The following is a 126,268-nucleotide window of genomic DNA, read 5'->3' as shown; positions in this document are numbered from 1 at the left end:
GTCAATCAGAACAGACAGAGATTCATTCGCAATCTGGAGAGTGGTTTCTCTGTGCCGATGAAGAGGAAGGATTGGGAGGATCCCCTGTAGTTCCTTGGAGCCCCATCATTGGGAATTAAGAGGGTACTGGGAGGGCTGGTTAGAAGGCTGAACGCATCTGGAAGTGCTTAAATTTGTGGCAATTTCTGTTCCAGTATCCTGGCTTTTTGCATTTTTACAATCTACATTTTCACAATATTTCCAAGCAATTCATATTACTGTTTGCAAAGCACAGCTGCAGAATTCTGGGGAAGGAGGAAATTTGATTTACACATACTCCTTGGTCATCCGCCTGCTTTCTGCTCTTTCTCAGTGCTTTCGGCTCTGCTGTGGGACACCGTTCACGTCCTGGCTGGGAACTGCTTGGAGCTTCCTGAGGAAGGACCCTGTTAGAGGGTGCTGTTCTTTCCACTCCAGCCAGTTTCATTAAATTTTCCCTGCAGTCTTATTGAAAAGCGGAAACCCTAAATCCATCCAAGGGGGTCCATCTTGTGACATGTCTCAGATCTTAACCTCCTCCCCTGTCCTCCAGTCCACACCCCTTTCTGAGGGGGTCTTCTTAAGAGCTTACTCCCTTTTTAAAAAAACCCCGATAGGGGCTGGTGATTAGGCTCGAAGTTGCCTGTTCCTCCTCACCGTTGCCATCCAGAGCGACCTGTGGGATGTGGTAATCCTCCGCAGGAGATTTCTCAAGTGCAATTTACTCACTCTTCAGTAACACCAGGACAGGGTGGAGCTGGGGAATTAGAACCTGAGCAGCACAAGCCAAGGTATGCTTTGCAACTCTCATCGCCACAGAACTGTCAACAGTAAGCTTTGCCACTTCAAGTCCAGTTCCCTTTGTGGCCTGTATGCCAGTGTCAGTCACAGATACGGCTCTGCATTCTTCCAGACCTTCCAGTGGATAACTAGTAAATATATCTCTTGCGCGCGCGCCGCGCGCGCACACACACACACACACACACTCACACTCACACACACGATGCTCCCAAGGCAAACGTTGCTCTGACAGACACTCCAGGATGCATGCATACACCTTTTCCTATCTGCAGAATACTCCGCACACTTGCCCCAGCCGACAGTAGAGTCACATGAAGAGAAAACAATGTTCCACTTCCTCTTTTTGGACTCTGCCTCGGAACATATTAAAGAGCAAAGTACCTAGTAGTGCTCATTCCTATGCTTCTCAAAAACACAACAGATGGTTTAAAACGAAAGGGTTTTTCATCTTCCTATGTTTGGGGTCCTGTCAAATGCTCAGGCAATTTTTCGGGTGAGCTCTGTAAGAGAAAGAAAGCTGGGGTCGGCATCTATCAACTTCAGGTTCCCAGCTGTGTGGGAGAGGGCTTGATTTTCTATCTGCCTGTTACAAAGTAATGTTAAAGAAGTGCAGTTGTTTCTAACACCAACTTCCAATTCCATGTCATGAAAAACTCTCAGCCGTGGTGGCTAAGAAAATGGTCAGTTTTCCATTCTGGTCTGTGTTCTTCCTTTAAGCTCAACTAATGTTTTCCTATACCCTTCATAGTCCTTCCCTACTCTCAGCTACGTTAATTTATCACTTTCTTGCATTAGATCTCTTTACTATACTGAAGTAAACAGTCCATTACCCATAATTTCAAGGTCCAAAAACTTGAAAATAAAATGCATTTGGTAGCAAAACTGCCTTGTCCTGATCTAATTTGATGGCACAACACTGCTTGAGCAGATGGGAGGCTCTGCATGCCCCTTATCACTCCATGTGTGTATCAATAATAACTCGCAGCAGAAGTTTTAACGTGTTTGCTTATGAGATGTTGCTGCAGATGTGCTAGGGATGCTCGCCATCAATTGGGTTTTCACTGTATTCCTTTCCAAAATCCGGAAATTTCTGAATTCTGAAACACCACAGCCCCAAGGGTTTCATATAAGAGATTTATGGATTTGTATTTACAGATAGTTCTCTGTATTGACATCTGTAAATACCAACATTTACTTTGGGAATTGAATCTTTATCTCACTTCTACCAAGAAATCTTTGCTTCTCTCTCAAGTGCTTTTCAAAATTCTGGTTATCCTTTTCTATAACTTCCCGGGAACTGGATGCTTAAGGTCACAGCTCTTCTTGTGCCTGTGTTAACTCTGTTCTGTTTTTAAGTCTAAGTCTGTCTTTGTGGAGAAGAGTCACTCTGTCAGGGTCTAAGGTGTGTCCCTGTAATGACATTAACCCATTCTCCCAGAGTAGGGGCTCAGAGGTTTACCCCTGCCCTGTCACAATGGTGCCAATTTCCCAAACAAGGATTCTGTAATTAAAAATGCAAAAGCTAAGGAAGGAGGATCTGGAAATCTGAGAGAGTAGCAGTGCTTCAAATACAGAGGTACGTCGGTTTTCGAATCTAATCCGTTCCGGAAGACCATTCGAGTTCTGAAACATTCGAAAACAGCCGACAGCTAGGCCTCAGGATCTCGCACTCAGCGGAAGCCCCGTGATATGTTTGATTTCCGAGGTGTGTTCGAAAACCCAAAGCATTTACTTCCAGGTTTTATGGCGTTCGTAAACTGAAATGTTCATCAATGGAGACATTCGAAAACCGTAGTACTACTGTAAAATATTACATCATCGGTGACTTTGTTTAGCATTGAAACATGTTTGTAATTAAGTAAGTGCCAAGTTGAAGACATGCTGGTTAACTCTACCTACTCTACTTTGGACATCAGTTTGGTTGCTTTGATTATACAACTTGCCATTTTTGGCAGGATATTACATTGTTTCCTGTAATTAAAATGCCATGCAATATTGATTAAAAATACCATGCAATGTTAGCTTTCTAAATTTTTCTCTGTTTTGAAATAATTTTAGAGAGGAAAGTTTGATCCAAATGTTTACCCAGTAAATATGGTTGAGTTCCTGTTACATGATGGACCCTTCTAAGGGGGAGTCACAAAGGTTCATAGGACACAGTTCTATTTTTAAGATATTTAACATTAAGGCACATGTTAAGAACCCATACGGTTAATACTAAAATGGGGGTATATTGTGAAAGCACAAAAACCTAGGCAGGAAGTTTCTGCATTTGACTGTTGGGTTTGCCCCTGGGGAGCTGAATCTTGGAATTTCAGAATCAAAATAAATGTCTGTTTTACTTATATTTATATTTAACCTTTTCTATTAGGAGACAGTGTGGAGATCTGGAAAGATTACTTAGGACTGTAGTCTGAGCTCCGTCACTGAATTTCTGACTTATAGGAGTCATGAAAGAAGGCTTGTTGAAAAGGCATATGCAGTGACTGTAGTTAATAACACTGTATTGTGTAATTGAAATTTGCTAAGAGAGTAGAATTTAAATGTTTTTACCAAAAAAAAGAGGAGGAAGAAAGAAAGAAAGAAGAAAAGGTAAATATGTGAAGTGATGGATGTGTTAACTCAAAGGAGGGATATTTCTTTCACAATCCCTTCACAATACATGGATATGAAATCCTCATGTAGTACACTTTAAATATCTTACAATTTTATTTGTCAATTATGCCTCAATAAAGATTAAAAAAAAAAAAGGATGCCTTTGGAGATGTGTGGGCAGATAGGCCCAAGGATAAGAAGACATCAGATCATGAGGGACATTTATACTTTTTAAAAAATATTTTTATTAAAAATAAAGCTAACTTGCAATATTATATTAGTATCAGATATACACCATACTTATTCAGCATTTATATACCTAAAGAAGTGATCACCATGGTAAGTCCAGCAATCATCTGACACTGTACCACGGGATCACAATATTATTTATATTGTCTATGCTGTACATTACAGCCTAATAATTTATTGGTTTTATACCTGAAAATTTGAACCTCTTATTCCCTTTCACTTTCTGCCCCCCTTTAAAATTTTTCAATTACAGTTGACATTCAATATTATTTTGTATTAATTTCAGGTGTACAGCATAGTGGTTAGGCATTTATATAATTTAAGAAGTGATCCCCCTGGTTAGTCTAGTACCCTCCTAACACTATACATAGTTATTACCATATTATGGACTATTCCCTATGCTTTACTTTACACCCCCATGACTATTTTGTAACTACCAATTTGTACTTTTTAATCCCTTCATCTTTTTCACCATGCTCCCCAACCCCCTTCCTATCACCCCAATAAAACTAGTACCCATCTGACACCACACATAGTTATTACAGTATTATTGACTATACCCTACATCCCAATGACTACTGTGTAACAACAAATTCGCACTTCTTAATCCCTTCCTCCCCACCCCAACACCCTCCCATCTGGCAACCATCAAAATGTTCTCTGTATCTATGAGTTTGTTTCTGTTTTGTTTGTTTGTTTGTTTTGTTCTTTAGTTTTCACATATACAAGTAAGTGAAATCACATTGCATGTGTCTTTCTCTGTCTCACATACTGCAGTCAGCACAATACCCTCCAGGTCCATTCATGCTGTCACAGATGGCAAGAATCCATTCCCTTCCATGGCCAAGCAATATTCCATCATATATATGTACCACCTCCTCTTTATCCATTCTTCCATCGATGGACACCCTGGCTGCCTCCACATCTTGGCCATTGTAAACAATGCTACAATGAACGTATGGATGCACATATCCCCTTAAAGTAGCATTTTTGGTTTCTTTGGATAAATACCCAGAAGTGGGACTACTGGGTCCTTCATTGTCTTTTACTATAGTCTTTGTTTAAACTCTGTTTTGTCTGGTATAAGTATTGCTACCTCAGCTTTTTCTTTGTTTGTTTCCGTTTTCATGAAATATCTTTTTCTATCCCTTTACTTTCTATTGGTGTGTGTCTTTCAATCTGAAGTGACTCTCTTGTAGGCAACATATGTAAGGGTTTTGTTTTCTTATCCATTCATCCCTCCTATGTCTTTTGATTGGAGCATTTAATCCATTTATGTTGAAAGTAACTGTTAATAGATATGTAGCTATTGACATTTTATTATTCATAATTTTTATTTTATTTTTTTTCCTTCTTGAGGAAGTCCCTTAAGATTCCTTGTAATACTGGCTTGGTGGTGATTAACTTTTTTAGGTTTTTCTTTTCTGGGAAGCTCTTTATCTGTCCTTTGATTCTAAATGGTAGCTTTGCTGGGTAGAGTAATATTTGTTGTAGGTCCTTTTCATTACTTTGAATATTTTGTGCCAATCCCTTCTGGCCTGCGAAGTTTCTGTTGAGAAATCAGCTGACAGTTTTATGGGAGCTCCCTTATAGGTAACTAACTGCTTGTCTGTTGCTGCTTTTAAGATTCTCTATTTGTCTTTAACCTTTGGCATTTTAATTATGATGTGTCTTGGTGTGGGTCTCTTGGGGTTCATCTTGTTTGGGACCCTCTGTGTTTTCTGGGCTGTTTCCTTCTTCAGGTTAGGGAAGTTTTCCATCATTATTTTTTCAAATAGATTTTCAATTCCTTGCTCTCTCTCTTCTCCATCTGTGATGCAAATGTTGGTATGCTTGATGTTGTGTCAGAGGTTCCTTAAACTCTTCTCATTTTTTTGGATTCTTTTTTCTTTTTGCTGTTCTGATTGGGTGTTTTCTGCTGCTTTATCTTCTTAATCACTGATTTGATCCTCTGCTTCATTTAATCTACTGTTGATTCTCTCTAATGTATTCTTCATTTCGGTTATTGTATTATTTTTTTGACTGGTTCTTTTCTATGTTTTCTGTCTCCATTTTTATGTTTCCTGTCTCTTTGTTGAAGTTCTCCCTGAGATCATTGAGTATCCTTATAACCAGTGTGTTGAACTCTGCATCAGGTAGATTTCTTGTGTCTGTTTTCTTTAGCTCTGTTTCTAGAGCTTTGTTCTTTTCTTTTATTTGGGACATGTTTCTTTCTTTTTCTCCTCATTTTTGTTGCCTCCCTGTGTTTGTTTCTATGTTGTTCAAGGGCTGACCCTACAGAGTAGGATTTGATTTGCTTTAGCAGGGCTCTGGTGCCTACACAGTTTGTCCTTTGGGTGTGTTTTCCTTAGAGGAGGCTGGGTGATTCTCTGGCTTGGTGTGAAGCTCGCCACTAGGTGTGCCAGCCCTGGGGCCTCCTAGGAGTTGCCCCACCACAATCCCAGTTCAGCTGCAGCCTGTGCACTGCCTGGGGCCACCTGGCATGAGCCACAAAACAATCTGCAGATGGCTACCACCCACACTGGGCTTGGAGGTGCTTGGGAGAGGCTAGCGAACTGAGGCTGACTGCTGCTAATGGAGAGGTATGAGACATGCCAAGGCCAGATGCTGCTTTTTTGTGTTTGTGAACCTTTGAGAGATTTTAGTAAAATCCACAGCATAAGCCAAGATAGGCCATTTGTATGTAAAAGCCACTGGAAGTGAGTCAGGTGGGCCTGCAATTTGGGTGGGGTAAGGTCTCAGGGAATCACCAGCGTGGGTGATCAGTGTTAACAAGGTTGATGGAGACATAGATATGGGGGCCTATGTCTACTTGCTGGGAGTCGGGAGGGCTTAATAAAGAAACAATGGATTCTGTCAGCACTTCTGTCTGGGAAAAAGCTGCCCCTCCAGCCCTCGCTCTGAGGCCAGTCATCTCAGTTCCTCCCTGTATGTCTGTGGCGCCTTTCAAGCTGCTGCCCCAGTGCTAGAATTCAGAGCCAGTGAGTCTGTCAGTGAGTAAATCTGAGCATGGGTCCTTTAAGAGAAGTACCTGGTACTCCAGCTGCCCTCTGTCTCATTCAGCCACAATCTCCTCTGGTTTTCACAGCAAGAAGTTATGGGGACTTTTCTTCCTGGCACTGGAACCTTGGGCTGGGAGTCTGGTGTGGGGCTGGGACCCCTTGCTTCTCTGGGGGTCGACCTCTGCAGCAAGATATCCCTTCCGATTTTTGATGGTCATACGTGGGTGTGGGCCAACGCGTTCTGCATCTCTGCCCCTCCTACCAGTCTCAAGTGGTTTCTTCTGTATGTCTTTAGTCATAGGACTTCGATTCTCCTAGACTTTAGGCAATTCTCAATGACGGTTGTTCTGTAGCTTAGTTGTAATTTTGATGTGTTCATGAGAGGAGGCAAGCACAGTGCTCACCTACTCTGCCATCTTGGCCAGAGAGGGACATTTATCCTTCAGGTTGAAAATCATCTTAAGATTTAAGCAGGGAGAAAAATGGTCAGATTATTAACAAAATGATTACTTTGGCTCGAGTGTAGAGGATAGATTGATAAAAGGGGCCATGTTTTCTCACTTATGGGACCGTGAGAGGAAAATCTCTCTTTAATAAATGCTAGAGAATGCATTCTGTTTTTCACAACATCCTGACTGCCAGAATCTTGGCAGAAGGGCTATGGTAAAATGAGAAATCACTATTAATATTAGGGAAAGAGCAAAACAAAACAAAAGAAAACAAAATATATCCTTCCAGTTCTAATATTTGAATACACAGCAATTAAATTTCTAATGAAAGTCATTGCTATAAAAATCAGTCTGCGTATGAATGTTGGAAACTTTCCTCCTTCCTTGCAAAGATTTTAGTTCTTTTCACTAAAGCTTAAAGAGGACTGGGGGTTTATGTGATTCATTCAGAAGCAGTTTCCTATAGAAATACTTTAGGGAGCTAGACAGTGAAGCGCACCATTTGATCCCAAGAAAGCCTATCATTTGACTCCATTTATAATAGGCAGTGCATGTCAATGAGTGATGTAGCCTAATGCTATGTCCTACTTTGTGACTGAAGTCTTCCATTGTTCCTGGGACAGAGGTCATTTTTATTTCTTCTCATCTCTTATACACATGCTTAAAATGTAAGTATCTGCTACTCCTGAAAATACCCATAGTTCTAGAGCAAAATGGGCTTCCGAGTTATTTCATTTAAGCCTCTTTAAACCTCAGACCCTTTTTTCTCCTAGTAAAATTCCATGTAGTGTATAGAACTTTTAAACTTTTACTCTTTTTCTCCTTACCATCACCAATATATTTTTCCTTTTCTTTTTTCTTTTTTTAAATAAATTCTTCTTCTTCTTTTTTTTTCAATTGGGGAATATTGCCCATCAGCTCCAAGTCATTTTCCTTGAATCTAGTTGTGGAGGGTGCATCTCAGCTCCAAGTCCAGTCGCCGTTTTCAACCTTTAGTTGCAGGGGGCACAGCCCACTATTCTTGCAGAAATTGAACTGGCACCTTGTTAAGAGCTCACACTCTAATCAGCTGAGCCATCCGGCTGCCCATCCGGAGGCTCAGTGGCAGCACAATGTTTTCAATCTAGTTGTGGAGGGCGCAGCTCACTGGCCCATGTGGGAATCAAACTGGCAACCCTACTGTTGAGAGCTCGTGTTCTAACCAACTGAGCCATCCGGCCGCCCCTATTTTTTTTTATTTTAAAGAAAATACTCTGGGGTCTAAGTGGCTGACTATGAATTCCTGGCTGTTGTGCTCCTGGATATAATGTTTGTTTTATTTTCCTGAAAGATTACACTATAGTCCACTTTTCTTTGTATATGTATTCTAACTTAAAAATGATAATTAAATTTTTTTTCAGTAATGTTTCCTTAGGAAAATGAGTGGGAGCACATTTTTGTGTTATCCTTGGAGGAGGTTAGTAATTTAAGGCTCTTAAAACCTCAGATCCTTACAAGTTAGTAAACTTGTAGTTTCTATACCCTTTCATATCTAGGGATTTGTTTATTTTTAGGATTTTTTGATTCATCTGGTTTTAATTTAAACCAACTTATTTAGAAGAAATTGCCATGCTTGTTCAAATAAGTTTCCTTTCACACACCAGGAAGTGAAAGTTTGTTTTATTTGGACTACTTGTATGTTTTGATTTGATATGGTGGGTCTGTGGATTCATCTAGCAGCATGGGGCTTAACCTCCCTGTATAATGATGCCTGATATTTCTGTGCTCTGGAAAATCTTTTCCTTCCCATCAGAATTTGTAGTTGATGGCAATAAACATCACCCAGATATTTCTATGATAACATAACAAAATAACAGTATAGACCACAAGTAGTAAAGAGCCTAAGCTTTAGAACAAAACGCTTTCATGTTCAAATCCTAACTCCACTACTAACAAGTTATATGACAAGTGACCCTTGGTTTTTCATTGGAGAAATGATGTAATATTCACCACAAATGGTTGTTTTAAATTATTAACAAAAATTAAATACCACATAAGGCACCTAATATGGCATCTACTAATGAAAGGATTTCAAATTATAAAACTATTGTTATTACTGTCTCTTCTTTTTATCTCATCTTTTTTATTTTTCCCAATATTTTTCTGCTTTGGAAGTTGATTTCATTCAACATTTACAATGTTGATTCTATTTTAATCTTTTGGCTTCTATTTCCTTTCAAATATCTAATTCTTCCTTTCTGGTCTTAATTTGTTATTTTGATTTTTCTCTAATGATTTTACCGCATGGATATAATAATCTTACTTTATTTTCCCCATTTTATTCTCTTTACTATTTGAGGTTTCTTTTTCTTGACTGGTTATGCTGACATCTACAATCAAAGTTTCTAACTTAAGAGGTAAACATTGTTAGGAATCGTTATGTTTTTCAAGAGACTTGCTGATTTCAGCTGCATGTCAATTTAAGTTGTTATTGTGTAAGATTAGAGTAGCGTGCATGGGAAGCAATTTATATCTGACATGCTGGCTCCACATTATCCTCCTGTGTGTCACTGAATTATAGAATGTCATAGAGCAATTATTGTGGGATCTAATAATGAATTTCACTTGTAATGGAGAAATTTCTTAATGACCTACATGTTGTAGTCAATCTTGCAGATGATTTTGGAGGTTAATAAGCCTTGAAAATTACCATGTTTCCCCGAAAATAAGACTGGGTCTTATATTAATTTTTGCTGCAAAAGTCTCATTAGGGCGTATTTTCAGGGGATGTTTTATTTTTTCATGTACAACAATCTACATTTATTCAAATACAGTCATGTCATCTTCTGGAACATCGTCATAATGTACTAAGTGTGTCCATCTGGCGGATGATCTTAACTGGGGCTTATTTTCGGGGTAGGTCTTATTTTCGGGGAATCACGGTACTTAGGAAATAACATTGACTTACTTTAGGTAAGAATATGCTTTTCTTCCTGCCTGTGCTCACAGAATTTATGCTGTACTTGCAAAATTGAACTGTGGTATGAAATGCCATATAATATGTTTTAATTATAAAAGAACAGACTACTCTCCTGCATCACTTACTGACAGAATCTGTCATGTCAGCAGATGTGATGTGAGCTGGTGTGATATGAGAGATGTTAGCAGATGTAAGATGCGTGATGTGAGACGTGAGATTGATAAAGTGGGCTTCAATCATACACTGAATCAGCATAAGAAACTACTAGATTTCATCTACTTTATTCTCACACAGATTCCTCTGTCAAGGGGAAGTAAAGTAGTGAAGAAATCTGGGTGAGAATGCAAATCAAAAAAGCATTAATGTGAGGACATGTTGAGAAGGCTGTGTAGAGGGAAATGAGGGGAATAGATGCACAGAGGGAGGAAAACATAGGAATCATGCAAGCTGAGAAAGTTCTGTGTCCTTCTGTTAAAGGAAATAAGTGAAGAAGAGGCAGAGGAGATCACTACCTAAGAAAAATGAGACATGTCCTAAAAAGAGTTTGCATGGAATGAGTCTGAGAAGTAAAGGGAATCAGAAAAATTGCCAGGCTGCTGCAGGAGCTGAGGCGGATCCAGGGGCAGCTAGTCTGGCTGGACCAGAGGGTAAAGCCCACAGGAATACACCATTAACTAGAAATACGCAGGTATTTCTATATAACACTTCTAAATAATAGTATAGATGATTTGGTGTTTGAGGCCAGGGGTTGGTGAGTGGGGGTGCACCAACTCAAGAAATCTAATTCTTCTGCTTCTTGCCTTCTGGTAAATTTGGAGAGGAAAAAACAAACAAAAAAAACGGACACAGGAATTAGTTGAGCCTTATACAACAGTATCAAATAATGATCCCAAACAATTATCTGGTGTGCTGAGTTGGAGGTGATCATACTCCTCAAATCTAGGGCTTTCTCACCCACTCCCTTGATGAAAGGTACAGACACTCATTTCTCCAGGAAGACAGAGAATGCCAGACTGCCTTAGGTGCAGGCACTGCTGACCTGAGCATTCTGGGCTCCCAGGCCTACCTCCAATGGCAGGCTCGGCCCCTTCCTGGGACATTCACTGTTGGCTGTTTGTGGCTCACCAGTGATGTGAAGGAGAAATGGAGAACCTGAAGGAAGACTGAGAGAAAAGAACCACGTGTGAGCCCATTCTTTTCCCCCACTATCTCCAAACAGGTAAGTGTGTCCTTGTTTCAAGGCAAGCAGGGAGTTTGAGGCAGGAAGGAGAGGCTTGAAACGTTCTTTACTGTTTTTCCTTCCTCTTTATGGAAATAAGAGCAGCATGAAAATAAAGGTTCCCATCTCCTTGGTGGCACTCAGGTATTTTTGAGTAAAAGGTGTCATTTCTGCAAATTAATCTCTTTTGTTTGTGATCAATAGATTCTCCATTTCATTTAACTTGTAACAGAGGTAAGTCATAATGAAATAATTTGGATCTTAATTTTTCATGCTGAGGTAAAGGCCATTTTGCTAATTCTATAATCATGTCAGCAAACGAACAAATTAGTGTTTCTTTAATTTGTTAGAAAATTTAGGATCTCACTTGAGCAGCTGGCTGTCTTTGCCACCATGTTAATTGTAATGAATGATCTAATTTTTTAAGTGAATGAATTTGAAAAACTCCTGGATTGAATGGGTTTGTGTCTAGGAGGCAGAATTATTAGGTTACCGTGTCTTGGGTACCCAAAAAATCTCATTTTGGGGCCTGGAGCTCTATTAACAAATTTCACTTTTAATGAGACCTTCTTTGCTCATCAGTCAGCTCCCAAAATTAATTAGCTGGATGAAGCAAATTAAGTATAAGATACTAGTTTGAATTTGAGGGCCATGGCCACATCTGATAAGTAAATATGGGGCTGGTTTCTCAGTTTCTGTTTTTAAAGGGTTGGAGGGTTAGGCGTGTCCTGGCAGCTTGGGTTCTGATGCCTGGCCTGTCTACTTTGATCATATCCAGCTGTACCCAGAAACAAAGAAACCCAGTAACCTATCATTCTGGGACAGCCTGTGGTCATAAGACATGGCCCTAGTATGTACTAACTTTAGATCTCTCCTCCTGAAGAACCTGAGCCTACTTATATGCAAAATAATAAAAGATACCAAAAGAACTATTTTGAATAATGATGTTATGAACAAGACTATCTGATGTCAATAATGACCAGAGTCTAAGACCCTCCTTTTGGGGCCAAATTCACTTACAGTTTCAGATCTGCCTGTCTCACAGCCTTTCACTAGCCTGTGCTGCTCCTGACGTACTCTCCGCGTATGAGCCCTTGAGTTTGAGTTCCAGGTTTGGGGATAGTTCCAGGCTTGGACAAGCGACAGGTGGTCTGCAGCATGCCTTCTGACCCGAGGCCTCTCCATGTCATTTACACAGCAGCAAGCCCTTCCAGACTTCTCAAGGTGTATGAAAACAGAGCCTGAACATTTCTTTCCTCTTCTGGCCAGTAACTCGTTCTTTGAGATGGGAATGAATCACTAGCAATGAAACTATTCCATCAAGAGACTTATTTTCTAAAAACTGCTATCTGGGTAAAGATGGCAGGGCTAACAGATGATCAAACACACATCTTCTCCATGACCACTGAAAATCCCTGAAGAAGCAGTAACACAGCAGAAAAATATACCAGGGCTGAAGCTAACAAAGTTCTCAACTGCAGACGATAAACCACAAAGAGAATCTTCCAGAGGAAGCACAGTTTGAAATAAAATGAAAGAACACTCCAGGGATACAGTGCTGTGTGGTTGGCAGTAAGTGTGGTGTCATACTGAAGACCCAGCTTAGGGGAGCAGGGGCTGAACACATGGATAGGTTTTGGCAAAGACAGCAAATCCCCTGAAGTTTTCTTCATGAAAGGTTGCGAAGAGTGGCAAAGCTGGAGGGTAATTTTTTCTTTTCAGTTTCATTGAGGTTAATTGACAAATACAATTGTAATATATTTTAATGGGTACAATGTGATGGTTGGAGATACATATACATTGTGAAAAGATTTGGAGGATAAATTTGTCCCCAGTTTTGGGAACAAAAAGGGCTCTTCAGACAAGCAATGCCGTTTTTTCTTTTTCTCCTTTAAACAAAGGGAGCAGTCAGAAAGAATTGTCCAAAGACTTCAGGAATATCAATTGAAGCCAGAATGTAATGAAGTGAGGTGTGATACTGTGCCCCAGGCCCGTTTGGTACACATAGCACAGTCTTCTGCAGGGCTGGGATGGAGTGAGACGAGGAGGGAGCGCGGCTCTGTGCAGGGGGTGCTGCTTTACATGATGTCTGAGCACACCCCCACCAGCTGCCAATATCCACGGACCTCTTTTGGTAGTTTTCAAACTCTGCAGCACATGAGAATCATCTGGAGAAATTGTTTAAGATACATGTTCCTGGCCCCCATCCCAAGAGTATCTTGATCAACAGTGAAGCCCTAGGAATTTGTTTTTTGGGTTTTTTTTTAACCAGGCACCTGCAACTCCACCAGCTACCCATGGGAAATACTTGATTGTTTATTTATTAAAACGGGCAATAAATAACTAGGTATTTGAGCAGGGCTAGTAATCAGAGGAGATGAAACTAGAAAATTAGAGCAAATGGTCACCAGTGAACTAATTTTAGAATCTAGAGAATGAACACTAGAAAGAACATTTTAAAAGATTAAGTGTAAGTTTAGTAATTAGGAAGCAAAGCTCTGTGGGTGTGAACACACACACATACACACACACACACACACACACACACTCTAGAACTATAAACCATGGGTTTAATATTTAAATAATATGCAGGTACTATACTAAGAGCTTTATATGCTTTAACTCATTTAATTCCTATGAGGAAATTAAATCCTATGAGGAGAATTCTCTTGTTATGTTTATATTATATCCTATGAGGAAAATTCTCTTGTTATGTTTATATTAAAGATGTGGAATGGAGACTTTGAGAGATGAAATAATTTGTCCAAGGTCAAAGCTAATAAGTGCTGGCGACAGAAATCCAACCAGATTTAGGAGTCTGTTCTAACCACTGCACTGTTTTTTGTACCACACTTTCCTTTGAAGAGATCAATTAGACAGTCTAACAAATCTGACCAAAAAAAGAGAGAAGACACCATATTAAGAATGGAAAATTTATTCATTCATTCCTTAAAATACCATATTAATTGCATGCCGACTATGTGCCATGCTGGGCACATCTTCAGCAGTGAAGATGAGGGACAAATTCCCCTATTCTTGTGAGTCTTACATTCTAGTTGGAGAAGCAGAAAATAAGCAAACAAACTATATAGGCATATATGTACTGGGGGTGCCAAAAAAATGTATACGCATGACTTGTATTCATCTTTTGTTATCAGTATACTCATATATAGAGTATTATAATTTTAATACAGTTTTTTCCTCTCTTAAAATGTGTATACATTTTTTGGCACCCTCTGTATATCAGGTAAATATGTATTTAAAAGAAAAAGCAGAGCAAGGTTAGATTGGAGGCTATTTTAAGTTGGTTACTCAGCTAGGGTGTCTCTGAGGAGAGGACAAATACAGCTATGGGGAGAGCCAGGCTAAAATCTTGGGAAGTGTATTCCAGACAATAGGAGCATATAAAGGTGGGCATGACTTTGATATTTTCAAGAAATAGTTAGGCTGGAGCAAAGGGACAAGAGGAATAACATTAGAAAATGACTTCAGGTAGGTAGTTCTGTCTGTATTACAGCAAAAAATATTCTAAGTCTGACCTCAGTGGGCACCCTATTACAGAAATATGGCCACTTTTGCAAATAATCCATACTGATTGCTCTGGACATTAGAGAAAAGATCTGAAAATACACATTATTATTATAATTAGTGAAGATGGATATGATAGTTCAAGTGTGCAGTGCCTCAAACAGATTTTTAAACGTGAACACGATTCTAAGATGCATTTCTTTGGGCTCAAGTATCAGCTGATTACAAATGTTCCTTTGTAAGTCCATTTAGAATGCATTTAATATAAGCCAAAGGGCTTATATAGTCGTTTAATTTTCCAGAATGACCCCCAAAGTCCTATTTAGCATCTCTGTGTTTAAGTATGGTATTGACAATAGTACATAACTGGATGAGAGCATTATGCCCATGAGGAAATTCACTCTGGGTTCCACTGACTGGGGTCAGTTCACATCACCCCACTCTTGGTTCCCATAGAGCCCACTCTAGTTCGGCCATTTTATTGGGTCTCAGCAGCAGCAGCGAGGTTTCTAGGATTCTTGTGTCATCCGAGGGAGCATTGAGCAGTATAAAGGGGTCCTGGTGATCCAAGTGGTAATAGGGAATTACACAAGAGTCCCCACAAGCATCAGGAGAGGGCAGAGATCCCAGCTGTAAAGATGATGGGAAGGCAAGCAGTGAAGAGACTAGAATCATCGGCGGGATTCCAGCACAGAGGGGAGGAGACATCTAGTCAGAACCGCTGTGTGGAGGACGCTAGGGGGCACCATTGTCATTGGAGGGGTGCTCTTCACACAAAATGCACCGCCCCTGGAGTTGTACGTACAATGTGGAGGTCCTGTTTGGGAAATTCGAGGAGGTGAACTCTTGCAAGAGATACATAACCCGGGTAAGAGATGTTTGTATGTCAGGCATTTATAAGATAAAAACTGCCTTACAAACTTCTATCTATGGATTATAAAATTCTCCTTTTATTAAACAAAATTATATGTAATAAATCAAGAGATATACTTGGATGATTTGGCTTCATGTTTTTTCTTTTTTCCAGAGACCAAGTGGTGTGCCCTCAAGTGAAAGTTTCTCTCCAGAAGTGTATTTCGGACCTATCATTCTGGTTGTGTTGTGGCAGCATGCAGAGAAAGGCAAAACTAGACAGAAAGAATAATTAGGAAGTGATAGAAACAATGAAGGTAAGAAATGTTCAGGGCCGATACAAGGCAGGAGGACTTGACAATACTTGGGTAGCAAACTTGCACAGGCTTGAGAAATGTCATACGTAGGCAAGGAGGAAGAATAGCGTAGGATGCTTCCTGGCTCCTGGTTGACTAAGGAGGCGACAGTGAACATTGATAAAGGAACAGTTTTGGGGGAACAATGGTGAGTTCACTTGTAGACACATTGAGTTTGATGCACCCCGGAAATATCCATATGCAAAGATCCAGCAAGCCTGCAGCTCAGCGGGGAGTCCAGAGTTGGAGATAGTGATCAGGTGTCACCAGGTGTCAACTAAACCAAGACAACGCAAGGAACTGGCTCTGAGAGTTTATAGAGGAAATAATGTCTAGGGAAGAACCTTGAGGGTCAGCAGCACTGAGTGGTCAGATAGAGAAGTACCAGTGACAGTTTACAGTCAGGAAAATCAAAGGGTGTGTCTTTCACTGGATTTGCAAAGCCCTTAAACCAATCTATCTGCTTCCTGGCTACTTAATACTGTTTAATGATGATTGTTGAGAACATTTATAATGAACATAAAATAGGTCGCTGCTTCTTCCTTTAAATGCTTACTGAAATATGTATGTCCTTCTGCAATAATTTGCAAGGAATTTAACATCAATTGAAACAGGATTAAATAAACAGTCGTTGGTAAACTTTTAGAGAAGACTTAAAAGTTACGAATGTTTGTATTGACTTAAAACTTTTTATTGCCAAACAATAAACTTATTTTTGCCAACTTCATATTGTTTTATTTAACCCTATTAATATTGTTAGATTTTTCATATTTTTGAAATTGTTAATAACTGTATCATTTTCTAATCAGAAAAAAATACATCTTAGTTTTTTAAAAAAGAACTTAGTTGGAAATAAATATGAAAAATATTAACAATAACTGTGATGGTGGAAATTGTTATGTTGTTCATTTATAACATATTTAAATTTCAAAAAATTGAAGTTTTAAAAATTGTTTATTTTTCATATTTCATTATTCAGCTGCAAGTCTGCAACGAGACGATGTTGTTATAAAATCCTTTCTGTACATTTTGAGTGTGCCAGGATTTAAAATCCAACATCACAATTATTACATAATTAATTTATATATCAAAGACTACGCTCTTAAATATAAATGCTCATTCTACGATTTTATTTTCTAGTTTTATATTTTTGACCAAAATTGAGTAATAAAGAAATATCAGTATTTCATTAGTGACTGAAGACCTACTCTCAGTTCTGTTCTAAAATATGTGATACTGGTTTCTCAGAGATTTCAGTAGAGCTTGTAGCTCATTCAAGTTCTCCTTCTTCCTATTATAATAGCCGTTCACTGCCAACATTACAGGAACCACCGTTGCCAGCTGAAATGAAGGCATGTAGCCAGAGGAAAACCATTAACCTGTGAGCAGCCATTTCAGGCCTGTGCACCTAGTCTAGTAATTGGAGGGGCCAACTGATGAAGGGGTTCACAGCGACCGTCATGTCAAGTTCTTCTCGAAGCAGCCTCTAGAGGGCAGGGAATTCACAGCCCCTGAGCAATGCTGTACAAACAGCCAACCAAGAGTTTGCATCCCTTAACAACGTTATGTAGTGTGCTTTTTTATTTCATTTCAGATTGTTTTGTTTTCATGACATATGGTACCAAATTTCAAACTTACAAAAGGATTTTCTTATTCCTTCAAAACAACCAATATTACTCAACATTACGAATTCCTTATATATCCTTCAAGAGACTCTGTGTGTGTGTGTGTGTCCCTTTTGCCTCCCTCCATTACACAAATGGTAGCATCCATACACTGTATCTTGCATCTTGCTTTTTCCACTCATTCTTACTTGGTTAAAATTCAATGTAAGAATTTAAAGAGGTTTCCTGTTTATGGCTGTAAATTATTCCAGCGATTGGTGTGCCATCATTTTTCAGCTCATACTTCAGTAAAGGGCATTTCGTTGTTTCTGCGGTACTATAGAACCTTGTACATGCATAATTTCATTTGCAAATTGAATACATCTGTAGCTTAAAAACAGGGAATTGCTTTGTGCAATGTGGGGGCTGGTGAGCCTGAAATTCATAAAGAAGGCTGGCAGATGGGAAACCCAGGCAGGAGGTGATGTTGAAGTCTTGAGTCTGAAATTTGTAGAGCAGTCGGGTAAGCTGGAAAGTAAGGAAAGAATTTTTAAACAATGTATTATATATGACTAATTCATTCATACATCCCCTTTTAATTCAGTCAAGAAATATTTACCAAGTTCTAGGCTCTGTGCCAATGTGAACAAACACAGACTTCGGTCCTATTCTTGAGGTGTGTTCACATACTTTGAACAAATCAATCATATTTCTGGCAGCTGCCATATTTTCCCCACCTGAAAAACCGAGACACTTTCTTCTTCTCTCCTCATCCTCCCCCACCCTTACTGACTCCAAATTGTTTCCCACAGCTCTGCTCCTGCTTGGAATCTCCTTGTGAACGGTTTCAGTATGTCTCTCTCCCACTTCCCCCATCCCAATTTCATAGTCGGGCAAAGCCACTGTCTGGGATCTCTGCTTAGGCACCTCTGCAAAAGGTCTGCCAAGACCTGAGCACCGTTGGCCATAAGCCCTATTCCATTTCTCCAGTCTCTATCTGATCTCTAGTAGTGAGCCCCAATGATCCCCGGGAGGTAAGACCCCAGTGGGCCTCCCAGGAAGCGTCTGGCAATGCTGGGGAAGCTTGATGTCCACCTTGGGCTCTCTTTTTCCCACTGGAGAAACTGTAGCCTGAGAGGCCCCTGTTGGTGGTGCTGTGCTGGCCTAGGAGAGGGGCCATGTGGTCCAAGTGAAACCACTCTTCTTACCTGTCTGATGGGGTTGTCCCTGGTCTCTGTGGTCCATGGTGGTGCTTCAGCCTCCCCTGGGTTCTGGGATTTTCACAATGGTGTCTTGTCTATGGGTAGTTGCTAGTTGGCCATCTTGTGAGGATGATTGAAGTTCGAATGACCTATGTTGCCATCTTGATGATATTGCTCTCCAGGAACGATTTCTATGTTACCGTCTTGAAGCAGAATTCCTTCTATCCTGGAAAACCTCAGTTTTTGCTCTTAAGGTCTTCAATGGATTGGATAAGCTCCACCCACATTATCAAATGTCAACTGTAGAAGTTAATCACGTCTGCCAAATACCTTCATGGCAACATCTAGACTAGTGTTTGACCAGACAACTGGGCATCATAATCTAGCCAAGTTAATGCATAAAATTTAACCATGACATCAAGTTATTCTCCACAGAGGCTGTACCAATTTACTCTCTTACCTAGAATGTTTGAGAGTGGCATGCCCAGGGTAGCTTTGGAGGTTATTTATCAAAGCATTTGAAAGAGGTTCTGGTTTGCTTCTGTAAACCACATTATACTATTATGCTAGTAATAGCAATAGCTCTACTGGAGTCACCTCTTACAGTGTTCTAGAGGACGAATCTTCATTTTGCTGGGGAAGGTCGGGAAAATGATATTAAACTGGATTTAAGAACATCTCCTTTATACTTTAAATTCCCTCTGTAAGCAATGTTTTCCCCAAGGAAATCTCTCTCTCCCCCAGGACGCTGCTTTCTCTGCAGGCATCTCAAGGAGAATGCTAAGTATCTTCCTTGCTCTTGTTTGCCACTTCCAGTCCATTATACTCCTTCCTAAAACACCCACTCTGGAGTCTCATGCCACCAGGCTTTTCAACCACCTCTGTTTTAATATCAATGTAGGGGATGATTTCACCTTCTGCTCTGGCTGAACTAGATTTTAAAGGATGAGTAAGGATCTAGGCAAACAAAGTGGGAACGGGAATATTAGCTATAGGAGCTTATGTCAAGGTAAGAATGTAAGATGAAGGTTTTGGGGATAGAGAACTACAGAGTAAGATTCGAGTTAAGTAGGGGCAAGAGCATAGCCAGCCATAATTATAATTTATTTAGACTGTTTAGTAGATAATGAGAGTCACAGATTTTATGGATAGGAGTAACAGGCCATAATTTGTGCTTATAAGATAATTGATTGTAATGTAGAAGATGAATTGCCGAGAACAGTTGGGAGGGATTCTACAAGGCTAAAAAGGTGTATCTCTGGATGGCATATTACTTCTTAGACTCTGTATTTGTTCACTGTGCCACATTCTTGATTTGGGAGGCTAGATAAATATTTCCTGATTGACCTTGTCAACCATGTCACCTGGGCTGGAGTCATGCTCACTGGTGAAATATTTCCAGATTACCCCAAAGAAGTTAGGTAGTTGGGGGTAAAGTAGCCGTGTGGGTCCTTTCTTTTAAACTCAATAGGACTTAGGGGGGATATCGCTGTAACTTCTTTGAAGATGGATAGGAGTAGAAAAATATAATATAATGGTTAAGGGTGTAGTTTTGGAGTCAGAAAGCCTGGGTTCGAATTTGAGGTCTTTTTTCCTATTGGCTGTATGATCTTGAGCAGCTGCTTGATTGTCATATGCCTTTTCCTCATACAAAATTAAAAATGGGAATAAAAATTGTAATTTTTTTAGGGTTATCATTCAAAGTACACTTAGAGCAGTGCCTAGCATATACTAAATTTAATGAGTGTTAGCTGTTGTCACATCTGTTTATATTATTTTGTAGCAAGGATAACTCTTTGGGAAAAATCTTCCGTTTAGTGTTTCAAACTCCACTTGCAAAGCATGAATAAAGAAATAATTTTAGTGGTTTGCTACAAAAATTAAATAAAGAAGAGACAGAATATAAAATTACAATAATAATGAAATCACGTTTATATTAGCTTTGTCACTTTTCAACTTTATCATATGGAGTAAAGGTATTACTTAAAATGTTTGTTTCATGTATGTATATGTGTGTGTGTGTGTTTGTGTGTACTGGATCCCCATTTTTAGTATAGCTCACAAGAAAATATTTAAAACACTGTTTCAAAACAAGCAGTGAGGTTAAAACTCTGTCAAAACATGAAACTCCCAAATATTGCACTTTGTTTTGCTCTAGGAAGAAGAGGGAAATTCATAACACCTAAGCCTCTACCATGTTCCTATAGGACCTTCCTGGGATCCTTGGTTGATAAGAAGAATATAAAGGGGAGATCTTCCACTTACTTTACTATCTGCCCTCTAGGCTAGCCTAAATTCCCAAGTGATACCATTACACAAAACAAAAACAAAAGCAAAAAGCCCTATATTATATATCCTTCAATCTAGCCAATGTTTGTGTATTTCAACGTTCCTGCCTGAAAGGCAAGTCAACCTTCTGGTATATAAGTAGGTGAGGAGTGGCTGCGGTGAAAGGGTACCTGGAACCTGATACTGTGTTTCCCCGAAAATAAGACCTAGCCAGACAATCAGCTCAAATGTGTCTTTTGGAGCAAAAATTTATATAAGACCCAGTCTTATTTTACTATAATATAAGACTGGGTCTCATATAATATAATATAATAAATACCAGGTTTTATTTTACTATAAGACCAGGTATAATATAATATAATATAATATAATATAATATAATATAATATAATATAATATAATATAATATAATATAATATAATATATACCGGGTCTTATATTAAGTTTTGCTCCAAAAGACGCATTAGAACTGATGGTCCAGCTAGGTCTTATTTTGGGGAAAACAGGTACCTATTGAACATCTATTGAGAAATTCAATACCACCTGGTTGCATGAGTCATGGTAGAAATTCTGTATTACAGTAAAGTGTGAATAATGAATGAGATTCTCTAGAAAATTTTTCTGTGGCCCAAGAATGCATGGAGGAGGCTGATGGAAAAATTTCTATTCTCTCCTTTTTTCATTTTGACCTTTCCTGCTGTTGCATGCCAAATTTTTATTTCAACCTGGCCATGTAAAGACATAAAAAAAGATTTTGGGGAAGAGTATTAAATATATTTCAGAATTTAATTTAAATAAGTCTAACAGATAATATGAAAATAAATGAAATTTTAAAATAGATTTTAAAAAACCTGAAAGTATAAAAGATGAAAGGTGGAACTAGAAAGATAAATTTTAAAACAAAGCACAACCTATGAGACTATAAAGTTAAAAAAGTAAGACAACCAAAGTTAAGAATTCACAAGAAGAAAGGAAAGAAATACAGGCAAGGATTTTGGATGCTGAGATTATATGATTCTTTTTTTTATTAAAGCTTTTCCTAGAGTTTTACTATTTTCAAACTATTTAAAAATAAAATCCTTGTGTATGTATAAAACTAAGTACTTCTATTTTTTAAAATCTTTACCACTGTAATAGCCTGTTTCATTGTTCTGATTTCCATCTTTTTGTTTATTAGTGAAGTTGAACATCTTTTCATGTGTTCATTGACCATCGTGTTTCTTATTTGTGACTTGTCTGTTCATATCCTTTACTATTTTTATATTGAAGTGTTATGTTTTTCTTATTAGCTTGTAAAATATATGTGTGTGTCTAAAGAATATAACTTTTGTTTATCATGTATGTTTCAAATATTAACTTTATGTTTTTCTCATATACAGAAATATTTTATTTTTAATATAGTCAGATTAATTGATATTTTCCTTGTTTTTGACTTTTTTTGGTCATGTTTAGAAAGACCTTTCCCATTCCAAGATTATAGGAAATATTCACCTATATTTTTTGCTATCTCCATTTTAGTGTGTTTAAATTTTTTTTGTTTATTATTTTAGTCCCCTTTAAATTTATTCTTCATTTCTGTCTTTTTTTTTTGTCTTCTGCTTCTTTTTAGATTCTTCCAGCTCGTTTGCCTCCCTCCTTACCTTCCTTCCTTCCATTTACATCTCTGAGTTTTTGCAGTTTCTGCTTTGTAGTAATTCTTCATAGAGGCAACTTCAAGTTTTAAAAATCCGTGTTAAATGTTTAGTCACAAATTTCAATATTTATAATAACACAATTCTTTTTCCTGTCCTGTTGTTTGACTAGAACGTTTTAGGAACTATTGAGTATTATTGGTGATAATTTCCTTCTTTTTCTTGTTTCTTACTATAAAAGCAATGCCTTGGGATTTCAGTGCTAAATGCATTGTTATGTATTAGGTGCGTTGTTAGCTTCAGGTCTGACCTTACTCTACAGTCAGGGATGGTGAACACATACATGGCCCACTGTCCAGCTCTCTGTCCTCCACAGCCATGACAGAGGCACTCGTCCGTCATGGCACTTGCTCCTGGTGAGCCTGGTGGGACTTCTTATGTGAGACAAAATCTACTTGCCATCCTTTTCTAAACAACAAAGCATTTACATTTCATTTGACATTGGTCACCTGACTGGGACCAGATTCAAGCTTCTAGAAGAAATAACAGTTAGGAGAGAAAATTATTACAGTTAATCCCAACGTGTATTTTCTCCTTCATCAGCATAGAGGTGCCATCCATTACAGTAGATGCAATCACCGAGGGTAGTGATTTTTATAAAAAGCCTGGGAGAAAACGAGTAAACCTGAGTTATACCAACATAAAGGCTAGCACTTATCTCCATTACATACTGGGGCTTCTGTGATCAGAGGTTTCTCAAAGTCCTCTCTCTTTTCCTTCCCACTTCTGTTCCAGATGTCCTACTTTGCACTTCACCCTCTGCAGTCCTGGAGGTCCAACCTCTTTCTTGTCTGTGCTCGTGCTCTTTGATAGCCAGCAACTTGGACCAGTCATCAGCTCCGTTATTATTCTTGTTACAAAGCTAGAATGAATCCAGTGAGAACTTTTCCTCAAAAGAGATAACATACTTGCTATTTTCTTTCAACTCCAGTTTATGATGATTTAGGGGTATGAATATATTTGTTATTTAAATATTTTATTTTGGTAAGTGTACATTTGCTAGTATAATATGGATCTGGAAATAACTTCTGATCTCTAACCCTTATATTCCCATGTAAGACAACCATGTTAAATCAGCCAACACATAAGCTCATAGACTATTTTTACCAACTCTGATGTCTTCTTAAAGGCAAGAGCCTGATGTTTTAAGCTTCAGTCAAAAAAATTCCTTGAGAAAAATAATTTTTCTAGGTTGTTTTCCTTGGTCAAATATGAGAAAATAATGCTGTAGGCTTCCTATGCCTCAAACTTTTGGTATACTTAAAAATTCTCAATCTCATTACCATGAAAGAGTAAAAAAGGATGCTGACACAAAATCTAAGTATTTGGTGCACTTTGCCATGTAATATAATTGTGTTACATATTATTCAGGAGCACTGTTTAAGTGTTTTGGAGGTTAATAGAGAAAGTTACTAGCAAAATGATTCTATATCTGAGTTTTTCTAATGAGGGTCAGATGTCGATAATAATAACTCACTCTGATACAACCTAATGAGGATGAATTGTTTAGTTATTAAGACTATTGAGTTACAACATAGGGCTGAGCATATGTTCTTGTCCCATGCATCATATATTGATTGAGCAAGATATCAAGACTTAAGTATCTGTAGTGGCTACCTTTTAATCAAGTGTCAATGTTCAGGGATGTTTTAAGATTCCGTATGTTACCAGTTCATAGAAAAGATTAAACACGAGACATGTACTAAAATGGATAGATGGTGCTACAACTTCTCTAATTCTTTTGGAACTTCACATTATTCATTGTATTTCTTACAATTGAATGAATCTCTTCTGGTAGCACAGTACTGTCCTATGGAGCTGTGGGTGTGTGATGACTTGGGGTATCTTCAAAGAATTGCTCCCAACAGCACAGAACTTAAGGAAATGAGCTCTGCCATCACCTCTTGACATTCAGTTGGGATGGGGTAGTCATCTCTCTTCTGGAGCCTAGGAGCCTAGGTTTATGATTTCTCCCTAATTCCTCTCCTCCAATGGTAACTCTTCTCTGACCCTGTTCACTGTAGTGCAGCCCATGGGGTCAGATCATGTGCAGAACTACTTATTATGTTACTGTCAGGAAATTCCAGGGTATGAACTAGGCAGTTGAGATAAATTATAGGCACAGTACCTCATTACTTACTTTAACAACAGTTTCGAGCATAAACAGTTTCTGTCAGGCATTCTCTGTCCTCACTCTCATTACCAGTCCCAAAGCCAATTTCTAGACTATTCTGACTGCATTACCCAACTCTGAAACTCCCTCTCCCAAGACCCCTAGTTTCCTGGAGAGTTGGGACCTTTTGAACTCAGGGTCCCAAGTCTGCCTCTTCAGCTTTATTGTTGACTGGTGGTTAAGAGACATGTGAGTCAGTACAGTGGTAATTGGTTCATTAGTCATACTTTTCATGAAAAAAAATCTCAGAAGCTCTCCATCTCAAACTTTCTCTCACTCTGTCTTATATTAGTCTCATCCTCTTTTACCCATAGCACTGAATGAGCATTGAAATTGGAACCTAGAAGACCTGAGTTTGGGTCCTATGTTTGCCACTTACTAGCAGTTTTGCCTGGATGATTTCTTTAAGTCTCTGAGCCTCAGTTCTTTCTCATTGACAAAATGGAGAGACTCTTTGCCTTTCTCACTTTATAGGGTTGTTGTAAAGATCAAATAGCATAAGGAAGGTGACAGTCATGTGTAGTTTGATATTCCATTATGGAAGACTGTGATTCCATTTAAAAAGACAGATCGAAAGGTGACAGAGATTTGGCTAAGAAATGAAACACTACCTAGAGGCAGGTAAACTATGATCAGTGGCTCCTAAATCTGAATGAATATTAGAATTAGGGGGGCCAGAAAAACAGTATTTTTATAAGAGGGCCACAGGTATAGGATTTCCAGACAAAATACATATTGCATGGAATCTGGGTCATACTTATACTAAAAAATTATTCATTGTTACCTGCAACACAAGTTTAACTGGGAATCTTTTTACTTGCTAAAGTTGGCAGTTCTACATAGATAATTCTCATGAGCAACCTGCTTTTGAAACTACTGACTCAGATCCTGAGTGGGGCCCGCCATAAAATGAGGGAAATGAGTTGACTGCCTAGATGACAGGATTTCAGATGCTCCAGGGAGATGATCATGGTTTTTTTCCTATGAGAATAAAAAGTCCTTCCTCACCATCTCCTCTAAGTTCAACATTTTACTCTTAGAATTTTATACCTTGTAAATGTGAGTATCTGACGGAAGGGTAGGAACTTCAGGTAAGTATCCATTATTTACACTTTACTATAGTTGAATGACCTAAGAATAGGTTTTCGAGAATGAGTAAAGAGAACATGAGGGCCTGGCTTCTGTGGAAAGTGAGGGATGGTGGCCTGACTGGTTGTTCCAGAGCCAGGATGTGGGAGATGCTAGAGGCACACTTTGCCTGCTCCCCAGGCTGCCCTGGATCTGGCCTGTTCTCAGGTAGGCTGTGCAACCTCTCTCTGTTCCAGTGGAAAAGAAGTGACAGGAATGGGCCTGGGGGAGCAGTAAGTTTTGCACTGCAGTACCAGCCGGTAGATCATGACAGAGGAAAGACAAACAGCCCAGACTGTCTTGTTGTTCAAGTTCAGTGCTGTCTACTAAAACTTCCTGCAATGATGGAAATGCTATATGCCCTGTCCTTTTCAGTAGCTGCAAGCCACAGCTGCTACTGAACACCAGAAATGTCACTAGTGCCACTGAAGAACTGAACTTTACATTTTATTTATTTTTAATTATTAAAATTAAAATAGTTACATGTAGCTAGTGATTACCATATTGGACATACGGTTTATGGGCCAACATCAGTCTATACTGGAGTCACGTACTGGCTGGCAGCTTGTGGGTCATGTAGACACATTTAGTTTGCACAGTCAGAAAAACAAACAGACCTGATTTAGTTGCCAACATTTAATAACTGGGAAATTTTAAGTGAAAACCTGAATTTCTGGCTTCTTTGGAAAACAACAGGATATGTGGCAACACCCAGACGATAGTCTTCAAGGCACCAATTAACTTGAGATTGTCAGCGGTTATTTATCTTTTATTTTTAAACCCCACCTGCTTTCCTCATTTGTTTTCTCTGCCTCACTACCACAGGGATTTGATTTTGGGATCCCTGTTTGAAAAACAACATTTCAGTTTCACCCTTATGAAAATAAGTGAATTAAACTTCTAACATGGAGGGGCCTTTTACAAACATTAATTAGAAGGTGTCTCTCTCAGACTGACTAGAGAAGGGGCCCAGGTACAGGAAAGCGGGGGCTTCAAACTCTGTCAGAACAGGATTGCATGCTGGTCAACATGGGCATGTCCTTTTGCCTTTGCGAAACTCAGTTTCTCCATCTGTAACACGCAGCAAATAACAGTACTTATCTCATAATGTTGTTATGAAGCTTTCCCACAATGAGGTGTATAAAGCGCTTAAGATCCATGCTCAGTGATAAACTTAAAATTTAGCAAGTCATATTTTCCAGCTGAGTTGTTTTTATATTAGGTAAGAAAATCAGTATTGAAAGAAACTGGTGAGAACTAAAGCATGCATGGGAAAATGCACTTTTTTGTCAATAAATAAAAAATAAAAGGCTGCAGCCTACATGGAGGAAATAAAAGAAAAAGTTCTTTTCCTATGTTTTCTGGGTTAAGCTCATTGGTCATAATTTAAGATAGCCTGCAAGAAAATTACTGTATTTTAAGCGTGTCAAGATAAAATTTTCTCGTTTACACACTTTTCTTTGCTTAATGGCATTGTTGGAATTGGAAAGGAAACAAAAATAGAAAAAAAAAATTAAATTCAGATGGGCCATAACACCACCAAAAGCCCTTAAAAATAGGACAATGTGTGTAAATGTGATCACAAGGAAGGGAATTAGGAAGAAGGAAGTGAAAGTAATCTTCCTGAAAGATAATGTGAGGAAAGCAAAAGTAAAGAACTACCAATAAAGGTGCAAAAAACAATGGCAATCACAAACAGTTACAGAAATCCAATGGTAAATAAGAAAAAGAGTGTATTATAGCCCGTGCCTACATCATCAGAAGAAATGATGGGAGCGGAACTTGTTAGACTTTTAATGTTACTGCTTTTTGGAAAATGGCAGGTGTTTAAACTTAAATGACGATAATCCTTCTAGGATATTTGGTTATGAGAAAAATACTTAGGAAACAAACATTTGAGCATGAGCTAAATATAGGGAGTGAGAATAACCAGTCAGGGCTCTGTTCTCAAAGAATTATCATTGAGTTGGGGAGAGATAGAAGAGAACAGAGGCTAATATGTCAGAGATAGATGATGACTGGTGAATTCTGAGGGGCACTGTATAGTCTTCACTTTTTTTTTTTAACTCAAAATTACCTTTATTTCAAGATATCAGAACACATTTACATATGTTTGCAATTTTTTTCTTTCTATTATCTATCTATGTAACAACTTTCTTCAAGGCTAAAAGATCAGAATTGTTTGATGCCTCTGTATGACAGACTTATCAGACTAAATATGATTGGAAGTGAGTTTGGGAATAAACTCAGGTCTCTGAGTTCCCTGTTCCATGCACCATCCATTAGACCACCTCCGAAGGTATTATTAAAGTAAAGCAAATCCAAAGTTTAATGGTGCAATTCCAAAAAACAAAGCTGTGTATAACCTTTGGAATAACTCACCAAAGTAAATAGCTTTTTAGTGACATTGTTAAGTGGTTATCACAGTTTGTTTATCAAGAATAAAGCAACTGTTAATAGCATCTTAAAATGACATCCATTCTGCACCTTTTCTTAGAGGTTTTCCAAACACAAAGAGAGTCTGTTAAGAGTTCTTGTGCTTGTACATGTTATACAGGAGATATGATTGCTTGCTTACTTATATAACTGAGTGCTTGGTGGTCTATCACCTTACCTTCAAAGAATAGTTTATGTGCTCAGTCTACTATTTTAATTTAAACATTAGAACGGCTGAACTTTGTATTTTTTTGACACAGGCTATGTTTTAGTATGTAACAGAAGCTTAATATAAGAAGCATCCTGCTATCACCAAAATAGAGCTAGTTGACATTTTGAAATCAGATTTGATCTAACCACCTTCCAAAATTTTATAAACCATCCCTTTATCAGACTTGTGAGGTAGTTAACATTTAATTTCCCTTTTATTGATGAGTCATGACTCATCAAAAAAAAAAGTTATTTTACCAAAGCCCACAAAGGAACATCAGAAGGAAAAAAAAACAAAACTCTATCCTATGCATGATTATAGTCAAACCAAATTTTGCTCTCTGGGTTCCCAATGCTTTATGTCACAGTTAAGTAGTATTTATTACATATTTTACGGTGATAAGAACCAAAAACAGCAACAGAGTGCTTTGAGGTTTGCCAAAGAAGAGTGCTCTGTGAAATCTAAGTATTATCAAACAGATTTGCAATGCCAGAGAGAGCTGTATAGTCACATCCCAACAACCACACCTTAGAACGTGTTCCTGACCCATGGTAGGTTGCCACGTGGGCCACTCAGAGCTCTAAGACAAGCCCAGTCTGTGCTGTGCCAGCTTCCCTATAATGGCTTCTCGTAACCACACATGGAAGTAGGGAAAACTTCACTTGTAACTTCATCTGTTTTCTTTCAATTCAGCTAGTAGAATAGCATTTTTATTCCTATCACCAAACCACTTGGTAAATGGACCCCTGAGCTTCCTCATATGACATCATATTATGCTCCCCACATCATCAGGGTATGTGTATTTATGCTCTTATCATGACTACTTTTGTAGTACAAGGGCTGCTCTAGGCATTCTGGAATCTTCTATGCGCACTACTTTTAGAGGCAAGTATAACTGTAATGTCCTATTGCGTATCTTCCTTTAACCTCCAGATAATATAAAAAAAGATAATTCAGATGTGAAGGAAGATAGCAGCTTTGAGACTCACAGATATCAGCCATTTGTTTTGAACCCAGATCTCTTGTTGTGAAGACAAAAAGGGATCACAGAACTAGAGTTTATTATCCTCCTGCCTTAAGAAGCCCATCTGCCAGCCTCTGAGGGCAGGCATACAGAGTAATTGGGCTACACATATTTTCCTTTTTGGGGGTGGGTTGGAGTGACACAACCATTTACTCTAAAAATCAGGGAATGACCAAAACATCTATAAAACAGTAACAGAATGGAAGCACGTTCTTTCGACTCTTCTTCCAAAGGCTTTGTTTATAGCCAAGCAAAGAAAAACAGTTTCACGGGTCAAGAAAGTGAAGTCTTGATTAATTGGAAGATTAATTGGGATCCATGTAAAGCTGATGTTAAATTATCATTTCCTTCTTTTTATTCACATTCTATGAAAAGGGGGCAAATATAAGAAAATAAGGCTATTTCAAAGATTGATTCAAAGCACTAACTTCCAGAGTTTGTTTGAAGGCTAATAACATATTTTGCTAGCTTTTCAGTCACCTGAGAGTAAGGAAATTTGCAAGAACATGATTCTCTGTCCTAAGGATTATGGCTACCTGATCTCATAACTGGGTTTGTCAGGCTTCAGTTGGCATGAAATTGCATTTTCTTAGTATGTATAAAATAAAATCTATATAATAATTTATTTTTGTGTTAATCTCTCCATGTCTCATATCATGTCTATAAAAACAGCTCTTTAAGTCAGTAGAAAATAGAATTTCGATTTTTTAAAAAGCAAGTAATTTGGTTCTTTACTTAGAATTCTGAAAATGCAATTAAGTTTTAGTATTGTGACTGCCATAATAGTTTCATCATCCGTCAACATAATTTAAATATCAGTGATTTGTTTTTCAAGTCTCTGTCTCTATAAAAGAAAATAATAAACAGTATCAGAAGCGTCCTGTAACTACCATAAAAAATTCAGTTTTCACCAAGTTGTTACTAATGGTTTGTTAGGACGCTCCTGCTTGATCCAAATCCATCCAGACTGAAGCTGTGTTTCATTTCCATCCTTATATCTGCCTGAGGTGTCTTTTTAGGTAAAGAGGCCATCATAGGAGACAAAGGAACTTCTAGCTGTTGTCCAAGGAAAGACAGCAAATGCCTCCAGATTAGGCCACTTCCCATAAGCATAATTCCTGTAATCAGCCAAAACCATCTTATGGTCCTCTTCAAGGTAAGATTCCATGTTCATTCCAAAAGCAACCCCTTGTAGTCCAAAGAGTGAAAGAGAGAAGGATCCCACGGTCAACTATAGGTTCAACCTCATCATCACACGGCGGTGGCTGTCCTGGTTGAGGAATGTAATACTTTGTGAATCGTCGATCAGTACTCTAAGTTCCCCAGCTGCACTGGAAAGATCCTCAGGTAATCCATAGTACTTTTCCAGCAGCAGCTCCATGTCTTCTTTGTGGTCAATTCCAGTGCCTCTCTCTTTTCAAAATTGTGTGGATCGTCACTCCATTTGGTTAGACAGAGCTCCTCCAGCAGCTCTTCTTCATCCAAGATCTCCAAAATCAACTCTGAAAATTTTAACTGTTTCTAACTCTGATAGACTTGCCATTTTGTACTAAGATGTGCAGTTTGCCTCTGTCTACAGAAGAGTGTTTGGGATCCAACATGTCAAGGATCACTGGCTACAAAATGCTCAGTTGGCCCTGAAGGTTGTTGATTCAATACTGCAGCTCTAAACTCAAAAGGTAAAGGGTACGTTACAAGTTGACCCTCTCCAACCAACTGTGAAGGGAGTTCCTGCAACAGCCATTGTTCTAGATTTAATTTATGATAATCTATAATAATATCAGAAGACGCTGGAATTATCACACTCCATTCTCACGATAATCCTGTTGTTTCTACTGGTGATGCTCCTTAAATGCTGAAACCTCGAATCTCTGGCTTGAAGTTCTACTTCTTGATATGTCAGTTTTCCTCCTTTCAAAAGAAGTAACAGTGGGGCAGCTGGATGGCTCAGTTGGTTAGAGCGTGAGCTTTCAACAATCAGGTTGACAGTTCAATTCCTGCATGGGATGGTGGGCTGCGCCCTCTGCAGCTAAAGATTGAAAAAGGCGATTGGACTTGGAGCTGAGCTGCGCCCTCCACAACTAAATTGAAGGACAACAACTAGGAGCTGATGGGCCCTGGAGAAACACACTGTTCCCCAATATTCCCCAATAAAAAAACAAAAAGAAGTAACAGTTTCATCTTTGTCAAATTTGTCACAGTAAACACTGGGGCTACACTGGACTGGGGCTACGCTGGCTAAAGTGGCTTGTGGCTTGAGAGTCATCAGAAGTTCTAAACCCGCGCGTTTCACTTGCCAGGCTGTCCCTGCGGGGTCTGCACAGCGGGGCGACCGGCTTCCTCCAAGTAGTTCAGCCTCGCGACACGTCAGGCCCCAGGCCAGCGCGCACTGGCTGCGCCGGGGCAGCCCCACCGCACGCATGGCAGGAGCCCCGGCGGGCTCTGCGGGCTTCCAGGGCGCTGGAGCGAGGCGGAGGCAGCAGCGACACCCCATTGGTCTTGCGGGACACTGGCGGATCAGCCGCACTGCGAGACACCCTTCCCGACCCCCCCGCCGCCGCCGCGCGCGCCCAGGCGCCTGGAGCACCGCGCTTCTAGTCTTCCTTTTGTAATAACCCTATTTCTTTCACTTTGAAATAGGGTTGGACAGCTGAATAAGAGTTTACCAGGTGGACCAGGGGAGAAAGTGATTCCAAACATAGGGTGCCAGCATGTTCAAAGGCTCAGAGACTTAAAATAGTGAAAAAAAATTCATTCTCCAGAATATAGTGCTCAGAGAGGGTTGGTGGGAATGGCTTACGTCACCAGCAGAGTCATGTATAAGGATTTTGGAATTTTGGAAAGGAGAGGGGAACATAAGGGGAAAAACTGAACATGATGGTGAGATTGTGTAGTGTGTGATGTAATCTTTCCTTAATACTACCCCCAATCTTTAGTATCACTAGGCGTAAGAGATGCTTGATGTTTGGGAATTATTTGTGGATACCAGTCTTGGGGAAGTTCTGAAACCACAGGACCAGGGGCAGGAGGACAGACACAAAGAACCACCAAGACCATTGCTGATGTTACATCATTTTTGTACAGTTTTTTAAAAAGATACCTCTTTGAGACGAGGTGGTTGCTTTGTACAAAAATGAGGCTTTGGATCCCCAAGGCAGTTAGGGATATCCTCTCCATCCTCCCCCAGCAGGAGGTACAGCTTTGAGGGCAGAGCTCTGGTGGTTGCAGTCCCCACTCACCTCCCTGGTTGGACAATCTCCCGCAGTGCACAGCCTGTGTATCTCAATATGGCAGCTCCAACCACGAGGAAGTATGCATGGTAATTCACAGGATGCATGCAGGAGGATTTTTGACTATTCCAGGTGATGGAAATGGGGCTTAGGCCAAGATCACTTAATCCCTAAAGAATCTGGGGAGTAAATTATGTGTGCATGTGTACAGAGTTCAGGGAACTCTGAGCAGATCAGTATTTTTGGAAGCTATATTTTTAAAGGCGTATATTTGTTTCCTAGGGCTGCCATGACACATTATATGACAAACTGGATGGTTTAAAACAACAAAAATGTAGTCTCTCACAGTTCTGGAAGCCAGAAATCCAGAAGTCTGAAATCAAGGTAGCAGATGAGTTGGCTCCCCCTGAGGGAGTATCCATTCCACTCCTGTTGGCTGCTGGCAATCCTTGGCTCTCCTTGGCTTACAGATCACTCAATCTCTGTCTCTCTTCACTTCATCTGCTCCTCTGTTATAAGCACACTTGTCATTGGATTTAGGGCTATGCAGATTATATTTCCAAAGACCTTTTGGTGCAAAGAAAGTCACATTCACAGGTTCTGGGTAAGACATATCTTCTGGGGGCCACCATTCCACCCACGACAAGGGGAGTCATGGGAAGGCAATAGGCCAGTGAGCAGGAAGGAAGCTCCCGTTCTATATTGTGTGATCACTGCTTTGTTTATTTACAGCAGCTTATGGTTCACTGATATTTAAGTATTTGTCGCTTAGCTGGTGTTTATTTCAGCCTAAGGCTGTCCTCATTTTATACTTATGTGGTATGGTTTTATCCTAGGAGGAAATTGTTTTAATCAGAAAAACACAGTTTCTATTTACACATTTCTTATTTCTGAAAGACGAAAAGTCCCTGAGTTGTGGCTGGGTAATCTTTGAGTTTTAGCCTAAATTTTCTATTTCCCTATAACTTGTTTTAAATTATTGATGTCCAAGAGACATCGTTTCCCTACTTATTAGTCTTAGTGGATTGACTTCCATGGAAGTCTTAAAACTTTCCTATAATCGATGAGTTCTCTTTGGCCCTCTGTGTTACAGAATAATGTATGGTATCTGATGCATCTTGGATGAGATCGGTTACCAGTGAATGTATATTTCTAGGCTGTAGAATGCTCATTGTCACATACCACAGTGCCCAGGGTTTTTAAAATTAGAATAAAGAAAGGCTCTTTTTCTAAAATGGGGTTAATTATAAAATGAAATAAATTGCTCTCTCATGGGATTAAAAATGTTAGCGGCGAAAGATGCTGTAGATTAAGCTAATTGAGCTCATACATTTTACAAAGAAAATGATGCAAGAGAGATTGACTTGTCACAGATCACACAGCTAGAGAGTAAGAGTGCTAGGATCTACTGCTCATCCTGTTTAATTTTACTGCTTACATGTGCAACAGTTGTGAAAATTAAATACGTAGAGAGAAACCCTAATGAAATGAAAACTAATCTAACACAGGCATTTCATAATGATGCATCTAGAATGACAAACCTGGTCTCATCCTTTTTCAGTCACTTATTCCAAAACCTAAGGATGGCCTCTCTCCCACATCACCATTTTGCATCTTTGTAATTAAATATGTTAGTTGAATAAATGAATTTTTTGTCTTTTGGACAATATTGTTTTCGTTCCCTTTGACAGTATCTTCCAGAACTCCTTTCTTGAACTATGTAGCTTCCTTCTACTCTGTATTTTCTCCAAAAATCTATCTAATCTTTTACTATTTTCCCTTCCATGGCATAAGTGGGAAGGTCAGAGTTTGGGGGAGAAACAAGAAAGAAAGTTGGAAAGGAATAAAGGGAGAGAGAAAGATACGAATCTTTCTTTCTGAATTTCTATTTCTTCTGTTTTCAGATGTCAATATTTTGCAATGTTCCATGCTTTAAAAAAACAGAAAAATATAAAATGTCCATCAACAATAAATTTGTTAACTAAGTAGTTCTCAAAATTTGGTCTGCATCAGAATCTTCTCTGAACACTTAAAAATATGGATGTTTGAGTCCCACATTAGATCTTCTGAATCTAAACACTCGTATGTGTGATCTAGACATTGACAGCAGGGTAATTACTAACCTTCACAGGTAATCCTAATGTAAACTGAAATTGGCTAATTAATGCATTAAATGACTTCATGACAAATTCATGCAAAAGAATATTATGTAGCTGTAAAAAAGGATAATGTAGATCCATATGGATTGACATTGATTAATGTCCATAATATGTTGGGTGCAAAGGTCAGGTTTAAGAATGATCAGGTTTAAGATGATATTTATTTTCTAATATATATATCATACATGTAATATAATATATAGTATACATACTATATGGCTTTTATAATACATTTTATATAGATATAGATATAGTATCTGAAAGAGTAGAGCGCCAATGTTCTACAGTGGTATTAGAGACTTAAACTTTCTGCTCAATATATTTGTTTTCAAATTTTTATAATGAGTCTATTATGAACCATACACAATTGGGAGAAATATTAAAATAAGAAACTGCTTAAAACTCTTGTCCTTAAATGACAATGTCAGGGAAACTTCTGAGGAGGATTAAATTAATTAATGCCATTTAAATAATTTACCACTATGGAAAATGTTTTATTCATCTCTTTCCTGAGCTTGCTCTTCTCAAACATTCTAAATTAACTTGTAAATTAACCTTCCATATAGAACAGGGGAGATTAAAAAAATCCTTTGTCTCCCTTTTCATTGTGGTAAAAGCTGAAACTCTTAATGAGGTCAGTTGATCAGCTTCTGTGAACGAGAAAGAAATAAAATGATCATCTTTCAAGCCAGATACTTTGGGTCATAGGCACTAGTGAGAAATTTACTGCATACTAGCACTTGGAACGTGAGTGAATATTTTATGGAAGAGAAAGAAATGGATTGTTTTCCTAGGAGACATTAAATGTTAAAAAAATATATTTGAAAATAAATAAATTTACCATTTCTTACAGATAGGGGTACAGTTAATCATTCTGAGTCCCTGAGTAGAAAGTTCAGGAAAAGTTAACTTTCACATTTTAATTTGCCAGGTAAATGGTTTCCCAGACACTTTGCTGTGCAGCTACACCTACGAAGATAGAAAAAGTGCAGACTGGTAGTGCTTACTTATGTTTCTCTGTTCTGTTTCCTTCTGTTTTTTATCCATCTCTCCCATACATACCAGGGCTGCATGAATAAATGTTCATTCAAGATGGATGTTTATACATAAGCAGCTCTTGCAATTTAGGTATGTCAACATGGTTAATGTTTAAAAGCATTCTCACAGAGCATTCAGTAAGCTTCTGTTAGTGAATTAGCACAGTTCTCTGTTATCTTTATCATATTGCTGTTGCTTTTCATTTGGTCTGTTTAAACATTTTCAGCTCAGGGATACTAAGCCAAAAACAGGCTTGATAATATTGTTATTGGTTATTAGTATTAATATTTTCTAGAAAGCATTAAATTCAGTCATAGGAATACAAAAATACAGAGGTTTTTTAGAAATTATATAAGGTTCTTGATAGTAAATATTTTATACATCAATATTGTACATATGTAATCGTGTATGTACATATATATATACACACATCTAACACATTTATACACACGTGTATTTATTCCCTCTGTAAATAGTGTTACTTTATTTCTTATAGGGCATGAACCTTAAAAAGATCTAATATTTATTGAGCATTTACTATGTTCCAGGTATGTTGTCTTTTTTAACAATCATAACTACCTATCTGAATATAATTTTCAAGAAGCTAAAAACATGATTCTCATTCCGATATACAATGAACACATGCTACATATTTACTAACTCATTAATGAGTGAATCAGCAAGATAATAAAGCTGTTCAAAGAGTATTTTGAGGAACTGGGTACTTATAAGCATTTAAGAGGAATGTTAGAATAAGATTGATCTATAGAGCAAACAAACAAAAAAACACATTCTTTAGCGCTGTCTTTTCTACTTGACAGAGATTACTTGCATCTCCACTGTATTTACCTTCAAGTTAGCATGTAACTCCACAGAGTCTAAGATCTTAATTCATGTACAATCATACAAAAAGCCCTGTTTAAAAGTTAAACAAAGGAATATTACATAGATAATGAAATAATCCTTAAGTGGGCTGGTTAAACAATGCCCCAGTATGATATTGAAAGCACGTGGCGCACTCTCTTTGCCTTACAGCCAAGTTTTAGGTAATATCTTTTAACAGACTCTATTGTGTAAGTACTTTTATTATCCTCATTCATTTGGTAGTGTTAAGAAAATAAATCAGATTTAAATATGCTCAACCACATATATTTTACAAGGCAGTAGATCTGAGTTTGAGTAGGTCAGCTCTATACTATAACCCTATTTATAAATTGAGAATAGCTATATTCATACAGTGTTATATTTATTACCTGGCTTTTGTCTTATTTGTCTTGTTTGACTGATTTGGCATTATGTGATATATGTGATTTTTAAATTATAGCCTATGTCAGACCTACCGGTGGCTCAGGTGGTTGGAGAGCTGTGCTCCTAACGCCGACCTGTGCCCTACAACTAGACTGAGAAACAATGGCTTGAACTGGAGTGGGGAGAGAGGGGAAGATGGAAGAAGGTGAAAAAGTTATAGGCTATGTCAAATTCTTTTGGTAGGTATACAGCATATTAATATAGAGTTACAGGTATAAAAATTTAACTTTGTATGCCTATGTGCATTTCTCTATATAGCTCTCTTAAATTTCACTAATTATTAATCATGTGTTTCTTCACTTCCCCATAACTCTGGATCACTCAGCCCAGTTGGTTATTGTATGTATTGTACAAATGAGGTTGTTAGAAGTCGCCTAACTTAAATGTGAAAAAACTCTTAGATGGCTACTGCCTACATCCCTAAACCAACTGGTTAATTCACAAATGTGTATTATTGTTCAGGAGAGAGCAAAAACCTACATATTATATCTTCAAAACACGCAACCCATCATCACTCTTAGACAAACAAATCCAAATAACTGTTTCTCATATTTTATATATTTTGGATAAGGCATAACAACTGTATTGAGGATAGATACAGGCCTTTTTTGATACGAAAAAGATCTCTTATGCTCTTTTATAAAAGATCTTGGTTTTTTTCAACCAATTATTATTATTCTATTATTCCCATATATCTTAAAGCCTCTAGGTTATTCAGGTTAGTAATTAATTGTAAAATTATTACTTGTACTTGATATTCTGACCTATCATTTACTGCAAAACTTGTAGGACCAGTTTTCTATATTCAGTTTTTGCTGTCATCGATGTTGTTTTTGCTGAAAATAGAGATAACACAGAAAGATTAAAATCCTGGGACTGGATACATGATTTATTATGATAGAAAAAGTCTGTTGGCTTCTTCTGCATCATAAAGCACTGGCTATCAACTCCTAGAATCATATTTAAACCTCTTACCCCTGCTAATATGCAAAAGAGCTGATGCAAAGTAGTTGAGCTCAGAGCTTTACGTATTGCTTTGTATGAATTCTTAGACATTGGCGGAATACCTGAGTCAGAGCTGTCCTGGAATACATTTATTTGACTTTCCTCTAATGCTATATATATCACACAGCTCCCCAGGCATCCTCAGAGCTCTAGCTATTTAAGTTCACTCTTTTCTTGGTACTGCCTTGATCTCCGACCTCAAATATGGCAAAAATCAGCATTCCTCTTACATTGCTGAAAACTTTCTAGGTACTTATATTTTCCCAAGTCAGATTCTGTCCTGATTTCTGGTTTAGGAGGAAATGTGATTTTTGTGTCTGTGCAACTGGAACGCTTCCTTTATTGTCAGTCCTGAAACAGCCCAAATAGGAAAACAAGAGTCCCTCTTCCTTTAATTTCTCCCTAACGACATACCATAAACACAAGGCAGAGACTGTAGCTGCTTTTTTTCTGGAGAATTGGAGTAATACACAACAGTATTAGAGAGCCTGTTTTTAGAATTCTGTGTCATTCTTGTCTTTTTTCTCCTCAGGTCTCAGCTACCCAGCATTTTCTAGGCCGGTTGTATCTTTCCTCAAATTCTTCACTTCTCCCCACATTCTACCCATTCTTGGGTTCCCTCATTCTCTCCGAATTAGTCTAAACATAGTTTTAGGGTGTTTTTTTTTCTTTTTCTCTCTCCTTTGCTTCTCAGACCTCCCTTTCTTCAGCCAGGATAACCTACCAAGATGCTTTGCTAAACAAGAGTTTTCTTCCTAAATTCTGTCACCAACTAGTTTTTTAATCAAAAGAATAATATGCACAAACACACACACTCAAATATATATATGTGTATATATATCTATATCTATCTATCTATCTATCTATCTATCTATCTATCTATCTATCTATCTATCGATCTATGTAAGGCTACAAAAATTTCAACAGCAAAAGAATGCAGAGAAAGTATGATTTACTTCTCTGTAACACTACAAAGACCCCCATTTTCATGATTCTCTTTCCAAAGGCCCTTCATGCCGGATTCTTGGGTGCATAAGTATGTGTATATCCCCACTTTTCAAAAAACAGAATGCTGCTCATCTGTCACTCCCCCTCAGATCCACTCTCTACTTTTCTTTCCCTGCTCAGAGCTCCATTATGGGTTAATTCTCAGACTTCCTCAACTCTGGCTTCATGTTGGAAAACATAAGGGGAGAAGAGCAAGGTGGGGCCTTGATCTAGCTAGGTAAGGTCCCGTTGGTGACACTTTCCAATTACTCTCTCCTTGCAGTTCTGATACTTGTGTCTTTTCGTTATCTCCTATTCAAGGCTTACAGTGCCTTGTACTATGCCTAGACGTTTCTTCACACCCCACCCAGAAATTATAAACTTCAGTCTCCTTTGAAAACTCCTCAGACATCCAGTTTGAGTGTTGCCTGCTGGAATCCTAAAGACATAAAGGGAACACCATAAACATGATTTTCTGGAACTTAGATAGCAGGCTGTGTCAACTTATATGAAATCTACTTTAGGCCTTTACAAGAATAATTTTCAATTGCACTGCTGTAATTTATTTACCCAGTCCCTTAATGTTGACAGTTAGGTTGTTTCCAGTCTTCCTATGTTTATAACATTTCTGCAAATATATATCCTTGTAGTTATAGCTTTGCACACAACTAGAATTGCAGAATAATTTTTTTTAATTAGCCTCTTCTTTTTTGTTGTTGTTTTTATTGGGGAATATTGGGGAACAGTATGTTTTTCCAGGGCCCATCAGCTCCAATCATTCTCCTTCAATCCAGTTGTGGAGGGCACAGCTCAGCTCCAAGTCCAGCCGCATTTTCTTTTATTTTATTCTCTTTTTTATTTTTTTGCCGCCGCCACCTCCGTCCTCCACTGCCGCATTTTCAATCTTAGTTGCAGGGGGTGCGGTCCGGCATCCCATGTGGGAATTGAACCGGCAACCTTGTTGTTGAAAGCTCACGCTCTAACCAACTGAGCCATTTGGCCACCTGCAGAATAATTTTTAAAAATAGTAATTGCTGTACCAAAGACTATATGCATTTAAGCTATTAATAAATGCTGACAATTGCCCCCTGAGGGGTTTGTATTAGTTTTTACTTCTACCACTGATAGTATCTTGCCAATACAGTTTATTCTTTGCCAAACCAATAAATGGAAGGTGATATCTCATTGTCATTTTAACTTGCATTTAAAAAATTAAGTTAAAGTTTAAGAACTTTTAATTTATTTAAAATGACTGTTTCCCTGAGAGCTTTCTTTCCCTATATTTTATTGATAAGTGCTTTTTATATATTAAGGATACTAACCCTTTGTTTCTTTTATGCATTTCAAATATTTTCAGATTGTCATTGATTTTTAACTTTTCCTATGGAGCATTTCCAATGAAGAATGTTTAAATATTGTTTAGTAGCATTTTGCAATCATTTATTTTAAGAAAGTTTAAATTTTGTTTAGTAGCATTTTTCAATCATTATTTAATCAAAAGATTCACCTTTTTTTCTTGAGGTATTTTTAGTTTTACTTTTTATATTTTTATGTTTAAAGCTTTGAACTCTCTGGAAAGTCTTAGTGTAAAATTCAAGTAGATGTAGTTTCTTCCAGATGTTCGCATCATTCTTTCTTCATTTAATGACTAATCGTGTCCATTTCTTATGACTTGAAAATGACACTTTTATATATATTAAATTTCTGTATTCATTTGAGTCTAATTCTGAGTTTCTATTCCATTCTATTGTTTGGTTAGTCTAATTTGTTAGTTGTAATAATCTATGTTATGTTGTAATATAAATTATTCCTGAAATATCAGTTGCTTAATAAAACAAAGGTTCATTTCTTGCTCAGGCTCCATGTCACTGTGAGTTGGTAGTTCAGATGAGTGTGGGATGAGTTTTTGCTCCACATGGTCACTCAAAGATAAAGGCTGATGGAGGTGTCACCATCTTATGACACCAAAGATAATCTTAGTATTCTAAAATATGATCAGTTTTACAAATGTCACATTAGCGCTTGAAACAAAAGCATATTCTTTTTTTTTTTACAGAATATAAAGTTTCATATATATATATATATATATATATATTAGTTAAACCTACATCATAAACCTATTTTGGGTTTATGATATAAACCTAAAATGATATAATTTTAGGTTATATCCGCTATATCTTTATTCATGTGTACATGACATCTTAAGCTTACAAAAGCAAATTATTTTTCTTTACCCTTTTTCTTTTTATTTCTTTAATTTTGGTTAAATAATATTTTTAAATATAACATCTTTGAATTAAAAAAATTATTGCATTATAACATCCATGTGGTAAAGCACACACATATATTTAATGATTGATGGTTCATTATTCATATGTGATCACCAGGATCTGAGAATGTGTTCTCTTGCCCTCTCCCAGTTAATGCTCTGCCAAAAGTAATCACAGTATTTTTTTTCTCTGAAATCTATCACCACAGATTAATTTTGCCTGGCCTTTTAAATCTTTATATAAATGGGATCATATATTTTCTCTTCTCTACCATATGATTTTGCTTCCATAAATTATCAATGATTTTAGGGATTACCTCTTTATTCTCAAACACATTGGACTTCTATTACTTGATTAGTCAGTTTTAAACACATTCCATTTCTCCCCACTCTGAAAGATGGAAAAGTGAATATATTTATGTAACTACTGCCCATCTTTTATTTCCTCCTACCAATTTTAGTTATTAAAGTTTACATCCAGTAGCCATAATTGCCATTATTGTTTAGCCTTTGCTCTGTATTTATATTGATTCAATGGTCACATCATTCCTCCACCTTCATTTCATCATTCAACTCTTTGTTAGCTGAAGTTCTCTGTATAGCAGGTTTTTCAAGAAATCGATCATGGGAAATACATTTCTTTACTTTTTCCATTTTGAAAATATCTTCCATGTTTGAAAGAAAGCCTTCCATCTTCCAGGTTTGAAAAAAAGTCTGTTTCCTTTATGTTAAGCAACAGTTTGTATAGATATAAAGTTATTGTATGACATTTTCTTTTCTTGGTGACTTCTGAAAATTACTGTAAAACTCAGTGACCCTGTGGAGAAGTATGCAGCCAGTTATTTTTTCCCCAGTAATAATGATTGGGACTTTTTTTGCTTGGATGTCCACAAGGATTTCTTTTCTGTTGTTTACTGAGTACTGATCAGTGTTGATTAGTCTACCTTGATTTTTTTCTGGGACATCACATGTCCTTTGAATTTGTTGATTTAAACCTTTAACTTCCTGTAAGATGGTAGACAAAGTTTACAAGATACAGGCACCCCTGCCATTATAAACACTTTGAAAAGATAGAAAATAAGACTAGAAAAGCAAGACAACAACTGAACTGAATACAGAGCTGAGGATCTAAGCCAGAATGACATATACGAGATGAAGAGATGAAATATTAAAAGCAAAATTAAAAGTCAGGCAAGAAGAATCAGAACATCCAACATACCATATTTTGCCGTAGATAATGTGCACTTTTTTGCTCAAATTTGTGACGGAAAAATAAAGATGTGCATTATACATGGGTAGTACTAATTCCATACCTATATAAATCTTTTTAATTCTTTTATTTATGCTTATGAGTTAAAAGTGTAACTCTAGAAATCAATAATGATATCCATATGCAAAATAATACCCTGGAATACGATAATTGGTTTTGTTGACCGTATGATGAAATTGCAATGATGAAGAGTTCTTGGTCTTCTATGATGTGTAAATATTGTAAATTTGTTACCGGTACATAAAATTTCTTGTACCTTGCATCTGTACTTGTGTTTTATAATTATTTGTTACATAAAAGTTCTTGTACCATAATATGCTAAAAAAATAAATGCTAAAATTCCTTTATAATACAAAAAACAAGTACCTAAATGTAAACAAATAGAAATTTGAATTCAAAAATTAAAATGATAGATTTTTCCCCTGAAAGTTTGGGCCAAAAATATGGGTGCACATTATACACAGGAGCACATTATACACAGCAAAATACAGTATACCAAAGAGAATTCCTGAAGAAGCATGGCAAAAAACCATGAAAGAAGCAAATATTCAGAGAACTAATGGCTGAGAATTTTCCAGAATTTAAGAAAGACACTATACACACTTATCCCTAGCAGTATAAATAAAAACACATTTCAGACACTTAATAGTAAAACCACAGAACATGACAAAAAAGAGAAAACTGTAATAATGATACAGAAAAAATTATTTGCAACAGAATGATAATCAGACAAATAGCAAACAATAGATACCATAAGACAATAACATAACAGCTTTAAAGGCTGAAGGGAAATTAACTGTAAACCTATAATTGTCAACCAAGCTAACAATCATTTAGTAGTGAGGTCAAAATAAGCCATATTTATATATACAATGATTAAGAGTTTAATACCCACAGACCTTTTCTGTAAAAATTATAAAGGGTATGTTTGACCAAGAAAGAAAATGTACCTAGATGAAGCAGCCAATGCAAGAAACCATGGTAAGAAGAGAAATGGGTGAAGCATCTTAGAAAAAATATATAGGTATTAATCCTACAAGCAAGAGCAATAATAATTTTTTAAAAAAGCAACTTGATGGGGTTTAAAACAATTAAGATAAGATAGCAGGCATTGCATTTTATATAGAAGGGAGGCTGTTTACAGAGAAGTTAAATTGTTTGAGATCTTTGGTAGAGAAAAAAACTGATAATTTTAGAATTGTAAAAATAATAAAAATTTTTACTATGCATGTTAAAAATTTGAGGATAATCAATAAAACAATGGAAATAGAATGGAGAAAATAGTAAAAGGTGAAAGGTAACAAAATAAAACTGAATTAATCAAATGCAAGACTTGATAGGAATGAAAGAAGCCAAGAAAATATATAGTGAGTAGACAGAGGTACTCTTCCCTTTTAGTTTGTTCAATTATATTTTTGAATTTTTTTCTGTTTGAATTTATTCTGTATTCTTCAGCAATACCAAATAGGCATGTGATGAATTTTGTTGCTTGTCTTCCATATCTATTTTTTCTCTATTTCACTTTGCTCAGTTTTCTCGATCACGTTATCACATCTCTGATCATTTTCAGCAATACTGCTATTCTCTTATTTCTGCTCTCCATGTGGAAGATTTTTGTGATGGTATTATTCTCCTCTTTCAGTTTTCTCCTGAGCTCTGCCAGTTTATTTTGCATCTGCTTCCTTGAGCCCTTGTAACTTGGTCTATCTATATCCCAGATAAGAGTGTGTGTATAAAAATTGTTTTGAATTAAAAAAAATCTATATTGGACTCATTCATGGTGTAATCTTTCTGGTATGTGATTATTTACCTTTCTTATTCATGTTCTTTTTCCTCCTGTTTTTCTTGTGTCTTATGCTGGCTCCTTCTTGATTATTTCTGTTTTGAATGGAGTCATTCCCAGTCTATCGGAGGTAAGGGCCAGGGAGTGCACCCACGGAGCAGCTGCATTACAAGATATTGCCTGTGAATGAATGCTTTCTTATCACTTTGCCCTGTGGCATAATTCGAACCCACGTTAGAAGTTGCACTGTTTTTTCATGACTCTCCATAGGACATAACATCTAGTATGTTTATCTTTGGCTTAGTTTCACAACTCTTCAGCTTATAAAACATTGGCACCCCGGAGCTGAAGGTCATCCAAGGAGTTGCCTTTACACAGTATATTGATAGCCTGCTTCTGGGAGAAATGGTGCATCTGGCCTTTGCTGGTTGAATAGTTCCCTGGCTATGTTGCCAAAAGAGGTGAGAGAGGCCCTTCCGGCAGCCTAGTTGCTTCTTCTCCTTTCCAAGGAGGCGGTGACTCTTTAGCCCTGCAGGGGTTCCACCACATCAGAGAACCTCTTGCTCTGACACTTGTTTCAAATGTGTTAAGTGGGAATGAATGCATTTCCAGCATTCTCCCTGACTGGAGGACAATATTTTCAGGCTTTCTTCATATATAATTGTGCATTGTTTCTGGCATCATTAAATACTTTTCTTGGGCTTCTTGTTAGTGTCAGTTGATTTAGGGGGGAGAGGTGGCAGAACTGTTTTTATTTCATTGATTTAAACTGGAAATCACCTTCTACCAGCCCAGATTTTAATAACAAGTTTTCCTCCTGCTACATGTACAATACTTTGATTTTAGCCTCTTTCTTTTTTTCATTTGTGGCAGTGGAGAAAGGCTAACCAGAAAGTTTTTTCCTAAAGATAGGAAAAAAGTCGCCCTCACCTTATTTTAATGAGACTTACATTTCTTGGTATTAATATTCCTTCTCCACTGTATAGCATCGTTGTTAAGAATTGCCTCACGTGATAAAGGCTCCTAGGGGATTTTAATGTTACTTTACAAGCATGGGTCAGGAACTCAATCAAGAATGTTTAGAATTAAATGTCTATTTATTAATCACTATGCAATTCATATTGGTAAAATTATTCTACTATCCTGTTTCCCCGAAAATAAGACTTAGCCAGACAATCAGCTATAATGCATCTTTTGGAGCAAAAATTAATATAAGACGTGGTCTTATATAAGACTCGGTGTTATATTATAGTAAAATAAGACCCGGTATTATATTATGTTATGTTATGTTATGTTATGTTATATTATATTATATTATATTATATTATATCATATCATATCATACTATATCATATTATAAAGACCTGGTGTTATATTATAGTAAAACAAGACTGGGTTTATATGAATCTTTGCTCCAAAAGACGCATTAAAGCTGATTGTCCAGCTAGGTCTTATTTTCAGGGAAACATGGTATTAATATTTTAAAGACATCCGGGGTCTGGAATGACTGGTCTATAAAATGTGGAGGGGTAAACTTATTTCAGCTATTTTGGACTATCAGTTACAAATATTTTTTTTTGGTAAAATGGGATTTTTAGGTTAAGCAGTTTTCATCATATAGCAAAAACAGAAAAAAATTTATTTAAATGAGTTATTCCAGGAAAACTTATATAAGGACCAGAACATAGATCAATATAACTCAGTAATAACTGGCAGTTACTGCAAATATCCATGTGAGCAAAAACCCTACAGGATTCTTTTGAATTGTGTCAAGCAATAGGAATTGTTTTTTTCTTCTTTTTAACATAGCTATGTGTATCAGTAAGAAAGGTATCTCTCAGAGTTTTCCAAGACTAAGTGCTGTTTAGAATTCAAGGCAGCTCTAGGAATATGGATATTGTTTTGTCTGTCCAGTAGCCAGGTTTATGGACCTTCTCTCTAGGGTTGTGTTGTCCAGCTGGTGTGCACAACGCCGGAGGGACCCTGTTCATCTGGGTGACACATGTGCAGAGACTTTGATTTCCCTCAGCTTTCAGGGAGGCTGCATGGGGCCTGGGCAGCAGAAACCTCAGGCTGGCAGAGAGGCAGCCGCCTCTGCTTACCCCAGGGGGCACTTTGATGGCATGCTTTTCCCTGCAAGGCACAAGGCACTGCTTTGTATGGGACTTGCACTCTTTCAGTCTCCTATCTTTGCTCTCCATTTTCTGTTCCCCCACCGCCATCTTCATTTTTCTGAAGAGGTGCTCATTTTATCTGTCACTGGGCAGGCTTCTTTCTCCAGGTAGCCCAGGGGCCAGTCAGGGCTATGGCCTGGCACCTCTGATTCCCATTAAAGCAAAACTAGCAATCTGTTAAATAAGCATAGTATTAACTGAGAAAAAGAATGGCTAAAGCAAATACAATCTATTAATTTTCTCATTTTGACTTATCAACTGATAACAGGCAAGGACCAGAAAGTTGGGGTGGCCAGTTTGCTCAGTGGTTAGAGCACAGTGCTCATAACACCAAGGTCACCGGTTTGATTTCCACATGGGCCAGTGAGCTGCACCCTCCACTACTAAATTGAAAACAACAACTTGACTTGGAGCTCAGTTGCACCCGCCACAACTAGATTGAAAACAATGACTTGACATGTTGCTGATGGGTCCTGGAAAACACACTGTTCCCCAATAAAAATTAAAAAAAAAAAAGTTGAGCCTTAAATTTATATACCATGTAGTACAATTTGTATAGGTCCTGACACAAATGTCTGAGACAAAATCAGTAAAGAAAGTTTGAAAGCTAAATTGCATATATTTATTTCTAGAAAAATTTAAAACTACACTAAATGTTTTCCCTGATAGGCAGAGTTAACTGTGTGGTTTGTAGAAAGGGCGCTAACTAGGCTGATGACATTTGGCTCTCTTCCCAGCTTGCTACCTTATTACCATGTGACCTCAGTTCAGATATTGTACCTCATTGCACTTTAGTTTCCTCATCCCAAAATGACATACTAATACTTGCCATATCTACCTCAAAGAGATGTTATGAAAATGATAGGAAAATGATTTGAATAATTGAAAATGCTATAGTGCGTTTTTATGATACGGAAGAATGATCTTGAATTTAAGATGTAAGGCTTAAGGCGCGTTGTTGAGATGAGTATGAAATGTGGATCAACTGCTGGAATAGGAATTGTTATTGCAACAATAGTTTTCTTTTTAAATTTTAACTCCAATGAAGTATTATGGTGAAGTTCAGTATTATTTCATATATATAAGATTATTAAAGTCTGCTTTTAAGGTGATCATGTTTGCTCTCAAATGTGACTTATTTTTTAAAAAATTTCTTTACTATAACTTAAATAGGATATAGGAACTGATATTTCTTTCTCAGAACTCTGACCATATTTATAATGGAAATCAGTGGGAAAATTGGCTTTATTTAAGAGGTTTCTGTCCCACAACAATATTTTGGAATACATATTCTATTTTATGAATCATGCTGCTGTCTAACTTTTATGCAATCTATATTCCAATTGTATATGTTTAAAAAATTTAACTGTGTAAGTAAGCATAATTAATCAACCTAACAATTTTCTTTAACTGAATCTCAGATGCTGAGACCATGTATTTTTTTTTGTTTTTTTTTAGTTTTTTAATCCATGAACATGGAACATCTCTTCATTTATTTAGTTCTTTTTTGATTTTTTTAAATTGAAGTTTATTGGGGTGACAATGGTTAGTAAAGTTACATAGGTTTCAGGTGTACAATTCTGTAATACATCATCTAGATATCATCTATTGTGTGTTCACCACCCAGAGTCAGTTCTTCTTCCATCACCATATACGGTGTTTCCCTGAAAATAAGACCTAGTTGGACAATCAACTCTAATGTGTCCTTTGGAGCAAGAATTAATATAAGATCCAGTCTTATTTTACTATAAGACAGGGTATAATATAATATAATGTAATGTAATATAAATAATATGATATAATACTGGGAGACCATGTATTTTATCATAATATATAAAATATATAAAATTAGTATATTTAATCAGTAATTGTAATATGGAGGTATGAACCCTCAGCCACCATAAAAATGAGATTCTATTGTTTTATTCCTATTTTTCAGTATTCACAGGAAAATAACATTGATTTTTATTTTATCAAGGTTGTGAGCAAATCCAAAATACTTAAAGAATATTATTTATCCTCACTCAGGACAGACCAAGTCATACATCTCATTAAACATTTTAAAAAGTACAATTTTATTTTTTGTTGTAATTGAAATTCCAGCAATATATCTTTGATTAATACAAATAGAAAATCATTAGATATAACTTAACTTATTCAGTTTGATACCCAAATATTTAAAAATATGGTATCTCTAGTAGACAGAAAATAATAAAAGGAATACTTGCAGGTAATAAATGTAGAACAAAGCAGTTACGTGAAATTTAGTTGTGACTTACTGTTAGTTACATTATAGGAGGTCTGACAATTAAGTTTGTGAACTCATCCTAGAAAAAGTGCTACATACCTCATTGCTGAATATCACTATGGTCACCTTCGAATTACTCCCTTTGGGAAGCTATGTACCGAAGCCAGCACCTAGTCCACCCTTCAAAGCAATTTTGGAACTTTTTCTGGAATGGCCATCAGACTGTCAACGTATCACCCTTGATGTCCTGAATGTCATCAAAATGTTGTCCTTTAATATTTCCTTTATCTTTGGATAAAGAAAGAAGTCATTGGGGGCTAGATCAGGTGAGTAGGATGTTTCAATAGTTATTTGCTTACTGGCTAAAATCTCCCTCACAGATAATGCATGTGAGCTGGTGCATGGTCGTGATGCAAGAACCATGAATTGTTGGCGAAAAGTTCAGGTCATCTAATTTTCTCACGCAGCCTTTTCAGCACTTCTAAATAGTAAACTTAGTTAACTGTTTGTCCAGTTGGTACAAATTCACAATGAATAATCCCTCTGATATCAAAAAAGGTTAGCAACATTGTTGCAACAAGTTTGCAAACTTAATTGTCAGACCTTGTACTATTAAGACAAGTTACGTCATACTATTATAAATTTTTATTTAAGTTTATTGGGGTGACAATTGTTAGTAAAGTTACATAGGTTTCAGGTGTACAATTCTGTAATACATCATCTACATATCACATTGTGTGTTAACCACCCAGAGTCAGTTCTCCTTCCATTACCATATATTTGATCCCTTACTATTATAAAAATAAGGTCTTTTGGTATCATAATAATTAAACTTAGGTTTCTTCAAGGTCACTGTTGTGGGCCTTACCTGGCTCCTGAGAAACTATCAGTTGATATTCTGAGAAACTATCAGCTGATAATCTGGGTTTGAGTGTTTGGTTAGCATTTCTTGGGCTCTGAGTACTCCTCCATCTCTTTGCTTTGGAAAACAGCTACGATACAGAGGCATCCCTCAGGCTATTATGGAGACTTCATGGGTGACTCAATAGGAAATTTGGTTTTCAAACAGCAGGACACCTGCATCACATCTCACTGTTGGCAGAGAGTGATCTAAAGGAGATTAAAAAAAATTTTTAAACAAGTATTCAAATAGTGCTTACTAGGTACCAGGCTCTTCCAAGCTCTTTAGAGGCATTAACTCATTTAATACCACACCTAATAAGCACCATGATTATCTTCTTTAGTTGATGAGGAAATGGAGGCATAGGAAGCTTAAGTAAACTTTGAGGTCACTTGTCCAGAGTGATTATGATTCAACCCCAGGATACCTGGCTCCAGAGGCTTGGCTGCCTCTATATGTGGCTAGTGATAAACAATGCTAACCTGTGCACTACCTGAGCTGGTTTTCTGGTACAGGCTTTATGCCAGGGGAGAACCAATCACTCTCAACAAGTACTGTGGTGAATTTGGGAAAGATACCAAGGGCAGTCACCTATGCCAGTCAGGCACATCTATAGACGTCAGATTTTTAAAAATAAGATTGATCATCAACTTCTAAGATGCTAATACTTCCCTCTTAGTTTTATTGTAAACTTTCCTTTTAAAAAGCCAAACTTACCTGAGAATCATCCACCGTCAGGTCAGCACCATGGTAATAACTTTGTAAACAAAGAGTTGAACTGGTGCAAATAAAGTGATGAAAAGTCAGCAGTGTCAGAGAGGGGAATACTAAAATTTTGCCTTTTCACATTCATGGATTTCTTTTGTTTTCTAGGTTGTTTTTGTTTTTACAAGTGAGTTTTATCTTTTATTTAATATGTTGCTCCACTTTGTATTTCAGATTCCACTTAAGCATTTAAAAATTTACAAAATAGTGTCGTATCCTTTCACATTAACTATCAAATTAGCTAGTGAAGTTGAGTAACTTGTAAGGACTCCAAAAAGCAAAATATTAAAAAATGACTTTGAACTTGGTGATTATATCCAGTCAATTGTCTAATGGGGTGTAAGGGAACCTCTCATGTGCCAGACACCATGCTTAGCATTTTATACAGTTATCCTGTTTAATTCCACAGCCTTGCAAAGTGGTATCACACCCACGATTTGAGGGCCGAGAAAAGAGGCTTGCAGAGGGTAGTAGCTTGCCATGAGTTTCAGTCAATAAAAGGCCTTAGTGGAATTGTAAACTCAGGTTTTTCAGGCTCCACATAACACAGTACTTTATCAGAGTCAACCTAAGGCACGGGAATCTTGCTGAGAAGGTACCAAATTTGCTGGCAATCAAGTGATGATTCAATACCACTGCATCTGGACATACTGAGCAAATAAATAATAGCTGCAGGGGCATCCAGCCACTTCTTACATGATTAGTTGAAAAAGAAATACCTGCACACACACCTTGGAAAAATGTGATTAGCTAAGGTTCGGCCTAATTTAACTGGCAGGAAGAAACAGCTTTTGAACAAAGGGTAATTTGTTCAAATAGGAGGTGAATTAAAATAATTTGCCTATTGAAGCTGGTTGGTGCCGCAGCATTCAAGGGCCTATAGGCCGAATAGGAGTCTCTTCCGCCCGCTGGAATGGCTAAACAGTAGCTACAGTAGGACTACCTAGTGCTCACCTTCAGATGGGAAGGCACTCCTATTATAAGGGATGCACATAGATCCATAGCACATCCCGACAGTACGTTTCCACAGGAAGTGCAGGACGGGAGGTTTCATTAATCCCGGACAGAAACACTCCTTGTCCCCATAGCGGGTATTTTGGGAGGAAATTACACCATTGAAGTTAACCACCTCGAGATACCCTTCCCCCCCAGGTACATCCTCCTTCATTATTGATCCCCAGGGAGGAACGTATCCAAGGTTCAAGACTTGTCCTTCAGTCCCAGGCAGGGCGGCGCGCGCCGGGGTCCCCAGGCGGGCGGAGGCGGCGGTGACGCAGGCGGCGGCCGCGGACCAGTTTCGGGCGCGAGGGGAGGGGGCAGGTTCTCGGCGCGGTGTGGACCAATCAGGAGGCGCGGTGTTTCGGGAGCCGGGAGGGTAGGGGCTGGCGGCGGCCCCCCGGTTTCCTCGGGTGCCGGCGCCGCGCCGCCCGGTTCCCACCGATCGCGCGGAGCCTGGGGAGGTCTCCGGGCGCGCCCGCCGGTCCTTCTTTTCCTCCGCGGCTATCCCGCCCCTTCAGGTCCGTCCCCTCTGCTACCCAGACGTGGCTCCGACGGGGCCCAGCCTCCTCCTCTTCGGGCACCTGGTCTCTGCCCGCAGCGCTAGACGTCCGGCCGCTCTTCTGGTGCCCGCGGGCCGTGCGGGGGCGGCACCGGCGGAGGCGCCTCGGTGGGGTCGGTGGCGGTAATGCTGCTCCGGTTGCCGCCCTTGCGGCCCGGTGGGCAGCTGGCAGTGGCAGGAGCCGAAGCCGGAGCCGGTGCCGGAGCGCTCTCGTCGCTGGCCGGGACGCCGCCTTCGCCTGCGCCCGGTTTCCGCGGCCGCCGCGGGGCGCCGGTGCCCGGTGCGGCATGAGGAGGCGGCTGCACGCCGGCGAGCGCCCAGCTCCGCGGCGCCCAGGGCCCCCGCAGGCCCCAGCGTCTCGCGCGCGCCGGCTGCGGCCCCGGCGCCCACGCTAGCCCCGCGCAGGCACCACGCGCCGCGGTTCGGAGGAGCAGGAAGAGGCGGCCCAGGCCTGCGGAACGCGGGGGGCTTCGCGCCCTGGCCCCCCGGACGCGGCAGTCGGAGCCGCGGAGGGCCCGGCGCGCTGCAGTTCGCTGCCCCTCTCCGCAGGGGCGCCGCGGCGAGCAGCCTGCGCCTCTCCCCACCTGCAGCCCCTCCTCCCGCCGCTGCCCGGCGGATAAAACGCGCGTCTTCGGCCTCCACAGGTCCTTCGGTTTTCGGGCTCCCGCCCCGCGTCCCCTCTCCCGTCTCCGCTCCTTCCCCCTCGTCCGTTCCCTCTCGCCCTCCCCCTCCCCCTGGCTCTCCGGCCTCCCATTCATTCCGTTCGCTCCCTCCCCTTTCCTCCTTCCTGCTCGGGCCCTCTCCCCCGGAGCCTCCCCGTGCGGACCCCATTGCAGTCTCGGGGTTCTTAGCACATTCATGGAAGTTTAGGGTCTGGACGGCGCCCACAAGTCCGGCCAGAGAGCGCAGCCCAAGCTGCTGGCCGGGAAGAGGAAGATGTCTGTGCTCAGGAGGATGATACGGGTCTCCAATCGCTCTCTCCTCGCCTTCATCTTCTTCTTCTCCCTCTCCTCGTCTTGTCTCTACTTCATCTATGTGGCTCCGGGCATCGGTAAGCACCGAGACACACCCTCACTTCCCACAGTCCCACTGGAGTAAACGCGGGATGTTACTGATGGGATTTGGAGGCTGTAGAAACAGAGGCTTGGCAGAAATTTTATTTGAAATGTTTTTCAGAAGTGGCGAACTGCTTCTGGGCATGGCTTTGGCGTGTGAGTTTGTTAATGCACCTTTAAATAACTTAAAGACTGCATTAAATGGACTGCAAAATGAGAGGTGATCGCCTTGGATGCCCTGCTCGCTTTCTTGGGTATTCACGACAGCTTTATCCCTCTACTATCAAGTTTTAAGGTTAAACTCAGTGCTTAATCGTAGTTTTGTTCAAACATCCTCAGATAGAATAACTGGTTGTAAAAAATATGGAGAAACCAAGAGTAGCATATGTGATCGAGTTCAAGAATGGACGTATTCTCGTGTTCTAGGTCATTTTTTTAGAATGGGGTCACTGAACATTTGTGCCATGCTTAAGGAAGTTTTAGGTGAAGAGTTGTCTTGTAAAAACAGTGTTCCATTATTTAGTCTGCTTGGGTCTGCTTTTCAAGGGTAGTTAGCCTCTGCTACCCGTTAGGATGACTTCTGATATAAAATAATGATTAACAATTATGTAAGGTAGTTTAAAATTTTAACCTATTTATCTTTTTTTTTTGGCCTTTGGTCTAAATTAGACTTATATAATTTGCTTGATATGGCTTCTTTATTAAATACCCTAATTTGTCAGCCCTCCTTGGTTACAAAAGGTGCCAATGTAGCATTCTAATGAATGAAAAAGAAACTTCTTATACACATTGTATTTCCTAAACTTTTCTGAGTTTTTTTCTGGTTATTATGTATTTAATGTTAAATTACTTAGTAATATTGTGCATCTCCTATCCTTTCTTTTTAGATACTAGTAGTCTTTTAAGCCAGTATGGTTTCTCCCCTTGAGGTAGCTACAAAAGGAATGGCCTCTTACAGAGTGAAAGCACCTGCAGAATTTTGAGATGGAAGTATTATCAAGGCATTGTCTTGTGCGGTAATAGATTATTGTAATAAAGTGCAGACAGGGAAGGAAGAAGTCAACCTCATTGAGACCATATAATTTCTTAACATTACTACGTGACTTTTTAAAAAAAATAATATACTTTATTGTCTCTTGAACAAGAGAGTTGACATTTTAACTTATTTCACTACTTCTCAAAGTAAAAAACAATATGCACTGAATTAATTTTTTATATCTTATTTTTTAATAAAAGTATAGTTAATATACAGATTATATTAGTTTCAGGTGTACGATGTGATTTATTCTTGATTAAACTTTCGGATTCAAGTAATACGTATAAGCTCAGATAATGCATGAAAAGACAAATTGTTCAAACCTTGATGTATCCCAAAATAGAAGTTTAAGGTTAAAGTTTGAAGAAATATCAATATTTTAATATATTATTTCCCTTTAATGAGCTTTTTAAAAAAGGCTGAATAAAACACTCCTTGAAGCTTATAGTAGAAATGACAGTGATAGCTCCATGGATTTGAGAGTACTTAACCAAAATATTCAGCAGGCTTTTCTTGAAATCCTTTGCCATTTTGGAAGTCTTACAAATTAACTCCACCTTCTACAGCAATTTTTATTTTCTTATGTAGCTCTTTAAAGGTTGGACATCTCTGGGGGGTATTTTATTAGACATTTAACTGAGAGATTTTGGATAAAAAATTTTTTTTACACTTAGATAATTTTATTATTTTCTTGGTATTTTGAGTAACATCATCAAGTTGTATTACTCAAAAAGCTAACAGAAGAAAATCAGAATTCCAGCTGTTACTTGATAGCTATTCAGTTTTTGTTAGTGCATTAATATATTATCTATAGATTCTTAAAATTCAATCGATATGAAGTGCTAATATATTTTTCTTATTTGTATGCTAATGTTTGCCATAGAACAATCACTGATATGTCATGAAAATTTTGGCAATTTTCTTAGGTTGACACAGTTTAAACTGCTGTTTGGATGGGTCTTATAATTTATGACTTTGAAAATTATTAAAGCCAGTAAGAGTGAAAACCAAAACTTACAAGATGCTATCAGTTTATTAAACGGAATCTACTTCCCAAATCCAGTATCAGCAGGAAAAGGAAAGCCTCCTTATTTATCTTTTGAGTATTGGGGGCAGTTTTCCAAAATGCACGTTTTTGCTTGAAAGCTCCGATTGTTATCATTGGCAACAAACACTGTCACTTTTTCTTGAAGTGTCAGGCTCACTGATCATTTTTGGGAAAATGCAGGTCAAATATGGAAGTCTAATAATCGTTTGTTAGTTGTTCTTTCAAGTAAAAATGATGTTCCATGAAAAAAATGTGGCTATTTCAGCTCACAATGCAACCATCAGTTGTGTAATTTGATTTTCAAAACAACCATGGTATTTTTGTATGCTGCAGAAATGCTTTATGCATACTTTCTGTTTCATCATAGACTTCTTATTAATGAGAAGTATCCCAAACTAATTAGGGTCTTATAACTAGTTTACATTATAGGTACATGCAATCTTTTTGAAGTAATTCATATTTCAGCCTGAATTACATTTTGGGGCAAAATTTTCATATGACTAAAATATGTGTTGTATCAGAGAGCACTTTTTATTTAAATAAATGTTTCAAGTCTTTTCTGTTAAAGTTTATATTAATCCTGTCCACGTCAACCTGTTTAGTAGACATCGATTATATTTTCCTACCTTTTCCATCCAGAGACCTATTTTTGTTATGTGCTTTCCTCAGGCAGTCCTTTTATCCTTTTATCATTTTAGTTACTCTTCCTTAGTCTTCTTCACCTGCGTTCTTTCTTCCCAACTTCTCTTCCTTCTGAGCAAATACCATAGTACCAAATTGTTGTAGACAGCATAATCTGTTTAGTTCCTAACGTTGTCTCATGTTGATCAATAATTTTTTGGCTATTTGGGTCTTAATCTGCAATGAGTTCCATCAGACTCAAAGCTTGTTATTTTAAGAATAATTTGAAACATTTTCTTTGAAATCCCAATTCATATAGGAAACACAGGATAGTCTTTATATTATGAGCTTTAGTACTGTAGAGGGAAAATGGTCTGCAGACACCCACTGGCCCCCCTCTCCCCAGAAGTCCATGGACAAATCGCCCTAGCCCACCCATGGAGCCATGAATCATTTCTCATTCAGTTTCTATCTGTGTGCTTGATTGCAAAAAGATGAATGCAGTGTCCCTCCAAGGTCTTAACCTAGCTGAACTGAGAATGGAATTGCATTTAGTGTGAAACAGTTTCAAGCATAACTCCCAACACAACATAGTCATTTTCCTGCTATGGTATCAGATGACTAGAGGAGTGGTTTGCAGATTCATTCAGCAAACATGAATAGAGCAGCTTCGATGGGCTAGACATTGTTTGAGGCATGGAAGATGTAGAGATGACTAAGACACAGTTCCTTTCCTCACCCTCCAGTGGGATGAGCACCGTGAAAGCTGTAACGGGTCCTTGCAAAGGACTGCATAGTGGGGAGTGAGGACTGGTTAAGGATTTCCAGAGAAGGTGATGGCTGGAGTGGGCCGTTGAGGATGGATAGGCTTTATCTGGACTGAGAAGAAATTCTAGTTGGAGGAAACAGCATAAGCAATGATAGGGTCCAGAAAGTAGGAGTATTTCCATCTGGCTGCTCCTTAGGGTGTGGAGTAGTAGGTGGGGCAGATTGGGGAAGGTCTTGAGACTCCCCTGCCCAGCTTAGCGTTCTGGTGTTTGAGGTCCCTAAAATTTCTGGCAGAGGGAAACTTGTCTTGGCTCATACAGCTTTCTCAAAGCTGTCTATGATTGAGAAAGAAATTTATGTGCCTATAATCAGTGGGGAAATATCATGAGGAAGATTGCACAGCTTCCCTGGGAGTGGGATTTCACTGTCCATTTGACTCACCAAGGCCTTGACCTTTTCTAGACAGCTGATGGGCTGATGTATTCTTTGAGTAGAGGTGATATCTGGTTGGGCCACTTTGGTCTGAATTCCTATAGGCCCTTTGAAAGAATTACTTGGCCAAGTGCTTTGTTATTTGGGCCTCCAGGGTGTTCGTGCCCTGCTGGAACTAGTGGAGCCGGCAATGGGCGGTCAGGGTATGGGGGTTATATGTGCAGCAAATGTGTTGTGGGAGAGGGTTGCTTAGTTAGGTCCTTGCTCAAAGCCCCTAACCTTTTGCCTGGGTTTCTCTTGGCTTGCTCAGAGGTGGCTAGTTGCCCTGTGGCTTTCTTATTGCAGCCCTTTAGCCTCCTGGCCCTAGCTGGGTGAACCTGGTTGTGTTCTTTTATGACCTGTTGTAGTCTGCTTTTTGTTTCAAAGGTCCTTTTAGTTTCCTCACCAAAAACTCCGATGTGCACTGCCCATTTCAGGAATTCTTTTGATTTGAGCCACCGCATTGGACATTTCTTTCCTCTGGGCCTTTCTTACTAGCCATGTATCCCATGCTAAAATTTTTGTGCTGTGAGTAGCAGGAACCATTTGAAGTTTTGACAAGGGGGAGGATGCAATCCTCTGTTTTAGAGCAATTCTTCTAGCACGGAGTACGGGTTATGGAGGGCAGAGCCAGTGGCAGGAATACCAGCTAGGATGTTATTTCAGTAGCTCAGGAAATAGAAGGTTAGAACCTAATCAAGCTGATAGTTGGATCAGGGCAGAGTTGAGGGGATGTGAATAATGGGATTGAAGGAAAGCGAGATACTGTAAGACGATGCTGGCATTCTAGTTTAGACAACCAGGCTGTGGTAATAGGAGATATAGAAGGGCACGTGCCTTGAGGGGGCTATTTTGGTTTTAGAGAAATGGAATTGGGATTGCTGTAGGATATCCAGGAAGAACTTGTCAGTAGGTAGGCAGATGGAAATAAGGGCTTAGAGTACAAAAAAAATGTCTGACAGGAGAGAGGTTTGGTTTTCTTCTGCACCTAGGTGAATGATACTTATCTATTTCTCCCCTGACACACCTGCATATAAAACTAACTCCTATAAGCAGAAGTAACTCACTAAGTTAGTTGCTCTTAAATGTAGAGTGATGGTGGTTAAATCAGAATATGAAGGAGGCCCACGGGTAGTTTGACAAGTTTCCCACAAGGCTCTGCTACCCTTTTCACTCCCCAGCCCTAAATGGGAGTTAGTGTGGTCGACACCATGCAAAGTTTAGATGGCCGCCCAAGGACAGTTTGTGGAGGCTAAAGAGACCGTAGCCAACAGCTTAGAACAAGTGGAGAAATAGAAACAGGAAAATAATGGGAGAGAGAGATCTTGAAAGTGAAGAGAGACCTTTGCAACAATAAATAAGCAAATAAATAAAAATGATAATAGCAAGACAAGTATTGCAGTGTGATAAAGTTCAGTGGAGGAAAAGACTGAAAGGAGAACTGTCGATTTGGTAAGTACCGTGTTTCCCTGAAAATAAGCCCTAGCTGGACCATCAGCTCTAATGCGTCTTTTGGAGCAAAAGTTAATATAAGACCCAGTCTTACATAAGACCCATTATTATGTTATGTTATATAAGACCCGGTCTTATAGTAAAATAAGACCGGGTCTTATATTAATTTTTGCTCCAAAAGACTCATTGGAGTTGATTGTTCAGCTAGTCTTATTTTCGGGGAAACAGCCAGCCACTATAAGAGCTGTTTTTGTGGTGTCATGGGGAACCAACCAGATTGCTTTGAGTTGGGTAGTAAATCAGAGGTTACATGAAAGTGGCTCATTTAGTGGAAGGTAGTGGGTGAAGTGAAAGGGAGACGTAGGATCCAAGGAACCTTACAAGATGGGAAGACCTGAGCTTATATGGAGGCTTAGGGAGTAAAGATAAAGCTTGAAGATTTGAGAAAGGGTACAGATTATAACATGTGATCTAAGAAGACTTCATTTGTTTACTTATTCATACAACAAACGTTTGTTTGTACAAGGAGCGGTGGTTCCACGTTGAACAGGATCCACATGGTCCCGTTCTTCACATAGCATATGCCAGTGTGAAATTCACCCAATTGGAGAGTAACTATTCTAGAATAGAGTGTGAAATACAATTTCTTATAGAGGCACCCATTTGGGGTGGGGGTGGGGGCACTAAACTAGTGTAGGCACTAGGAAGAAGAGGAAGATTAAGCTGAGGTCAGAAGCTTAAGTTAGGTAATCAAAGGGTTGGCTTGGGGAGAAGTGCTTCAGGCAGGAATGGAGTATTTGAAGGCTAAGAGGTGATAGAGAAATGGAAAGCTAAAAAAAAAGGGAGGGGGTTGGTGCATAGAGCACAGAGCGGGGTTTTGGCTGAAGCCAGAGATAAATACAGCTCCAGTCACACAGATCCTTGTAAGCTGGGTTTGAGAACTTGGACTTTAACCTGAGGAAAATGTCAAACCAATGAGCTTAACTTCTAAGGAGGAGAGCGGCATGATCAGAGTTTTCTCTTAGAAGGATTTGAGCTGTGCTGGTATGAATGCATTAAAGGGAACAAGAATGAACTCAGGGAGACTGGGTAGAGGGAGTGGGATCAAGTGTACAGGTAAATTAAGTTTGAGATGTTAGAGGAGGAGATAAAGGTGTTTGTGATTGCAAAAATGAGATGTATATGGAGAGGGAAGTTGAAGGAGTTCATATCTGGTTAGGTGGGTAACTGAGTTATTTGTTTAGAGTGAGGAACTCTTTATGTGAACAAAGCTTAGTGTGGAGTGGCCTGTTTCCTGGACTAGGTTAACAGATTTGGGTTTTGCCTTAGCACATGCAGGAGGCTTAGAAAAGGATTGTTGCTTGTATGGATGCTCCTGGTTCAATAACTCCTCTGGGTACGGCAGCTGCCGTTTGTTCTCTTACCAGCTGACTCATCAATGCCATTCTGAGGTTGAACGTTAGACACCTTGGGAGAATAGGGAGGGGATTAGGAACAAGGGAGAAAATGCCAGGATTGGTCAGTGTATTAGTTATCTATTACTTTGTAACAAACTACCCCAACATTGAGAGGCTGAAAACAGCAAACATATATTATCTCATAGTTTCTGTGGGCCAGGAATCTGGACACGGTTTGGCTGAATGCCCCGGTTCAAGGTCTCTTACTAGGGCACCAAGTGTTGGTCAGGGCGTTGGGTGAAGGCTCTGTTGGAGGGGGAACTGCTTCCAAGTTTCCCCAGGTGGTTGTGAGGGTTGTTAGATTGAGGACCTCCGTCTTTTGCAGGTTGTCGGCTGGTGGCCTCACTCGTTCCTTGATACTTGGGCCCCTCCATATTTTCTTTGCTGTATTTTCTTTGTCAGGAAAGAGTCATTAGGGTCAATCCACACTCAAAGAGATCAGGTGAGGCCTTCTCAGAAATTGCCTGTTTGAGCCGCATATGGAACTCAGCTATGTTGTTTTAACATAAATGAATCTAAGTCCTTTGGCCTGTGGGAAATGAGATATTTTTTGAAGCAAAAATGGATTCATTAACATCTGACAATGCTTAGTACCATGGAGATGTTATTCTTTTAGGAATACATTTGAGTTCTATTAAACAATGTGGCAGAATGAGATAGTGAGGCATTTATTCTGCAGCAATGTTTATCCTTACTGCCTTTTAATGTTTATTAAAGGTAAAAATAGCCACGTCTGTGGATACTTTGAAAAGAAAAACTTCTAATCTAGGTTTGTAGTCTCTCTCTGTATATGGTAGGTATTCCAAACACTAGTTGGAATTTGGGTGGGAACAAGATGCGTTTTCTTCTGGAGGCAGGATTATAAAGAGTGGGTACATTTCTAACCCATCCTGGGACCAGCCTGTTGATCACAGGAAGTCCTACAAGGTTTCTCAAGGCATTCGTGCTGTAGGCCTTCATCTCTGTTGGTTGTAGCTCTGGCTGCTCCTCTCCTCACGATAGCACCAGAGCCACGGGCCCAGCGCCATGGAGACTGTGTGTCTGGAGCCAAAGCTGTGTGCAAAGAGGCCCCAGGAGCAAGATCCCAAAGCTGGTCCACTGCTTTGTCCACTATTGGAGCTCCATGTGGGTGTCCCTACCATTCCCCAAAGCCCATAGTAGTAGGATAACCTTGTTGTAAAGAAAGAGAAATAAAGCCAGGCTCCCAAAGATTGTTACTTTCCCAAAAGCTCACACGGCGTTGTTGGAAGAACTGAAGCAGACAGTTTTTGGAAGAGCTGAAAAGTACACTTTGGGATATCTGACTCCACTGTGCCTGAGTTGAAGGAACTAATCATTGTTGCCCTCACAAAATTGAAGATTTGGGGGAAATATAAGCTCCCTCTTTTTCAGCTTAAAGGGATAACAGAAGAGAGATGAAACTTTTTTTGCATAGCTTCAGATACAGTGAGGATAATTACAAAAAGGCAGCTTTTCGTCTCATTGTAAAGAAACCAAACCAAACCGTTCTAACTGAGCTGTAAACAATGAAACAAGTGGCCTTACAAGCACTCCTTTCATTACATGTTTTCCAAGCTGAGGGTTTCAAACCTGTTAAGGCTGGAGAAGGTGCTTTGCTTGGGAGACTGATCAGGCTTCTAATAGCCCTTTAAACCCAGCTACTCTGTGCTGTGTTAAACTTTGCAGCACTCTTGCTCACCCTGCCCAGAGACACACCTGCTTCTCCACCTGTCCCTTCTTCCACCCACACTCCTTTCTGTGACTTGTTTTCCCTTTCAAGCCTGCCTTTCATGTTTGTCTTAACCTAAGTAGAAATGTGAAGGTGGGTGGAGACCTGTGGGGAGACAAGTGGAAGGAGGTGCATTGCAGAGTGATTTTTCTAGAGCTCGGACTTCCTAGGTCATGTTTGGGAGTTTTTGAGAATCGGGAGCCCCTCAGGCTTGAGTATTTACAGTAGTCTCCTTTTGGTCAATTATCCTGGTCTCCTTACCAAGCTGACTATTGTCACCACTGCCTCAGACTGCAGTTTACCAGTTTAATCAGATCCGCCTGTCCCCGTTATTTCTTTCTTCTCTCTCTCTTTTTTTTTTTTCATTTTCCCTTTGAATCTATTTTTGTCTTCATTTTTGGAGGACAGAGTGATTTAATATTTAAAAGACCTTTTCTTTACATTTGTTTTTTTGTCAAGATAATAACAAAGTGAGTAATGTTGTGATTTGAGTTGAAGATCAGGTCAATTGAAGCTTGAAATTAGGTTTTCTGAAGGTACCTACAATGCCATTAACGTGCCATTGGAAAATTGAGTTTACGTCAATTAGTACTAGGTATTTTTACCTCAGATCTTGGGATCATTGGAGAATTTCAGGTAACACCCCAATTTTATTTTTCTCTAGCCAGTAAATCCTGTTGGGCTAACTTGATTTGTTATGTTTCATGGGCATACTTGTTTCTGGTTATCTCAGAACCTGGCAGAGTTTGGTTTAAGCTATAGCAAAAACCCTCCACAGTTAAAATAAGAAAGATAGCTTAAAGGATGTTCTTTGAAAAGATAAACAAAATTGATAAACCTTTAGCTAGACTTACCAAGAAAAAGAGAGAGGGCTCAAGTAAATAAAATCAGATGCAAAAGAAGAGAAATTACAACTGATACCAAAGAAATACAAAGGATTGTAAGAGACTACTGTGAACAACTATATGCTAACAAATCATACAACTCAAGAGATGGATACATTTTTAGACACATGCAATCTTCCAAGACTGAATCATGAAGAAATAGAAAATCTGAATAGACTGAGATTGAGTCAGTCATCAGAAAACTCCCAAAAAACAAAAGTCCCGGCCTAGATGAATTACTGGTGAATTCTCCCAAGTATTCAAAGAAGATTTAATATCTGTCTATCTCAAATTCTTCCAAAAGATTGAAGAGGAGGGAACACTTCCAAACTCATTTTACAAGGCCAGTATTACCCTGATACCAAAACCAGAAGACACCACAAAAAAAAAAAAAAAAAAAAAAAAAAAAAAAAAAAAAAAATTACAGGTCAATATCCGTGATGAACACAGATACAAAGATCCTCAACAAAATATTAACAAACCAAATTCGACAATACATTAAAAGAATCATGCAACATGCTCAAGGGGGATTTATTCCAGGGATGGTTCAACATCTGCAAATCAATCAACATGATAGACCACATTCACAAAATGAAGGATCAAAATCATATGATCATTTCAGTAGATGTAGAAAAAGCATTTGATAAAATTCAACATCCATTTATGATAAAACCTCTCAACCAAGTGGGTATAGACTGAATGTACCTCAACATAATAAAGGCCATGTATGACAAGCGACAGCTAGCATCATACTCAGTATCATCAGTGAAAGGCTGAAAGCTTTTCCTTTAAAATCAGGAACAAGACAGGGATACCCACTCTTCCAAGATGGTATTGGAAGTCTTACAGCAATTAGGCAGGAAAAAGAAAGAAGAGCACCGAAATTGGAAAGGAAGATATTAAAATATCACCATTTGTGGATGACATGATTTTATATATACAAATCTGTAAAGACTCCACCAAAAAACTGTTAGAACAAATAAATGAGTTCAGTAAAGTTGCAGGGTTCAAAATCAAAATGCAAAAATCTGTTGTGTTTTTATACATTAACAATGAACCATCAGAAAGAGAAATTAAAAAAAAAATCTCATTCACAATTGCACCAAAAAGAATAAAATACCTGGGGATAAGTTTAACCAAAAAACCTGTACACTGAAAACTATAAGACATTGATGAAAGAAATTGAATAAGACACAAATAAATGGAAAAATATTTTGTGCTCATGGATAAGAAGAATTAATATGTTAAAATGTCCATATTACCCAAAGGAATCTACAGATTCAATATAATCCCTATCAAAATCCCAGTAGCATTTTCCCCAGATATATAACAAACAACCCTAAAATTTGTCTGGAACCACAAAAGATCCCAAACAGCCAAAGCAATCTTGAGAAAGCAGAGTAAAGCTGGAGATTTCAAACTATATTATAAAGCTATAGTAGTCAAAACAATATGGTATTGACATAAAAACAGACATGTAGATCAATGGAATAGAATAGAGAGCCCAGAAATAAACCCATGCATATATGGTTAATTAATTTATGACAAAGGAGGTAAAACTATGAAATGATGGAAAGGACAGTCTCTTTAATAAGTGGTGTTGGGAAACTGGACAGCCACATGCAAAGAATGAAACTGGATCATGACCTTACACCATATACAAAAATTAATTCAAAATTGGTTAAAGACTAGAATGTAAGACTGGAAACAGTAGAAGTCTAGAAGAAAACATGAGCAATAAGCTCCTTGACCTTGGTCTTAGCTCCTTTTTTATGGAACTGACTTCAAAGGCAAGAGCTACAAAAGCAAAAATAAACAATGGGACTACATCAAACTAAAAAGTTTGTACACAGCAAAGGAAACCATCAACAAAATGAAAAGGCAACCTACTGAATGCGAGAAGATATTTGCAAATCATACATCTGATAAGGGCTTAATATCCAAAATATATAAAGAACTTCTACAATTCAATAACAACAATAGAAACAATCTAAAAATGGGCAAAGGATCTGAACAGACATTTTTACAAAGAAGACATACAAATGGCCAATAGGCACTTGAAAAGATGCTCAACATCACTAATCCTCAGGAAAATGCAAATCAAAACCACAATGAGATACCGCCTCACTCTTGTCGGAATGGCAATTGTCAAAATGACAAGAGATAACAAGTGTTGGGGAAGATATAAGGAAAAGAACCCTTGTGGCACTGTTGGTGGGAATGTAAACTGGTGCAGCCACTATGGAAAACAGTATGGAGGTTCCTCAAAAAATTAAAAATAGAGTTACTGTATGATCCAGTAATTCTATTTTTGGGTGTTTATCCAAAGAAAATGAAAACACTAATTTGAAAGATATATGCATCCCTATGTTCATTGCAGTGTTTTTTATAATAACCAAGATATGGAAACAACCTGTGTCCTTCAATAGGTGAATGGATAAAGAAGATGTGGTAACACACACACACACACACACACACACACACACACACAGAGAGAGAGAGAGAGAGAGAGAGAAGAATTTAATCAGCCATAAAAAAGAATGAAATCTTACCATTTGTGACATGGATGGACCTTCAGGGTATTATGCTAAGTGAAATAAATCAGGCAGAGAAAAACAAATACCGTATGATTTCACTTATATATGTCATCTAAAAAAACAACAAAAATGAAAATAAAACCAATGCCATAGATACAGAGAACAGATTGGTGATTGCCAGAGGGAGGAGAGGAGTTGCAGGGGTGAACGAAATGGGTGAACAGGATCAAGAGGTACAGACTTCCAATTATAAAATAAGAAGTAAGTCATGGGGATATAATATACAGCATGGTGAATATAGTCAATAATACTGTATTGCAAAATTGAAACTTGCTAAGAAAATAAATCTTAAAAAATTTTAGCACAAGAAGGAAACTTGTAAACTTGTATGATAACAGATGGTACATATACTTAGTATGGGGATCATTTTGTAATATATACAAATGTTGAATCACGTACACCTGAAACTAACATGCCAATTATATTCTGTCAATGTAATGTCAATTATACCTCAATTAAAAATAAAACAAAAACATACAGCATTTGGCTAGAAAAGTCTTTATAACATCTTTACAGTTAAATAGCTATATGAGGATTGTTACTATAACATACCTTGATTGAAATAGCTTGTGTTTTATTTTTGAATATTTGAGGTTTGCTAGTCTTAATGTGACTTTACTGAAACCATGTTACCTATATTGCCTGCCTGTTAATTAATTAATTGCTCAGAAATGACTTGTAATTGTAATGCAATTTCCAGCTTGACTCAGAGAAGGAAAAACTGGACTTTATTTTCATTTGAATCAAGAGACATAAAGAATGATAAGATGCCTTGTTTATTGATTTGAAAATATTCTCTAGCTTTGGAAATCTTTGCAATTCATTTTCCACGTAGTGTTCTTTTTTCTCCTGCTTGTTTTACAGTCATTTTCCTTCCATGAATAATAAGTAAGTTCAAATTGTGAAAAGTATTTTAATTGTGAAAACACAAGGAAATTGAGGATAATTTTAAAACATATAGTTCAGATTGGTCTCACTTTTATTTTTTCTCGTTAATGAGAGAATTCTTAAGTGGATCGAGATTCATTTCATAGTCACCTTATGTACTCTGAGGTCATTAATTTTCCTAAGTTATATAATGTTTCCTGGGGTGTTTATTTATGGTTTGATCTTTTAGTCAGTAATTTCGTTAAGTAGATTTCCCTACTGATTTCGATTTTAAAACTGTTTTATTGCCTGCATTCTTCCTTTCCTGATTCCCTCGTTTCCTTCTAATTTTACTTTTCTCCAATGTGGTTTATCACTCCTCACTCTTTGGGCTCATGTCATGCATTAAAGAAGCTATACGTTTATTTTAAGTCAATAACAGTGAATTAACAAATGGCAGTGCTGATAGCTATATTTGATAATATTTTCATATTCCTAGATCCAGGGTCTATTTGTTGAATTATCACTAGGTTGAAACTATCTTGAACTGATGATCTGATCGTTGCAAAAGTACTTCTGATGTTTTAGGTACTTTATGCTTCTTCAGGGTTTTGGTTTTTACAGAGGAACCCTTAGAACCTGTTAGTTTCTGGTACTGCTTGGCGCATGGTAGGCATTCAATAAATATTTGTTGAATAAACATGTCTCCGCGCTGAACATCTTTAATAAAATCGTTGGAAAACTCAAATTCTGTTTAAAAATATTTCATCATGATCAGTATTAAAACGCAAATAATCTTCAAAAAATAGCTTAAAATTTTTAAGCTGCTGAGTGGAAGTGGTAAAGCACGTGTTGTAAAGAATTTCTTGTTAATGTTTAGTGTCTGCATCAGCAGAGCTTTTGCTGTTGGCTAAGATCTGAACTAGATCTGTACTGTATGTGACCACTGTATGTGGCTTCTTGATATAATGGGATTTTGAACACAGAATTCTTTCATTCTCTTTATTCTTTAGTCAGCCCCTGGCTTACTTGAAAGTTGAGTACACTTGAAACCTAAGTAATTTGACTAACCATTGTCACCCCAATAAATTTTAATTAAAAAAAAAGAAAGATGGGGAGGAGAATATTATAGGTTGGTAATTATTTTGCCCTGCAGATTTCCTTGAGCCCGTGCTTGGCTTTGAGTTATTATCACCATGGTAAGATAACTCTGTTTAAGTAGTACTTTGACATAAAGTGAATCATTTGTTTTACAGCCTGGCGTAGTCTAGAAGTTTGCTATTTTTTGTTTTTAACCCAACTCATACTTTGGTCCTAGACAAAGTATGAACTGTATTTCACATACAGTCTGGCCCTAGCCTAATCTGGGGGTTTATAACAGGATTATGGGAGATAATTAGCTTTACCAACTGGGATGAGTAATTTGGGAGTTTGTTGAATAAGAGGTAAGATGTGGAAAAGAAAACCTTTAAGCGTCTGAAATAGATGTTTAAAAGATTATTGTGAGTTCTTAGAAATTCAGAGATACCTGATTCAGATACCTGTAGTTAATCTCAAGAGGCGTACGTAAGTGGTATTTTGCTTTTTTTCATACGGTTTGTTTTCTTAATTTCCTGTGGGTAATACGGGAAACCATTTTCTTTCCTGTAACTTTCAAGTGCCCCTTCAGACTTCCTCCTCCAGCTTGCATTAGTGGAAATCTGGTTTATACCTTCTATTGTCACTTCCCTCATAACTTTTTGCGTTGAAGATTTTTCTTTTTCTTTGTCCCTTCCTCTCTATGACTTTCAGCCATTGTGTCTTCCCAACTTGCTGCCCCACAGAGTCATTCAGACCTGTGCTTGAATCCTGATTTTTAAATTCTATCTATGTCACTTCTGAGTTTGTTTCTTTATCTTATAATGGGGAAAGTTGTACCTATATTCTGGGGTGCTGTATTAGTTTCCTAGGGCTTCCATACACATTACCACATACTGAGTGGCTTAAAAACAACAGAAATGTATCATTGCACAGCTGTGGGGGCCAGAAGGCTGAAATCAAGGTATTTGCAGGGCCGTGCTCCCTCTGGAGGCTGTAGAAAAGAATCCTGCCTTGCCTCCAGCCTCAGGTGCCTGTTGACATGCCTTGGCTTCCTAGGCTGGTGGCCACGTCGCTCCAATCTCTGCTTCCATCTTCACGTGTGTGTGTGTGTAAAATCCCCCTCTGCCTTTCTCCTATCTGAGCACTTGTCGTAGGATTTAAGGCCTACCCAGATAATCCAGGATGATCTCTTCTCAAGATCCTTAATTATATCTGTAAAGACTTCTTTTCCAAATAAGATAACATTCACAGGTTCTGGGAATTAGGATGTGCACATATCTTTTTGGGGGCCCCCATCCAACCTGCTACGTGTAGGTGGTTATAAAAACTAAATGAAATGTAATTATACATACACGTGTGCATATTTAAATACATTTATATATGGCACTTAGCTCAGTGCCTGGCCAAAGTAAGTACTCAGTAAATGTTAGTTCATTTCCATTGTCTTGAGAAACCTCTGCCTTCCCACATTCTACATCCTGGGATGATTTCGGCAGTTAGTGCTCAATTCAGAACATTCCCGGTTCACTGTCCCCTGCTCATGTCCCTGTGGTGACCATCAGGAAGTCTGGTCCGTGCCTTCCATCTTCACCTGCTTGGCAACGCCCTGGGTGTCCTCATAGCTGTGGCCTGTTCTCCTTTGTACTTCTCTAGACCACAATGTCCGAATCTCCCTCTTGCACTTTCTCACCTCTGTTAACATCACTTCTCATCTTCGCAATGACCTCTAGTCCTCTCCCACTCCTTTCTGTTTCTTTCACATCATCCATCCGTCCACTTGGACCTTTACAACTTATTTTCCATTGCTACCCAATCCTACTCTTTTGGACTGTTAGGCCCTGGATATGCTCTGTACCTGTGCACCTCAGAGCCTCTTCGTATACTGTCCCATGAATGGAAATGTTTTCGTGTTTTTTTAAATTTTTTAAATTTTTATTTTTTATTAGTTTCAGGTGTACAAAGCAATGTAATAATTAGACATTTACATGCCTCACAAAGTGATACCGCTCCCTTTCTCCCCCCCGCCCCACTAATCTACTACCCCTCCAACATCGTATATCGCTATAAAAATATCATTGACAGGGCGGCCCAGTGGCTCAGTTGGTTAGAGCGTGAGCTCTTAAAAACAATGTTGCCCGTTCAATTCCCGCATGGGATGGTGGGCTGCGACCCTGCAACTAAAGATTGAAAACAGCAACTGGACTTGGAGCTGAGCTGCGTCCTCCATAACTAGATTGAAGGACAACGACTTGGGGCTGATGGTCCCTGGAGAAACACACAGTTCCCCAATATTCCCCAGTAAAATTTATTTGAAAAAAAAACCATTGACTATCTTCACTATGCTGTACTGTACATCCCGTGGCAACGCACATGCGCGCGCACACACACGAGGTCTGACAGGTTGTGAACCTATCCTAGAAAAAGTGCTACATTTCTCATTGCTGAATATCACTATGGTCACCTTCGAAGTACTCCCCTTGGGAAGCTATGCACCAATGCCAGCGCCTAGTCCACTCTTCAAAGCTATTTTGGAACTCTTTTTCTGGAATGGCTATCAGAGCTGTCATCATATACCCCTGATATTCTGAATGTCATCAAAATGTCTTCCTTTCAATATTTCCTTTACCTTCAGGTAGAGAAGTCATTGGGGACCAGATCAGGTGAGAAAGGAGGGTGTTCCAGTTACTTGTTTACTGGCTAAAAACTCCCTCCCAGACAGTGCCGTATGAGCTGGTACATTGTCATGATGCAAGAGTCATGAATTGTTGGTGAAAAGTTCAGGTTGTCTAACTTTTTCACACAGCCTTTTCAGCACTTCCAAATAGTAAACTTGGTTAACTGTCCAGTTGGTACAAATTCATAATGAATAATCACTCTGATATCAAAAATGTTAGCACCATCGTTTTGACTGTTGATTTGGACTGATGGAGTTTTTTGGTCGTGGAGAATTGGCTGACTTCCATTGTGCACTTTGTCACTTTGTTTCAGGGTCGTGTAGGTACACTCATGTTTCATCACCAGTGATAACATGGCCCCAAACATCGTCTTGCCTCTCCAAAGGGTCTTGGCAAACTTCGACTTTCCTTTGCTTTTGTTCATCAGTGAGCTCCTTTGGGACCATTTTTTCACATACCTTTCTTATGCCAAGATTTTCAGTTAAGATTTTTCTATCGATGTTTCCTTGGTCAGCTGACAATTTTGACGCACAATTCGATGAATTTTTGCAATGTTTCATCAGTTCTGCTCATTACTGCTGCCCTAACCTCTTCATCAGTGATATATTTTCTCCGCTCGGAAAAACGTTCAATCAATTTGTACACTGCCATTTTCTTCATGGCATTATCCCCATAAACTTGGACTAGTATAGCCATGCTTTCACTTCCACTCTTGCCAAGTTTAACAAGAAATTTAATGTTTGTTCGTTGCTCTAATTTAAGCTCAGACATTCTTGCGACGGCACACAAAAACACGCAACAACAATAATGAATGCCACTCAGCAATACACTGCCACATATTGACACAAACACAGCTGTGAGACACTGATACACCAAAGTTATGAAACCTTACTGAGCTGTTTGTACAGTGCTGCCAGTGTAAGCGCACGGTGGCAAGTTTGCGAACTAATTGTCAGGTTGTGTGTGTGTGTGTGTGTGTGTGTGTGTGTACAATTATAGTTGACATTCAATATTATTCTACTTTAGCTTTAAATATATAATGTATTGGTCAGGCATCTACACAAGTGATCCCCCTGATAAGTCCAGTGCCCATCTGGCACCCTACATAATTTTTACAACATTATTGATTATATTTTCCATACTGTATTTCATATTCCTGTGACTATGTTATGACTACTAATTTGCACTTTCTAATCCCTTCCCCTTCTTCCCCCATCTCTACCCTCCTCCCATTTAGCAACCATCAGTTTTTTCTCTGTATCTCTCAGTCTATTTCTGTTTAGTTTGCACATTTATTCTGTTCTTTAGATTCCACATATAAGTGAGATCATGTAGTATTTATCTTTCTCAGTCTAACTTATTTCACTTAGCATAATATCTCTAGGTCCATCCATGTTGTTGCAAATGGTAAGATTTCGTTCTTTTTTTATGGCTGAGTAATACTCCATTGTATAAATGTACCACAAATTCTTTATCCAATTGTCTAATAATGGGCATTTTGGTTGTTTGCATATCTTTCTTGGCTGTTGTGGGAAATGTTTTTTTTCTTTCTTCTTATAGTGCCGTAAGTTTAAGTTTACTCTTTTCTACCTCACTCAGGCCACTGCCATGCTCAGGTCCCTCTTTTTTTCCAAAAATAAAAAAATCTTCTCTTGACCTTGCTCTCACTTATTTTTTCTGAAACTTAACTGCTTTCATTTTGTCACTATCCAGTTAACTCTTAACTGTTTTCCTTTTGTTTTCATTACTTTCTGGAAAGTGCTCTTTTAAAGATTGACAGTGATATCCTAGTAGCATTTTTAAGAGGACTGATGGTATGATGGTAAAGAGCTAGAATGTTGGAGCCAAACTATCGATTTGTAGCTTCACCACTTGCTAATAACTGTGTGAACTTGAGCAACTTACTTAACTCCATGCTTCAATTTCTTTATCTGTCAAATGGGAATAATATTAGTACCTACCTTATAGGGTTACTTGTAGGGATGAAATAGGTTAGTATATGTAAAGTTCTTTTAAGGGTGCCTGGCCAGTATGCACCGATTATTAGTTGTTGTTTTTTTAAGCTATCGTTTTTTATTGTTTCTTCTTAGCCTCCATGGCATTTGACATGGTCGATTGTTGCCCTTTCCTTCTTCTAGAGCATTGAAGCGCAGACTAATTTATCTTGGGGTCTTTTATCTTTGCGTCTCCTCTTTGCGGTCTGTCTCTACATCCGGATCTGAACTTCACCTTCTTATCTCCTTTCTGGATAAATTTTCCTGTGGTAATTCACCACCATAGTTCGCACTTTTACTTTGATATGAATGTGTCCCCAAATTGTATTTCTGTATTTCTAGCCCCTCTTTCTTATCTCCAGACCTATTTTTATAACTGCTTGCCAGAATGTCTGACCAACGTGATCTCCCTCAAAATCAGCTCTTCACTTGCCGTACCTTTTTTTAAGGGACCTGTGGCAGTTTCATAGTGGTTAGGCTCACGATAGCAGGATCAGAGGTTATGTTGTGTTTGAGTCCTTCGGAGCTCAGGAAACCTTCCCAAATCACTGTCGACTGGCATATTCTCCTTGTCTTGAATACTTACTGCACTTTTGCTGAACAAATTGGATGTGGAAAAGGGTGGGGAGATAGAAATAGCAAATGCATTCCTTAATTTTCTTAAGTTGAAAATGAGACAACTTCATAAACCCAGGGTAGGATGCCTAGAAGCTGTTGTAAACTGTTGATATTTGAAGGGTTTTTTTTTGTTTGTTTGTTTTTAAGTTGTCATAGTTTTTCTTCCCCTGGAAAGCAGAACTGGTAAATTAAATTTATGTCTCTCAATGCAGAGGCAAATAGCAAATGAACTAAATTAGAGACATAATACAGCATGATTTTAATTAAGTAATGGTAATTTTTAGTGTATTTCTGAGTTGTATTGAGACCAAAGGGCTAGGCTGGGAAAGATTTCCCAATTTGTTTTTCGATATGTAGTTTCTTGTAAGTTGAAACAGCAATTTAAACAAGGATGTCCTCTAATTTATTAGCTTGCTGATAAGACATTACATTTTATATTAACGATATGAGGCGTATAGTTACTCGAGTGTGGGTTAACTTAGTTTTATGACATTTGTAAATCAGAAAATTGGAACCATTCTCACACTGTTTTTGTATGCCAAGCAGCACTCGGATGTCTCTTTCGTCCTGTTAGCATGACTGTTTAAACACAGCTTCATTCCCTAATGGGTTTTGGTCTTTAGGGATTAAACCCTTGAGGACCCAAGGAATGTAACTCAATTAGCTGTACTTGATTTAAAATAAACTAATAGATTTTCCATTTGGAGAAGTTGGTGTTTCACTTTCCTTTATTCTTCTCCATCAATCTAATGAATAGTAAATGCATTCTTTTGGTAAATGGTTCACCTTTGTCACCGGTACCGTCAGTGATCTACTTTTTCTTAATAGTTTTGTAACCTGATAGTTTGAAAGTTTTTAGAAAAATTGACTTTGATTATTCTTTTTATCCAGATTTTTTTTTTTTTTTTTTTTTTGCTACATAAATTTGACTTGGTTTCAAGATGTCAGAATTTTTTTTTTATAAGTGGGTATGTTTTTTATAAAGCAAAAGCTACATGGTTTAAAAAAATTCTGTTTCCAGGACACACAATAATGCACATACGTTCTTACCAAGCATACCCTTGCTTAGGCCAGTAGTATTTCCCGAAGTCTGGGAAACAATATTGGCTTTGGCTTACCCCTTGGCTCAGTTCTGCTATTTCAAGATCAGTCTTCTTTTTACAGTTTGGTGCATAACAAATATAAAAAAGGAATGCACATCACTGATAACATGTTTCATGTGCCCCTTTAGGATTAGATGATCCAAGGTGTTGTAAACCAATAGGCTTTAGTAATCTACCTGATGTCTTTTTCCTGCATCATTTCAGTTGAACTTGAGATCTTGGTTTAGTTTGAATTGCTAATGTTAGTTTGGCTTTTATTGAAAATTTTCCCACAGTTTTGGTTAGCGGTTGTTTTTGTTTTTCATTTTGTCTCTTCTTTCTTTTAAAGTCCACTCAAGAGCAGAGACATAATGAGAACGTATGCTGTTTGTAACCTGTATAACAAATTCAAGCCTAAACAAGTTAAATCTAATTATAGGACTGCTTTCTGGAGAGGATGTAGACATACTCTTGGAAATGATTGAAGTAAAGTTTATGTGAAACCTAGATTTCTGTTTCTTCATTATGAATTGAAGGTGAAAGGGGAAGTGTTGTTTTACTCTGCCTCTCTACTAGTTGTATTTACTCTGCTCATTTTGTAGTTTGAGCAAGTTCAAACTTACATAAAAAATGGGAAAGGAGGTAGTAAACAATACATTTTGCTCATCGTTCTGTATTATCATGAGGAAGTAGGACAGGGCCCAGAAAATTAGTTGTCATTTTCAATTTTTTTCATTTGGCATTCATTTTTCGAGAATGTGATGAGTGTGTTCAGAGGCAACTTAACTGATGAGTCATTAATTGAGCCTTGTGCTGTGTTGGTTTTGCCATGATAGTGAGCCTCCTTCTCTTCTGAATGGAGTTTATGATTTTGGGGGTTTATGCTTGGAGAATTTAGAGTAGAAGGGGTTTTAGAGAACATCAAGTGTAATATTGCCTTTTCCAGAGTTATGTACTGCTCTAGCAGAATCAGAACCAAGAGAGGAAAGAGGTTTTGACTTTAATTCTGTGCCTCTCTGAGGAGGTGTGGCATCTCAAAAGGCAGGGATTTTTGTTATCTTTGTCAATTTACCAGTTTTTCCCAACAAAAACAAATTAGGGGCCTATTTATGAAGCACCACAAAGAATGAAATTGACCAGCTTAAAAAATGCACGCCGATTTTGATTTCGTCTGCTTTTACAATCCTGATGGGTAGATTTGGGATTTGAAGGGAGTGTAAAGGTTCAAGTAATTAACCCTTAAAGAGAAATTAGCAAAATAGATACTGACTATAGATAATTCTACCCCACACCTCTCCAACACTGCCAATTTGCAAGGATAGCCATACCAGATATCATGGTGATTTGATATATTTACAATTAGATAAGACATTCTCATCTTTGTGGAGTTTTGGGTTTGAGAGTATTAATATAGAATTAGAGAAAATGAATTTTATAACTATATGATTGCATACTTGTAATAAAATGCCTCTTTGAAGTTTCTAAGTATACTTTATAGCAGAAAATCATTTATGGGTTTCATTTCCTTTCATTAAAGGAATTCATTATGATATTTCTGTTTGTTTAGTCTCATTCTATTTGATAGATATTACTACTTTAATTTTTTTAATTTTTATTGTTTTTGAAAATGTTTGTTTTTGTAAGTTTTTGATAATAGGAAATTATGATTTTAATTTCTGTATTCCCTTTGGACATGCTAATTGAGTCAGTTTGGCCTTATTGGACAGTTCCCCAATTCTGAATATTTTATTAAATTTAAAAAAATCTTACTGAGTCATAACATTCTCTCTTTCTCTCTCTTTCTTTATAGCCAACACGTATCTCTTTATGGTACAAGCTCGAGGGATAATGTTGAGAGAAAATGTAAAAACAATAGGACATATGATCAGGCTTTATACAAATAAAAACACTACACTCAACGGTACAGGTAAGATTGCTTCCTGTTTAATCTTGCTTTGCTTCTGCCTCTTATCCTTGTAGTCATGAAGCAGCAAACCAAATTTCTCAAGCCCTGGTTTTGCCTGCAGCTAACTCCCTGTTAATGATGAGGGTGTCTCCTGATAAGTGTGCTGGGAAATCCTTTTACTGCTCGAGCCAGGACTGTCATGTATTCTGTTCTTGGGTATGTAAAAACATGGTCACAAAGGTGATGAGGGTTTTGTACAAAGATACTTAATTCTTGCAAACATAAACAAAATAAAAAAAAACAGCTTGTATGTTTTTAATTCACCTATTGCATTTAAGAGAAATTACAAAAAGAATAATTTATTCATATTTGCCCTTCTGTCCCCCTTCTTTATGCTCATTCTAATTCCTAAAGTATTTTTTCCAATTATGTTTAGAAAATACTTATTACTTTTAATTATAGAAGGTTCTTAATAATTTTATGGACTTTTTAGGGGCTAGTGGAGAAATTATATGAAATTGTAGATGAGTAGCTGTTCTTGTCTTTTTAAAATATTGTCTGGAAGAAGAATGTCTATTAGAACCACATAAGGTTAAAATTTAAGTAATAGGCCAAACTAATGACTTAATGGTGGTAGAATTGATGTAAATAGGTTTAACTGTTATGGAAGAATACTTATTCTCCTCTCTGGCAGTGTTTCCACATTGTCTCCGAGTATTATGAGGTATCATTTTAAAGGGTTCAGTGGCTGATTGTCAGTTGTTGAACCTTCTATATTCTCATTTTAAACAGTTAAAATTAAAGATTTAATTTGTGTCCACAGTTCTTCATTATGCCACTGTAAACTACACACACACACATGCACACACACAACACACTCACTCCACTAATACAAAGTCCCTATCTCCCAACCATAGATATTTTTTCTTAAGATGCATGTTAAGGTGGGTAATAGTTTTAGACCCTTGTAAAAAATTTAAGACTGTAACATACGGATTCTTAATTTAATTTCACACCTGCTTCTGCAAAATCCGTTCTGGTCATTTGCCTAATTGGAGTTATGATATCAGAAATCAAAACACTGTTATTTGTTTGCTTCTTTTTAACTTTAAAGAAATTTCTTTTAGAAAGACTGTCTCATGGTAGTAGACATTCTATTAGTACAGTAAGAGTCTCATTAACTTGTCTTGTGCATTAATTGGTCTTCAGAGTAGTAGGTCAATTTTTGAAGAAATTTAAACATTTAAAAGCTTCTTTGGGACTTGCCCTGGTTGAATAAGTTAATTGTGAAAATGTTCATTAAAGCTTAATTCAACTGAATAGAGATATTAAGCATCTTTAGGCTACTCTGTATGTATAAATAAATACTAAGAAATTTGTGCAATAATCAAGTTCTTTTCCTGTCGTATGAATAAGTTATATGAGGTTTGATCAAAAATTGTGTTTGTTTAAAAACAATGTATAAATTGAAAAAGAATTATTACAGTAAAAGATGCATTGCCATTAATCCCCTTCAAAATACTCCCCCTCGCTTTGAACACCTATCCCATCGTTCTTGCCACTTTCTGAAGCAGTTCTAAAAGTCCTCTTTCGTGAGTGTCTTTAGTTGCGCTGTCGTGGCTGCCTTGATGTACTGAATCAGTTCAAAACATTTTCCTTTCATGGTCATTTTGACTTTGCGTAAGAGCCAGAAGTCGAATGATGCCAGATCTGGTGAATAAGGTAAATGAGGACACACTGTAATATTTGTGTCTGACAGAAATTGCCGTATACCAGAAGCAATGTGTGACACGGAGCCTTTTTGTTGTGATCAACAAATATGGTGAATGCTGCTGCCAACCAACGGAAAGGCAGGGATCTTCAATACAGGAAGTGGCGTGTCAAACCTTAGTAATAGAGTGTGACAGGTTTCACCTTGTTTGGTGCAGTCAGTCAGGTGGGAGCTATGGTTGAGAGAAAGTATGTTTTAAAGTTTGCCACAAATCATCCTCCATCATGACAACGCTCCGTGTCACACATCACTTCTGGTACGGCAATTTCTGTCAAAAACATTATGGTATGTCCCCTTCTACCTTATTCACCATATCTGGCACCATATCTGAGACTTCTGGATCTTCTCCTTTCATGTTTACCATTTTGAATCGATTCAGTACATGGAAGCAGCCACGACAGTGCAACAATAAGGACACTCACAAAAGAGGACTTCCAGAATCGCTTCGGAAAGTGGCAAGAATGATGGGATAATTGTTTTTGAAGTGAGGGGGCTGTATTTTGAGGGGGATTAATGGCAATGTGTCTTTTAGTGTAATAAATTTTTTTAAAAAACATTCACCGTATTGTTTGATTACACCTCGTATGTGTGAATGTTAAGCATAATTAGGAAAATGATTGCTTGGGCAAGATGAGCTTTCCCCCCAGCCTCATCCAACTGAAGGGGAAAAAAACAGAAATCCTCTCCTCCCCTCACCAAGTCACAGTTTCAACAAAGACCGAATAGCCAATACATAACTTTGATTAAAGTTTGCTTACTTTTATGAACCTTTGAAAACTTTTCATATGGTCCCTTTATTGGTAGCAAACTGTTCTCAGGAGACAGTCAGTCATCTGTGTCAGTTAAGAATTGGGTTTGGTTGTAAGAGAGTCCCAACTGCGATGCTTTAAACACATGAGGATTATGTTCACATGCAAAAGAAGTTTAGAAGTTGCATATCTGTGGTTCTTTCCACCTTCTGCTCTGTCATGTGGAGTCACAGTCTAAGATGGTTGCCAGGGCTCTAGTCTTCATACTGGTGCTTGGGTCAGTAAGACAGTGGGAAGGAAGGGGGAAGAACAAATAGAGTGACCCTTTTAAGGAGCTTTCCTGAATGTCCCACACAGTATTTCTACTTATGTCTCACTGGCCAGAACTTAATTGTAAGTGCACTGGGAATTGTAGTCTTTGAGCTGCCTCACTGGTGCTCTGAATGAAATTGGGGTTCTGTTACTTAGGGAGAAAGGGCAAAGGGAGTTTGAGTAGGCAACTGTGAGGCTCTGCCATTTTCATTTATATTGAAGAATTAGTGTATAGTTACTATACTTAACTAGATATTGGGGATACAACATTAAGAAATACATTGTCCCTTTATATGAGGATCTCCAGGCTTCCAGGACAGATGGAAACATAAATATTTATAATGCAGTTGTTTATTTTTTGCACAGATTTAATCTGCAAAAAAGAGATAATGGCCGATCAGATATCAAAGAGCCAATTGAATTCTAGGGGAGACCTTATTAACATATACTGGCTCATTTAAAATTTAATACTTAGATTAGATCTTAGAGATTCTCATACAAGGAGAAATATTTGTAATTATGTGAGGTGGCGGATATTAGCGCAACTTCTTGTGGTAATCATTTTGCAACATATACATATATCAAATCATGTACGTCTTAAACTAATACAACGTTATATGTCAATAAAAAATAGATTACAAAAAATGAAATTCAACACTTAATGGCAAGTATGTTCTGATATTTATAAGTACATTTGATTTCAAAAAGGTATTTTCAATCCTGTACCTGACTTTCTGAAGCATCAAGTGTAAATATTATAGATATATGTAACATATTCTTGTGAAGAAATCACATGCTCTCATAGTCAAGTGATGCCTTGCCTTGTGGCTATGAAGTCAGTCAAATTAAGAAAACAAGATATATTCAGTGACTAATTACCAAAGCAGATGATAAATATCATGCACTGTTAAAGCTGGTTGGTTGGTTAGAAATACCCCAGTACACTTCCTTATTTAATAGATGTGTGTGTGCTCTGACACCCTCAGACACTGCCAGACTGACGTGGACAAGCTAGTGGTAAACAGACTAGAACGCTCATCGAGTTTCCAGGACCAGTTTGAAATGTCCTTTTCCAGGAAAAACAAAACCCTTGAGAGATCTCCTATTCTCCTTTTACCTTAGGTGATAAACTCTAGTGTGGGCTGGGGAGGGGACCTGTTTGGCAGTTTTCATTCTGTGTTTCTTTCTTTTGGGTGTGGTTCTGGAAGGCAAGAAGCAGGCAGGTGGTCCAGAACTTGTTTTCATCCATTCGTTGGGTGAAATAATGTCTACATTTTAGAGACGTTGTGGACCAGTCTCAAATTCATCTACCATGCATACCCTTAAAACCGCTCCCGATTTTGCAAGCAGTGCTTATATTAGATGGACCTAACCACTTAGTAAGAATAATGTTTTTGAGGGTTTATTACAGTATAGTCCCGAAAACCTGAAATCATTGTTGGCTATATTACCAGTTGTGAAGTGTTCATTTGCAGTAAGTTTCTACTATGTTGTAGGTACTTTATCAGATACTAGAAATCAGAGGCAAATTGATTTCAGAAAAGGTATTCAGACTAGTGGCAGGGGGTGGATAGACTTCTGTACATAATATATTGGGATGGCAAAATGCTACTGGACAGAGCACTCATGGAGCACAGAGACGTTTCTGTACGTCTGGCAGTGCGTTGAGATCTTTATGTTTATAAGGATGTGGCCCAGGAATAACACGTTTAGCTCCAAAACATTGTGTTTAAGAGATGTTAATATACTGATATTGCAGGTCTTTAAAGCTTTTTAAAAAATGTTCTCCAGAAATATAAAAATGGTAATGTGTTCTTTTGTGAAATAGTCAGTTATTCTCGCACTAAAATATAAAGTAAAACAATCCTCTGGCCCTCCTGTTGCCACTAGACTCCCTGAGGGGAGCTGGCGTTAACAGTTTGTTTTGCAGAAATGTCTAGAGAGCTTAGAATTTCTGTGAGTTGGATGTGGATTTGTAGAATCGTAGTGTGTGGCTAAGAGAAGGAGCTCAGCATTAATGACAAGAATTAATAAATTATACCGAGTAAGAAAATACTCTAAAGTTAACTACATGACATTGAGGATTGCATGAGAATGTTAATATTTACCTGCTTCAGGATTATAAGAAAATGAGTCTTTGGAACACATAAAGGCAGTGGAGTCTCAGAGATAAACTTATTTATCTTCTATTTTCAGCTCCTGCAAATGCATAGTGTGCAGTAGATGCTTAGCTAGCATAGCTAGAATCCCTAGGGCAAGAAAAAAATTTTTTTGTAATATAACTTTAAATTTGGTATATATCTAGATATATTTTTAAAAAAGCACCTTAAGGAAAGAATCAGAACTTTCTTAGACTTCCTTATGCTTATTATATGTTTAGCATCTTTAAATCTTTCAGATATATATGGGTGAGATTTGGATTATGGGCTACTAGAGGGGTTCTGTGCTTTTAATCTGTCCCTGGGCATACAAAACAATGTCCACTGAATCCCCGTCCCCTGTGGGGTGGAGGATTGTCCTTGTCGGATGTTTTCCAGGACTCCTCCAGAGAAAGGCTTTGGGGAGGATTCTCGCTGGGGCTTTCCCACTTCCTGGTAGAACGGGGTTTAGCAGTTGTTCCATCACCAGCCCCTATTTGTCATGCTGGGGTTTTGGCAATGCATTTACCTTAGCACCTTCCTGATGCTCGGCCAAATTCCTAACCGGGTTTTCGTGCAGTCCTTTGGAATTATGTCTCTTCCTTGGTACCAGATCTCCCATAAACCTCTGCTTAGCAGCCTCTGCAGGGCCCCTTACAGCAGGTGGGCCTGCAGCTGGGGGTGAGTCTCTGTTCTGAAGGGCTGTTCTCACTCCCCGGCTGCATCTCATCCCCCTCAACGCCAATGATAAATGAATATTTATGGTAGACAAAGGTGTACAGGGGAGGGGTTTAGTGTTCTTGGACTCTTATAACATATTTCATGTTCAATTTTTAGGATTCTACCGTGTTTGCACAGTGAAAGGGTTTAGCTTTTATAGTTCTTCAATAAAGTATATGATTTTGACCATTAGCCATTTTTGCTTGCTGGTCACTCACTGGCAGGCCTCTTTTAAGTCATATGACGTTCTCATATTTCCTGTCCCTTAGCACGTAGGCCAGTTCAGATAGGAATAGCTCTCTTATCAGAGAAGATTACTGAAGATGGAGAGAATATCTTCACATTTTCCTAAAGCGTCTGCTAGAGCTTCATTTTCTATTGGTCCATGGTATGTGATCCAGGAGACAGACAGTCATTTAATCAGCTGTTTCCATCTTTTCCTCTCTTACTCACTGCATGTTGGTCTCATTCTCTTAGACTGGCTTCCTCTTACATAGAGGGAAACTGGCAGGTCATGGTTCCCAGATTGGCATCTCAGAACTCTGTTCCAGAAAGGGACTGAAATGTGATCTCTTTGGCTCCATGTGTTCAAAATTCTTAAGGTTCTGATTGTCCTAGGTTGTGTCAGGTGCTCATCTCTAAACCAATTGCTCGTAGCTACAGTTATTGAATATATATGTGGGCCAGGGATTTTTCTAAGAACTTTATACGTTTATCTTATTGAAATCTGAAAATGACAACATGAAGTGGGCACAGATGAGAAACCATGTTGTCTTGCCCTGTACCACAAAGCTAGTATGTATTGGAGCAAGGATTGGAACTGAGCATTTGACTTTGGGGCTCTAAACCAATTCCCTCTATGCTTTATAACTGGCTGATTCTAAAGATAATGGACCTAATGTAATAATAAGCTCCAGGGCTCCCCAGGGACTGCAGCCCATGGGTTGGAAATGACTAATTTAAAGATTTAAAATAGGCTGCTACAGAAGTTGAGTGAGTGAATCAGTTTCCTAAGTGTGGGATGGTGAGAAGATATTACTCCTGCATCTGTGCTCTGTGGATGCTAGAAGCGGTGCTGTGTCTGTGTGAACACCCTTGGCTGTTTGGTAGTGGAAAGGATTCCCAGAGTCCCTGGGATACTGTCACACTCCCTTTCAGTCTGGCTCAGCCAGGGGAGGGCTGGGAGCAGGTGCTTTCATAGGGCCGCACATGAGCCTGCTCTGTATGATGCACAGGGCAGCCAGGCTGCTCTCTAGACTTGTCCCAGGGTTCCTTTGGGAAATCTTGCTGAGAGGTCCGTTCTGGCAGCGGTGAATAATAAATGGGAGAGTAGCCGTGGCAGCTGCATTTTGCTTTCACTAGTTCTTTGTAGGTCATTGCTTTTAAATACTTCTGTAGATTTCGTATTGCAGATCTCACAGTGACAGTGACATATTTCATACCAGGAGCAAAGCAAAAGGCAATTTTTCTGGTTGTAACTTTTTTCTCTCTCTCCAAGATTATCCTGAAGGCAATAATTCAAGTGATTATCTTGTTCAAACAACAACATATCTTCCGGAAAACTTCACATATTCACCATACCTCCCCTGCCCAGAAAAACTACCTTACATGCGTAAGTGTCATCTACTTTTGACTTAACTGTTTCCTTGAATTATAATAAATAAAAATTACATGATTTGAGGACCAGGCTCAGATCATTACTGTGGGTGCTAATGTTTATATTATGTAACATGTTATTTGATTTTTTTGGGGGGAAGGGGGCAAAAGATTTTTTTGGAGAAGGAGGGGGGTTGAAAAGCTGAAGAAAAAGTTTACCCCTTACCCAGAAGTAACCTCTATTGTGTTTGATGCGTATCCTTACAGGTTATTTTAAAGTTACTTTTTACACAGATGGCTAGATAGATAGGCAATTAAAATTGTTCAAAGGTTTTAAGAATTTATATAAATGGTCTTAAATTACGTTTAACTCTGTAAATGGCTTTTTTACTTAACAGTTTTTGAGAATGGTCCATGTTGATACATATAGGTCCCTTTATTTTCCTTAACTATTGCATAGTGCGTCTTTGAATAAATGTACCACATTTCACTTACCTTTTTCCCTGCTGATGAAAACTTACGTTGTTTCCACTTTTTTGCTATCACAAAGCAAAGCTGTAAGGAGCAACATCTTTCTCTGTGACAATGAGTGTATGTGCTCGAGGGTTCACACTCAGAAGTGGAAGTGCGGGGGAGGCTGGCCTGGTTGTGTGCCGGAGCAGCTGTACCCATTGTATCCCCAGCACCAAAGCATGAAAGCACCTTTGATATTGATGGACTTTTACATTTTTGCTAATCTGATAGACAAAAAATAATGGTATCTCATTGTTTCAACTTTCACTTTTCTCTTTACTAGTGAGTTTAAGTAACTTTTCATGTGTTTATGAGTGGTTTTGCGTTTTTTTGTCCCGTGAGTCTCCCAGTCCCGTGCTTTATCAGTTCTTTATTGGTTAATTAGATTTTTGCATTGATTAGTAGGCATTCTTTATATATGTTCTGGCGGTGACTTGTTGTCTACTATATGTGTTGTAATAGCTTTTCAGAGTCCCTGGCTTGTCTTTTTGTTTTGTTTATGGGATCTTGTATTTTATACAAGTTTAAAATTATGATGTTTTCAAGTGTATCTATCACTTTATTTAAGGCTTTTGCATTTTTTTTTTTAAGGAAGCTTTCCTTACCCCAATGCCATACAAATACTCTATTTCCTTCTAATAATTCTATAATTTTGTTTTTAACTTTTGTGTATGATATAAGGTAGGGATCAAAATATTATATTTTAAGTATATATTTTTTTCAAAATTATGAAGATAATACATTATCACTATTAAAAAATCTATAATCACTCAGAAGCCACATGACTTATTATTTTGACTTTTTTCCCTTTGTCCCCTCATTTTAAGTATCCTTTATGCATATAAGTTTATATCTTGATTTTTATATAATGAAAAATCTAAATAAACATGTTGTTTAATTGCTTGTTTATCCTGTGTTCTAGTGTCCTCAGTATCTACTGTGTTTCCCCGAAAATAAGACCTAGCTGAACAATCAGCTCTAATGCATCTTTTGGAGCAAAAATTAATATAAGACCCGGTCTTATTTTAATACAAGACTGCATCTTATATAACACAATATAATTATAATATAATATAGTATAATATAATATAATACTGGGTCTTATATTAATTTTTACTCCAAAAGACGCATTAGAGCTGATCGTCCAGCTAGGTCTTATTTTTGGGGAAACGGGATAAGTATGTTCTTTATAGCTTTACCTGAGTTTTCTTTATTGAGGAAATTAGCCTTTGCCTGCCATTTTGTGGGATTTTTTTTCAGTTTATTGTTGATAGGTATAATATCTCTATAATAAAATGAAAGATTCACCTTTCAATATCATCTAAGGCTATGGTTCTCCAACTTTAGGGTGCATTGGAAATTTTTGGATGTTCTTATAAAACACAGATTGCTGAGCTCCACCCTCAGAGTGTCAGGTTCATTAGATGTGGAGAGAGGTCTGAGAATTTTCCTTCCTAACCTGTTCCCTAGTGACATTGATACTAGTGATCCTTGGGCCACACTTTGAGATGCCCTGCCCTGCAGTAGTGGATCTTGTTTCTGGCTGCACAACAGCCTGGGGAACTTTTATAATTCTTGGGGCCAACCTCTAAGTTTCTGATTTTATTGATCTGACACGAGACCTGGGTATTGCTATTAAAAAAAAAAAATTCTCAGTTGATTCTAATCTTGCCATCTCCTTGCTATCCCATAATAGAGAGTGGAAGTATGATTTTTGTGGCTATATATTTGTTAATACTTTGTTACTGTGCTTTGATTTCCTAAAAATGAGTGTTTTTGTGCAGAACTGAAACCACCGAGTTATGTTCTGTTGAAATATTGATTACAATAACGTCATTTTCATAATTTGCATATTCAGGGATTTATAGTTTTAGGATATCTTTCTGTTCTTGGTTTAGTTGCCATTTTCTTAATTAGTGCTTTATGAGTACTAATTAAATTCTGTTTAGAAGCATCTGCCTGCCAGGCCTTCCTACCAGCGCTCCTCTCCTCTAGTCTCATAACTTGTAAATATTCTGTCACGGTGCTTGAAAGATTGAGTCATGGTTGCAACTCACTGCCTTTTCACTGAGTGTGTTGGTGTTACTGCTCCTTTTCTCTGCTTCTCTCGGTGTCTTGCATTCTTCTACAAGAGAGGGTCACACTTGTTTGGCCAGCCACCCTTTCACAAAAGACCTCCTCCGGGGCTACCAGCTCTGGGTCCAGCACCAATCTCTTGCCTAATTAGCTGTGGCCAGAGTGAAGGGGATTGGGTACAAAATCTGGCCACATACAAATATCCCCTTAGAAAGGGGCCATGGGCATAGCCAACATAATGAGGGTTCTTCCTAGAGGGCCTTGCATGAGCCCTCCAGGAAAGCACATTCGCTAGGGGAGCCTCAGTTTACCTATGTGTAAAATCTGGAATTATAATATCAACTTCAGAGTGTTGCAAGGATAAATAAAAGCACAGTGCTTGAAGCTTGGCAGAAGGAATTTGATAGTCCCTTTCCTTCTCCTCACTTCTTTGAATGATATAGCCAATCTTTACAGTGATCAAGGGAATGAGAAACCTAGGAGAAATATGTCGAGTTAAGTAGTTTTATAGTTAGCTGTGCATCCTTAATTTTTTAAATTAACAGGATTATTTCTCATCAGTGATGGAAAATAGCCTAATAAAATTCCTAAGTGTAAATCTTTCTGTAATATCACACAAAATAATTGAATATGATTTCTCCCCAAATAACAATTAAAGGAAGTCTGTGTAAGAGAATAAGACCTACTTATGTGAAAACCACTTAAGCATGAATGATACTTAATTTTCCTATGATCACCAAAAGTGAAGTTAAGACTTAGAATTGGTGTGTTTAATTATCTAAGTATAACTTTTTTTTGAATTTTATCTACTGTAGCGCTGTGACTATTGGCACTGGAGTACCATAAAGATAAAATCTGAACTTTCCAATTGGGATTCGGATAAAATTGATTTCATGGATTTCAGCAATATTTTATGTTCAATCAATTACACCATACAACCAACTTAAATGTGATTATTCATATAATATGAGTGAATACTTCTTTGTTACTGTTAGTATTTACAGATTCTCCAAAGGGCAAATACCCTTTCAGCTTTATGAAATTTATATGAAATTCTTTGTGGTAATGAAGTGAGATAGAAATTTTACTGTATTTAGAGCCAAAAAACAATAAATGTTTATCGTGGATGTTTTGATTTTTTTCTGGGTGAGGTAGTGATAGAAAATGTCAGTTGTACACTTTGCATTAAAATGAAGTTAGACTTACCTGTAGTTTTCCTACGTTTTAATTCTTATTCAAATAGAATACATTTGCAGTGGCTTTTATATATTCTGTCCTTACTGTTTGTGGAATAGTTTCCTTTATGTATTAACCCTGATAGTTTCTATAGTTGCTAGCCATTTGAACATAACAAAAGTCGCACAGACTTTTTGAGATGAGTTTAAATAAGTCAAAGGAAAATTGGCAAAGAGGGTAAAGATAAGCAAATAAACTTCAGGAAAGTTGAAATAATGCGTACTGTAACAAAGCATTATGCATATATTTATTGTAGAAAAGGGATAGGAGTCATTTTAGAGTAAACAAGCGATTGTTGAGCAGTGGCAGTACATGCAGTGGGTGGGCTCTGAGTTGTTTGTAGGGGCAGGTAGAGGAGAAACAAAGCTAAATATGATCTCACATCTGCCAGCTAGAGCAGGTAACACACGCAGAGAGAGGCAGTGTGCTAACTGCTACGAAGGGGTTATTATGGGACGAAATGGAGACATCAGAGAGAGAGGGAACATGGGACATTAGAAGTGGGTCTTGCAAGATAGTTCAATAGGTAGGTGAGGGGAACAGCATCACAGCACAAGAGATTCTGTATTCCAGGAATGGAGAGTGGTCCACCGTGACTGGGGTGGGTATGAGTGGGGCATGGGACAGGGAGAAGGGCCTTGTGGAAAGCACTGACCAGTTGTGGGGTGTTGTGGGCTCCATGAATCCCTAGGCATCCATGAGACAGGCTTCAGAGGGAGCGGAGCCCCTGACTGTATGCAACAGACTGCTTGATGGCCTTGTGTTCATCTGTCTAAGATGAAGGTGCAGCGTTTTCAAAGATCCAGGGGCAAAAAAAAGGGCAAAACAGAAACAAACGAAAAACACTGCTTTAGGGAATATCACATTCATATGCTTTTGGTAGATGAATAATGTGACACGATGGCACTTCAGACAGATTATTCTAATGACAAGTTGAAATGGATGAGAATGGGGAAATACTAGAACCTGGAACACCAACGAGGAGCTCACTGCAGGGGGCCAAGAGGCATGACAAGGACATGTGCCAAGGCTGTGGCATTGGAGAGAGGAAGAGGCACTAAAGAGAAGCTGTAGGGATGCTATTGGCCAGATATAGGGACCAACGGAAGGATCAGGCTTAATTTTCAAGTGTCTGACTTGGTGACTATTAACTGAAACAAGTAATGCAGGATAAACATCACATTTGGAGGATGGAGAAGTGAACGAGTTCAGTATTGGGCCTGTTTTGTTTAAAGCTCAAGACAGTTAATTTGGACTCTGAATTTCATCAGAGAGATCTGGGCTGGAAATAAGAGGAATTGAGATTTGACGAAGGCTAAGAGTGGGTCCCTGAGCAACGTCAGCACTCACGGGGATGACGGTAGTCAGTAGAAGAAGGAAAACCCTCAGGGACACAGAAGAGTCAGAGCACGGCGTCCCAGAGACCAACAGGGAGAGAGTATTCCGTCTTGTCACATACCTCAAAGGAAAGCAGGTAGAATGAGACACTGTGAAAGGATATTGAATTTGGCACATAGAAAATTAATAGGAACCATAGCATGGACAATTTTAGTAGGGTAAGAAGCAAAATACACTGTCCTGAGAAGTGACTCAGAAGTGTATAAACACTAGTTGGTTTAAAAAAAAAAAGTTTGTTGGGAAAGGGTAGGAGAATGGGGATAAGGAATCTGTGGAGAAGATGGGGCTGAGGGAAGAACTCTTTAGGAAGAGATGGACTTGAGTGAGTACATGTATGAGGCATTATGGAAAGAAATGATGGAGAGACGGGACATAAGAAGGAGCATAAGGCGGGTGTCCAGGAAGTTAGGTCCAGAGAAAGTGAAAGAAACAGAAATATGCTCAGGCCAAAAAATTAGCTTTGGAAAGTAGTGGGAGCACTTCCTCCCCTGAGGCAAGAGATGAAGTGGAGAAAATTAAGGGGGTTCATGCCTGTTGCTTCTATGTTCCTGACAAAGTAGGGACATTGCGAGGAGTCACAATTGGGTGAAGCTCAAAGGACTGTGTTTCTTTTCAGTGTGGTCCGGGGATTCTGTGCACCGGAATCAGCTGGGATGCTGGTTAAAAAGGCAGGCCACTACGCCTAACCCCGGGCCCCCAACAAAAGTCAGGTTTCTTGGTTGCAAACCACAGAATACAACCAACTTCAGTTTAAGAGGAAAGAGAATCCATGAAAAGATATTAAGCAACCCTCAGAAAACCTGGGTGGCCACAGACGTAGGTTCTGAGGCTCAACAGTCAAAACAAGGCCCAGACTAGTCTGTGAAGAGTCTCCCACTGCCCCGTGGCAGAGATCACAGCTCCCACTGGGGGTGCTCAGGTCTGGAGACCAGAAGTGTCACCCCTGGTGCCCCTAAAGCCCCTAAAAGTGCTACCACTTTTACTGAAAGATCGTTTTGCAAGGTGCCCATGTCCTCATGTTGTTCACTTCTACTTCCCAGTCTCCTGTGGGTGTATCTGGTCACGTGACTGCTCCTATCTGCCACAGAGGTTGGGAGAGTGGGTTCTAGCTTCTTCCTCTGGGAGGCAGGACTCAGTGGTGGACAGTTCAAACAGCTGAAATGTGTTCAGACCAAGCTGGGTGGCCACAGACTGAGCCCCAGGCGTCTACGGACACAGGAACTTTGAGAGAATGGGGCCAGTAACCTCCATTCTAAATAGGCCTGCCGGTGGTTTTTAACTGCATCACCAGAAGTAGTGAACTGGTTGATTAGGATACCAGATAGACAAGAAAAATGGGTATACAGCAGAGAAAACTTAAAGGTAGAACGGCCAGACTGTCCATGCTGACACTGCCAGTCAGTTCTAGGTGGCAGTGATGGTCAGGGTGTGGTACTGAGCTGGGTGCACCAGGATGATGGGTAGGGAGGGGAGGGCATGTGTCAGTGAACGTTGCTGGGTATTGGAAGATGGTACAGCGACAAGTCGCAAACTTCAAAGTCATAAAATTCAAACTCAAATTTATGGAAGAAGGAAGGGCGTGCTTTTTGGTAAGGTGTAGGTTTGAATCTACAGAATACTTTCTTTCACGTCTGGCTTCAAGTTGGTAGACGTAAGAAAGTAGGCACTTAGCATAGTTTGAAAGGGAGAATACTGGTTTAATTCAGATGAGGAGCGGGGGTGGTATTCTAGAAAAAACCTTGAGGTAGAGTATATGGAAATTTCTTGGCAATTGAATGATTCTAGAAAACACATTTGAAAAGGCCGGAGGACAATAGGATATACCATATTTCCTGGACAAGACCGATCTTTAATTTTATAAGGGCTTTCTGGGAACAAGAAAGGAGCCCTACATTAAATGCACACGTTGTAGGGTATGTCCCTACGTCAGAATGCTAAAACATGAACGAATGTGTCTCAGCATTGAGGAACTATAGTAATAGGGGTTGTGGGTTCTGTCAATTTCTCAGTCGTCGGGGACCAGGAGGACAATTTGAAAGCATGTGACAAAGGGTATCAGTACCTCCAGGGGTGGACCAAAGGTGGATTACCAGGCAAAACTGAAACAGAAAGCAGGCTGTTAACAGAGGTCACAGCTAGTCATTCAGAGTACAGGAAGAAGGACCACAGCAGGAGAAAGTGTATGTTAAGTACTGTGTCCTGTGGCCGAGATTAGAAGACGAGAACTGCAGCTGTACAGGGGGCTGTCATTTTAGGTCACCTACCTGTGGGACCCCTTTTGAACAAATGTCTTAAAGGCATATTTGAGCACCTGATGGAGCCAAGGAGTGGAAATACAGGTATGAAGGAAGCAGAGAGAGAGAGAGGTGAGACAGGATTGGACATGGCCAGCTTTGACCTTCCCGTTCGTTCATTCGTTCGTTCATCCTATGTCTATGCATTGCACTCAGCATTGGGGTTGTGTGACTAAAAACGACTCTATCTATGTTTAGAATACTCGGATTTGCTTACTTCAAGGATAGTTGAGTACGAAATCATTTGTATAAGCAAAGGTTATAAAATTCCACACGTTGAGAAGCCTAAGTAAAGCATTGGAAATGGGCAATTTCTAGTCTTGGCTTCAAAGGGGGTCGTGGGGGACTGGGGGCAGATATAACTGGTCAGCCTCAGAGCTGTGGTTAAGCGGAAATCCCGAGGGAGGGGGGAGCAAGGTGCCATCTTATTGTAAAAATGGTTTTCTGACTCTGGAGAGGAATCCACCCCAAAGGACTTTTCTAGAGGAAATTCAGGTCTTTCTCTGACATTGTTTCAGATCTTTGGGCTGTGCGGATTTTGAAACCCTGAGGATAAAACAGACAAGAACTCAAGCATCCAGAATTAGGCTTTAGATATAGACCGCAAACTGAGTGAAGTAGTTATTTAAAACTGTTAATTTATAGAGACGACAATTCTCTGCCTAGAGAATATATGCCTTAAATTTTACTTGAAATGTGAGAAAAATGTAAATATAGGCAATTTGTATGTATTGAATGTTTATTTTAAGAATTATATTTTAATAGGAAAAATAGTATCCTAAATCATGTCATGTGATACATTATAATCCACGGGACCAGGAGCCTATAGTTTGGGCCCCCTGCATACCTAACAGGCCCCAGGCCCATTGAGGGAGGCACTTCGCATGTCTTACAAATTCAGCAGTAGGAGATTATAGCAAATGGCCTGCGTTATTTTCATACATAATAGAAGTAGTTTGGGGCCTGGGTTTTGTTGCCAAGACTGACGGGTAGCTTACAGTTGACCTTCATTCTTCCACTTTACCCTCCAGCTATCTGGCGGCCCCATCTCTCTTCAGGCCCCCACTTCTCCTGCTCTTTCCTTTCTAACCCCAGTCGCACCTTCCAAATAGTGAAAGTCAGGATTTAATAAATGACATTATTTACATTTATGTCCTGATTGATTATAATGCTGGGTAAATGGGTTTCAGCCAATGCATTTATTTCTCGACCTTTTAATCTTGAATTGCAGAAGGAGTACACATGTTCTCAGATTTAGCGCAGGCGCAGAGGGAAGAGTGGGGTTCCCTGTGGGCCTCTGGATCCTTGCTCTTCAGCTGGCCTTAAGTCTCAGCAAGCGCAATAAAGGGACGGCCTGGCTGATTGCTCTTTTTTTTTTTTTAACGTTTTTTTTATTAGTTTCAGGTGCACAAAACAATGTACTAGTTAGACATTTATCATTTATATCCCTCACACAGTGACAACCCCCCTTCCCCCATCCACTACCCCTCTGACATCGCACACAGCCATTACTCTTATTTACCATAAAGAAGGCCGGGTCCTCCCCTGGCTTTAAAGCACTGAACCGCTTTCTGGAGTGAAGCCTGAAGGGGACACCCATATGTAAATGAGATGAAAGTTGCCTTCATGGGTGCAGTGGGAGGGGGACCCCACGTCCTCCCTCATCCCACCACAGGCTCACTTTGAGAGATTCTTTCTGCTGAGGGCAGTTTGGAAACCATATCCCCACAGGTTTACCTGCTCAGTGCCTCTTCCTGGGGACATTCCGTAATGTGCCCTTTTCCCCTTCCCTTCCTGTACACAGGGTTTTCTCCCTAATACCACCCGCCTGCCCCCACTAATTGGTGCTTCGCTCTCTCTTTCTGATTGCACTTTTAGTTTCTGTGGTGGCAGTGCCTATCCTGAAGGCCTGTCCCCTTTCCCGAAAAGAAAATGACATGGCTATTACTTCTGGCATGTTATTAGGATTTCAGAGCAAAGAGCAATAAGCACATAGAAAGTCTGCTGAGGGACTCAGGAATTTGGCTGGGGTGCAGTCAGGACGGAGGTGAACTTCGGGTGCCTGGGGCATCAGGGATAGTAAGTGATGGACGCAGGAGGCCCTGTCCATTGAGGACAAAGGGCTTCATCTTAATGTGCCAGCACATGTGTGTTCAAGATGAAAAATTAAACTGCAAATGATACTGGAGAAAACTGCTGACAACAATGATGATTACAGCTGTTGAAACAATAAAGCTGGAAAAAAGGCATAAAAATTGGTTTCACAGTGCCTAAAGAATACTAACAGTTACTTGTATGGACTGCTTATTATTTAGCCTAATTACTGTCATTTAGCAATCATGCATACCATTTTAAATAGATCAGATTTATTTGTGTGAATTTTGTTTGGTTACACTGCTAGATTTTGTTTTTGTCAGCTGTGTCCTGATAGTCTGTACTCAGACTGATCCCAATTATATTTGACCTACCCTTTCTCTGCAAGTCGTAAGTTACTTTTTCCTTTAGTTACCTGATCTTTCTCGTAAGATTAGCTATTTTGCATATCTTGTTACACTAAAATGCTGGATATTTGGTTATAAAAGACCATTAACGTTGTCAGTAGAGCAGGCAGACAGAAGATTACAAAGTTTTTCCTAGCTTACTCTGTGAAACATATGTATTTGCATTTTAAAATACTTCTTTCTAGCATGCTTTTGTGCTGAGTGGAAGCTACTGATGTTCCTGCCTAGTTAGGACAGAGAGGCCTCTGTGGAAGCCTTATAGAATATAGAATAGCAGGAGCGAGAAAAGGGGTTCCCTCAAGAGAACCAGATAGATGTTTTATATTGTGAAATCATGGCCACCGAGGCTCGGCAGACGGGAACTGGGAAACCTCAACACTTGTTGGTCTCCGTTTTATGAGATGAGGAGGTTAGAAAGAACTCAGCCCTGTTAGTTCCTAGTTCTGTTTTTGAGTTAATGGAAATAATGTTCCATCCAAGATTCACTCCTATCTCAGTGGCATACATTCGGAAACATTACTAAAAACACCTCCAGTCATATCATATACTTATTAATTTGGAGAGTGAGTGCCTAGGATACCAGGAATTCCTTAAAAGTCCATGGTTTTTCAGTTTTGTATATCCAGGGGATACATAGTAGGAACCCAGAATTGTGTTTGCAAATTTTTTCTCTTAAGAAATGTCAGTAAAATAAATGACAGTAATAGTAGTTATTTATTGTGTACCTTTGTACCAGCACCGTACCTGATCCTTCACACACACACACTATTTCATCTAATGGATACATCCATGTTGGGAGGCAGGCATTACCACCTCCTTTTATAGATGGGGAAACTGAGGCACAGAGACGCTAAATAGTTTCTCCAATGGAAGCGAAACTTCAGCTTCCAGTCAATCTAACTGCTTAATTAACTTTCTCCTCCTGTGCGTTGTGTCCCCTCTGTTGACTATGTTGAAATTAAAAATAGTTTTTAAATACTTGAATAGTTGTTAATTAAATTGCAATGATGTGCTAAGTTGTAATGACATGTAATCTTTTCCCAAAGAATATTAACATATTCATTATATTACTCAAAACCACAAAGTTTAAACTATTTGATTCTCTTTGGCTGATTTACCAAAGTTAACAGTGTGACTGTATCATTTATCATCCAAAGTAAAATGGAAAGTGAGTGACATTCACAAGGATGTGGTAACTGGAATAAATCATACTGTCCTGGCAACTAAGTTACGCCATCATCCTACTGATCGCTACTTGTCTTGCTTCATCTTTGAGGCAAAAAACTATTAAAACAATTCTTCGTGTTTTTGACCTTCCAGGGGGATTCCTCAATGTCAATGTCAGTGAAGTCAGTTTTGATGAAATTCATCAACTCTTCTCCAAGGATTTAGATATTGAGCCAGGAGGTCACTGGAGACCTAAAGACTGTAAACCCAGATGGAAGGTGAAGTAAATTTTCTCCTTAGTAATGTGCCTATTACTATGCATTTGAGGAAACGTGTGCTTGATTCAGAATGTGTAGTGGAATCCTTTCAAGTCTTGGTAAATTTAAGACATCAACATTTTTATGTTTAATGTTTAGGTATTCACAGTTCAAATCTGATTTAATCGTGTTACTTGTGAAGACTGTACCTGCTCCTATGCAGATACGAAATATACTGGGGGTGCCCAAAAATGTGTACAAGTGGACACTTTGGTCAACATAGCTCAAGCAGTAGTTCACTGTGATCGGAAGTGTCTGGACGCTGATGGTAACCACTTTGAGCACCTCTTGTCATTACAGAAGTCAAACGTGACTTGTATTCATCTTTTATTATCAATATATATTATTACAATTTTAATCGTTTTTCCCTTTCTTAAAGTGTGTATACATTTTTTTGGTACTCTCTGTATATGCTCGTGTGTTGTTGCCAGTCTCTTGGAGGTCCTGATAATAAATACCTCACTTGAGATTGGCCTAGAGAACAGGTTTTTTTCAGTTCTGTTCTGTTTGGAAGAGAGGCTCTGATTTCTCTGCTTCCTGAAACTGTCCCTACTGATTCTGGACACCTGTGGTCATAGTGCCACCAAGTCCTGGAACTGGTGAAAGCTCATGGGGAGGATATTACTATCCTGATTTCCAGTTAAATCTAGTATTGGGGTTTTCACGCTCTGCTCCTCAGTCTCAGATTTCTAAAGAGCCACTCAGAGGTCACTGTGACATAAAAGGGAGAACTTTGGGCTCTTTACCTCTGTTTCATAAGGAAGAGCACAAATTTTTTATCTTTTTGCTGTGTCAGAATTCTATTTAATGTTTTGTTTGAAAAACTATAAAGGAATGGGCCTGTCTCTGCTGCTTAAAAAAAAAAAGAAAAATCATAGTTTAGACTAGCTGTGCTCTCTGTACGATGAAATTGGTTAATAAGTGCATATTCATGTAATGTTTTTATGTGAGTAGGAAATAGCATTGACATTAATTCAAGTGAAAACTACATATGATTGAATAAAATGTTGTCCTAAAGGATTGTGACATAGCCTTAATTTGAGATTGGTTTTCAATTTCTCTTTAAATCTTAGTATATTGCTAAAAGATTTGTCTTTTGGTACCAAAAAAAAAAAAAAAATCACTGCTGGGAAGAATTATATCCTGTTAAGCTTAGGATAAAAGCGCTCTGACTTAATTGGCCTTGAACTCTCTGTATTTGGGGATGTGTATTATTTATATTGGCACCCCTAACACAGAGCATATTGTCTTGTATGAGGTAAGCAGTAAACCCAGTTTTGTTGAATTGAGTTCGTGAGACAAATAAATGCCTTGTTACAAATTATTTAATATCTATATATTTTTTTGCCTCAAACAAGTTGTAGGGCTGCTTAAATGAATTCCAGTAGAAATTTTGGCAACAATGTCCATTTCACAATTGTCTTATGCTATTTCCCCAATCCAATTCAGTTAGTAAATGAATCTTTTCATATTTGATGATTGATTTTTCTCACATTTGTATATAAATATGGCCCAATTGACGTAACTCCACTTTTTAAAATTGTTCTGGACACATAAATTATTTTTCTTACTTGGGGGATGAGTATGCATGCTGGAAGCTAAAGGAAGAAAAAGCATACTCAGTCACAAAGGCTGTGGTACCCCACAAAGGCTGTGGTACCCCACTAACGTGGAAGTTAGTCCTCAGACACACGTTCCTGTTAAGTACAGCCTACCCTCAGCTGTGCACTGTGTGACACGGTAGTAGAACAATGTGGGATCCGAAAAATGATTCCGATGTCCTTTTTCCAATGGTCTATATCAGAAGTTGGATTTGAAATTTTATGGTTTGTTTTCTTCTTATTTTCTAGGAGAGAAGTATATCACACATACATAGTTCCTATTTAGAAATTTTAGTAGACTATAAACTCCATGTGAATCAGTAGGTAAGAGTATTAAAAGTGGAGTTCTTAGGAGCGCGCTAATTCAGGGATCTAAAACTTAGCTTATTTTATAGAGGAACTGTGTGGCAATGCTGCTCTTATTTCAGCTTTGTGCAAACTCTTCTCAGAATACAGTTTCGAGTTCTGAGCTACACAGCTAAAGGTATGAGAGGAAATTTAGAGATCATTCCGAGGTGACCTGTCCTTGCCATACTTAATTAATTAAATAATTCTCCACCTCCCCTGCCTGTTTACATTCTAATAATGTCCATTCTGACCTAAGAACAAAGTAGAGAAAGGGGGGAAGACGAAATAACTAGATTTATAGTAAGCGTCTGCTACCAACTTGATTGTTAATATTTGAGGTTCTTTTACTTAAAAAAAAATCAGTTAAGTTTATTGATGGTCAATTCATTGGAACTGAGCTCCAAAACTAATGATTTCAGCAATTCCAAGCTATTGCTGAACACGGCATGTTGGCGGAGAAGATTCAACACAGGTCGGATGCCTTGGAGAGGCAAGCTCATTTCTAAAAGGAATCGATGAGGGAAGTGTTTACCTACGACATTTCCTTTCATTCAGGCTGCAGGTGGAGGCCTGAACAACTTTGGTCTAAGACGTAACGGCTTAAAGAACCAGGCAGCGGCTTGATGTTGTTAGCTACTCAGAGGCCTGGAGTTCCATTTCTAGTCCAGGGTGCCTCAAAGGTGGGTCTTGCGGCCACCTGTCTCAGAACTACCTGAGGTGTTTGGTAAAAATGAAGATTCTTGAACCCAGTCCTCAGGCATTCTGATTCTATTAGTGGAAAGAACCTGCATTTTTCTTCTTTTTTTTTTTTTTAATCAAGTGCCTCCTGCTTGAGAAGTTCCTGTATGTACTGGCAATGAGGAGAAAGAGGAAGATGGACCTAAAAACACTGCGGGAGGATGAGAGCTTGGTAGCTTTGACTTTGTTCAGTCTTAGTGGCAGATAGCTAGTGCACCCTTAAAAGTAGGCAAACATGAAGCCATATCATTTTGGGATACCCTACCTGGTGGTGTGTTTGAAGTTCCAAAGTAGGATGAAAACTTGGTGGAGGAAATTGATGTAGTAAACATTTTTCTTGCTAATCTCATGGGGAATGTAGGAGAAAATAAGCAAGATAGAAAACTAGGTGCATAAATTCAGTAAGGTTAGTGGTTTTAAAGTGGGAGCAAACTATGGGATAATTTTGCTTGGACAAGAGGTGGTGAGGAGAGATTCATGAAGATAAGTGTTGTTTTTCAGAAGATAATGACCAGATGTTCTTTATTGCCACTGGAAATGCATCAGCAGGAGAGTGGCTCAAACAGCAAGTTAGGGCACATATAAGAAAGAATGTCCTGGAATAAAAGCTATAAACTTAGAAATAAATCATCACAGGACACTGAGATCTTCTTTTTCTAGACAACATATTGTAAACTATTGAGGATGTCATTCCACAGCCACAAGGGACATGTCAAATGAAATTTTAAGACACTGTTTAGCTTCATTTTAATAAAAACTTTGCTTTAGGCATATGATTCAAAATCTTTGATAACTGTCTTATTAAAATGTGAACAATTTATTTGCTACTAAAACAACAGTTTCACTTATTTGAATTTGCCAAGACAGTGGTAATTTTTTTCTCTTACGACATTCTGAGTTTCCTTATGAGATTTAAAAAACAAAGAAATAACTCTTGCTATTTTAAATGTTTCATTGAAAAAATTACTGCATTAGGGGCCATGACATTGCCTTTGTTTATTTTTATATGTTTAACTCATCAGTCGTCCTAAATGTATTTCAATAATATGGACCCTGCAGCTATTTAATAGCTTCTTCCCTTAAATATCTATAATTCACCTTAATTGCTTTTATAGCCCATTTATATTATGTGTGAGGCATTCACCTTGTGGCCAGTTCAAAACGAGGAAGGGCAAGTTCCACCCTCATTTCAATAGAAGGCATCACACTGGTACACAACAGATAAGATCAGTGGTAGGGATCTGTACCCACCATCTAATTGCTTTCTCTCCTTTTACTTCTCACAGCAGCTTCCTACCCTAAGAGTAAACCCAGGGGCCCCGGAACTGCTTTGGGAGTTTGTATTGATTTGGGAATTCCTTGAATATGCCAGTAATTGACACTGAAGTCCATCAGCAAGTTCCCAGTCAGGAGGGAGTGCCCAGAACCAGCAGTAGCCATCGTGTGAGGGTGTGGAAGGGACGCTTGATGTGGGCTGCTCTGACAGCTCTGCAGCCTCAGATTCATAAGTCACGGATGAGGCAAACCAAAAGGGAATGAGATCCAAAGTGGGGTACCAGAACCTCGTTAGTTCCTACCACTTACCAAATATAGAACATGAAAATGGCAGCCTCATGGCGGATATTTAGGGAATAATTAAGGGGAAATTAGCAGTGGGGTTTCTAAGTTTGGATGTCTTCAATTTTACTGAATCATGCTTTGTTCGCTTTTTAAATGAAACTATTTTAAGAATTAAAAAATGGGTCTCATTTACCATCCTGGTAATATAAAATACACAGGTAAATGTTACTATTTTCTCTTGACTATATCTAATGCCATACTCTGATTTTACAAGTAGGATGAGGTCCTAAACCTATGCACGTGCCCCAGTTACTTACATGTATTCATTGGTTAGTAAAATTTATTTAGTATATGTGAAATTTTAATCAATAGCACATTTAATGCTCTTACATATTTTTCTGTTATAATCAATTTAGATTGTATTTAAAAATCCAGAATATAGAGTAACACAGAAATTTTAATTAGATATATTATGACTTTTATGTTCTTTGAAAATCTGATGATTTTAGAATTTATAATCTGTAGAATTATAAATTACTTATTTTAATTTCAGTTTTTATTGGAAAATTCACAATTATAATAAAGCCAGCTTAGCTCAGAAATTGCTAAGAAAAGTAATGTTTAAAAAATATTTTAGCTTTTTCAAAGGCAAACTGAAGTGTAGGGTGACTTGGCTTGTGTGACAAAGTTTGGATATAGATAATAGAGGATTTGAGTAAGTGATAATTGATAATTGTTGACTTATTCCCGTGTTATATTAACATGTTTTATTTAGATGGTATTTTTTAGTCTTGATTTTGATAGTTCCAATAAATGTTTTTTTCCCCTATTACAAGAAAGATTAACCTATTGAAAAAGCATTCTAATTTCCATATACATGGTTTTTCTTTTATTTTTTGGATTATATAAGAACACATTTCCTTGATTTATAAAAGACAAATTTCTGTTTTCTGTGCTGCTTACATCATCATTTTGTTAAGCTTACCACATTAACACAATTTTTATTGTAAAATTACTTTAAATTGAATATTATCCTACCACTGAAATAAGTATAAAATATAGCAAAAATTTAATCATGCATTTTGTTAAATGAAAACTATATTAATATAACTATGAAACTTCATGTAAATTCCATAACATATCTGTTAGATTAAAAAAAAAAGTATCTCTAGACCAGATAAGCCATGTGTAGGATAATAGATATTCAAGTGGACTCTTTTAAATTCAGTTTAAAAACCATTAAGTTATTATTTATGATCTACTTCTACTTTAAAATCTAGAAGTTACTCTTGAGACATCCCTCTCCCTCACTCCTCACATTCCATCCGTAAACAAATCCTGTCTATTTCCCTCTTAAATGCTTCAAAACTCCATGCACCTCTCTTCTCCTCCACCCTCACCTCAGTTCAAGCTACCATTGCCTCTTGTCTTGACTATTGGATTAATTTCCTGAGCAGCTCCCTGAGTCCATTTATGGCTTTCTCCAATCTGCTCTCCATAGTGTTCTCTGCCATCACCAAATCTGACTTTATCACTCTTTCTAATCTTTCCACACTTTCTAAAGGTGTTCATAGGATAAAGACCACAATCCTTAGAATAGCCCTCAGAGCCCGTTTATACCTCCCAGCTTCTCAAGACCATAAGTGGCGTGGAGGCAAGGGCCATGTCTGTTTTTGCTCACTGTTAGATCTCTGATGAAGAAAATTCATAAGAATGGGACTTTAAAGCCTTCCGAATTTTTTAAGGATTAGTTATCATCTTTACCTTTATGGCTTGTTGCTGTATTATTCACATATATGACTATTTTGTCTTAAAGGTGGCAGTTCTCATTCCTTTTCGTAATCGCCATGAACATCTTCCAATTTTTTTCTTGCATCTGATTCCAATGCTCCAAAAACAGCGCCTGGAATTTGCCTTTTATGTCATTGAACAGGTGAGAATTTTTTCCAAATTGTAACTAAGTCTAGTAGAATGTAATAAACTCTTAGATATGGTTTGAGCAACAATGTTTAGCTTAAGGTTAATCAGGTAACTCAAATCCTTGGTTTTATATTGATTTTTGGATTAAAATTGAGTTTTGGATTGAGCGGTTAGTGGTATATACCACATTTTGTGAATCCATTTATCAGTTGATATACTCCTATCATTTTTAATCATCTAGTATTTATTAAAGTGAATTTTTTCTCTAATTATTGTTCATATTGTCAGCTACTTTTTTTCTCTAAATATTTTTCTTGTCTCACTATATCACAGGCACAATTTTTTTCAGCCTTATTTGAACCCTTTAGAGATATTTTCCATACTTCTACTTTTTTCCACTTTTGTCATTACTTATTTTTACACTTAAAATGTCATCTTTTTTTTTTTTAATTTATTGGGGTGACATTAAAATGTCATCTTTGATTTCTTTCTTCCCTACCCCACCTCCCAAACATTAGGTCACTTGCTGAATTTTATCACTGATTTCTACATAGCATTTCTAAAATCATGCATTTTGTTTGTGTTTCAAATACATTATAATTTGGTTACTTCTGGTTTTGACATTGATGAACTCATTTTATCCTGATCTTTCCTTTTTATTACTCACACTTAACCTGACTAAAATATATTTCCTTATTCATCAGTAGACAACAAGTGACTTAGCTTGTATTATCAGATGCTTCTTTTTTTCCGATAGAAAATATTCAAATTTTATTCCTAAGATTGTAATATTTAGTGTTTTGCCAGCTCCTTTGCCGTTTACTCTAAATACATTTTTACTCTTTATTTTTTTAAATTTCTTACTCTTTGCTTCCTTTCTCTACTATTCTCTTGACAGTGTTTGGTTTTCAACATAATTTATACTTCTCTGTATGTAAATCCCCGTTTTAAGGTTTGTTCCCTGTGCATACTTTGATGTATATAGTGCATATGCACTTTTTAATGTAACAACTTATATTATGAAAATTGATATTTTTTGACTTAATAAGAAATCAAAATTTTTAGCTGCTTTCACAATTGTGAACTTCTAAGTGAATGTTACCCACTGCTAGTTTCCTTTTTCAAAACTTCAGTCTCTACAGTGTGTTGAAAGATGAGCTATCTGCCTCTGTGTTATTAAAGGCTTATTCTCCCGAGAGCCCAGCATCATGGAATTATTTTGTGTATGTGATGAAGAAGAAATCTTTGCAGAGCAACTGAGATCCATATTTTATAAACCTCTTAAGTTAGAATCTCAGCCTGGATCAATGTTAATTCAGGCCAGTGTATTAGATAGTGTGTAGTTTGGAGCAGTAAGATCTTTACCACATATGAAATAGAGGAGTAATTTTTCTGTTGGACTGGTGCCCAGGAGCGCTCAGCAATTGAAGAGCAGCGCAGAACTCCTAGTTACATATGGAAGATTGTACACATATTTACCTCTTCTTCTTTGTGTACTCCTAAAATTAGAATGAAAGAAAAATCTTTTGAAAGGTTGTTAAACCACAAGGGCAAAGCGATGGAAGTAGTTGAGAGTATTCAACACATTTCTGGAAGTCAGGAAGCAGATGGATCATTGGCAGCTCCCCTAGCAGAGCAGAGGATGTTTAAAGCCATGTGCTTGATTGTGACAAGCTTGAATTAATTTGCTGGACAAACCCCTGCACATTCGGCCCTTGAAAGGTGTCGCCAAAGATGGACTGAAGCACTGGGCTAAAGTGAGAGAATTGTCTGAAAGTTTGATTCCAAAACAATCAAATCCCCAGTGCCTCATCTTTGCTTGTGTTGACAGGCGATTGATTTCTCTGCTATACCTTGAAGAAAATGAAAAGTTTACCCTCTGGAGAAACCCCACTAGAGAAGGTCCTGACTGTGTTACAGAGCCATCCTGTGGGGCCTCAAATCCCAGGGGCTAAGTAAGTCTGCATGCTGACCCTAGGGACCCTCAGGCCTCGTCCCTGTTCGGCTTTTTGAAGCCGGCAGTTAGGTATGACTCTCCCCAGCCCCTCCAACTCAGAAAGGGCACAAGTGATTCTTCAGTAGAGAAATAGATTATCCCCTGGAAGAAGATGCCCAGTCGAATGTGTGGAAGTCTCTATAGCAAAAGGCCAGCTTATCACTTTGTCACCTTCACGAAGCCCACTTTCATTCATTCAGAAACAGGGAATACAGCAGTGACAGACCAGGTAAGGCCTCTCCTGTTCTTGTGAGGAGAGACAGGCAATAAATAAATATGTGATGTGTCAGGTGGTGCTCAGGGCAGGGTCAGGGCAAAGAGAGCGATAAGGGCAAGGAGAGGTGCTCTTTTATACAGAGTGTTCAGGGAAGGCCTCTCAGAGGAGGTGAGGTGGGGGCAGCCCCGAATGATGTACCGAATGATGTATAAGCCGTGCTGGTGTTAGGGGGATGTGCATTCCTGGTGTGTTTGGGGAATGAGGGCAGTGTTGCTAGAGTGATGAATGGAGGAGAATGTTAGGGAGGAAATCAGACATGGGTTGAGAAGCAGATAATGAAAGACCTAACAGGCCAGGGTGAGGATTTGGACTATCCCACATGAGGTTGGAAGCCTCTAGAGGGTTTTGAATAGAGGAATGGTATAATCTAACTGTTGTTTTAAAAAGATGACTGTTCAGAGAATAGACTGAGGGGAACAAGGGCTGAAGCGTGGGCAGTTAGAAAGCTCTTGCAGTTGTCCGGGTAGGAGAGGGTGTTGACTTGGGCTGCTATGGGAGGAGGTGAGCAATGGATGGGTTTGGGCTACATTGGGTTTAGAAGTGATATTATTTGCTGATGAGTTAGAGGTGCTGTGTGAGCGAAGGAGAACAGTTAACAGTGATAACACGGTTTTTGTCTTGTACAAGGATGTTCCCATTTTCTGAGCTGTGGGCATCTAGAACACTGCGACAGAGGAAAGGGGCTTTGTGGTGTTGGTGTCCTTTAGGGATTTGCTCTTGCATGTACATGTGTGTATGTGTGTGGTGTTTGAGGCAAGAGTGTTGCCATGATCCTCACATACATACATGCGTGGTGATTTCCCTCAGCCTTTTAAGTGCCTTACTTAAAAAGCAATGAATGGGCAGCCGAGGATTCTCAGATTTTGAAGAAAGCCTCCACCAGAGGAGACAAAACCAATTGAACAAAAGGGTGTGTAGAACATAGAGACATTGGAGAGAATAGAGGAAATCTTAAAAGAACTGAACGACAACAGAAATTCATAATCAATATTCACAGAGAATGAAGAAAAAAGATAATCCATGAAACAAAAACAGGATACCATAAAGAAAGTATAATCAGAACAAGAAAGTTATTGAAAATAAAAATTTGATAACTAAAATGAAACTTTCAACAGAATGGCTGGAAGATAAACTTAAGAAAATAACTCCTAAACTAGAAACAAAACATAAGAAAATCAGTCTAAGAGTACCAACACATCACAGGGTAACCAGTCTCTATGATGGCCTCTTGGATCCTTGTATCCTTGTAACCAGGCCCTTGTGTGGTCCCTCCCGCAATGAATAATGGCTGACTTGTGAGGGCAGCCCGATTGCAGAGTGACAGCATGTGACTTTGGAGGGTAGGTCATAAAAAGTGCTGCTTCTGTCTTGGTCTCTTGGATCACTCGCTCTCGGGGAAGCCAGCTGCCATGTCATGAGGACACTCAAGCAGCCCCGTGGAGAGAGACTGACTTGGCAGCATTGTCTTGCTGGTCCTGTGAGTGAGCCAGATGGAAGTGGATCCTCCAGCTGAGGCCCAGACACCATGGAGCAGAGATGAGGCATACAGTACACACTGTACTGTCAGAACTCCCTATCCACAGATGCTGTGAGCATAATAAATGGCTATTGTATTTTTAGCCACTGAGTTTTGCTGTGATTTCTTACACATCAGTAGATAGCTAATCCACTCACTAATCAGGGTTCTGGAAAAATAGAGCAGAAAAAAATTGGGGTGGAATGGAGGACTGTGGCCCAAGAAATTAATGTAAGAAAATTTTCCAGAAGCAAAGACATGAGTCTTCAGATTCAAGGGGACCAAATGTACACACGAATAATTTCTGGGTCCATTGTGAAGTATATTATTTTAAAGTTTTTTTTTGTTTGTTTGTTTTTTAATTTTCATGGGGAATATTGGTGGACAGTGTGTTTCTCCAGGGCCCAGCATCTCCAAGTCATTGTCCTTCAATCTAATTGTGGAGGGCACAGCTCAGCTCCAAGTTCAGTTGCCGTTTTCAATCTTTAGTTGCAGGGGGCGAAGCCCACCATCCCATGTGGGAATTGAATCGGCAATGTTGTTGTTGAGAGCCCACGCTCTAACCAACTGAGCCATCTGGCCCCCCACAGAAGTTTTAAGAATACCGATTAAAAACGGAAGATATCAAAAAGGTTCTGTAGGACAAATTACCAATGATTATGTATCATAATCGTATGAACCTTCTCAGCAACGTCGACAGCTAGAAGATTGTGGATCCATGCCTTTAAAATTCTAGGGGAAAGTAATTTTCAACTGAGAACTTTTTACCAAGCCAAAAATGTCAATCAAGTATAAGAATAGATTGATGGCATTGTCAATCATCCATTAACTAAAAAGTTTTTTTTTTTTTCATGGATGTTTACTTAGGAAGCTGCTAAAGGAGGTGACTTTTCCTGAGAAAGCCAAGCAAAAAATATAGATGATCTAGAAAATGAAGGACAAGTCCCAGGATGATAGTTGTCCGTGGTCAGACCTGTCCAGACTGCAGCACAAACTGAGGGCAGGGGGAGTTGGAGTTGGGCATGGGGGATGAAGAAAGACTTGATAAATTATTTGATGTGTTTGAATGATTACATCAATTATTAATAGATATAGGACATATTTATGGGGGCTTTTGTATAAAGTAATAATAGTGATGTAGAAAACTAAGAAAACAAAAGGCAGTTATTAATCTCAGTTTGAGAAAGAAAGCAGAATCATAATTCACTCAGCACTCAAGCAATATTTCCGCAGTCCTAATAATGTAAACACTATTGATTTAACCAAAGATTATGACATAACTCTATTGGGAGAATAGATGGCGGGGCAGTGAGTGTGGTGGTGTAAATCCTCAACAACCACGATAAGAAGTCAGTAAACGATGTCTAAAGTTAATGAAGCAAGGAAATATCAGAACTCTCATTATCTTGAAATATGGAGGTAAGCACCAGAATTAACTGCTAGAGGAGTTGCTTTTGGAGGATGAAGATGGGTTAGGCATAGAACTTCTTATTTTTGTTATAAGCCATTATGTATTGTCCACATTTATAAAAAAACAGTTTTAAAACCTTGAAGGGAAGTTGTTCAAGCTGATGTTGATATACCAGTAATCACGTTATAATTTCACTCGCTTTCCCTTTTATTCCCTCCATTTCATTGGTGAAGAAAGAAGCTGTAAGAAGTAAAGTGATTTCTGTTACCTCTAGTTAGTGCAAGACCCAGGACTGAAAATTAGTAACTTTTCATTCCTGAGGCAGCACTCTGGTGGTGACTACATTGTATATCTCATTCACTCCCGTCACAATCCTTTTAAATATTTTGGGAATCAGAAATATTGCTAAAGTATAGGTAATTGCTGTTTAATATTGTTTAGATACAGAATGAAACTTTTTATTGGTAATGCACCTTAATGTAATTTCCTCATAAAGACAGGTAAATGGCTATAATATAGGAAGTTGGGTTCTCTGCAACAAGTTCCCATTTTTTTGTCCCTTAAAATACTCTTGGCGTTTATCATAAGCAAGAATAATAAAAGTAGGAATGGTTTGTTGCCTGGGCATTTTAATATATTTTCTCTACTAATAAAGGAAAATGGTTATAATAAAGGAAGTTTTATGTAATAAGTTCCAATTGTTTTTGTTCTCTAAACCTGTCTTTGTCTTTATTATAAGCATTAGTAATACAGAATTAGCCTTCCCTGGCCTTGTTATATAAGAGAAGGGTTAACGTTTGTTGAGTCATTTTCAGTTTCCTGCTTTTGTTAGTCTTGACAGCACATGGAAAGCTTCAGTAAAAAAATACAACCCATACTATTTTTAATGACTTTATATTTTTCCGGTTATAAATAACCTGTATCTTGATGTATTTGAAGGAAAACAGAAACATAAATGATGTCATTGTATAAATGTGATGCTTGACGAGTGGACTAGATGACAACATTGTTTTCCTGTATGTTACCAAAGTATTAAATAACGCAAGTGCACTTAAACGGTATATTTGAAAATCCTGACATGTTTATTATTGTGTATGGATTTGATTCACATGTACTTATTATTTGACCATAGTTTAACAAGTTAGAAAAGTATAGAAAAAAGTCAGGTGACAAAGCCTGAGTTCGTTTCTGTTTTTCTCCCTGTGAAGACCGGCACACAACCTTTTAACCGTGCAATGCTCTTCAATGTGGGCTTCCAAGAGGCCATGAAAGATAGTGTCTGGGACTGCGTCATCTTCCATGATGTGGATCACCTACCCGAAAACGACCGGAACTATTATGGATGTGGAGAAATGCCACGTCATTTCGCAGCAAAACTGGATAAATACATGTATATGTAAGTGATGTGCAGTCTTGCAGACGTTGTACAATGTACTTGTAAAATCATATCACTGAAGCGGCAGCAGCATGATGTGCCTGGCTCTGAGAATGTTCCACAGCCTAAGGAGTGTCTTTAACTCCAGCCTGTCCTCCTAGAGAGCAGGATGTAGAGTCGCTTGTCATCCATCTAGGGACTTCCTCACACAGAGGTTTGAGCGTGGGGTGGTGGAAAAGAGAGACTGCTTTCTGCATCAAGCAAATGTGGATTTAACTTCTGATTTTTCCCACTTAACAGTTATAGGAGTTGTTTAGTTACTTTTTATCTCTGAACATTGGTTTCCTTGTTCAGTGGAGTAATAGAGCCCTTCCACAGGGCTGGTGAGCACTCCCATGTGCTGGACCTGCCCCGCAGGTACATACCATGTTTCCCCAAAATAAGACCTAGCCGGACAGTCAGCTGTAATGCATATTTTGGAGCAAAAATTAATATGAAACCCGGTCTTATAGTAATATATTACATATAGTATATAGTATATTATGTTACATTATATTATATTATATTATAAAGAACCAATCTTATATTACATAAGACCGGGTCTTATATTAATTTTTGCTCCAAAAGACGCACTAGAGCTGATTGTCTGGCTAGGTCTTATTTTCGGGGAAACACGGTAGCACCTGTTGTCTCCCTTCTGCTTCCCCTCCCCTAGTGATGTTTTAATGCAGTGTATCTTCTTTCTCAGCTATGGATTCTTGACTTGCCTTTAATAAAAAGAAACAAATTTTTTCATTCTCTGACCGGAGATAACTTGAAATGTGAACAGTCATTGAATCTGTGACAGTAACTTAAATTAACATCAAAGTATGCAAGTCTGACCTGGGAAAGGGATCATAGTTTTCACTGGCTAACGGAAGTGGAGAGAAGAGAAAATAGCCTGGAGCGGGGAGATGTTGCCTGCTGCCCTACCGACAGAGTAGAGAGAGGCAGTGACCTGACCAGGCGAATCAGCCCGAAAACAGGAAAAGAATAGCTTTTTTTATTTTTATTTTTTTTGCTGGTCATGGTCGTCATTGGAAAACCTCTTCCTTAATGCCACAGTATCTGAACTCCAAGCCTGGCGTTCCCTTGGGAAAGTCATCCAGGTTCAGGATCTGGTTCTTGGCACTTCTGGAAACTCAATTTTGATCAGCCTGCTAGACTCAAATTAGATTCAGTGTAATTGATTTTCACTGAAAAATCTCATAAAGGTCATATAAACTAAGAATTCTAAATGAATTGTTTTACTTGCAAATATTAATTTCTAATGAGTAAAGTGTTTATATCTACCTAGACTAATCCCAGGGACAGTAGGGATCTTGGAAGTTTGAATAGAAATTCAAGTGGTAGCATAGGGAGAATGACGGGGGTCGGGAATGGCGGGGCAGTGCAGACGTCAGCCTTGGGACAAAGCCTGATGAAGCATCTCTGCCCCACAGTGGTACTCACTCCCACTCTGATGGCAGCTGACCAGAAAGCTCAGGTCCCCAGGTTAGTGCGTCTCTCCCTTTTGGAAGATAAACACTACTAGATTTTTGCTTGCTTACAGTTTCTATTCTTTATCTATTTGTATCTTTATTTTTACCTAATCTTTTTTCTCCTTGGCTTTATGCATTGATTGTTTCCACTTAAGCAGAACAATAAAGGGAATTAATATGCATGCCAGTTTATACATGTCAGTACAGACACACACACACACACACACACACGCACGCGCGCACACACCTGCACCCCTACCTATCTACTGATCTCAGGTTTCTCCCAAACCACTAGCCTGGGCAAGAATAATCCAATTAGTGTGGAAGCACAACAGAGCCATGAATGTTTATTGGCTCTGTTGAACCCCAGCTGGTGTTACTACTAGAATCTTAACTTCCCAAGTGCAAGCCTCATGAGGTCTCTTGGGACACCATGGTGGTCTTTGGGGTCTGCGTTGCTGTTACTCTCCTGGGGTGCCTTAGGTCCAGGGCAGGTCCAAGATTGCTTTCTCCTGCAACCCTAGAGTTCCATGCAGGAGTGGCCTCTCCCATCTGCTGTGACCACACAAGATCCCCGCTGGCAAAACAGCACTTCTTCCCCACAGGGAACAACGTGAGAGTCCCTCAACAAAACAGTGGAATCCCCCTCCCTTTCTCAGAGGCGGCTGTGGATAGGGTCTGGGCCAGATTTCCTTCAGCGCGATTCTCGGATGCTGTGCATGGTTGTGTTTTCTCTGTTGGCCCTGCACACTGGCCCGGTCCCTTCAGGGGCTCTAGCACGCTACTGCCCACTGGCACATTTGGGGCCATAGTACCATTCAGGTCTGCAAATCTAGGGGTGTTACCTCAACATGAGAAAACCAATCTAGATCTAAATGGGTAACTTAGTTTGACAAATTCCTTAGAACATGAGTTAAGGAAAGGTAAGGAAAATGAAATCTAAATTTGAAAATGTAGTTATTTCTCTGAGAAAGACAAATACTATATGATTTCACTTACATGTGAGATCTAAAAAAAAAAAAACAACTCAGATACAGAGAACAGGTGGGTGGGATGGGTGAAATGGGTAAAGGTGGTCAAAGGTACAAACTTGCAGTTATAAAATAAATAAGTCCTGGGGATGTAATGTACAGCATGGTGACTATAGTTAACAGTATTGTATATTTGAAAGTTGTTAAGAGAGTAGATCTTAAAAGCTCTCATCACAAGGAAAAAGAAAGAATTTTGTAACAGTATGGTGATGGATGTTAACTAGACTTATTTCGGTAATCATTTCAGAATGTATACCTATATTAAGTCATGTTGTACACCTAAAACTAATACAATGTTACATGTCCATTATGTCTCAATTTTAAAAAGTCATTTTTAAAAATATTGCGTTAAAAGTAAACGTTTGTAAATATCTATGAGTATTTGGGGAGCATAATCCAAACAGATATGATTGTTGTAGGAATACGCACTTGTCATTTCAAAATTAAATACTAGACTTGTCTTTATAATTTATATATATCCTGGCCTATATACTAAATAATGTATTTATAATTAAGTTCAATTAAGCTAGAAAATTTTATTAGTTTAGCAACATCTAAAATTGTATTGACAGCTATTGATGTACTTAATCAAGTATACTTTGGTGTGAAAATATACAATTTTTGAACACTAGGTTTAGTAACAATACTAAGTATTAAATTTTAATTACTACAGTTGTTTCATTTTGTGTTTTACATAACACATTTAGGTGTACTTGTTTCACTGGAATACAAAAATATTTTGTTCCTTGGTGTACTTTACATTTCCCAGAATGTGATTTAATCAACAGATTTATTTATTTGGAAAATAGAAGTATATTTTGCAAAGCGCATAAAAGACTCGAAACTTGATTTCATGTGGCAAACTGTTTTGATTTCATTTTAGGATGCTATATTCTGCTTTCTTTTTAGTCTTCCATATAAAGAGTTTTTCGGTGGTGTAAGTGGACTGACAGTGGAACAATTTAGAAAGATCAATGGTTTTCCTAATGCCTTCTGGGGATGGGGAGGAGAAGACGATGACCTTTGGAACAGGTAGGTTGAGATCAACTCGCTTAATAACAGAATTTCTACAAATTTCCTTTCTTTTAGGTAAATTGTACTTTGCTAATTCAAGAAAAGATTCTTTGGGATGGAAAATGTTTGAGGTTCCTAAATCTTATTTTGTGTTTCTTCTTTTTTCCGTTAAGAATGCCTTCTAAAATTAGTGACAGCACATTCATTAGCGCCTTTTTTGGTATTTTAAATGGAACTCATGGAATCAATTTTTATGTCAGATTTTATTTCTTTATATTTTCATTTCCGTGTATTGTATTATAGAGTTCACTATGCTGGATATAATGTAACAAGACCAGAGGGGGACTTAGGGAAATACAAATCTATTCCTCATCATCACCGAGGTGAAGTCCAGTTTTTAGGACGGTAAGTTTGATATCCTCTTAAGATACCAAGGTTGCAAAATTATTTAATGTATGAAAGATTTTAAAAAATGCGTTGCACCCAAAAAAAGTCCCCTGAAGGGAATTTTCTGTCAATATCATTTTTTTATAGAAGTGAAGCATTTTTGTGCTTGTTTTGAAGAGATATGCATATATCTACATACATACATGCATTTTCAAGAGCCCAGTTAACTATTTCTATAAAAAGTGTTTTCTTAACAAAAAACATAATACATTTTCTTAAAGATGTCTAAGTTGTAAGGGTGCAGAATAATTTTTTCAGGTGGCATTTTGAGACTCGTAAAAATGCTAATTTACAGCAATGATTTAGAAAGATTTTTAATTATGTATGAGAGTCAAAAATTGTAGAGCTTTAAGTGCTTTAATTTATAAGAATGATCTGGAGCATATTCCTCATCAATTTTTCTTTTTGCACTTGTTTCTGTTACTTTTTTTTTTCTCTAACACTATAGGTATAAATTACTAAGGTATTCAAAAGAGCGTCAGTACATCGATGGGTTGAACAATTTAATATATATGCCAAAAATACTGGTTGATAGGTTGTATACAAATATATCTGTAAACCTCATGCCAGAGTTAGCTCCAATCGAAGACTATTAAAACAAGTCGCTTTCCTGGCAAGATGGACCACAGTGCTGGATCATAAACTTGGGGTGCACGTTTCATGGAGGTCAGTGAAGGGATGTGTCACAGTACCCCATTCTGTAAGAAGAGCCGGCATCCTCAGTGTTTCCAGTGTGGGATTGTACAGTCAGCTTTCTTCCTCCCATCCTCTGCTCTGAGACACACCCCCATGGCGAGCACTGCAGAAGCCAGATGCCGTTGCTTAAGACTGGAAGTTAAGAGAGCTCTCTACAAAGAAAAACATTTTTATACTGAAATCTATAATTTAATTCAAGAGAATGCTTTATTTCTGTTTAAACATATTTTGTACATATGTGATGTAAATTAATGGGTTCAAATTGTTGAAAAATAAGCTGTGTTGCAGTTTTGCATGTAATTGGTTATGCCTTTATTGGACTTTTATAGACTTTTTTATTTGCATGGGAAAAAAACAATGTAACAAAAAAAATTTATGTTACGAAACAAAGGTTAACCCTTGTGTGAAATGAAGGAACTGTCAATAATTGACAGCCAACTAATACAGTAAACTGTTATACTAGTTTTGAGCTTTAGATCTTCAGCCTTCTGTGTGGAAGAAGTCACAGCTTTCTTAGGGTCTTAAAGGGTAAGAAGAAAGGACTTAAACAGCTTTTCTTCCTACCAGCATTACCTGTATTTTTCCTTGCTTGCAATCTCATCAGATTTGCTAAATCACAACCATATTGTTTATGCATATTGCATGAGTATTACCAAGAAAATCTTAAAAGTTGTGATGTGACATGATATAAAGGAACTCTTTTTGTTAAATGTCTTTCATGTACCTCTTGTGTGTCAGGGATTTTGTGCCTCAAAAAATGTTCCCAAGGTTGTGTGTGTTTGTACACTGTTTTTTGTTTGTTTTGCTTTTCAGTTCATAGTGAACAGCACTTTTATTATTTCCGGTTCAAAAGAGCCAAAACCTTTTTTTCACTTAAAAAAAAATCAAAATGATTTGTTTTCAAGAATGAGTTATAGAAAACCCAGTAGTACTTATAATAAACAAATGAATTATACTATTAGATAAGAAATTAAATGTTCTATTTTTATGAAGATAAATGCTTAGTAGATAAAAACAGATTTTAAGTTTAATTCTTAGACTCATAGAATTTCAGGTTTAGAAGGGATTCATTTTAATGTTGGCCAATTTCATTCAAACTATGTATTTTTTTCACTTCTAAGCAATTATATCTCTGGTGTTGTTATAATTCCCTTACTGAAAGCATAATTTAATAGAATTACATAATCAGTTATTTAAATCCATTAATGTTTTGAGACACTTCTCAGAAAACAGGTCTTACTACCTGACATCAAATATATTACTTTATCTTAAATTTGGACAAAGTTTTTATGACAAAATCAAGCATTATTTTTACTTTGAAAATGATCAATTATTGTTAACCAAAGATTCTTTAAAATATCAAGATATTTTCACAAATTTAAAACAAAAAATTGTATATGTATAAAGTGAATCTTGAACAACAGTGAAGAACAATAAAAATCTATATTTGAGAGATGTTTGATAACATTTGCCTCATGGATTATTCACTTAAAACAGAAATATGGCTATTTATCTCAGGTTATAAGTTTAATTTTGAAGTGTCATTTTCTATGGCAATATTGGTAACCCAATGACTACGACCCAACTCACAAAATAATTGAAATTCTCGTATTTTGAGAAAACTGATAGTTCTCTGTTATGATACCAAACAGAATTTTTTCACATTTATTTTTTAGAAATAATTCCAAAATACATGTCTCATTTATTTGCTTTTACTGAAAATAATGAAAAATCAGACCTTCTGAACAGTAAAATATTTGTTCTTAATTTGTGTATCTGTTCATTTTCTGTGTCCCATAGCCAATGTAGTTTTTTAATTCAATGAAATGAAGGAAAGTAAATTGGGGAAGTTAACATTTGTTGATCACTAACAAGATAGTAGGGGCACAGAAGCAAAATTAATCCATAAAATAATAAAATAATTAAATATTTCAGTTGTGGGGAAAATTAGGGCTGTTTTTGAGTCTTATCAGGAAAAGTTTTTTTTGTTGTTTTTTTTTTAGTTTGGAGCTGCCCACATTAGAATCTTTTCCTTATATACACTTTACAATTTTAAGAGAATTCAATTCTACTACAGTCTGCCTTATTTTCATGGATTAAGTCTAATAGTAATTTTTATTTTAGGAATGGGCCTGAATATTTTGCTTTTTTCTGTTTTGAATATGATATGTCATCCTGTGAAAACCATCTCATAAGTTGGCTTTTTGTCTTTTGTTTTTGTTTTGCCTGTTAAGTGCAGACCTAAAATTGATTTTTGCCCGTAAATAATGACTTTTATATGTTTCAATAAAGTGACAGTTTTGACCAATTATCTTTAATGTATGAAAATAAATCTATTCCATAAAAATGAACAAATGCATTGCAAATGCAAACTTTCTTTATAGTTATGTTGGTGGATTTATTAGTGAACGTGTATTCTTGCCTACTTTATCAGGTGCAGTGCTAGCTATGTCTTTGGAAAAAGTATTATTTCATTTCTAAACAAATCAAGTTAAGTAAGTTGAAACCTTTCCAAAATTATGAAGACATGCTCTGATAATTTATTCATTGTATTTCTTAGTCTCAAAGTCTAGACATATATGTATGTGGACATAGAGCTATTATTACGAGGTCCCTATAGCACTACTGGGAAAGTTATATAGTGCCTTTCAACTAGAGAAAGTAGTAATGATTAATGGGCCTATTTGTAGAAAAAGGAAAATGTTCACATGTCCTGTAACATTGTGTCTAATTCATAGTGGAGATAGTCATTTAAACCTTTGCCAAAACTAGGATTTAATGGATATTTTTTAAAATCTAAATTTAAATTTCTGTTTGTATTTTGTGAAAAGGTGTTCAGTAAGAAAACGTTGTTTACAATATTATGTAAGTACAAAGTTACGTATTAAAAACTTGCTTATCCTCCTCTTCCTAGTCAAGAGATTAATATCCATTTTAAAAGAAATTGGACAAATATGCAATACAATATTCTCCCTCTTTTGAAGTCCCCCTCTGAGAGAAAGAAATTTTGTGTCATTTTATTTGGCCTTTGCTCATCTCTGTTACATTTCTTTATGTATTTTTTCAGACAAATATTAGCACTCTAGATTTATTGCCTTCTATTTGCAAGTATGCCCATTGAGAGAACCAAAATGGCCATAGTGGTATTTATCACAAAGAGGAAGTGTACTTAAGATTAGTTTTATTAAGATCTGAAAGGCTTTCACATAAATGCACTGAAATAAATGCTAGTAATTTCTTGTACTCTTTTTTTTTTTTTGCATCTCATGGAAATGTTTGTACTTTTTTAATCATTGTCTTTTATGAAATATAATGTTCTAAAGACTTTGTGTGATGATGTAATTATTTTCTTTCGGGAACTTTTTTTTAGTTATCTGGGTTTTTCCTTCTTGTTGTATTTGTTTTCCTAAATTTCAAGTGAATTTTTGATGAATACCTTTGTTGCACTAGGATTGCAACTCAAGCATAAGACTATCACAGCATCTGCCTTTGCAACAGTCGCAGTCAAATACATTTAAGTATCACCTCATAGCTTTTTCTCCCAAAGAGACACAGTAATATTTAAATGTTTGTCCTTGATACAGTTAGGAATCTGTTGTATCAAGATGAATATTTAATGATCCATTTTCAGCATAACTTTTCCCTGTACAACTTCAATAAATTAAACTAGTATGTTATGGTCACTTCCCTTCTTGTTTTTCGAGTGTCAAGTAGCATTGAAGATTTTTAATTAAGACAATCAAATCTCAAAAATACCTAGGGACTAGATTTGCATTTGGGGTAGATTGTGAGAGCATGGCTTTTATCAAATTATTTGTAAGGAGCTCTAAGTATTAATTTTTATGCATAGTATCAGTTACCAGGATATTGTCACTATAGATCACAAATAAAGCCAATCATTAAATCATAATCATTTAGTTATTTATATCATGCAGAGTCATAAAATTGAGTCAGCTTAGTCTGCCCCAGGTTTCTACCTATGTGTCTTCTGGTGAAACATGATGACTCAATTTACTGGTCTTATATCTTGTGTGTGTGTGTGTGTGTGTGTGTGTGTGTGTGTGTGTGTGCTGTCTTTACACACATAGATTTAAGGTTGTGGAGATATTCTGGACCAAAATTGTTTTATTTACGAGAAGATTGTTCGTAAGGAGAATGTACTGTATTGATCTTGATTTAAGTAACTTACGATAGTGCTATCACTCAAAACTATACTGCAAGGAAAAGAAAAATATATGAGTTGAAAAATAAAACTTGTATCTTTCTCAACACATTCCTATAACATATTGTGGTGGCTCTGAATTCCATTGCGAGTTGAACCTTCCCAATTCCATCAGTTGAAGTCTGTGCTCTGGAGGATATCCGAGAAGTATGAGATGTTACCTATCCTTAAGGAATTTACTGTCTTCTGTGTGTAAAACTGACAGAGTGGAAACCACTGAAAACGCACATGTTGTCAGATGAGGTGCTCAGTGGTGGCCTCTGCACACACTTGGTTTTATATTTCACTAATGGAATGTTTGGCCAGTGGAGCAGCTTTGTAGGAGCAGATTTTCTCCTACAAAGAATATTTCATAGCTCTAAGCATATGCTTCAGAAGAGATCATTGTTCTTCTGCAATGGAACGTGAGGATTTGTAGTTAATTTTTAACTACTGTGTGGAAGGTGGTGGTTATAAGCAAAGATTCGGGAATCAGACTGATCTGAATTTGCATTCAGGGATCCACTGTCATTAGCTGTGAAATTTTAGCAAATTTTTAAACCTCTGTGGCCCCCAGTTTCCTGATCTCTCCATTGATAATGATAGGAACTACCTGAGGATTGTTGAAATGATTCAATTAATCCGAAGAAGCGTCTGACACACTTTGTAAAAACTTGGCTCAGATTAAGTCGGTTTTCAGCTTTTGAGTAACAACCTTTTCTTTCTTGCAAATTGTTTCGGGTTATAGAGAATGGTATCGCAATCTTTAATCCTACCAGGAAATGAAGTCAGTGATTACCCTAAATCCGTGGTAATGTATGTAAACAGTAAAACTGGCCAAAGTGCACAATTAAAATTTAGCAGTGATCGTCATGAGAAGTGTAGCAAATGGGACTCAGGCTCTGTGTTCTCAGAAGGTTGTGTGATTCTAGTCTACCTAGACGTGGAATGGAAAGCACCTATTATAGCACTTAGCTCATGGAGGGCATTCAGTCACTAGTACTTTCTCTCAGTATTCCAGATGAAGAAGTTAAATGTCCACATGGGCCTGAGCTCCTGCTTTTTCTCTCCTCCCTTGGCTTTTGGGTTTGGCTTTTTCACCTGTCCTCTTCTCGATTTTCTTGGAAGACTCTTCCTCTGCCTTCCATTCTCCCTCTTTCTCCTCTCTCTTCTGATCAATAACTCACTTTCTAGGACCACTTTCTAGCTCTGTCCAGTAGAATGTTCTATGATGATGGAAATGTTCTATGGCTATGCTGTCCAATATGGTAGTCATGAGTTACCTAGGGCTATTAAGCATTTGAAATGTGAATAGAGCAAGGAAGGAACTGGATTTTTTATTTTGTTGAATTTTAAATAAATTTAAATAGCCACAAACAGCAAGTTTTAATTGTGCACTTTGGCCAGTTTTACTGTTTACATTCATTACCACGGATTGAAGGTAATCACTGACTTCATTTCCTGGTAGGATTCAAGATTGCGATACCATTCTCTATAACCCCAAACAATTCACATGTACCATGTAGTGTACGTGCAAAGCTTTCACTACATGGTCCCCCAGGTATATGTATTCAGGAGACTCCCAAACCATATCTCCAGCGCAGAATTCTTAGCTTCTGTTCCACATTATCAACTTACTGGTCATCTCCCTCTGCTCGTTCACAGAAATTTAAAACTCGGCATGTCCCAACCTTAATTTATCATACCCCCCTCCAAAACCTAAACCTAGTCTCTCTCCTGTTTTATCATCTGCTTGGCAACCCAAGGACAAATTTATGAGCCGTCCTCTCTCTTTCTCTGTCCAGTCGACATTAACTCCATCTCTTAAGTCTCTTTCCGGTCTATGTGGTCTTTTGTTTCCACAACTACCCAGATCCTCCCCAGTCCTTTCTTACTTCCAAGGTGTGATGTTTTCTTTGAATCTACCCTCCACCTTGCCGGGAAAGTGTAGCTTTTGAAACACGACCGTGCTTAAAATCTTTCAGTGGCTCCCCATGGCCTACAGGACGAGGTCCAAGCGTTTTGGCCTCTCATACCAGGTCCTTACTGACTGGCTTCTGCGTGCCTCTCCAGAACCAGCACCTCACCGTACATTCCTGTCGCACCCTTTCAATTCTCTGGCCACCCGTGGACTACTCCGCATGGCCAGTATCAGACCCCTTTGCCTTGGCACGCTATCTTTCCTATCTTCATCCACCAGAGGATCTATCACATATCTCTTAAGACTCAGTAAGCTCTTCTGGAAGGCTTCTCTGGCCACCCCGAGTAAAATTGGCCACTTGTTCTCTTGTACTCCTGCGCCACAATACATGAACGCTATGAAAGCATGTTTTATACCATTCATGTATTTGTTGGCACTTTTGTGTTTCCCCCGAGGACTTAGCTCTTTGAGAGCAGTGGTGCATGTCATTCAGTTTTGTACTCGAGCATCGAGCACAGTGCTCAGTGAGCGAGTGATTCTGTCAAGGGAGCACCATTTGCCATCTAGTCGGACAGAACCCTCCACAGCATTCTAAGTTACGGTTCCATTAATACATACATGCCATATCTCCTTACTGAACTGTGTTCGGTAGGATCGGTGCCTTAATTATGCCTATTAAGGGCCATCAGCCAAATGCATTTTGCCCATCATACCAATATAACTAATAGACAGCTATGTTCATCATTTTTACTCAATATCTGTTTTTAAATTGAAATTTATTGGGGTGACAATGGTGAGTCAAATTACATAGGTTTCAATATCAACATATTTTTAAAATTTAAAAGAATATTTACTAAGCTTTAAAACACTAATTATAGATTAACGTATAGAAGAAAACAGAATAGCAAAGAATTCACTGCCAAGATGGTTATTAAATTTAAAAAATCAAACATGGAAAGTGAAAGCCACCCTTCCTGTAAAATAAATGTTGTCACAAAACACGAATATAATGATGTAAGAGTTTGAGAGCAGATGCTGAAAACACCTGTTTACTTATCAAAGAGGAGGTATTATTTTACCTCTGGAACATAATTTCCACCTGAGGTACTTTAAGAAATATATCTAGCTCATCCCCAAGAAATTTTGTTACTTTCTTTTTACACAGTCCTTCCTCCCCTTTCCCCCTTTCTTCACCTGCTCTTTCTTTCCTCTCATTCCTCCTTTCCCGCCACCACCGTGGTTAGAATCAGGAAAAATCATGGTGGTCTTAGTTTTCCTGTAGTCTGTGAGAAATCCCCCGAGTGCTTTTGTTCAGGCAGAACAGGGTCCCCATTCTGTTGTGAAACCAGACTTTCCCTTCATTGTGCTCTTATCCCTTGACCTTGTATAAATGTCATTTTGTGTAGGATGATTAGATCGTCTCTTAACCTGTCTAGCAACTTCTGATAGCCTTGTCTCCAATCTTTCCAACCCCAATATTTTTAAGCATTTGTTAAGCTCCTGCTGTGTCTCAGGCAACCTGCTGAGTGCTGAGAATGAAAAAGAAAGTTTCTCCTCCCCAGGTAGGCTACAGCCAAGTAAGGGAGATGCTTGCCAAGGGCTTCTCAAGGGCCAACTCCTTTTTCTTCTACATAGTTTGTACCCTACTTGGAAATCCATTGGGAAAATGGGCAAAAGTCTTGGACAGATCACATGAGGGGAGTTCACACAGAGTTCCCCCCACAGACTCTGAGGGAGGGCACCACCTTGATACGATGGAGGAGGTGGGGGAGGGGGGGTCAGGGTTCACCCTGGCTTTTCTTGGAGTTCTCTTTTGGAGAAGAGGCAGGTATATTTCAAAGGTGTCTGCCTGCTGGCCTTTGCTTTCCTAGGTTCTTAGACTACAGACAGCAGGCTTTTCTTGGAGGGGGCTTTTATTTTTCTTTTGGTCTGCTCCTGTTGGCATTTCTGGGGTACAGATGTCTACCACCCAGACTGTGATATCAAGGAGGTAAGAAAAACAATTCCTGGAACTCACAGCCGGGTTGTTCCTTGAGAATCTGGGTCTCTCCAGGCCGTTCACCTTCTTGACTCATCTTCAGAGTCTTCTGGTTTGTTTGTATGTTTGGTTATTAGTGGGAGAAGAAAATGGAATGCATTGACCCCATGTTGTCCAACTCATATAAAACTATCACATAAAAAGAAAGGTAAGGAACTGTGCTGTATCTTGACTGTGTGGCTGTCCGTATGGTGGTTGTGACATCGCACTAGAACTTTGCAGGATATTACCACGGGGAGGAGGACTGGGGAAACGGTGCAGGGATCTCTGTATTATTCTCACAACTGCATGTGAGTCTACCGTTACTTCACACTAGGACATTTAATTAAAAAAGAGGCAAAGAGTCATACGTGAAAGATGATTGACTCCACCCACAACAAGAGAGATACAGATGAAAATGACATCGAAATACTGATTCTGACCTATTAGATTAGCAAAAATTGAATTTTCACCCGCACTTGGTGAGGCTGTAGAAAACCAGGCGCTCTCATATAGGATGCAAAATGTCAACACGCCTGTGGAGGGGAAGTGAGCAATACCAAACAAAATTACTAAAGCATTACACTTTGTCTCAGAAAATTTTTTTCAGGCATCTCTCTGAAGGACACATCTCTACAGATATGAAACAACATATGAATACGTTTATTCATGGAGGTGTTATTTAGAGTAGATTGGAAGCACCTGAGTATCTACCTAGAGGCAGTTGGTTGAAGAGACTCTGGTCATCCACACACCAAATACTCTGTAGCCATAGAAAAGGGGGCCCAAATTCCATATTCGGATACATACTGGTTTCCTGGCTAATGGTGTCCTGTGGGACAAAATACGATTCACTATATAAAGTGCTGCCTTTTGTGAATGAAATAAGGGACGTAAAAATGTATGTGTGTGTTTGCTTCTGTTTTATGTAAGAGTGACAGGCAGGACAAACCAGAAACTAACACAAATAGTGGTCTGTGGGGAGAGGGAGGCAGTGGGATGGAGGGCGCAGGGATGGCAGTGAGACACATTCCGTAGGATTTTATGGAGTTAGGTACTGGAACCAGGTCAACGTTTTTATCATCACCAGATAAATGTTAAAAGCAACCTCCAAATTAATTTTAAACAATCAAATTTTAAAAATTATTTGGGCAAAACAGCACGAATGTTGTTTAGCGAGTTTGGTCTTCATTAACGAAGGATTAACCTTAGCCAGTAGAAAGAAAACAATTCCTGTTTGTTCACTGTCCTTGCTGCACTGTATAAATATGACTGATGCCATGTTTGCATGTGTCCCTGGGTCTTTCTTCCTGTTCTTACCGTGCATGTTCTTTTTTTTGTACACAGTCGACTTTGTATTGTTAATGTGGGGAACATAGTAACTACTGTTTCGTGGCCGTTCCAGTGGGTTTGGCAGCCATGCCCATTATCCTTTCCCAGAGAGCCTGCCTTACCCAGCTCCCCACAGGAGGAGTTCCACACACACCCTAACTTCCCTGGCCACAGCTCACTGGGCAAGGGTCAGGCATCGCCCAGAGAGAGCACAACAGTGCCCAAGGAAAGCCAGTGAGAGTCTTAGCAATTTGATGGCACATAGTGACTGAAGAAGTGGGTGCTGAGCCCAATTTCCTTCCTTGTGGTTAAGTGAGCAGAGAAGCTGGTCTGCAAAGAGAATGAAGGGGAGTCACATTATCTATCAGTCATGCAGCCCAGAGAAACATGTGGTTACTTCAGTTCCTGATTCCTTTCCAGACCCAGTATCTGGTGAGGCCCAACTGTGTCTGTTCCATTTGTGCTCTGTGAGATTCATATAAATAAATCCCTTGTCATTCAAGTTAGCTGGACTGAGTCTGTGTTTCTTAAATCAAATAAGCTCCAGTTGAAACACTCCATTTCTCTTTCAGAACGATTTTTGACCTCATTAAAAATCAATTTCGATGATGTCAGTCAACATTACAAACTCTTTATAATCAAGTGTGTGCAAATGTACATAATAATAGCCCTACTGGGATGAGACATCTTTGAGGATGAGAACCATTTCTTTTTCATCTTTACTGGCACGCTTATTGGGAATGCAACAAGTCTTTGTTAACTGAAGCTTTTTTCTATGTTAGCCCTTAGAGTATGGATTCTGTTTTGTAAAATTGCTTTTCTCTAAGGCAGTAGAGTGTAGAATCTCAGGGGATACAGTTTCAGTTTCAGTTGGATTTGAGGAGCTACGGATATTCTGGAACAATTTCCCAGCGATGTGGTCCTCATCCTTCCTCATCTAGGAAGTCCTGTAAAGCTGATTCAGGGGCCAGGGAATGATCCAGGGTTTGGGAATGGTTTCAATGGATGTTACTCTTGGCTAGTGTCTCAATGCTGAGTGATATTAGCATCACTTGGGGAGCTTTTAAAACTAAATCCCACTTGGGCTGGACCTCTAGACAGCTGATTTCATTGGTCTGGGTTGGGGCCTAGGCATGGATATTCTTTAAATATTCCCAACTGACTCTAAAATGCAGCTAAGATGGAAAAACATGGCAGTAGACACAACCTAAGTTGTTCACGTGGCCTTGCAGCTGATGCATCCTTTTCAAACAGATGTCGACTTTGGTCCAGGCCTGATCATTTGAGACCATGATTCTCCAAGTGTGTTGGGCTAGTAGTGGCAGTCTCTCCAGGGAACCTGTTAGAAATGCCAATTCTCAGGCCCTGGCCAAGCGGTCTGTATGGCCCAGCAATCCGTAGTTCCACAAGCCCTCCAGGTGACTCTGATGTGTGCTAAAATCTGAAAATCACCGCTTGAGGCCAAAACAGGCTCGGGTGGAACAAGTGGAGTTTCCCTTGGTCTATACCTCTTGTCCTCTCCTTGTTGGGTCATAAATTGTTCTTGTCTCAGAGAAAAAGGTGCTGGAGACTCATGACAGACCATTTAATCAGACAGTTATCCTGACTAGCTTTTTGAATTTTTCATAGGATAATTTAGTCAGTTCACAGAGTTTCACATAGATAAAAATATTTCACATATTACACACCCATAATGGACCAAGCACTTTCTAAACTCTAATACGACATTATTAGTCTTCACAACTGTCCAGAAGGAGTGAAAGTAAGGATCAATTGAGAAGCCACAGAAAAGAGGTTCAGTGACAAAAGAGAAAAAGCTAAATGCTAAGTACTGCTGCCCATTCAAGATAAACCAGGAAATAGAGGTGATTAAGGAAAATTTGAAGGTCTAAGGGAGTGGAATAAAAAACAGTAGGTGAGGAATTTTATAAACCCCAGAAACTTACAGGCCTTATTAAAACTTTTCTAGAAACTAATTCCGGACTCTAGACTTTAATTTCAAAGAAGTCCAACAATTTATTAAAGGTGAAAAAAAAAAAAAAACCCTAAACTACATACATTGATTCTAAGTCTGCAGTATGAAAGGTTTTTGCTGCTTCTAAGTTACAAAGAATATGGCATTGCTTTCAGAGAGTGTGCTTTTGTATAAGGAAATAAAAGCTATCCAAAGACTCAATAATATACATAGGAGGAAATAATTGTGTAAGTTTTTAATCTTTTTATTGACATTCAATATTATTTTATATTAATTTCAGGTGTACAGCAGAGTGGTTAGACATTTATATAATTTAAGAAGTGATTCCCTGACTAGTACCCACCTAGCACCATACATAGTTATTACCATATTATTGACTATATTCTCTGTGCTTTACTTTACATCACTGTGACTATTTTGTAACTACCAATTTGTAATTTTTATTCCCTTCCCCTTTTTCACACACCACCCCAAACCCCCCTCCCATCTGGCAGCCATCAAAATGTTTTCTGTCTATGGGTTTGTTTGTTTTGTTTGTTAATTTTGTTCTCTAGATTCCACATAAGCAAAATCACATTGCACCTGTCTTTCACTGTCTGACAAATGCCACTCAGCACAAAACCTTCCAGGTCCATCCATGCTGCCACAGATGACAAGAACCCATTCCCTTCCCTGGCCCAGCAATATTCCACCATATATATGTACCACCTCCTTTTTATCCATTCTTCCATCGAAGGACACCCAGGCTGCCTCCACATCTTGGTCCCTGTAAACAATGCTGCAATGAACATATGAATGCACACATCCCCCCGAGGTAGCGTTTTTTTGGCTTCTTCAGATAAATACCCTGAAATGGGATTACTGGGCTCTTCACTGTCTCTTCTTATAGCCTTTGTTTTAAAGTCTGTTTTGTCTGATATAAGGAGTGCTACCCCAGCTTTTTCTTCTTTTTTTTCATTTTCATTTTCATGAAGTTTACTTTCAGTCTGTGTGTGTCTTTCAATCTGAAGTGAGTCTTTTGCAGGCAGCATTTTTTTTCTTATCCGTTCAGTCCTCCTATGTCTTTTCATTGGAGCATTCAATCCATTTACATTTAAAGTAATTTTAATGCATAGCTATTGCCATTTTATTCATGATTTTGATTTTATTTTTTTCTGTCTTAAAGGAGTCCCTCTAATATTCCTAGTAATACTGGTTTGGTGGTGATGAACTCCTTTAGCTTTTTCTTGACTGGGAAGCTCTTTATCTGTCCTAAGTGAAACCCTTGATGGGTAGACTAATCTTAGTTGTAGGTCCTTGCTTTTCATCATATTGAATATTTCCTGCCAATTCCTTCTGGCCTACAAAGTTTCTGTTGAGAAATCAGCTGACAGTTTTATGGGAGCTTCCTTATAAGTTACTAGCTGCCTTTCTCTTGCTGCTTTTAGGATTCTCTCTGTCTTTAACCTTTGCCATTTTAATTATAATGTGTATTGTTGTGGGCCTGTTTGGGTTCATCCTGTTTGGAACTCTCTGCACTTCCTGGATTGCATGTCTATTTCCTTCACCATAAATAAAGTTTTCAGTCATTATTTCTTCAAATAGGTTCTCAATCTCTTGCTTTCTCTGTTTTCCTTCTGGTACCCCATTACGTGAATGTTGTTATGCTTGATGTTGTGCCAGAGGTCTCTTCAACTATCTGCATTTATTTATGTATTTATTCTGTTTTCTTTTCTCAATTCTGATTGGGTGTTTTCTGCTATCTTGTCTTCCAAATTGCTGATTCGTTCCTCTGCTTCATCTAGTCTGCTGGTGATTCCTTCTAATGTATTCTTTGTTTCAGTTATTGTATTCTTCATATCTGACTGGTTCTTTTTTATGGTTTTTAGGTCCTTTTTCTGTGCTTGCTATCTCCTTGTTGAAGTTCTCACTAATTTCCTTGAGCATTCTTATAACCATTGTTTTGAATTCTGTCTCCAGTATGTTGCTTGCCTCCATTTCATTTAGTTCTTTTTCTAGATTTTCCTCCTGTTCTTTCATTTGGGATGCATTTCTTTGTTTCCTTATTTTGGCTTGCTCTCTATGTATTTCTATGTATTAGGTAGATCTTCTATGTCTCCCAGTTTTGGCCAAGTGGCTTTATGTATTAAGTGTCCGGTGGAGCCCAGTGACACAGTATCCCTGGTCACCTGAGCTGCATGGTCCACGAGTGTCCCTTGTGTGGGTTGTGTGTGCCCGCCCTCCTGTTAGAGTTGAGCCTTGATTGCTTTTGGTACATAAGTGGGTGGGATTGACTCTTAGAATGACTGGCTGTGGGGTTTGGCTAAGTCTGCAGCTTATGGGCTGCTGTGCTGGAGACTTACCCCACTGAATGGGATTTTCCCCAGCAGGCTCTGGTGCCTATTGACACCACCCTTTGTGTGTGTCACTTGTGAGGCTAATTGGGCAGTGCTCTGCTGTGGTGTGAAGTCAACCTCCAAGTGTATTGGTTCTGGGGCCTCTTGGGAGGGACTGCGGTGCAGGCCGGGGGCTACCTCGTAGGAGCTACAAAGTGATCCACAGTTTGCTCCCTGTGCTGGACCTGGTGGTGTGTGGGAGAGGCTACACTGCAAACTGAAGACAGCTGCCACCAGTACTGGGTCTGGGGTATCTCCTGACACTCCGAGGCTTTCTGCCGCCTGCCAGCTCACTTAAGGTTCAGCCACTGATGATGTCTCCTGTGGTATGTGAGTTGGGTGAGGCAGGGTCTCAAGGAGTCACGAGAGTGGGAAGAGTTGTGGTCAC

At 38.4% G+C, this 126,268-nt stretch overlaps 1 protein-coding gene and 1 pseudogene across 3 annotated transcripts; one reads left to right on the top strand and one right to left on the bottom strand.

The window, feature by feature from the left end:
* Positions 1-30,707: 30,707 nt before the first annotated feature.
* Positions 30,708-32,208, bottom strand: LOC117011671 (magnesium transporter MRS2 homolog, mitochondrial-like; annotated as a pseudogene).
* A 20,110-nt stretch (positions 32,209-52,318) lies between these two features.
* Positions 52,319-116,030, top strand: B4GALT6 (beta-1,4-galactosyltransferase 6). Of its 3 annotated transcripts, none has more exons than XM_033087642.1 (9): positions 52,319-52,440; positions 75,726-75,842; positions 83,010-83,123; positions 94,446-94,570; positions 100,673-100,789; positions 107,185-107,372; positions 110,812-110,934; positions 111,220-111,321; positions 111,812-112,920. In XM_033087642.1, exons 2-9 carry the CDS (start codon positions 75,743-75,745, stop codon positions 111,957-111,959), a joined length of 1,017 nt encoding a protein of 338 aa, XP_032943533.1. In that variant the 5' UTR covers positions 52,319-52,440; positions 75,726-75,742; the 3' UTR covers positions 111,960-112,920. The 3 variants fall into 3 exon arrangements, with proteins under 3 accessions (XP_032943533.1, XP_032943532.1, XP_032943534.1); XM_033087641.1 differs by lacking the exon at positions 52,319-52,440 and adding an exon at positions 53,183-53,532; XM_033087643.1 differs by lacking the exons at positions 52,319-52,440; positions 75,726-75,842; positions 94,446-94,570 and having other exon boundaries at positions 111,812-116,030.
* The last annotated feature ends 10,238 nt before the right edge of the window (positions 116,031-126,268 follow it).

Source organism: Rhinolophus ferrumequinum, chromosome 19 (assembly GCF_004115265.2).
Source record: "Rhinolophus ferrumequinum isolate MPI-CBG mRhiFer1 chromosome 19, mRhiFer1_v1.p, whole genome shotgun sequence".
NCBI lineage: Eukaryota > Metazoa > Chordata > Mammalia > Chiroptera > Rhinolophidae > Rhinolophus > Rhinolophus ferrumequinum.
This window is presented reverse-complemented; position numbering and strand designations above follow the sequence as displayed.

Excerpts from the sequence above, each read along its gene's own strand:
- B4GALT6 (XM_033087641.1), top strand. The coding sequence starts at position 53,418 with ATGTCTGTGCTCAGGAGGATGATACGGGTCTCCAATCGCTCTCTCCTC. Across the intron at positions 75,843-83,009 it reads CACTACACTCAACGGTACAG|ATTATCCTGAAGGCAATAAT; the intron begins GTAAGATTGCTT and ends TCTCTCTCCAAG. Across the intron at positions 83,124-94,445 it reads AGAAAAACTACCTTACATGC|GGGGATTCCTCAATGTCAAT; the intron begins GTAAGTGTCATC and ends TTGACCTTCCAG.